Source organism: Leuciscus leuciscus, assembly GCF_965113295.1.
Source record: "Leuciscus leuciscus genome assembly, chromosome: 14".
NCBI classification, from domain to species: domain Eukaryota; kingdom Metazoa; phylum Chordata; class Actinopteri; order Cypriniformes; family Leuciscidae; genus Leuciscus; species Leuciscus leuciscus.
In genome coordinates, this window is record NC_138738.1 from 13586035 (window position 1) to 13730213 (window position 144179).

The window sequence follows — 144179 nt, forward strand, 5'->3', positions numbered from 1 at the left end:
TTGTGAATTTGATCATGTCGGGTGGACAGCGGGATGTGTGTGTATGGTTCTGCTTAAGTGAGCCTGAAGAATCCGAGAGGATCTCACATTGGGAGAATGAGCCCCTTTCATCACTTATAGCGTGCAGTTTCTCTCTTACACAGGAAGCTTTAAAAAAAAATTGGATGCAGGCTTACTGTCTCTTTTCCATCCCCCACAAATCTCTCCTTTCTGTAAAATGAAGGTATACATGCACACAGTCAACCAACAAACCCTGTAAAATCATGACTTTAAGGTTTATGTAAATTGGGCTTAAGAAATTTTTATTGTTAATATTAACTGAAGAGATATGCGTGTTGCTCAGTATTACACGTATATGAAACACAAAAAGGGTCTATTTAAAATTCTCCAGAGGCGCATGATCATAATCACGTGTGAAGTTTTTGTTGATAGTGGCTCTTGAGAGGATCTCAATGGCTCTGAAATTCTCTCTAGAATACTACCAGAGGGATCTGAACAGAAAGGAAGAACCCTTATTAGGCTTTTGAGAGCACAGAGAGAATAATGCCCATTTAACCTCAACATCTAAACCTTTCACCCACTCAGACAAGATCTGGGAGAGACAAAAGAACCAGCAAAATTAGAAAAGGCTCTGCATCAGGTACTAATGGAGCTTGAAGAGCAGATGAAATCCCTGTGGTGTAGAGCATCATGTTTCCCCCAGCCACTTTTCTGAAAAACTGTTTTATCTGCCATCTAACCATCCCTTTGCTTTCCTTTAGCTGTCCACGGATAGAGTGACGGCATGCAAAGACGCGTAGAGTCAGGGCTGTCAGAGGGGACCACCTGCATAGCCCTATTTTTCCTGTGGGATTACTGAGGGTGCGGGCCAGGGTCTGGAGGGGTTGTTGGTGGAGGTCCCAGGGTGGAGAGTGAGCGGCGTGGAAAGTCGAGCTGGCGTGAGGTGCCAGGAAGGTTCTGCCACATACTGCATGCTCCCCATGCTGCCCCTTCACGGTCACATTGGTTCCGTGCCGTGCAGCTGCCAACCCGTCTTTCATGGGCCGGCCGCCTGGGCTGTCTCTCTGAGGTGGGTGCTCTTTCACATTCAAAACAGTCTCACTGAGTAACCACACATTCCCATACAAAAACTCAAAGAGCCCCCACACACCCCCTCCTGCCCCACGCCAAGCTAGGCATAGCTTTCCCACCAGCGGCAGACAAGTGTGTTTACCCCATACCATAATGCGACAGAGACGGGCGAAGTCCTTCCACGTACTTTCCTTCGGCGAGGGCACATTCCAAGCTTTGTATTCCAGGACCCTCAAGTTTTTAAACACTAGGCACTGAAGTGACAAGTGTGGTCTGCAAACTGCTTTGACAGGATTTTATCACAGTGCTATTGGCATCCTTGAACCTAAATAATTATATTGCACATAAATGTAAATATTATATCAATATTTTTAAATAAAACATATTAAACGTTATATTACTATAATATACTATATTACGATAAACTTTATGTTATATTACTATAATATATATATATATATATATATATATATATATATATATATATATATATACTTATTTGCTTATTCAAATAAGCATTTCATGTTGACCATTTCCTATTTAATGTTTTAAATGAGCACATGGTTAGCATTCTTTGGCACAAAAGCTGAAGAAAATGGTAAGAAAATGGTGATTAAATGCCTTGCTCAAGTCTATAAGCTAATGCTTATATATAAGGCGATTAGTTGGAAAGCAAAAAGAAAGGAAACTCACTCTCTAAGCCAGACAGCTGCAAGACTCCTAATAGTCGTGGCTCATTCATTCCTGTGTCTGCCCCCTTGTCTCATTCTAAAATTAATAGTTTGTTTTGGTTAATTATCTTTGGTCATGCCGTTTCTTAACTGTTGAACTATGTGTGACTCATTGGGTCTGAAGTCAATGTATAATGATTCCCTTTGGACTTTGCTTTTCATTATTACAAACTCTCTAAACTAATAATTGTTGGCTTGCTTTTTTTTTTTTTTTTTGCTGATTCAGCTAATTAGAGATTAACTCCAAGAGCCTTGTTCTGGGTCTTGACAGTGCCACATTTTGATGAAGCAGTTCTCCATGTGCTCTGTGAACAGCCCTTTCAAACAGACCTCCATCAATTTCCCTCAGCCTTTTCAAGGTGGCAGATTTGCAGGCCTCAGCATCCCTGGCCTGTGACTGAAAATCAAAATTGAAAAGAAGAGCACATCTGAGCACCCCCATTTTCTTAGAACTGAGCTAAATGTGTTGGGTGGGGGTGCTCTTAGGTATTTTTATGGTTGCATTTTTTAGAAGACTTGCCTTATGGCAGGTCGGAGAGAATTCATGCCTTAGATCCAGTGTGTGCTAGTCAAGCACCAAACAGCAGGCCGGCTCACAGCCGCTCTGACATTCTAATCATAACCCTGATGGCATGCCTGCTCCGAGGAGAACTCCAGATCTCCTGCCATGTCAGCTCTCTTTGTGTGACAGGAGAGAGATGAAAATGGGATTAAAATGGTGGATAATAGAGGGAGAAAAATCTATTTCACTCTGCAAGCCACTGAAAGCTTCGGCTGCACTGGCGTGCCATGGAAAGTGTGTGAGGGTATGAGAGAAAGAAAAAAACAGTTTAACGTGCTGTCAAGTTTATAGAACATTTATTAATTTGTATCATGAAACAATTATTATAGTACAGCGGCCTCCAAAAGTTTGGAAACGCTTAAATACAAACTATGAAAACATATTTATTAAATATATAGTATAAACGTCAATTTTTATACATTATATACATAAACATTACCTTTAAAACGTTTGGTCTTCAATTATTATAATATATATATATATATATATATAAAATAAATGAATACTTTAAATAAGAAAAGATGCATTCATTTGATCCAAAGTGACAATAAAGAGATTTAGAATGTGAAAAAAAAAAAAAATCTTATAGACATCAAAGATTTGAACGGTAGTATAACGGTATATTGACTGCCATGTGTATATTTTACCGGTATGTCTTTAATGTATTTATGCCAGTGATTAAGATTTATGCTTATTCTATATTCTATACCCGAGAAGGAGAGCTGAAACATGCGAGCATCCTCATGACAAGAGTATAGTGGAATTCCAGACCACTTGACAGCTCTCACCCTCTTGATTGTTCGCTCCGGCCGTGGTAATCTAATAAATGTTTAAGACTATAATCAATTTGCAATGCTTGATGGGCATCTCCGTGATTCAACTTGTAAAAAAAGAGAGAGAGAGAGAGAGAGAGAGAGAGAGAGAGAGAGAGAGAGAGAGAGAGAGAGAGAGAGAGAGAAAGGGAATACTCTTATAAAAAGAGTGAGTCCAAGAAAAATAGTCTGGCGAATAATGACTCCTGGAGTATAAATCTTATTCATAGCACACAAAGTGGCCATTGGGCGAATAGAGGCGAGAGCCGTAGTGCTCTCATTATCTGCTTGGCTTTCTTCTGAAGAGTTCTGGGATTGGCTCCCTTTGTGTGAAACAGCAGGTAGCAGAAGAGTGTCAGGTCAACTTGAGGGCCCCCACTTGCCACCTCTCTTCGTGCACTCATTCTTAGAGAAACCGACCTGTACTCCACTGTTGTAAGAGAGCAAAACGGTGCGAGGTCATTCAGAGCTAAGCATTTTGTTGAGCAATTAGGAATGTAGCTTTATTCATACCTGCCAGTATAAATATCACATTTATGTTCTTAATTTTTCTCAATTTTATATTTTTACACTTCAATTAAATCATTCATGTGAATTCTTATTGATTATGTGTTTTTAAGATTTTATGCACATTTGCTTCCAAGTTACAATTGAGGGTCTAGTCTTGAATGCCAGGCTTGAATCTGCTGGATGTTACTGTATTGCTGTCACTGATAAAAGCCGCATCATAGCTGTCTTCTGTGTCAAGAACCTGCTCATTACAGAATCACAGACAGCCTATTTATTCAGATTATAGTCGCACACTCCCTTTGATTCGCCTTGTCTCTGCTTTCGCCCCTTCATAGTTGAGAGAAGCGTCAGCCCTGTGGGAGGCTCGCTGCTCTCTCAGAATGTAGAATGGAGCTCCCCACTTAGCGCTGCAGCTAATCGAATAACAGCCCCAGCATGGTGCCCAGCGTGAGTGCTCTCCCAGCGGGATGGTGAGGGCAGCTCGACTGGGGTCTGCAGGTACTTTTCATCCTGCCTGGCAGGCGAGCTCTAGCATCCTGCTGCTGGAAATTAGTCGTCGACTGGCCTCTCTTTCTGCTGGTGTCAGGCGTGGGCCCCTGATGAGAGATTTGTTGATATGATAACTCGATTAGACCTCGGGCTTGATGGCATGGTGGCAGAGAACCAGTACAGGGAGACCAGTCTCCTCTCGAGACTAGCATCTCCACTTAGCAAAATCTGCAACCTCAAAACTAGTGCCCTCTGGATGACAGCGTTGGTTTCAGGCAGGTAATCCTTGGTTAAGGAGGATAATGGAGGTAAAAGAGGGGTCATTACACATTAGCGATATCAAGCTAAAAAAAACCTGGAGCAATTCCAAGAGAGTCCTTGCAACATTGGTGCTCGGGCCCTAATAAAATAAAATCAAGGTTACAGTGAATAGGATCAATTCATAAGCATCAAAATACTCAAGGTTATAATAGTACAGCCACAAAAAGTAAACAATATGTAGCCTATTATCATGAATTTAGCGCACGCCTAGAATAAACCTTTTCTTTGTAAAGTTATATCTAATTTAAATATTTGTTGATTTTCTTAAGAACACCTTGAGAATAAAGGTTGACACCTTAAGAATAAACAGCTAATACATACATTTAAGTTTAGAAAAAATTGAAATTAATGCAAGTGGTTTTATAACATTTATAATCTTTTTATACTTTAAAAACTCAAAAAAATTGGCCCCATTCACTTCTATTGAAAGTGCCTCAACATAATCTCGATTCAAGAACGAGTCAAGATTATTATACATGATGCTAGAAATGGGTTTAACTTGTTTTGAACATGGAATATTCCTTTAATTTGAATTATCATGTGTTTGTATTCAATATAGTAATTTTGGCATGCAAAGAAAGTCAACATTGTCCTTTTTCTTAGCTGCCATGGTATTATTTTCCCCTGAGCTGTATACTTGCTCAACACTCTCAACAGCCTTTAATGTTTCTTGACCCTTAGGGAGAATTTCTAGAATTTCTCCCATGTGAGAGAAGTGGGAACTTATTGGTACACAATACGTTTTTTTCTGCCCTCTCGAATTATTTGTGGCATGGCGTTTAGGGGCCATTCAGTCAATTAACTTCACATCTCCGCTTTACCAAACAACAGTGTCCAGCAATATGGGCAGGCTAAAGACCAAACAGAAGCCTCCCCTTCCCAGTTCAGCTATTGAAGACCTTCAGAAAAGACACCAAACAAAGGCCAGCCCCTCTCTGTCTCGATGACTCCTCTCTTTGTTGCTTCTTTGGCCTTCATAAAGGAAGAGGGACGCTCTTGTTTGCCCAGGAGGTGGTTTAATGGCCCTGGGTGTAACAATGGGGCCACATTCAACCTAGCTAGAGAGACTCATTGTATGGGGCTGCTACCAAAGAGCAGGGTCCAGGGACATTCCCACTGGGCCTAGTGAATGGCAGGGAGGCATAGAGGGTAGGCTCAGGGGTAGAAAGGCGCCATTGAGGTGATAGGCAGGTTCCATCTGCCCCCAGTGCCTCCTTACCTAGTCTTTCGAGAGGCAGGGGCCTCTCCCGCCACAATGGGCAAATTTAGTGTGTCGGGGTGGCTTAAAATGCTCACTTTAGAAGGAGCCATTGAGGGAAATATCAACACTGTGGACGGGGGTATTGGTTTATTCATCCATTCCAGCCCCTTTCCATTGACTGAGTTCCTTTTCCTTTCAGCTCCTTTCTCCCTTTCCCCATTCAGAGCGCTTCTCTCATCGCAAAAACTTCAGACCACGCTATTTTTCCCATACCTTGCAAAGGGGCGGACGACAAGAATTAAGTTAGTTCTGCCACAGCCCCTCGTTTTTGTGCCTTATTGGTTGTGGCAGGTATCAGAGACAGTGATGAAATGGACCATTAATCAAAACAAAAATGAAAAGAGCACAAAAGGTATGTATAAGGTGAAACATGGATTTTCACCTTCGTTAGGCCTTATTTGAGCATAATAAGTCTTATGCTTTGACAATGGTTGTTCCATTGTTAAAAAATATTAACCTCCAAATATTAACCCTCCAAACAGAAGAAACACAACTAGCGTTTTCCCGCAAAATGAAAATTCTTACATGATTTACTCACACTCATGTCATTCTAAACCTGTCCAATGGGGTCCAGGGTTATTTTGCACCCTATTGACTTTCATTTTATGAAAAAAAAAAAAAAAAAAAAAAAAATATATATAAAATAAATATATATATATATATATATATGATTTTGTGTTCCAAAGAAGGAAGTAAACAGGTTAAGAAATTGGGTTAAGAAATTGGAATTTTCTTTGTTGGGTGAACTGTACAGTCATAATGTAGCCATTATAGCCATAGTAATGGATATTAAAGAGTCCTGGCCAATACTTCTAAACCCTCTTCTATATAAAACAGCATTTATGAATCGTATGGCTATAAAAATTACAGTAACGGGCATCTCTGTATATTTTCAAGCAGAAAGTGGCCAGCTGTATAGCTAACTGTGTCTACAAACTCAATCTTCAGAAGTTCTCTCAACACAGACTTTTGGAGATGGGCACACAGCTTAGCTGTGTCACCCATATAAAATGCCAGCTCCAGGACTAGACCAGGGGGTAAAGAGACCCCCAGCAGATGGTCAGCTCTCAGAACCCCAAGTGGGGTGCCTTCGAACCCCTGCTGTATAGACACTAAATAATCAAGTTGTCTGTAGAAAAAAAAAAACGATAGATGAGAACATCTATCATAGATGAGACAATGCAAAGTTGTGAATAATGACACTTAGTTTTACAGACTCCTGTCCATGAAAATAGATTGTTTGATTGTGTTGTACAATGATCTATTCCCACTCAGGGACAATTAAGAATGGGAAAATATGTAAACAGCTCTTATAAACATTTTCTGCTAAATTGTAACATATTTCGAGATAAGTTCAGCAATATGATACACACTAAAATAAATTGAAACATTTGCAAATTTAGTTTTCAATGCACAAAACTGAAAATCATAAAAAGGGGCCATCTTACCTCCGATGGGATAACATGAGCCCCTACCCGGGGCAAGAAGACCCCCTATAGGGAAAACTTATCTCAACCGATTTTTGCAGAATATGTAAAATATATGTGTTCTATTTTTTTTATGTTTTTTAAATGGTGTTATTAATGAAATATTCTAATATAAATATAACTATACATAATAAAATATTCTATGTATGTATGTATTCTAACAAGTTAGTGAAATAATTGAATAATGACAAACCAAATAACAGGATATCAGTCAAAAAGATGTACCTGAATTACATAATATACTTCTATGAATTACATTCAAGTGTGTGTATATATACACTGAACAAAATTATAAACGCAACACTTTTGTTTTTGACCCCATTTTTCATGAGCTGAACTCAAAGATCTAAGACTTTTTCTATGTACACAAAATACCTATTTCTCTCAAATATTGTTCACAAATCTGTCTAAATCTGTGTTAGTGAGCACTTCTCCTTTGCCGAGATAATCCATCCACCTCACAGGTGTGGCATATCAAGATGCTGATTAGACAGCATGATTATTGCACAGGTGTGCCTTATGCCGAGTTCACACTGCACGATTTTCAAAGTAGTCGGGTCACTGTTCTTTTCACACTGCATGACTATCTGGGGTAACATTCAGTTGCTGGTGTGTTCGCACTGCACGATGGATCGGCGACAGGGCGTTTCACACTGCATGACTTTACAAAAGAAAGAATCGCGACAACTTCTGTCTGATCCGAAAACTACATTTCACAACCAAACACACGCGAGAAGTGATAAGGAAATAACGCAAGATCTGTGTGAAACCGGAGTTCTCGCGTGAGACTGAAAGTAATTTTAAAAATAATAGCCTGCAAAAATATTGCGATCCAAATTGTCTGTGCGCTGATTTGCAGCGGAACGAGCACCGATTTGCCTATGATTTTGGGCATTTGTCGACGATCTCCCAAAACCTGTCGGCGAGCGAAAATCAGGCCTAAAATCGTTCAGTGTGAACTCGGCATTAGGCTGGCCACAATAAAAGGCCACTCTAAAATGTGCAGTTTTATCACACAGCACAAGTTTTGAGGGAGCGTGCAATTGGCATGCTGACTGCAGGAATGTCCACCAGAGCTGTTGCCCATGAATTGAATGTTCATTTCTTTACCATAAGCCATCTCCAAAGGCGTTTCAGAGAATTTGGCAGTACATCCAACCGGCCTCACAACCGCAGACCACGTGTAACCACACCAGCCCAGGACCTCCACATCCAGCATCTTCACCTCCAAGATCGTCTGAGAGCAGCCATCCGGACAGCTACTGCAACAAACGGTTTGCATAACCAAAGAATTTCTGCACAAACTGTCAGAAACCGTCTCAGGGAAGCTCATCTGCATGCTCGTCGTCCTCATCGAGGGTTTCGACTTGACTGCAGTTCGTCGTCGTAACCGACTTGAGTGGGCAAATGCTCACATTCGATGGCGTCTGGTACTTTGGAGAGGTGTTCTCTTCACAGATGAATCCCGGGTTTTCACTGGACAGGGCAGATGGCAGACAGCGTGTATGGCGTCGTGTGGGTGAGCAGTTTGCTGATGTCAACGTTGTGGATCGAGTGGCCCATGGTGGCGGTGGGGTTATGGTATGGGCAGGCGTATGTTATGGACAACGAACACAGGTGCATTTTATTGATGGCATTTTGAATGCACAGAGATACCGTAACGAGATCCTGAGGCCCATTGTTGTGCCATTCATCCACGACTATCACCTCATGTTGCAGCATGGTAATGCACGGCCCCATGTTGCAAGGATCTGTGCACAATTCCTGGAAGCTGAAAACATCCCAGTTCTTACATGGCCAGCATACTCACCGGACATGTCACCCATTGAACATGTTTGGGATGCTCTGGATCGGCGTATACGACAGCGTGTTCCAGGTCCTGCCAATATCCAACAACTTTGCACAGCCATTGAAGAGGAGTGGACCAACATTTCAGAGGCCACAATCAACAACCTGATCAACTCTATGCGAAGGAGATGTGTTGCACTGCGTGAGGCAAATGGTGGTCACACCAGATACTGACTGGTTTTGTGTAGTATGCCATGATACTGATGGCATATGGGGAATTTAATGCGCAGGGTAAGCTGTCCGCGAATTGCTCGCCCAAGAGAAAAAATGTTAGCCTGTTCCTACCAGACTCGCATACATTTCATTTGTACAGAGAGTCTGGCCTCTTCCTTGAAGACGGGTACTCTGTTGAAGTTTAAAACTATTGGATCTGCCCAGCGCCACTCTGGATCTGCCATAACCAATCGCTAACGTTTGGTCGTGACGTATGTCATGCGAACCCCGTGGGGAGGAGGGCCACAACATCATGGCCACCAACAAAACTCAGCAAAGATTGTTCTTGCTCCGGCTTTAACTTCTGGATATTCGGCAGCGTTGCCACAACGGACCGAATGGTTTCGCTCGCATCTTTCTCCGCCGCCATTACTGAACTACAACTCAAACTAGTGCACAACCTCAACGTCATCGTTCTCAGCCACTCCCTCTGTTCGCTGATTGGACAGGTAAAAATTGGCCGGAGAAAACCCGCGAATATACCGCAAAGCCAGGCGACGTACTGAAGGAAAATGAAAATTGAGCAGAAGCACGTAGGAAAATGAAAAAATGTGCCGCTGCTGCCAGATCTCGATAACGAAAGTCTCAATGTATTTGATACAAAACCAAATAGACTAAATCAAGTGGAAAAAAGTGATAACTGAAACCATTTTCATAGTAGTTAGTTTTCACCATAAGGAAATTTATTGTTAACGAAAACGTATAAACTGTTAAAGATAGAACTACTGTAAGTAGACCTACTGTAACTATCTGAGGCTGTTAATTGTAGTCTATCCGTTTGTTAAAGTCATCAGTTTAAAGAATACTTATATTTTTATTATAATACTTAAATTTATTCTAATTATATTTTACTTATAGCCCAACAGGCTTCTAATAATGTTTTTAAGTTTGTTTGTTTTTACAAAAATTACAAAAATACAGCATATTTTGTCCCTTTCTTGCGTCGCGCCAGACTCAAATCAAACACAACTCAACTGCTTTTACGGGTGCTTGTAAAGGCATCAACAGGTAAATGTAGGCTACTTTCAATTAAAGGTCAAATATACTAATATATCATATATAAAACTTTAGCTGTGTTGCTATGTGTAATGTGTAAGCAACAGCTACACAGCTACAACAAGCAAAAGCAAAGAGTACTTTGATTTCTAACATTATTCTCTCAACAGACATTTACATCGATAGTCTGGCGTTATAATTTATTTGCTTTTGGTGTACTGTGGAGAGGGTAAAACTGTTTTTAATGGCAGGCTAACGTGCACCGTTGACTCGCGCTAGCCTAGCACCAGTGAACTATCCAAAAGTAAGGACTGGATGAATTTTTTTGAAAACTGTCTCCACTGATGAATAACAACCAGGCTCACTTGAAAATGAGGTCCGATGTCGAAAATCCTGAACCACCCCTTTAAGACCTATATCCTTTGCCGGTCCAGGTCCATGCCCCAAGCCTCTAGGGTGAGAGGGTGAGAGTCGTCACTCACGGTCCTCCTCCGAGGAATAGATAGCAGAGGAGGTGTGTTTTAGAGAGTATATTAGTCTACACTCGTTTTAGAGAGTTTTTCTATTTGAGACCTCCGCTCCCCAGAGCTTCACTTGGATAGCAGTATCAGGTTGTAGAGCTCCCTTTGAGCCTCCTTGGTAATCAGTCCTGGCATAGAACGTAGCTTGGCTTCCTCTCATTTTAGACAGTTGTTATGTTGAAGCCTCCACTCTTAGGTGCCGGGTATGAAAGGTGGAGTGTGGTTAGGTGTCCCCTCGTTTTGGAGAGTCGTCTTGCTGAGGCCTCTGCTCCCTAGGGCTCTCCCTGGATAGCAGTATCGAATCATTAGGCTCTCTTTTGAGCCTCTTTCGTAAGTGGTCTTTAGCATTGAACAAAGATAGGCTTTCTCTAGAGTTTAGAGTTGGTATGCGGAGGCCTTCGTTAATAGACCCCAGCCGGAGTGGTCACGCCAGGTTATATGGCTCTTTGTGAGCCTCTCTGGTGGAACCACACTTTGGGGATCATTGCTAGGTTCCCTCTCGATTTAGAGAGTCGTCATGCTGAGACCTCCGCTCCCCAGAGCTCCGCATTGGATAACCGGTCTAAGTTGTGTGGCTCTTTGCGAGCCTCCTTGGTGAGGTGGTCTTTTAGCGTAGAGTGTAGTTAGGTTTCCCCTCGCTAAAGTAGGTCGTTATGCTGAAGTCTTCGCTCTGCGAGCTCCGTGAAGGCAGTAGATTGGGCGGTAGGCTCCCTTTTGCAGCCTTCCTGGTTAACCGTCTTCAAGGCGGGTGTTGCTAGGCTTCCTCTTTATCTAGAGAATCATCCTGCTGGGGCCTCCGCCCTCAGAGCTCCGCCTGGAGAGCAGTATCGAGTTGTCAGGATCCTTTGAGCTGATCGCTGTCCGAGAAGAGGGAGAAAATTGCAGCCAGAGTGGCTTCAACACGCTGTCTGTCAGAGATGATAATACACCTAATACACACTGCACACAACTTGATGCAAGTATAAACTTGTTCTTTACTCAGTGAAATACTTCACACTGCATACTAAAGAGAATAAACACCAATCCAATTAAAAAACTTTGCCAGGTTAGTGAACATTGTGTTGGTTCCTTACGGTAACAGGAAGTTGTACGTTATATTGACTGACTTTTTTTTCTTTTTTTTCCACAAACTACACATTCTGATTCTGACATCCTGATTAGAATATTTTCAATAAATTTCTATTCTTGACTACTGCTACATGCTACTGGGGGCATCTTGCCCCTAAGGTCTAACTTTAACATATTGCTTTACAATAAAAAAACAATACTTGTAATACCATGTAAATGTAAAATAATTATTGTGTTGACAAACCAACCCCCTATTAATATCTAAACTTTTAATATCTGACATAACATCACAGATCACTATTATCACATTTTTATACATAATCACACATTAAAAAAAAAGAAAAAAAAAAAAGAAAGATAATTTAACCTCAAAACTAGAATAAGTCTCACACATGTTGTCTTTAAAATGGAAAGTGAACCTCAACACGAGCAGAACAACAGATGTGTGGAGAAGACATTTAGTGGTCAAGGGCAAGAAACCTGTTAACAATACCAGTTAACATGCCACTTCTCTATTTTTACTTGCACAAAATACAATATTCAGTTTCAGAAAAGTGCAACAGCAATGATAGGAGTACACTCTGAAGGTCACAATGATGCCCTCTTTCAAACTTTATGGAGATCACTAGAGATTATATAATCACAAATATTATTTTTAAGCTCTAAAACTGCAGCATGAGTGAAAGACCAATAAAACAACTTAAAACCTGGACATGGATTTCTCAAGAGGGTTTTTTTGTACGATAGCTGCCTTCAGTAAAATAAAAAGGAGCAGTGTTTCAACTGCTTGTAGCCAGAAGGTATGAAACAAGTGCCAGACTTCTAAATCATGAAAGCTCTTGGCACTGGGGAGGCTTAAGCTGAGAGCTCTGAGCAAAAAGCTGCCCACTTTTTTTTTCCCAGGCACTTTCTCAGAGCGGAATGAGTTTAGGGGAGCAGCACCTCGTAGTGGTGGTTCCCGGTGGGCCTGTGGAGGAAATCTGCATCAGGATGAGTTTGGTTTTGATGTGCCTGAGCTGGAGCAGCTTATATGTGATCTGAGGTTCCACTGGGTTCTGCCGTAACCTCAACGCGGTGTGACCCATGCTTCTGAAAGGGCCACGCGGGGGAGAAAACATTCAAGTCGTTGTTTTGATCTTTTTATATCGACAACTTGCAGCTCTGTGTTATCTCTGTACATCTTTTATAGGGTTTGCTTGAGTTTCATGTTCGGAGGGTCTCACGAGTAAAGAAGATATGCATACTGGAAAAGAAGATCAGTGGATCATGTTCTTTGCAATAACCTTAATCAATTCAGCATATTTTTTATAGAAAGTAAAATTCATCTTTTAGTTTTATCTTTATTTGCATGTTATTTGTAATGATAATATCTCAGACAAAATACAAAAACATGAGATAAATGTATTCCATACAGTAAATAAAGGGATATTTCACCCCAAAATTAAGATTATCTGATCTTTTACTCACCCTCATGTCATTCCAAACCGGATTGCATTTCTTTATTCTGTTGAACAAAAAGTAAGATATTTTGAAAAATCTCTTTTTCTGTGAATGTAATGGAAGTCATTGGGGTCCAAAACAACACTGACCTTCATTGTAGAGACAAATACATTGCATACAGTTTTGGATCGGCATGAAGGTGAGTAAATAATGATAGCACTTCCATTTTGGGTGAACTGTACCTTTATGAGCCATTTTATAAGCTTTTACAGTCTTCCTATTGTAGTATAAAGGTAAGAAGGGAGGATGCCGTAACAGTTATCACTGAATGTTTTCAATGTTTGAGTTGGAATCATTGCAAGGTCTGTGTGAGTACAATAGAGCTGCATAGGATAAAATGGAACTCCCTTTAACTGTCACACTCTACTGTTGCAAGGTTATGAATGACAAAACAAAAACATGATGCAATGTCATAGCAACATCAAACAAGGTTCCCATCATAAAGTTCCTGCTCCAAGCCTCAATCTCAAAGTAATCCTCTTCAGTATTCATACCATTTTCATCAGCACAAACAAGAGGGGGTGAAGAAACAGAAATCAATCTAGCCAGAACCACACAATGTAATTAGGGGTTAATGGGATGGGGTTAAAAAAAACAAAGAAAACCCTGCAATTTTTAAAACCCACATGTCAATACAAACCTATATGCATTTATTTTCTCTGTGGATCTGAAAAGGAGGTATTTTGAGGAATAATTCAACTGTTTTTGTCTTTACAATGGAAGTCAATGGAGAGCAAAATAATATTAGACAACACAGAGTTTCGATGTATGTATGGATGAATAAATAAATAAATTTTTAAGAAAAGAAGAAAAAATAATCCTAAAGGGTAAATACAACATGAGGGTAAATGATGACAGAATTTTAATTTTTGTGTGAACCCCCCTTTTTTTAAAACAAAACAAACACCTTATAGAGAAGTCAAGAAAGGTGAAGGGTAGAATAAAAAATAAAAAAATCACTCAGGCTGTGCTACCTAATGGTTAGTAAAAAAAACCCGCAAAAAAAATAAAAAAAATAAAACATAGTGGAGTGGAGTGCAGCCAGCTTCAAAATTGAATGAATCTCAGATGGTGTGTGCTGGCTGAGGGCCCGGGCCGAGGCACAGGACGCAAGGAGAGGCAGTGCTGCAGCATGTAACCTCAGTTCTGTTTATGTTCCACATTCTGACGGTGGGGAGGCCTTAAATTGGAGCCATGCTGCAGGGGATTAGGCCTATGAACCCTGGGATGTGTGCGTAGGGAGAGGGTGACAGGGGAGGCGGGCAGACATGTGTCCACAGGGCTGGGAAAAGTGCTACCCACACACACTCACGGTATCTTTCCACCCTTCTCTCTTTTTCTCTCTCCTTCCTTCTCTTTCTCTCTGGCAGAGAGGCCACAACCAAAGCCCTCCATGTGTGGCGGATGTTTTCCACGAGCGAGGCGGCCAGCTTGGCTGCAGCTGTCCAAACCGGAGGGCCTTGGGAAGGGGAGGAGAGTAGCTGAGTTTGAAGGGGGCGGGGGACAGTGCACTTGGCAAAGGTCAGACACCCCAAGACAACTTTGAGTGTGGGAACTGTCCGGGAAGGCATGTGCAAAATGCTCTGTGCAATGGTATCGTTTTTCTCCAAGGCTGCCTGAAGGGAAAAGCTGGGTAATATATGTACGACGTCTGCTTGTTTGTATGTGTGAGAATGCAAATGTAGGGCTGTTGTTGAGACACAGTACATTACTGAGAGTAGGAGGAGCAACAATGTATACAGTTAAACTGAAACACAGCTACACATTCACTCATAAGACACGTGCACCAGCACAAGAAACATACATGTTTTCAGTGTTGAGTAAATATCTGAAACTAGCAATGTTACCAACTTAACTTCACTAAACTGCACTGTTAAATTATTACACTGTTTAAATTAATACATTTTTAGCTAATTGTGATTTGTATATGTACATTTCGGAAATACATAACTTAGAGACAGTTACCTCTGATAACATATCACTCTAAATTGTAATGTGGACTCATGCATTTACTGTAAAGCTGCTTTGAAACTATGTGTATTGTGAAAAGCGCTATACAAATAAATGTGAATTGAATCAATTACAGCAGTGATGTAAAATGACCATATGCTACATCACTGTTATTTAGCTGAGCCAATAAACATGCTCTCCTATAAAATAGCATTGGGAAATGTTATTCATTTCGGTGAATAGGTTCATTTGGAAGATTCAGGTACATTAATCATTTCAAAATGATACACAGATTTGAGTTTATTCCTATTTTCAATATCACATGATCCCTCAAAAATCATTCTAATATACTGATTTAGTGCACTAGAAATATTTCTTATTAGTATCAATGCTGAAAACAGTTAATATTTTTGTGGAAACTGTGATGCATATTTGACAAATAATTTTGTAACTATGTAAAATTATTTTGATCTGTTTAATGCAAAAGTATTCTACAATTTGTTCAAATTTCCTTGAACAGTAGTATGTATATTTGTGTCATACATCTACAGTAGGTACAAACTATGCTTGTTCAAATGAATATATATTGTATTAATTTGACAAAGTATTCATTGACATCTCAGTTTGTTTTCAAAGCGGTGTTGTACGTTACAGATTGTTGACTTTCTGTCAGGACAAGCAACGGAATTATAAAATAACATTTTGCTAAATTCTCACCTAATGATAAACCCTCACAGGTATGGCTTAAGATTCAAGCAGGTGTATCTGACAACAAAGACCCGTCTGAACATTCATTTTGCACTTAAATACACATACAAATAATGGATGATAAATGCACAATCAGGTGTGTATGCGTGTATCTGCACTACCAATGCTAGGGCACTTCTCTATCACCCACTTTTGTGTGAGTTCTGTGCCCTACCATTCATTCAGCTGCACCTTTGAAGGCAGATAATCCCACTTATTTGCTTTCCCATGCCTGAGTCAAGTCCTTCTCTGAACTAGCTCTCGAGAATACAGTATACATCCACACTTCCCACCACACAGACTCCTTTTATTTACCCAAATAGGATGTGGCTCAACAGGCTTTAAAATGTTAGTGAATGGTTTGTAAATATGATCTTACCGCAACTCTTTTATCGTCAAGGCTAAAGTCTTAGTGTTGCTTTGAGAGGCCTTTATGTCTCCAGACATGTATTCAGTGGGAGAGCATTGAAAGCCCTCAATAAGCGGTCCCCACAGGACCCTATGCTCATAATAGGGGCCAATTCATTACAGTAAATAACAGTTGCTGTCATTATATTGTTTTCCATGAAGCGGCTTATTTAGAGCTCTTAAACTGGTAATTGTTTTAAGACCAGTGGTGGCTCTTTTGCTCCCATTCAGGGGCAGGAAACCGAACACGGGCAGTGGGAATTTGGGAACGCGCCCCAGGGAGGGTCCGACTGGCGAGACAGGAGATCCAGTCCTGCTAGCAGCTGTGCAGGGTATTAAACTCTAATGAGTTCAAGAATAACATGGATAAGCAGAGTTATGGGGAAAGCCCCTGTAAGAGCCTTTGATTTACTGTCTTGACATCTGTATTAATATGTATAAATTAATCACACCAGTTTATGTGGATGTCAGAACTACGGAAATAACTGGCATAAACGCAGCAAAAAAAATAAAATAAAAATAAAATACTGGCAAGCAGCACATATACTCTAGGTTTAGGCTTTTGCTCTGACAGCTGTTAAGCCCATCTTCGACCTTGTGTCACACAGCGAACATGAGAAGCTGAGGTAATGCTCTCTAATGTCCGGATTGTAGTTGTCCAGGGTTGATCTGTTCCCACAGTCACTGTTAACACAAGGCCCTTTACTTATAGTCCTCCCTCTCCAGGCTGGTGATTATATCCTGAGTAATTGTAGGCCTAGACCTTTCCAGACAAATTGTAGTGCATATTTTAAATCTCATTAGCCTCTGAAGACTTTCTAGAAGAAGACCGCAGCCGTATAAAAACTTCAACAAATATTTTATGCGCACACACACTATCATGTCTTCCATTAACATCTATTGTTTTTGAGCGAATGATATTTTCTGTTCACTAACTTTACCCCTAAAACCAACATAATGTTTTTTATTTATTATTATTTGTATGTATGTCAATTAAGCCATGACTGCTTTGGCCTCAGACTAAAATCAATAAAAAGGAAACTGTGACACTTTATCTCACAACTTTATTTCTTATAACTGAAAATGTATCTCACAGTATGACTAGTCATATTTAACTTTATCAGACAATTAGATGTTTAATTTTATTTACTCTGAGAAAGAAACAGGCTTTCCAAGGTTTCCCCTGTCTGGTCTCATAATGTAGTTTTTGTGGAAACATTTATTTTTTATAATGTTCACTCACACACACTGCTCTTGCATATTATTATGCAAACTCACACACAAATGAATCTTTAGCTGCATTGCTCATTGAGTAAGGCAGATTTTCCAATAATCAGGACACTTTATATTCACCTTTGCCAACTGGCTATGAATTTAGTAATAGAGGTCAAATGGAAATGAGAAATTGCCATTTGAGTCCTGTTAACTCTTATAGGCCATGACACACCACGCAGTTTGAGCAATTCGGCATGTTGAATCAGCGTCGGAGCTGTCGGTGAGAGAAATCGTTCTGATTGACAGTTCAGTTTAGCAAACGAGTATGAGGATAAAAGCAAAAGTGATGAAAACGAGCAAAGAAGTCAAGACGGCACAGACAGAGGGAGTTACAAAATGACGTCATCTTACCTGAGCATTCCAATATGTGAATATTTCCATTCCAATATGTGAAGAAAGCATGTTTTATTTAATGTTTTGTATATCTGCAACACAGTCGGCTTTTGTCGCTGCTAGTTCTTTGACGCTGGCTTGGTTGTATGACAGACTTATGATGTTTTATAAGATGTTTCAACGTTATCAACAAACCAACCTAGTATGTGAAATTGCTTCTCATTTAGATTCCATTCAGACTTGGGTGTTATAAAAACAAATTTCAAAGATATAAACTGATCATTGTTTAAAGGCCAGTGATGGGCCATTAAGGGGCAGGAAACAACATTACTAAACTGTGTAATACAGCAGGAAAAATTAAAAATCCACTTTTTGGTGAAGACAAGAAAACAATGTGTGATGTTGAAGAACCATGAATAGCTTGATTATGAGTTTGCATATCCTCTACTATAACCTTAAAATGTTTTATTCAGTCCAGTGGTCCTTTTCTAAGAGGGGCTACAGATTAACGGGGTGCATTCCTGTTCAGGGAAATCTCTTTAGATTCACTTCCAGATCAGAGCAGCCATCTGCACACACTGCATGCCCTAACCAGGGCCTCTGCCCTCTCAGGAATTTGGAACTTGTTCCCATCAATTTAACCAATTATAGAGCAGGTCCCTGTGTTTATCACAGAGGCTCTAACCTCAGGCACTGGAGGCATAAAAGTCATCTAACACACAATCAGATTTTTAATCACCACATGTTGTTAACTAAAACTAATTGAAAAAATGCTGAAATAAAGTAAAATATAAATATTAGATGAAAAACGTAAACTTGTTTATTTCAGTTAATTGCCAAGGCTATATTTCTAATTGTCATTTAAGCTGAAATTGCTATAGAAATAAAATATTAAAGCAATAAACTTTTAACTAAAATTAAAATAAAAAATTATTTTTCATTTAAGCTGAAGTACTAAAATTCCAATAGAAATAAAATATTAAAGCAATAAACTTTTAACTAAAATAAAAAATAAAAACAAATTTTCATTTAAGCTGAAGTACTAAAATTCCTTTAGAAATAAAACATTAAAGCAATAAACTTTTAACTAAAATTAAAATTCAAAATTAATTTTCATTTAAGGTGAAGTACTACAATTCCTATAGAAATAAAATATTAAAGCAAATAAACGTTTAACTCAAATTAAAAAATAAAAGCTTAAAATATTAATAAATACTACAACAGTATATAAGTAATACCACAAAACAATGCACCACATCAGTGTTTTTATGTTTAAAATTAATGTTTTTATCTTTCAGTCATTCACTCATTTATTCAGTCTGTTTATTTGTTCTTCTATTATTCATTCATTCCCTTGCTTGTTTATTTATTCTGTCTGTCTCTCTTTTGTTCATTCACTTGCTAAATCATTCAGTCATTTAGTCAATTCATTTGTTCGCTCGCTAACTCATTCATTAATTCATTTGTTTGTTTGCTTTCTCAACCACTCATTCATTAGTCTGTTCATTTCACTTGCTCAATAATTATGGGGTCATATAGGGATTGTCAAAGTTTTTTTTTTTTTTTTTTTTTGTCATCTACTGAATTTTTCGTCAACGATACCAGGGACACCGAAACACCGGGGAACATGAAATTTGGTGGGCATGTAGCTGTAACGCCACGCCAACAGAGGGAGCCCTCTCCTGAATTCTAACTGTGTGCCACTCCCTCTGCTCACTCTATGGTTACTTCCTGTTTGGCGGCCATTTAAAGCATGGCATGACCAAACAAGCCTTGCGAAGTATTGCCAGTTCTACTGCCTTACCAAGCATTCTCTATTCATTGTCTGATTACTTTATGTATGATCTTTGCCTGCCTTCATTGATATCTGTCTCTAGGATTACCCTTTGGGTTTGACTGCCTGTTTGGATTGTTTCTGGAGTTTGACCCTTGCCTGCCTTCATTGATATCTGTCTCTAGGATTACCCTTTGGATTTTGACTGCCTGTTCGGATTGTTACTGGAGTTTGACCTTCTCGCTTGCCTGCTCTTCTTCTGCCTTTGGATACCCCTTGGTTTGGTTGCCCCTTGGACATTTACCAGTGTTTTTACACTTTGCCTATTTCTACTCAGTCTGCTGCCTACACTTAATAAACTTCAGCACATGGATTCTAATACTGCCTCCGCCTCCTCCTTACAGAATACTTCGCCTCCTATGAATCCAGCAGAAGTTTTAGAGCTTCAAACAGCGTTTGCTTATCAAAGTGAGATGCTGAGGGAATATCGGGAACAGCTTGAAAAGCTCCAATCTACCAGTGAATATCTGACCCACTATCTTCGATCGCTCCCTCCACCTGCGCCTCAAACAGTAAGCTTTGCTATGCCTGATAAATTTGACGGTTCAGCTGACCATTGCAAAGGATTTATTCGCCAGGTGGAGATATTTTTTGATAACCAGAAAGACAAGTTCACTGATGGGAAAAAATGTGCTTTTCTGATGACACTACTCTCTGGGAAAGCTATTGAGTGGGCTTCTGCAGTTTGGGACACTGACTCGAACTTTAGAACTTCCTATAATTATTTCATTCAGCAGCTCAGAGATGTGTTCGAATATCCTGCTGGAGGTAAAGATATATCGACACAGCTGCTTCACATGTCTCAGGGTAATCGTACTGTTGCAGAGTATGCCATTGAATTCAGAACGCTCGCAGCTCAGAGTGGGTGGAACGATGTTTCTCTGAAAGCTGTGTTTCAACAAAGCCTCAATGCTGAACTACAAGCCGAGCTGGCCTGCAAGGGTGAGAATTCTTCATTTTCTGATTATGTAACACTGGCTATCAAAATTGATAATTTGATGAGAACAGCTCCCAAGAAGAAGTCTGCTCGATGGTCACAGCCCAATACTCCTTCCATACGTCAACCTTATGTCCTGCAGTCTACCCCTTCATCTGAATCTAGCCTCAGTCAGGAACCTATGCAACTGGGTTTCTCCAGACTTTCAGAGGAGGAGAGAACTCGACGGAGACGGCTCAACCTGTGCTTTTACTGCGGTGAATCCGGACACCATAGCCTGGACTGCCCACACAAGACTCGGATAACCACCAAACCCACCCGGGTAAAGACTGAACAGTTTTCTCTCCTCCCTATCAAGTCTGTTACCTTTCCTGTTCGACTAACTTCAGACAATGTTTCTATGGATTTAACAGCATTGATTGACTCTGGAGCAGCCCTGAACCTGATCCACAAGGACCTCATCACCAAATTCAACATCCCTACTCTACCGTGCACACCACCTATCCGAATCAGTGCTGTTAACGATGCACCCATAGGAGATGGAATTATTCAACAGACACAACCTCTTCAACTCCGTATCGGAATATTTCATCAAGAGGCCATCTCTTTCTACGTCATAGATTCACCTAGACAGGAAATCATCCTTGGCTTTCCCTGGTTATCTGCCCACGACCCAGTTATCTCCTGGCGCCATGGTGAACTCACTCATTGGTCTGAATTCTGCCAGAACCATTGTATGCACTCCGCAATTCAACCATGTTTCACTACAAGCATCGAAAGCCCAGACACCAAGCAAACTACGAAGATTCCTACCTGTTATAATGATCTCATTGAAGTATTTAGCAAGACTAAGGCCACGCAACTTCCACCTCATCGACAATGGGACTGCGCCATTGACCTATTACCCAATGCCATGCCCCCTAAAAGCAAAATGTATCCACTGTCACGCAACGAAACTCAAGCTATGGAAGACTATGTTGAGGAAGCCTTGAACTCAGGGTTTATCCGCCCCTCCACTTCTCCAGCTGCTGCAGGTTTCTTCTTTGTAGAAAAGAAGGATGGGGGTTTACGCCCCTGTATTGATTACAGGGGACTAAACAACGTCACCGTCAAATTCCGTTACCCCCTTCCTCTGATTCCTGCAGCTCTCGAACAGCTACGTGAAGCCAAGATCTACACGAAACTGGACCTCAGAAGTGCCTATAACTTGATCCGAATTCGTGAAGGGGATGAGTGGAAAACGGCCTTCCTCACCACTAGGGGGCACTACGAATACCAGGTTATGCCCTATGGTCTTTCAAACTCACCTGCTGTATTTCAGTCCTTCATCAATGAGATTTTTCGTGACCTATTAAACCAATATGTCGTGGCCTACATTGATGACATATTAATATATTCCAAGTCTGAAGCTGACCACATTTGTCATGTCCGGACTGTTCTCACTCGTCTCTTAGAAAACCAACTATATGTCAAAGCTGAGAAATGTGAGTTTCATGTTAAACACACAACCTTCCTGGGATATAACATCAGCCATCAAGGGGTAGAGATGAACGACTCCAAGGTCCAGGCAGTCACTGAATGGCCCCAACCTACCACGATAAAGGAATTACAGAGATTCCTAGGCTTTGCAAATTTCTACAGGCGCTTCATAAGAAACTACAGTCTGATTGCTTCTCCCTTGACTTCTCTACTCAAGGGCAAACCTGCTAAGGTTAAATGGTCTGAAGAAGCCGCTCAAGCTTTCACTAAACTTAAGGACAGTTTTACCTCAGCCCCCATCCTCAAACATCCTGATCCCAGTCTCCCCTTTGTGGTTGAGGTTGACGCCTCAGATTGTGGAATCGGAGCTGTGCTATCCCAGCGTCACGGGCAGCCAGGTAAACTCTACCCTTGTGCCTTTTTCTCAAGAAAGTTAACTTCAGCCGAACGAAACTATGATGTAGGAAATAAAGAACTGTTATCCATGAAGGCAGCCATTGAAGAGTGGAGACATTGGCTAGAGGGGGCAATTCATCCGTTTCTAGTCATCACAGATCACAAAAACCTTGAATATATTAAGAGTGCCAAACGCCTGAACCCTCGTCAAGCTCGCTGGTCCCTGTTCTTCAGTCGTTTTCAATTCACAGTGACTTACAGACCTGGCTGCAAGAACAGTAAGGCTGATGCCTTGTCCAGACGCTATGATCCCCCTTCTGGATGTAGTTCACCCGAACCTATTCTGCCTCCATCCATCATCATAGCTCCAGTCACTTGGGACCTGATGGAAGAGATCCAACTAGCCCATCAACAGGAACCACCCCCCATCAACAATCCTCCCAATAAACTGTATGTACCTCAAACTCTCCGTCAAAGAGTCATGCAGTGGGTCCACACCTCTCTAAGTTCGGGTCACCCGGGGATCTCCCGTACACTCCATCTGTTACAAAACTCCTTTTGGTGGCCATCAATGACAAGGGACGTTGCAGTTTATGTTAAGTCCTGCCCTGTCTGCGCACAATCCAAGACCTCCAAGGAATTGCCCTCAGGCCTCCTCCAACCACTACCCATTCCACAACGTCCATGGTCACACTTATCCATAGACTTCATCACAGATTTACCCCTATCGAATGGTTTCACTACTATACTCGTAATCATTGATCGCTTCTCGAAGTCCTGTCGCCTGGTTCCCTTAAAGGGCCTCCCTACGGCCATGGAGACGGCACAGACCCTATTCCATCATGTATTTCGGGTCTATGGCATTCCAGATGATATTGTCACTGACAGAGGAACCCAGTTCACATCTCAAGTCTGGAAAGCCTTTTGCAAACACCTAGATATCAATGTGAGCCTCACGTCAGGTTACCACCCCCAGTCTAATGGACAAGTAGAACGTCTTAACCAAGAGATTGGCAGGTACCTTAGAAGCTACTGCAGTCACGAACAACACCGTTGGGCAGATTTCCTTCCATGGGCTGAATACGCCCAAAATTCATTGACTCACTCCTCCACTAACATGACACCCTTCCAATGTGTCTTGGGGTATCAACCTCCGTTATTCCCGTGGTCTGGTGAACCCTCGTCAGTCCCGGCCGTGGACGACTGGATCCGACGAAGTGAGAGGGTATGGGACAGCGCTCATGTCCGTCTACAGAGAGCAGTCAGAAAACAGGAATTCCAGGCCAATAGACGTCGTCGCCCACATCCCTCCTACCAACCTGGGCAGCGGGTCTGGCTCTCCACAAGGGACCTCAAGTTGCGGCTGCCAAGCAAGAAGCTCAGTCCCAAATATGTCGGTCCCTTCAGGATTCTCAGACAAATTAATGAGGTTACGTACAAGGTTGAGCTTCCCCGTAACTACCGCATCTCCCCATCCTTCCATGTCTCGCTCCTCAAACCGGTCCACCTGAATGATGACCCCAACGCAGAGAACCAAGAGCCTCCACCACCACTGGATGTAGAAGGAGTACCAGCCTACAAAGTGGACAAGCTACTGGATTCAAGACGCAGAGGGGGTCAGATCGAATACTTGGTGGACTGGGAAGGCTATGGACCTGAGGAGAGATCATGGGTAGCCACCCACGATATCCTAGATCCCTCTCTCATTAGAGACTTTCATCGAGCCAGACCCGATCGTCCAGCCCCCCGACCACGGGGACGTCCACGTAGAGCGCCAGGAGGCGCTTCTAGGGGAGGGGATTCTGTAACGCCACGCCAACAGAGGGAGCCCTCTCCTGAATTCTAACTGTGTGCCACTCCCTCTGCTCACTCTATGGTTACTTCCTGTTTGGCGGCCATTTAAAGCATGGCATGACCAAACAAGCCTTGCGAAGTATTGCCAGTTCTACTGCCTTACCAAGCATTCTCTATTCATTGTCTGATTACTTTGTGTATGATCTTTGCCTGCCTTCATTGATATCTGTCTCTAGGATTACCCTTTGGGTTTGACTGCCTGTTTGGATTGTTTCTGGAGTTTGACCCTTGCCTGCCTTCATTGATATCTGTCTCTAGGATTACCCTTTGGATTTTGACTGCCTGTTCGGATTGTTACTGGAGTTTGACCTTCTCGCTTGCCTGCTCTTCTTCTGCCTTTGGATACCCCTTGGTTTGGTTGCCCCTTGGACATTTACCAGTGTTTTTACACTTTGCCTATTTCTACTCAGTCTGCTGCCTACACTTAATAAACTTCAGCACATGGATTCTAATACTGCCTCCGCCTCCTCCTTACAGTAGCCCCACTAGACTTTTACGGAAAAATTTCGTTTGGTCCCCGGGGGCCACTCCCCCCCCCGCGCTGGGCCCCCCCAAACCCCAAAAAATCAGTTTTTCCTAAATAACTACCTGAACCGTGGCACCGAGGATGAAGAAATTTTTATGGTATGTTGCTCTTAAGGGCCCACATCAACCTAGCCCATAATCACTCATTTGTGATTTGCGCCCCTCCCATAAAAAATTAAAATGCAATATTATTCTGCTTTAATCGCCCCTATCTTCAGTTGAGATGTTCAGAACTGCACCATATTTCATGTGTATGATTAACTTGACATCCTCTGGGGGTATGCTAAATTTCGTAGAATTTCATCCATGGGGGGGTATAAAATAAATTCATTTATGTGCACATTTAGTGACTGTACACTCATCGGCCTGTAGATGGTGGTGTTGAGCGAAGGGTTGCTGGTTTAGGATGATACTGTCACACACACACATGCAGGAATACAAACAAACGCAAGCATGCACACACACTGACATCCACACGCACAGACACACACCCATACACACACATACAAATCCACATGCACAGACACACACACACACAAACACACACGCGCACACACATGTACGCACGCTAGGGGTTGCACGACTACTGATTTCTGCTAGTCGGTTTCTTATCAAAACAATACTCGAGTTACTCGACTACTCGTGGTTCATGCTACTGTAAATGAAAAGACATGAAATAGTTCTTATCAATAAATGTTTATTAATTTCATAGCCTAATGCAACAAAGTAATGCAAAAACATTATAATTATGACATGTAACAGAGAAATGTACGTGTTAAAAGAAAAATGCATAGAAAGTAACTGCTAACGCAATAAATTCGCGTCATTCAAACATTCTAAACTGTTTGATAAAACAAATTAAAACATTAGTAAAACAGTTAAAACGGTTCATTTTTAAAACATTAGTAAAACAGTTAAAACGGTTAATTTAATCACAGAGTACATTTCATTTAATCATTTTATATTTACCAAATTATCAACAGTAATAACAAGAAGTATCTTACTTCAATTGTCTTGAAAGTTTAGACTAACACAAGTCATCGTCGCTATTGTCCTCTCGCCACCACACGCAGTCTTTGGTCGAGCTCGTGGATCGCTGGTTTGCATTTAGAAATACAAGCGCATCGACGTGAGAGGGATGCAGGCTTGATCTTTGCCTTGTGACGGTGTTGCCGGCCAAGGAAAAAACTCTTTCACTTGGTGTACTGGTGGCAGGGACAGCAAGATACGATTTAGCCAGCTTGGATAGCCGAGGAAACCGGCGTTCATTACATGCCCACCATCCGAGAGGATTCCCCATGGTGGGAATGTCAGGCATCTGAAAATAATCTTGAATCTCATCTTCACTGGTAGTTGGCTGCTTTGTCGTAGGATTGCGGCTTTTGTAGTTACATCCAAAGAGCTCCTCGAGATCAGCCTCGAGTCTTGGTTTTTTATGCTCACTAGGCAACGCATTGGTTGTCCCACGGCAGCCCGCGGCAACCTCCTGTTCACCTGTTGCGACAGTGAATTATGCAAAGAAGTGGTTTAAACATATTTAAAAAAAACAAAAAAAACATTTACTATGGATTATTAGCTCACCTGAAGTTTCTGAATGCGGTGTCTCGCTGTCATGCAATATTTCGACGAGATGAGCTTTGGCATCCTCTCTGGCTCTCTCTGGTAGGAACAGCAAACGCTTAAACCGTGGATCCAACATGCACGCGCTAATGGGTAGAGATTTGGCTACGGTTTCAGAGTCCAGTTTAAACCGCATAACCAGCTGTTTCCGAACTGTCTCTTTGAATGCCTGAGTGGCTGTGAGATCACCCGCGCTGGGCCGCAGAGTGTTTTCTGTCAGATTGATAAGCACTGGATATAGAAAGGACAGGCCGACGTGCAGCTCTCCACACATGATTGTTGTCGCCTTAGCCAGCGGACTCAGTATGGGAAGCAGCTGCTCAATCAGATCCCAGCAAGATGACTTTATTGCCAGAGTTTTTCGATACTGGACATTAGTTACCGCTTCGTCATTGAGTACAGCTTGCACTGGGATTCTCTGCTCGTAAAGACGATCCAACATGTCGAATGTGGAATTCCATCTAGTAGCACAATCACTTTGGAGTTTTCTCCCTCTGATGGATAGCTGCTCCTGACGTGCTTTCAATGCGCGGGTCGCCACTGAAGAGTGACGGAAGTGACTCACGACACGCCTGGCAGCGTCAATAGCCTTCGAGACCACAGGTAAATCCAAACCTGCCTTAACTGCGAGCTGTAACGTGTGTCCGCTGCAACCAATGTGGTGGGGCAAGGCCTCGCAGATTTCCATGGCCAAGTTCATATTGTTTGCGTTGTCATGAACTGTGCAGAATATGCATAACTCCCACTCATTAATGGTTTCTGAGAGCATCTGCGAAATGTTGACAGCAGTGTGTCTCCCTGGCATGATAGTGGTGCATAACACCCTTGATTTCAACTCCCATAGTTCATTGATGTAATGAGCCGTTATTGTTATATATGGATCCATGGTGCAAGAAGTCCAGAGATCAGTAGTGAGGGAGACGTTCTTGCCTTTCATTTCAGACGCAATGTCCGCTTTTAGAGAGTCGTATTTGTGGCCAATTACTTTCCAGAGTGTAGCATTCGATGGAACGGTGTAACTGGGTTCAAAGAAGTTGATAATTCCCCTGAATCCCTCTCCTGAAACTGCCGAGAGTGGTCTCATATCCTTCACTATAAAATCCACGAGTAAATCTGTGATTACCTGTTTTCTCTTATCTGTAATCGGGCGTTTACAGAATTCACCGATGCTTGTTTGCTTCGTGGTGTGCGTCTCACTAACATTTGCCTTTGTTGTTGGATGTTTCAGTCGTAGGTGGTTGTGCATAGATGTCGTACTGCTGCTGTATTTTAAAGTAGTGTTACAGAGTTGGCAAATTACTATATTTTTGTCATTCTTTATGAAATACTTCCACACATCTGATGTGTGATGTCTATTGGTGACGTTCGCCATTTTAAATTAATTTGTTTTCATAGAGAGCGCGGTTCATGGTGGTTGCATAGCAACGAAAGACGCCACGGGGGCGCAAGAAGGAGACAGTGGCACAGCCGCGCTTTCCACTCATTTTTAGACGCATATGTGAACGGCCCCTTACAGAGTTGGCAAATTACAATATTTCTGTCATCCTTGATGAAATACTTCCACACATCTGATGTGTGGTGTCTGTTGGTGACGTTCGCTATTTTCAATTCATTTATGGATATTGCACGCTCGAGTAGTCGATTGTTTTCGACAGCTCCGAGTAGTGGTTGAAGTAGTCGATCTCTCGACTACTCGACTAGTCCGTGCAACCCCTAACGCACGCATACATACACGCACACAGACACACACATACACAAACACACACACACATACACACACAGACAGACATGCACATAGGCTACTACTACTTTTTTTAGGTATATACATAAACACGCAATACAGCCAAATTGCTCCACGTCATTTATTTTTGTGGAAAGCCAGTGCAGGCCTGAGCGGCGGTCATATTTTGTACCGCCATGCGGTACATCTAGTTAAATCATTAAATCATTCATTTATTCTAATTATACTTTTTTTTTTGTGGCTTGTGACTGAATTGTTTCAGTAAAAAAAGTTTTTACAAAAGTTTTTCTTTTAAAATAAAAGTTGACAAAACTTGCATGACAGGAAGGGGAAGTGTAATCAGTACTCTGAGCATTGTGACTAACCTTTATATCACTGTTACCACCTCAGGCAAGCATGACGTAAATGTTAAACCAGTGCCTCGTGCTCTGCTGACTACCAGAACCTATAATAATCTTCAAAGACACGAGGTGGCATGTCTGGCTGTCAGCCCACACACACGTATTAATGAACGCACACACACACACACACACACACGCACACGCACACGCACACGCGCACACGCACACGCACACGCACACACACACACACACACACACAGCTATCTTCTTGCACGAACATGGATCTAGCCTTCAGGCTTGCTCGAGTTTCTGCATGTACCAGTAAAGATACTGTTTCACTGCAGGTGTCCCATCAAAGACTGCAGCATGCACTGGCCAGCAAAACTCATAAATTAGGAGACTACAGGTCTATTTACCGGGTCTACCATTTGCCTTGATGAAAAGCCCATATGTATGCTGTCTAGCCGTACAGAGTGTCATCATTCGGTTTGATTAAGACTGCACTACATCCTCATCTGTATACCTCTGCATATCCTTTTCTCTAGTTTTCTCTATGATAGAAAATGCATTTAGTTGCATGTGAATGACTGCAATGTCAAATATATGACACACTATATTCTCCTATGACACTCTATGTGAAGACATTGTGTCCCAATTAATGATGCACTATACACTTATACACAATGTACTTATACATTATGTACTCAATCGTGTAGTTTATGAACATTATAAGGTTATTTTGTCATTCAACATCTGAGTCTGTTAGCCCCTCCCCCTACACTATGTAATTAAAGCTGCAACAGATGAAGTGTCCAACATTCCACACTTCGTTTTTTTTTGGACTAAATAAGTGCATCATATGGGTATTTATAATGCACTTTTTCTTTTTGTAAATTTTCAGTGTGAACACACTAGTCACACTATTTATACTACAAAAAAGCATAGAATGGTGCATAAGTACACGAATTGGGACGCACCTATACTGTATTTGCATACAGTTCAAAAGTTTTGGGTCAGTCATTTTGTTTTTGTTTTTGAAAAAAATCTCTTATGCTCACGAAGGCTACAGATTTCAAAATTTTAACAATTTTTTTTACTTCATTTTAAAAAGTACTTTATTTCTGTGATGGCAAAGCTGAAATTTCAGCATCATTACTCCAGTCTTCAGTGTCACTTGAAATCATTCTAATATGCTGATTTGGTGCTCAAGAAAAATCAATGTTGAAAACAATTGCACTGCTTAGTTTTGTGGAAACTGTGATACGTTTTTATTTATAATTTTTTTTTGGATTATTTGATGAACAGAAAGTTCAAAAGAACAGCATTTCTTTGAAATAGCAATTTTGTATAACGATGTAAAAAGCTTTACTGTCATTTAAAAAAATAAATAATAATTTAATGTATCCATGCTGAATAAAAGTATTAATTTCTTTAAAAAATTAATAAATAATAAAAATCATATTGACCTTAAACATTTTTCATGGATTGTTCTTCATATTGTTCAGAAACTTCTGTATCTTTTAGAGGCCTAAATAGAGGCCTGGGGGGCTTCTGCTTTCAATTAAAATCTCAAAAAATAGTTTCCCCTCTCTGCAGACCCTTGAAAATATGCTCGTAAATTGTCATTATTTTTTACGGGCTTCCCCTTTTCAGTTGCACATCGGAGATGTCTGGCACAAGCAGCTCACTGGATTGGTTTATCTCAGGATCTGCCGTCTCCCTCTGAGCCCTGGGATACGTGACATGACATACAGTATATGGCTGCTCCCATCACATACTGTACATGCATCTTAAGTGGTCAGGTCCAAATGGAAAACATGCTACTACTATGGTTATGCAAAATTTAGAACTGAAAAACTGCCTCACCTATTACTGGCTCACATATAATTCATGAGTTTCTTTCTATCTATCCATCCATCCATCCATCCATCCATCCATCCAAACGTCTGTCCGTAAGGCATGTAAAGCTCCATTTGCTTTGTCCAATTAATGATTTAAAAAAATAAAATAATTTGTTTAACTCTACAGTCAAACTCAAACAGAATTTTAGCATTCAGTTTGCTCAATTTAAATTCCTTATTAATATGTTTATTTTTAGATGGAATTTGTTTTGGTCAGCCATTTGTCTTCATTTAGTTTAAGATGCACTACATGCATACAGTAATTTTAATACTGTGGTCTTTTAACAAGCTTAAGTGGAAGCCATGGGGTACTATTCCCCGCTAGAAGGTCTCTGTTCCCTCCACATCTGTGTCTGTTTATGCCCAGTCTATTTCTGAACCATCACTAAAGAACCTCCAGGTTCTGCTACGAAGCAAGAGAATGTGATTTTCGCTCCTGTAACAAAGAGAGAGGGAAATTGCAGGGGAAGTTTGCAAATGTGCTTCCTTTGTGGTAACCTACAGGAGGATGGAGGTAGCATAGCTTCAGAAGAGAGCCAAGGCATAGCGGCGGCTTTTGGCTGGGATGATTATCGCTCGCATACATTGCCGCACTCGTTAGAAACAAAACCTTCAGCTAGAAGAATTGCACAGCTAAAAATTAAAGAGGACATGCTGGCTAACTAGAAAATCTCCCTGGTGGATACTCGTGGAGAGTTTTCCCCCATGTTTTTAAGGGCTGGCCTGGAGCGAGTTCTATGGCAGATGCTAGCATGACAAAGGCGTTTCAGCGATAAGATAGAGAGAGCCTGGGCGGTATGAAAATGATGGCCGCTAGCATTGTCTCGCCTGAGATTTTGCGACTCCTCTATGACGAATCCCAGTAACGGAGACTCTTGGCAGACTGACGAGGGGCTGCATTGCAATGGATGGGCCCTCCACTCTGGAATAAGCCAAAAAGGCCCCTACGAAAAGAGCAAGATGTAATGCCACTTTTTCATGCTCATTGCGGGCCTCTGATAGCTGCAATGGCATGGATTTGTATCCCAGTTACACTGAAAGAGCTTGCGAATTGGATCGAGCTTAAAAGTGAAGCAAGAAAGCCCTGGAAAATCAGCGCTCAAAGGCACATTTCAACTGGAAAGCATTTCTTTAAAGCCTGTACTCCTTGGTGGTTGACAATCCTATTAAAGAATCAACGCCTTGCAATTAACAGAGAAAAGATATATAAAAATAAATTAGAGAGGGAAAACACACGCATTCAGTTTAGGGGCATCTGAGCGGGACTAACCTCGCAATGGTCCTTTCTGATATAAAGATACCACAGGCATGAATCATCTTTTTGCATTGATGTTTGAGTGGCATGACCAGCATCTGCCAATTTCCTATTGTCGGCGCTCTTCACTTCACTGACGGCATAAAGGGTTGCGACGGAAAATGGGTTCTCTCTTTCCTTAGATATTTTGGATCAGATGAAAAAAAAAAGGAAAACAGACCATCAAAGGAAAGGCACCAGGCCTAATGATTCACCATATCAACAGACTCAATGAAGACAAAGACAGAAGCCTCTCAATGTATAAAAACAAGCTGTTCAGTAGCAGTCATTCGCTCTTTAAATGAAATAAAAGTGCTTGGTTTTGTACATACAAAAGAAAACACTTAACAATGGGTTAAGCCAAATTTCAGTTAATTAATTTTACTGTCTTTAGTTGACATATAGAAGTGCCTTTCCCTCGTGTTTTACATGGATTATCTGCACTTTAAATATTCAAATTCTATTCAAATGTATGACAAAAATGTTAGATATAGTTCAAAATATTCTTTCTTTCCATAAACTACATGTTTTTCATCATAACTTGCCTTACAAGGCAGCTTGTACAGCATAATTCGTCCATTGCAGTCAACTAAAGTAGAGAAAGAAAGGGGCATCTTAAAGAATTTATGTTACAGAGGTGCTAATTTAGCTCTCATTTTGATGCTATAGAACCATACAGCCTGGGTTACATAACATGAATGCACTAAACATATCCATTTATTTTTCTCACCAACTCCAGCAGTATTGTTTCTCCTCAGTACTTAGTACTTTCTCCAGTAAAAAAAAAAAAAACACAGAGAGAACCACATACATCAACTTTTGCCCTTTCATTTAAATCTTTACCAGATGTAATGACTGTTTTGACTAATTGTACAGAAATTGCTATAATTGCTCTACTAACAACACTAGCAGTACAATTTAACTTTGATGGGCTGAAAAGAATGAATAGGGTGAGCTACCCTTTTACCAACACTACAACAAATCAAAGTAAAAGAGAGATAAACATACTGTACATCTATTAACCAAGCTTTGTTTCTGAGAGAAAAAGAGTTGAATGGTTAGAACTTGTTATAAAAAGGATTTGACATCTATGTTCACATACGGTGGTAAAGAGATTTTATTTGTATTTATTTATTTTTATAGTAAAACAAAATCTCAGGTTTAGAGGCACACAAAGAGACAGTTAGTGGTCCCAGACTTAAATTAATGAGCAAGCCGGTGAGTGAATGATGGTATAGACAGGAAATTGTGAGAATTTATGTGAGTCTTAGGGCAACAGAGAATTAACAAGACCACAACATTTGCCTGATTTGCCTTCTCAAACCCCAGATAGTCCTCATGTTTACTCACTCAATGAATATGCTCTGCAATTTGTTCCTGCTTACCACTACCCAGAATTCTTTGTGTTTTACAATAGATTTTAGTACTGCTGCGTAGAGAAAAGGATTAGTAATTTTGTTAACCCTCTGAGCAGAAATGCATTAAAAACACAGTCATAAGTAACTCCTTGATGAAAAGCCATTGAAGCTCAATGAAACATTCATTATATGTGCATTAAAGGCACTTCATCAGGAGTGGCTGTGACTGAAGAGGGGGTCACTACTACAGAGAGCCTCCCCTTGTCAGAGTGGATGTGATTCTCCTCCAATAATTGTAATTCAGCAATAAGGAGCTTACAGCTGTTGTTATCCGCCTGATAGAGAAGTGAACATGAAGAGCTCCATGGGGAGAGCAATACAAGAGATTATCGTTTGAGAGGGTCTCCCTCACCCCCTCTCACCTAACCTAACATTGGCTTCAGGTCAGCCATCTCTAATTGTAGTCTCGCTTTTTGGAGTGGACAAAGGTAAGCTGGTTCACCCTCGTGGGGACAGAGTAATGAACATTATGGCCTGGTTCACTAACATGCTAAAGGACGCCACAACAGCGACCACCAAAAGGGCTTGAATGCTCATGCTTGACTGAGCAGGATTTTCACTTTTCGAGAGGTCCGCTCTTACAACAAGAAGAGAGTTGAGTGGCAAGGGTTTTGTATTTTTGCCCTACCTTGGTATTTATGGAAACATATCTCAGGATGTGATCAATAAAAATGTCATAGGAATTTCTTGTTTAAGAAACACATTTCAATCAGATCTCAAAAACAGACTAAAGTAAAGTTTGCAAGGTATATAAGCATATACACATAAACAGTACCAGTTTATGTGGGTATATATACACAGTACCATTCAAAAGTTTGGGGTCGGTAAGATTTGTTAATGTTGTTGAATTTATTTGAACAAATGTAGAAAAAACAAAACATAAACAAATGCGAAAGAAAAGCCAAGATTGTGAAATATTATAATGTGTACGTGCTATTTCTTTCAAAAAACTATGTTTTCTGAAAAATAGGAATCTGAGATGAAATTTAAGTTTTAGGAATGCATTTTTTTTTAATCAATGTACAGCATAGATGTTATGAACGCAACTAGTTGAAGTTCTAGATTAACTGTATCTGACTTGAGTGACACAATATATGACATGGATAGTGACTGCTGACATCATGATGCTTAATGCAAAAGTTTTAAAGCATTAGGCTATATATTTTCTAAATAATGAGCATAAACATATCATTTCTTAAGATGAACACCATGATGTGTTGAACAATACTGAAAGACAGTGTGTATGCAAAAGCCCTAGTGTTTGTATGACGTATCTGTCACAGAACACACATAACTGTATGCTTCCCTTTAAACTGTGTCTGAATCTATGTAAAAAAGCTTCAATTTGCAATTTAAAGTAAATGAAATCCAGTCGTACGCCACTAGATCAACACAAGTGTCTTTCTCTGCACATATCTGCCCACATCATTGCATATCCTGCCAGTTTCTTTCAAGCACAAAAAAGCTGAAATAATGATAAGCACCTGGATCTTCACAGGCTCCCTGTTAGGGCCAATTGGTGGTAACTGATAAATTAGGGTGGGATCTAAACTGGTCATGACACTCAATGATTCCTTTCACGGTGACGTCAGCGACATGAAGTGACTCTTTATGTGCAGCACGTCCTGTGGCTGGAATGTACCGCAATAAAGAGGCAGAGAAGCGTCTGAGTGAAGGAGAAAGAAAGAAGCAGTGACAGCCTCCCTCCCAAACACCCAGTGAGAATTCACTCCTACGTGTCTGGGCTTTGCATGTGCCCTGTTTACAATCACACAAACCATGTGGTGCACTTCCAAGGCCACAGACGACTCAAAACCATCGCGAGCGTCCTGAAAGACTTCAAATCACCTTGCTTGATAAATGTGGACATAAATCTCCCCCAACCAGCCTGTGAACTTTTGCCATTGTGTGCTCTGCTTTAAAACTGCAATCTGTGGTGTACATCACAGTGTGGTTTAACTGCTCTTGAAAGGCCATGTTGGAAAGGCTTTTGAAAACTTTTTCTGAATGACAAAAAAAAAAAAAAAGGAAAAAAAAAAAAAAACTGTATCCTTTTTCACAGCGGAAGCCACGGTATCAGGCTTTCTTTGCCATAGATTATATCCGTTGAGCAGAGCATAGAAGGAACCACAGATGTTGACACTGTTGTGGTAGGTTAAGATGGACTCTAAAGCCCATTGTTTCCGTTCACTTTCTTTCGTTATTGTATTTTTTTCTCCCTCTCTTGCTTTCTGCCATTCCCCCCTCCACTCTGGTACTTGGCCCTGGCCAGCCGGACCGTGCTGAAAGGCCTTTAGATGGTGACTAGAGCTCCAGGGGGTCTTTCTGCCAACCATGGCCTGGGGAAAAGGCTGTATTGTGGGGATCAGCAGGCAGCCCCGGCTGCCTCAGTGGCCTCCGTCCAACAAGAATAATGTGAGCGCTAGGGTTAAGGGTCACCCCACTTCTGCAATCCCCCACTGGGCTTTCACCATACCTGCCCTATCCCTTTCAGAGCATCTGGTCAAGAGGAGATGAGAACTAGAGAAACATCACCAAGAAAAGAGGCTCTTAACACTAAGTGGAATTTGTCCAGAAAGACTGATTCCATTCAATTGTCCAATTTGGCCTTTTCAACATGTCCAAAAACAAAACAACTCATGGGGTATCTGCATATATTCCTTATTGAGTCTAAAGAACAAGTAAAAAGTGGATTTAATGTTGCCAAAAAGTACATTTTCCAGAGCAGTCTTTGCAGTAACACAGAAACAATTTTCTTTTTATTCATTAAAACATTTATAGCAAAAATGTTTAAAATGATGTACACTCAGATGCAAATAAGTGTGACAGAAAAACTGCTTAACCTGAATTGGGTCCCCTAAAATGGGGATAACCTTGCTGAGATCACATAAACAACATGGAGTCTTGCACGAGTTAGTATGAGTTACTATTAACCATTCATTTCAGTCCCACTCATAACAAACGTTTTGTGCCATTTTACATGTTCTGTTTGTATTAATAAAAAATAAATATATATATATAGATAACTTTGTATTAAGTTGACAATGTATTTTTCTACTCACTATTCAATTAATAGATGTATAAACCTTTACAATAAAAATAAAATAAAAACTAGGGTTGCCAATGGAATAATCATGATTTTATGAAGTTTGAACCGCCTTTAGAAAAGCAAAGTGAAACAGCAATATCATTTAGTACTAAATTCGGCAGTCAAGTGATTTTACATCTTTTCCATCCACAATAGACCCCCAAAACAGTCCACAGTTTGAAAACCCCAGGTATAATTTATGATGTTTTCATGCTTTATTACTAGTGTAAAATGATCTGTTCCCCCGTAGTTTAAAAGTAGTTAGCAAATTATAGTAGCTTGTAAGTTAAAAGTATCTTATTAGTAGTTTGTAGTTAACAGCTAACAACTTTCTCAAGTACTTTATATTATGAATATATATATATATATATATATATAGCTTGACAAGATACAGTTTTAAAGTACCTTTCTCAACACTGCTGACAATGAACAGGACAATCCACTGAGACATTACTGCTATTTTTTTTCCGCTCCTGCAGTTTTTTTTTATAATATGTGAAACACTGTGTGTGCATTGCACATCTATGCCGTTTCATCATGGGACTGGATGCCTGAAGACAGAGTATGTCAAACATTCAGTCATGCTTTAAGCCAGATCTCTCCTTCACCTTCTTATCTTGACATCGCGTTTTAGCACCGGGAGATCCAAACTTCATGCCCACATGGCTCATCAGCCAGCAGAACATAAACATCTCAGTGAAAGCCAGCGAATGAATCACACAGCTTAACTTTGGCTGAATAATCAGTCATCGCACATGTCTAAGAGTGTATAAATTGCCAGCTGCAATTCTGCATAATAGTCATAAAGCCACGTATTTACCATTTGATTCATGGCTAACCAATATTTTTATATTCCCTATAATATAAAAAGGAGACATATAATTACAAGTCTGCCAGTGCCATATTCCAAATGACCGTCTTCTTCTAGTCCACGAAATCATTCTGACCACACATTTTATGATCTGACCCCAGGGTTACAATACAATAGACTTCAAAACAAGCCTTCTTATCCCAGATCAGAGCCTTCAGCTTCAGTCATGGCTCTGAGGGGCTGTCATTGGTGATGTACTGCCGTGAAGCCTGCACCCTGACCCCACACAACAAGTACATTAACCTCTTCAGAGATGCACCACTCCAGCCCTAAAAACTCTGACCCTAAAGCCCCTCTCGCGGCCACGGGAGGTCCCTCAATTCCCTTCAACACTCTGCATGATCACTGCATTGTCTGCCCCTGTTCTTTGTGTACGTTTCCAAATAACGTTCCTCTATCTCTCTATGATGCTACTACCCCCCCCTTCCAGTCGAGACACAGGGAGAGAGCGCTCTATTGCACCCCAGCTTGAGTGCTCTCCCAGCGGGATGGTGAGCGCAGCTCGACTGGGGTCTGCAGGTACTTTTCAACCCGCCTGGCAGGCGAGACCCAGCGCCCTGCTGCTGGAAATTAGGCGTCGAATGGCCTCTCTTTTTGCTGCTGTCAGACATGGGCCCCTGATGAGAGATTTGTTGATATGATAACTTGATTAGGCCTCGGGCACGGTGGCGGAGAACGAGAGAGACTCTGCTCTCACTTCTTAACCTCTCCTCAGGAGACTGCAATTAGGCCTGGTAATTGGTTAATTGGGCAGTCTGTTTGAAACACATTTCTTTTTCTGTTTTCCTTCTTCTTTTGGTCTTGGTTCATGTAAGCCAAATGTAAATGTTTACTATTTTGTCAGATTTTTTGCTGTTCAATGATATATTCAATTCATGCAACATGCTGAAATTGTGTGTTATGTTATGAATATTTTTTTAATTTATTTTTTCAGTTGGTCAAATTGCATTTAATATTCCCAAATTTTGAAAAAAGAACACAAACATCTGCAAACAAATAAAAACAAACAAATGTCCTTAAAATCCAAGTTATCACAAGGTTCTTTCCTGAATATTCAGAAGTCCTCCTGAGAGATTCTGAGAGCTTCATTCCTTTTCTTTAAATTGAAACCTCTGAAATAATTCAATTAATCAATTTATGTTTTGCATCTGAAATGCTTCTTTGTCAGTGTGATTTGCATCATAAAAAACAAAACTGCGATGGAGCTGAGAGTCTAAAGCTTTTTTTCTTTTCATTTAATTTCACCATGGCTAGATAAAATATATGCATTATATAGCCATCACCATGGCTGCAAAATACCACCATACATCACCATGGCAATTCTATATGGTCTCTCTGGAACTGGAACAGCGTCACTGAATGTAACGTTGTTCCCCTCAATCTATGAGGGCTCATGACACATTTAAGTGTCAAACATTTTATTTTAGTAATATCCCAGACTGGCCAGATGTTATACACACTATTCTTAAACATAATCCTACATATGAAACAATTATTTTGATTGTGTGCATCATGGGGAAGCCACAAAATTAATCTACCTATTTAAAGGGATAGTTTACCCAAAAATATAAATTTCGTCATCATTTACTCACCCTCATGTTGTTCCAAACCTGTATGAAGTTCTTTCTTCTGTTGAACACACAAGAAGATATTTTATAAAATGTTGCAGACAGTTGACGGTATTTTTTTTTTCCTACTATGAAAGTCAATGGCTACCGTCAACTGTTCAATTATCAACATGTTTTTTAATTATCTTCTTTGTGCTCAACAGAACACAGAAACTCATACAGGTGAGTAAATGATGACAGAATTTTCATTTTTGGGTGAACTATCCCTTTAAGGTAGGCCACTAGGCCTACTAAAAACAAGTCATTTACAGTATACTATCACCATTTAAATAGTACATTCAAGTATAGATAGAACAGTACAAAGATCAATTATGCATATTCATTATGAATATGCATGAAACATTAAAAACCCCATTGCCTTGGGCAACCACTGTTCTATCAAATATATATTTGAGGTTTCAAACTACTGAACATTTGACACATTAATAGTCCTGATGCATAGAGCCTTTACAAGCAAGGTTTTTTAAAATAATTGTTTGGGAACAACCACTCACCCGTCTAACATCCAGAGAATCACTTTTCTAAAGCTTCTTCAAAAATTCAGTCGTCATGCAGGTGTAGAAAGTGTTGAGCTGTTTGTTTGCTTTGTAAACAACGATGGCAAATGACTTTTGTTATCTTAATTCTATTTACCACATCTGTGTCTGCAATTTGAGTACATTTTAGCTTAAAGTATTTAGATTAATGTGAGTTGTATTGCCAAGCCTGCCGACTGTCGAGCACTTATCACATCGCCATCTAGTGGTGCGTTTAAAAAACGCATTATGGGAATATGGCACAAATATTCCACTTATGTTCATATTAACGCTCTGTCTTTACAGAGAGGGCTTTTTTCATTTAAAAAAAAATACAAAAAAATAAACCACTATATGCAGGATTTTTTTTTTTTACTGTTGGTTTGTGAATCTGGTTGAAGAGGCCACAAATGATCAAAACTAGAGCAAAGCGGAATTAATGTGGCAACACTGGTCCCTAGTGGTTGACAATGTGAAGCACTGATTTCTGTTTTGAATAAGAGCCTTTCACTTCCTGCCTGAAAACTCGTCCCAGAAAATACTTTCATGCTAATTTGTGGAATTTGTTGTCTTCTGAAGTGACTTTATTCTAAATCAATAATATTGTGCTCAGTTACATTTGCTTGCATAAATAAAAAACTGCTCTCAAAACAACACTTAAAAGTCCAATTAGTGTAATTTACTAAATGCCTAAAATGATGTGGTATACAATTCATAAGTATACATCTAGCCAAATATTTGTATTTTATGTAATTAAGTTTGCATTCAGCCATTGAGGCCTATGCCTCATTGTAGCCTTCCTCTTCTTGTTTAGCCTCTTGTCTTTATGGCCCTCAAAAGCAATCTGGTCATAATAGCTTTCTTTAGCTCTCTAATATGATGTGACCAAGTATGCCTATACAGCTTTTCTTCAAAGGATACTTAATCAAGATTGCTTACATTTGATAAATAAACTACAAATAATTGCTTAATAGTAGCCAACAGATGAGATGCCCCAGCCTGCAGTTCAAAGGGTGTGAACTAACTCATCTCACATGTTTGTAGTACGTTTGTGCTCCATTGTAAAATATGTACACTACAAGTTAAAAGTTTGGACACAATTAGTTCACCAAAAAAAAAAAAAAAAACGTCATTCTTACTCATACTCATGTTGTTCCAATCTTTGAAACACAAATTAGGATATTATTTATATAACCTGGGAGGTTTAGAGTTACAACCATATACTGAACACATAACATATAAACACGGAAGCTTGTAGGCAAGGCAAGGCAAGTTTATTTATATAGCACATTTCATACACTATGGCAATTCAAAGTGCTTTACAGAAAGGAATTAAAATAATCACAAAATAAAAGCAAGGGAAATTAAAACAGTTATAAAAGAAATTAAAAGAGATATATGATAGTTATAAAATGAATTAAAAAAGTAAAAAAATTGTGCGTTCATCACACGTGAGCTTTTGTGTTTACCATAATTCCTCTGGTGTTTTTATTTGATCTGATTTGATTTGATTCTATACATTTTTTTGCCTCCACATTATGCATTAAAATCATGTAATGTACACCTAGCCATGGATTGTCCCTAGCTATTTGATACTAATATATTCATTTTTAAGGCATTGTGGGTTGTCCTTTTGTCAAAGATAATCGGTTATGGGTAGGCCTAAAGAAATGCAACAATGGACACATAAGACACCATAACATGCTAACATCATAACACAATTTTACTTCCTTTATATTACATTTAGTACACATAAAAAACTAAATTCATCATCATCATCATATAAAAATTCATACAAAATTAATTTATATATAATATGTGTGTGTGTGTGTGTGTGTGTGTAATTTACTAAATGCCTAAAATGATTGAGTATACAATTCATAAGTAGGGTATACATCTTGACAAATATTTGCATTTCATGCCATTAAGTTTACATTCAGCCAATCAGGCCTATACCTTGTTTTTAAGCTACCTCAAAAGAATCTGGTCAAAATAGCTTTCTTTTGCTCTCTAATACACACACACACACACACACACACACACACACACACACACACACACACACACACACACACACACACACACACACACACACACACACACACACACACACACACACACACACACACACACACACACACACACACACAGTGTGTCCAAACATCTGAAACCTAAAAATAATCAGCCATATTTTTAACACTGACCATGTAACTCCCTTGTCTGAAAAGTCTGATGTTCCAAAAATACCCAGGTTTTACGCAAACTTGTGAAGTTCATGCAGTTTGATTACTGCTGTCAAAGGGTGGCATCCCAAATACAGTAATATAATAAAAATAATTTTGAAATGTAAACTCTTCACCTAAATTGTTATGCTCATAATATAATCATTGTATTCAGGCTACATGGTTATGAAATAAAGGCAATAAAGACATTATGTCTTCAGCTTCAATGATAGATGCTGTTTGGAAACTCATTGCTTCTAAGTTCAAGTGAAAGAGAAAAAAAAAAATCACAGAGCAATAGTCTCTGTCTCATCGACTGGTCTGAGTATAATGGACTTAGTATAGGAAAAGTGAGTCAAGTTGACCTGGGTGTGCAGTTTCTCCTTTTGCTCCAGAGAACAATATAGTGAATAAGAGAATTTGGCCAGCACCACAGTACAGCAGATTTCCACCAGCAGCAATGTAGTGTAATATATCATCAGTTCTTTGCATGATGAGTACTTGTGGATGAGAGTAGGTCTTGAGAGAGTAGGCTGAGGAGAGCCAGTGCAGATGAAACTGCTATGCGTGGTGAGAAAAGCTTCTGTTGTCCTTGTAGTCGTGCTGGGTGCTTTTTGACTTGTAATAGTGGTGGTGATTAATATAGCTGTAGTTGCTGAAGTCGTCGTAATTGTTGTTTGAACTGTCGATGTGGTGGGAATCAATGCAGTCGTCAAATGGGCAGTTGTTGATGGTACTGTGGTTATAAATGTGGTGGTGAGCTCTGGTGTAGTTGTCATGTGGGCAGTTGTTGTTGGTACTGTGGTTATAAATGTGGTGGTGAGCTCTGGTGTAGTTGTCATGTGGGCAGTTGTTGTTGGTACTGTGGTTATAAATGTGGTGGTGAGCTCTGGTGTAGTGGTCAAGGGGGCAGTTGTTGGTTGAAGCATAGTTATTGATACCGTGGTGGGGACTGATGTAGTCATCAGAGCTGTAGTCGTAGCAGTGGTGGTTGGTGTGGTTGTGGTTGGAAGCAAAGTTGTGAGTTGAGTAGTTGGTGTTGTGGTCATGACTTGTGTGGTTGCCTGGGTTGTTGTTGTTTGAGTTGTTACTGGAATTGTTGTTGGAGTAGGTGTGGTTGTTGTTTGTAAAGCAGTAGTTGTTGTAGGTGCTGCTGTTGTCGAGGTTAACTTTATTGTTGAGACACCTGTGGTCATGGGAACAGTACTTGTAAGGACAGTGGTGGTAGTTGGTAAAGTTGTGAGGCATATTAATTGCTCTTCTGTTAAAGAGGATATTAATTGATTTTCCAGGTCTTTTGGGGACTCACAGGCATCTGAAGGTTTTGATTTAATCTTGTCTTCATTGTTCTTTATCCATTCAAAGAATGGCAAAAGGTTACAGTCACACTGCCATGGGTTCTTGTAAAGGTATAGTTTATTGAGTTTTGGAAGAGCATCCAAAACATCTCCAGGGAGGCTTTGTAGTTTATTATTTCCCAGTTTAAGTGTTGAAAGAGACTGAAGTTTTTCAAAGTCCTTTTGTTGTAATGACTTTAAATTGTTATTTTGAAGATTCAGTTCAGTCAGTTTCTCAAGACCTTCAAAAAAGTCTCCAGATATAATTGAAAACTGGTTCAATGAAAGGTCTAACTTCTTGAGCTTCTTAAGTGGGCTGAAAACTCCATGTGGTAAGTCAGTGAGATTGTTATGGCTTAGACTCAGTTCAGTCATTTTAGGCATTTCTCCAAAAAGGACAGTGGGAAGACTTATAAGTTGATTGTTATGCAGAGTTAGAGTCTTTAATGAAGAGAAACCAACAAAAAGATCTTGCTGCAGTTCAGTCAAAAGATTGTGGTCCAGAAAGAGTTTGGATAATTTACTTTTGTGTGGAAATAAATCAGATTTTATAAATGAGATTTTGTTGCCTTGCAAGGCTATCTCTCTCAGATCAGGGAGAGAATCAAAAATCCCATCAGGCATAGTGGTCAGCTGGTTCTCATAAAGCCTGAAAATTTGCAAGTTCTTAAGTTTGGAAAAAAGAGATGCCGATACAGAACTAAGGTTGTTCCTTGCAAGATGAAGAAGTGTGAGATTCTCTAAACTGTCAAATGTCCCCTCCTCAATAGAGCTAATCTCATTCGAAAGTAGACTTAGTTCTTGAAGCGTTTTTAAATAATCAAATAACCCATTTTTAAGGCTATGAATTTTGTTATTTTTTAGAACAAGTTTTTCAAGGTTGCTGAGATCCTTAAAAACACCCACAGGTAATGATGTCACATTTGTGCCAGATATCTCAATGGTTGTGACATCAGGCAAACCCTCAAAGGCTCCGACCTCTATGGACGTAGTTGAAGTACTGAGAAATTCAATTTTCTTTATTTGAGGGTTTTTAGAAAGAGCTCCTTTTGGTATGACAGGAATCTGACTGTTTACAAAAAATATTTCAGTGGCTCCATCTTTAAATTTTTCGGGGATTGCTGTCACAGTTTTGTCATACACGTCTTTATTTTTGCAGTCTTCACCTGGTTGACATATATCTACAGTGCAGCTCCAGTGCAAGTGCACAAGTATGTAAATGAATACTAGTGCACTTTTTAAATGGATATGCCTGTTGAAGAACAAAACAGTAACACCAAATTTAGTTTTTAGTTCAAAGCCAAGCCATACAAAGCAACCTGTATAGCCTGAAAATCTCAAATAGGCCTAACTAAGATAAATTATGTTCCCATGACTCAGGGACACAGGGCCGTAACCACAGACACTGAGGGGGACAAGTCCCCCTTAATAATTAGAAACAGACACATTTTCTCACACAATATTTGATTCTTTTGATCTGATTTGGTTATTAATGCTGCTCTGCTGCACTAAATTTTTAGGCTGCTCTGCCCCAGCTGTCTTTTGGAAACCAATTGAAAAAAGGCACCTCTCACAGCAAAAAAACGCATCAGGTGTGATCGGGGCCTAACAGTGCTCTTCAATGTCAGAATGATTGAGGTGGCAAATCAAATCAAAGAAGGCAGGGCTTACTGTTCACAGAAGACAAGTACAAATTCCATTGCAACACTTTAGTTGCGTGGTAAGGTCATCCAAAAAATGAAAATCCGGTCATTATTTACTTATTATTTTAAGTTGTAACAAACCTTTTTTTTTTTCTTTTTTTTTTTTTGTGTGTGAAACATAATTATATATTTTGTAGAATGTGGGTAAGCAAACAGTTTCTGGTCCCCTATTGACTTCCATAGTATTTTTTATTTTATTTCTATACTGTGGAAGTCAATGGGGACTATCAACTGTTTGGTTACCAAATTTCATCATAATATCTTCCTTTATGTTCAACAGAAGAAATAACTTCATGCATGTTTAGAACAACTTGATGGGTGAGTAAATAATGACAGAAATTTTTTTGGGAGAACCATCCCTTTGAAATAAATGAATACATAAAAAACAATCATTTCATAAACAAACAAACAAATAAAGAAATATCTTACTGCTTACAAGTCACTGAATTTACACCAAATCAAAATTATATATATATATATATATATATATATATATTATTTATAAATAATGCATACAAATAAAATTATTGTCTGAAAAACTAAAATGTTTGCTCTCCTTCACAATACTGAAAACTAGCAAGCATTTTTTTTTTTCTGTTATATTCCTGACCTGTTTTTGTAAAATAATTACACTTACCTGCTCATCTCTATTGAAGCTGAATTACTTTTCAGAATGTGTTCCCAGAAGAAAATATAAATATATGTGTTGCTCTACTCTTATCTACACATCCCAAGTGTTTACTGCATGGCTATAAGGCAGCAGAAAGGGTGTGGACAGTTCGTTTTCTGTTTGAAGAGATAAGAAAGTGGAACCATCCAACTCACTTTCAAAAGGTATCTCAAAACACAATTATTTAGAGACATTTCTCAGTTTATTTAATTCTCTTCTGTCGTCTTTTTTATCTTATTTCTTATCTTTATCATTTTGTGGGCATTTTTAGACTGTTCATTTTCTTATTCCTTTATATATTTAAGCATGAATATGTCTCTGCAAAGTTTAAATATAGATAAAAGTTCTTTAAATAGCAGTAGAATGTCTTAAATGGGAATATAAGGAATTTTTTTTTAAGACTACACTAATTGTTGGTCTCATAATATCAAATTGTTAATAGCTACATCATATAAATAGAATGGAAAATAACATTGGCAAAACATATGTGGTCATGTGTTTGGTTTCACTCAGAAATTGCTTGTAAACAATGAATTGCAAAAAAAAAAAAAAAAAGGCAAGTAACACTGAATTAAAGTCTGAAATAGTATTTAATTGTAGAAATGTGCTCAAATAATCTTTGTTTGAGAAATAAACTAGCAGGATTGCAGAAAGTGTAACCATGGACAGTGACAAGAAAATACAGAACAGTTCTTCATGTGTTACACAACTCATGAGGGTTAAGATCATTAATTCATATCTAATCAGCAATGATTTTGATTTTTTTCATAAAAAAAAAAACTGGTAGTGAACAACTTTGCAGTTTTTCAAAATGTAATAAAAAATGTTTTATTATGTATCCAGAAAGAAAGAAAATAACACATTTCTTTGCCTATTAATAGAAAACATCTGTTCCCCATAAATCCACTGAAGAATGTTAAACAATGAAACACAACAATCAGCCTATAGTTTATGGAAGCTTTTCTGTAATGTTAGATAACCGAGTTGGTATTTCTTTGACGGTTCAAGTCTTGACTGCCTCGCTTGTTCCTCCTCCATAACATACAGGCAATGAGACTGACAATGACAGCAGTGCAGACAATGCCTACAATGATAATGATTTTGTCTTTGGAAAGACCTTGACCCATAGAATCACCTCCACTTGTGTCCTCTATTTCTTCTGAGACTGTTGTGGGGTCTGATGCCGGTGCAGAGGTCATTTTGGTTGGGAAAGTGTGCAGTGAATGGTTGACCATGATGTCATCCTGCATCAGCTCTCTTACTGTACATTTCTACCTTTCAGGGATAGAAGAGTATCACAAGTCACAAACGTAAGGTTTTTCATTTTTTCTGAAGACTGTCCAAGCCAATCCCGAAAAGGATATCATTGTCACACCTCCAGGGATTTTGAGAAAGTATAATATTATCAACTATAGACAATGAGTTTAGAAATTCTTTTGGCAAGTTTGGTAGATAATTGTTTTGAAGCTCCAGGAGATTTAAGCGAGACACACTCTCCAAGAGTTTTATGGGTATGTGCTGTATTTGATTATTCTCTATAGATATGTTAGCTAACTTGGGAATGCCTTTGAATATCCCCGCCTCAATACTAATTAATCGATTAGTGTGAAGAGAGATCTCCTCTAGCTCCATCAAGCCATTAAAAGCGCCAGGAGAGATGTGCTGAATCCTGTGCTGAATTCTCATACAGTGATATCTCAGTAAGGTAAGGAAGGTTAAAAAAGATTGCACTGGGAAGCAATGATAACCTATTGTTGGAGAGGTAGAGTTTCTTCAGCTTCTGCAAGTTTGAGAAAATATTTCCTGGTAGCTGTGTGATTTTGTTGTCTTGAAGATGCAATACCTCAAGGTTTACCAAGTCATCAAGGATGCCTGCTGGTATTTCTGTTACCTGATTTTGCTGGAGGAACAGGGCTCTGAGATTATTGAGTCCTCGAAAAGTACCGCTGGAAAGCTTTTTGATTGAGTTCCTTTGAAACATGAGCTGTTCCAGCTTTTCTAAACCCTGAAAAGCATCTTCTGGCAGAGAGGTTAGAAGGTTTCTGCTTAGGTCTATTTTGGTCAAATTTACAAGAGGGCTGAGAAGAGATGGTTGCAGAACATCTATTTTGTTGTTACTGAGCGTTAAAGTTGTTAATGTATGTAGATTCTGAAACAGATCTTTTGGCAGAGAGGTTAGCATTGTCCCACTGAAAGGCAATGAGATTGTGGGTTTTGTCAAATGTATGAGGTTCCACCTCAGTTATTCTTGAATCCTTGGCTACAAACATAGCGAGGTTCTCAGCGAAAGTCACAAAATCAGCTGGTTTTAATGATTGTATGCTGGTGTTGGTGATTAAGAGGGTACTGGTGGTTGGGGGGATGGAGGGTGGACATTTGTTTATTAAAAAGCCTTGACAAAGGATTTTGTTCGGCTTACACTGGCAGTTCTCCTGACATGCAGAGGCAACAGCATTCATGGCACACATGCCAAAGATCATGTACCACACCAAGTCCATTGACTCCTACAAGGAAAGCAAAACATATAACATTAGAACTAAGAACTACAAAGCTTTGTCAAATTCTGGTCTTTTTTATTATTTTTACTTTATTACTAATTTGCCTACGAAAAGCCATACAAAAAGCCTAAATCTGTCACATAGCAAATGTTGACACAGAAAAATGTGGACGGTTGGCTATTTGTGACAAAGCCTCTTGGTAAACCTTCCTGTTGAGACATAAATCATTCCTCCACCCATATGGCTTTTGGTTCTGTAATACAATGGTTAGATTGCAGCCACATTTATGCTTTACTCACATTTACCCCCATAACAAATTCTACAGGTTGTGTGTCTTATTTAAATGATTATTTGGGACATCCAGGGCATTCATAAAAAAAAAAAAAAAAAAAGTAAATATAAATATATATATATATATATATATATATATATATATATATATATATATATATATATAGCATACTCATTTGTTCCTGTGTAGTTATTCATTATATCTATCATTAATGAATAACTACACAGGAACAAATGAGTATGCAATATTACCATTAACTACAATTGACTAACAAGAAGTAAAAAAACTAACTACTTTAGGAATAAAAGACCTTCTGACCCTCTGTAGAACACTAATCTTCCAATAAATTAACTTTTAAGTTCACTAAAAAGACTGTGTAGTGGATGACCTTCATAAGACAGAATAATTTTTATCAGGAATCAGGAGTAAGGCCAATAATGGAAACAGCCTTTGTAATCATTTTATTAATCCTATTTTTTGTAATCTACAGTGATACTACATCCCCAGCAGAGCACTGCATAAAACAAATCTATTGACCAGGATTCCCTGATAGAATACATAAAGAAGCTTCCAACTAATGCAAATATAACTCAACTTCCTCAAAAAGAATAATTTTAATTGTGCCTCCTTAAAAAAAAAAAAAAAAAAAAAAAAAAAAATCTTCTGACCTTTAATTATCACTGGTAGGTAGCATCTCTTCTTTATTTCTTCTAAAATCAATGGTCAACCCCTTGGTCTTCTCCTTCTCCTCTTCACATTCAATTTTAGGAATTTACCATCACACCATGTAACAAATAACTCAACCTCTCTTCTAGTCCACATCATTACTTTGATTTATTAAACCCACAAGGGCAGTATCATCTGAAAACTTTTGTAGACAACAAGATGTCTGAGTTAGCCTATAGTCAGAGGTATGCAGTGCAAATAGAAAAGGTAATAAAACTGTGCCTTGTGGGGGCTCCTGTTTTGGTCAATATAATATCGGACATTTTATCACCCAGCCTACCGAACTGGGGTCAACATAGAAGATAAGCCAATACCAACATAGCTGTACTATGTAGTTTAAAATGCAACAATTTATCAGCAAAAAACACATAATCCTAAAAGAAATGGCAGACTACAAATATTGTGCAACATAAAAAGTATGGCATCACTCCCTCACCTTTTCTGTATAAAAATTGTAAAGGATCTTGAAAAACTGACACCTGTGTAACCCAGGTTACCAGTGGGTACTGGCAGAGACAGAAGGAACTTCAAATTAAATAACAGATTAAAAGTATGAAAACTTATGACAGCGAAAATATAAGACTGCAAACAAATTAATTAATGATATAACATTTTTAAATATTGAATATTATAAATATATCCAATAGCATTATCTCCCTGTGCAAAGCCTCCAATGAGATCGCATTTTGAGTGACATCAGTATAACGTCCACTATCGCGGCACTTTTAGAGAGCAGCGTAGCCTGGGAAAACCCAGACAACTTCCGGCAAATTTAGATTTGCTCTGCAAGTAGTCTGGCAAAGAGCTCATTCAAGCCCATTTCTAATCCGTCGAAATCGCGGCACCAATCAGAAACGTTGGGGCGGGCTTTACACAATGACGATCGCTCTGATTGGTTTTAGGTCTATCCAATTGCGCCCAGAGGCATTTGAGCGACGTCCGTTGGTGAAGCGCACCAACTTTTAAATGCATTATTATATTCAAATTGCAAACACATGAGGACAGTCTCCATTAAAGACCCACTGGCAGATGAACGTGCTACTACATTTCTCTCCGAAACGGTGGGAAATTAAATTAGATTTAATAGAGGATTTTAACTGTGACAAGATGATTGACAGGGCAGTTTAAGTGACAGGATGCACGCGACAGATCCGTCCGATAAAGATGACGAAGTAGTAACAAAGCTTGCCTACTTTTTTGCTACACATTCAAAAGTAAATACCTTTTCTTCACAAAAAGAGTACATACTTTTATGGCGTAGTATAACTTAGGCGAATTGGGACGCAGCATATGGCTTTACATGATGACGATCGCTCTGATTGGTTTTAGGTCTATCCAATTGCGCCCAGAGGCATTTGAGCGACGTCCGTTGGTGACGCCCCTTTGGAAATGAGTTATTAATGAAGCTTTGCCAGACCATAACTCAGTTACTACTGAGAATGGTCTGGTTTTAACCAGGCTATAAGAGCAGCGCATTCTAGATCTTTCTTTTTCTCCATGAACCTCTGACGCGAGCGGATGCTTGTTGCTGCTCCGGGAGATTTAAAACTTCAAACTGAGTGAGAAATGATGGTTCAGAGAGAAGCAGTGCATGTTTGAGAGTGACATTTTGGAACGTGTACATCATCTGGAACTTCCCTGGTTTTTCCGATGTACATGTAAACGAGTTCCTTGGCCAGGTTTTTTTCTTCTGCTTTTGTTTCCATGTGAGTTCTGTGATGTTCAGCTGATGAATGTGATCCACTCTGCAATGTGAATCGAACGACGTGTGAATCATTCCTGGATTGTCTCAACGCTTCCCGTATGCTTATTGGTGGGGTTGGACTGGCGAGCCGCCCGTTCATCGAATCCTTTGATTTCCCTGTTGAAAGAGAAACAGAAACTGAACTTGAACGGTAGGAGTAGAATTGCACATTGATTCATTTTGTCCCATCAGGGATAGAATTGGACAACTGAATTAAGCACCTCATGGACTTTTGGGACTGAGTTTATGAACTGATCTGTTCATTTGAGAAAACATTTGACTTTTGGACAATTCGGGGTATTTTGCGTTCAGAGTGAACGAAATTTTGTTTTGTTTTTGTTTGACTTTTTATTGAAATCTGTGTTGAGGTTATATGGGTCATTGTTCTATTAGTTGATTAACTAAAATAACAATCTAACAACAAGGTATTAAAAGAAAGACAATAAGTCAATTAGATGGTTAATACTTAAACATATTTGGCTATTCTAATTATTGACTCATCAAATTCAATCTAGAGAGAAGTACCAACTTACCTTAACAACGAGAAACCGCCATGAAACCTTGAAAGGAATGTTACGAACCTCACTGTTAGTCTAGGGGTTAAATGAAGTCGTAACAAAAGGTAAATAAAAAAAAGTCTGACGGTCACATCAATCCCCTGATCCAGAAAAGCACAAACACAAAATTAAACAAGTAACTTATTTTATTAATAACAAAGGAATCAAATCTTCAGGAGAGGGCCAGGCCAACATAACAAACAAAAAGTCCTCTAACTAAACACGGAACTCTAAATAACCTTAACAAAAAAACAAAAACAAAAAAAACAAACAGAGTCTTACCTATCTCCCTGTCTACCATAAACATAAGCAAAATCTTAAGTTCAAAGAAAATGGCACCCTCTCCCTAACGCTTCCAAAGAAAGGCAAACAAAGGTATTTACATAAATTAGAAAATAACACAAAAGAATCATAAACACACCCACCATAGCGTTCACACGCTCTCTCTAGTTTATAATTGAAAAATTCATTCACAAAGTTAAGAGGTAATAAAGACCGCACTCGGTCACACTGAAATATACAAAAGAAAACCAGTCTGGATCAGGACAAAGAGTGAGCGCGTAGCCGTCAGCACACCAGCTTTGTTTCTTTGCAGTCTTATACGTTGGATCTCTGTAGCGTTCACTCAGTACTGATGAATGATGAACATCAGCTGGAATCCAATTAGCGATCTATAACAGGGAGAGACAGAAAGAGCGAGAGAAGAGAAAAAAACATGCAATGCATAACTTGCCCATCACTCTCCCAAGAGCGCACAATTCACAAATACGTCCACAGGACGTAACAGGAGGAAAGGGGTAAAAATCAACCACATTGAGTATAACTTCTGTATTCATTCCTTTTCATTTTATTGTTTCAACATAAATTTAAACTTGTTCTTACCTCATCTTGGTTTGTCTGAGTATTCACTGCTGCTGCATCATCTCTCACGAACCTATTTTTATGAGCTCACTGGTCCGTTAGTAAGTTTGGCACAAAGTTGTTATCACGTGTAACGGGTTACACATGTCTGCTCAAATGACCAAGGATAATCCTTTCAGAACATTTCATGTCATTTGAAATCAAAGCTATGGGTATCAAATTGTTTAATCTACTACCCACATTGCCATGTTTTAAAATAGGAACAACATGATTCGTCCTATTTTAACGATCTAAGCGCATGGTCTAAAGCGCTTGTTCACTTTTGCTAGTTTAACGACAGGAAAATGGTCGGCATGCCCGGCACATTGTCTAAAAGGGTTGTCCCTATTCTCTTAATGAGTAATGGGTGTGTTTTGGGCTTTACGTGCAAGAATCCAATCAGAGTCTCATATCCCATTCCCTTTAAAAGCCAGTTGTGCTCGCGCCATGGCAGATTTGCAATTAACATGACGGAATTTGCAAGTGGAAAGACTTAACGCGTCTCCAGAGAGGAAACTGATCTGCTATGCTCATACGGGACAAGCCGGATTCCACCATATCTTTATGTACACAATAATAATCTTTTACATTGTAATACTTTTATTTTTCATATTTAAAAAATGTTGTGTGCTGCTGCGTGTCCCTGTGTGTGTAATGTAATTAAGCAATTAAGTGTAAAAGCAAAGTGTATATGCGTGTTGTGGACCCGCCTATAGGCGCATATTACTAACGCGCTCTATAAATAACAAAAAAATAAATAATTTATTTCGAATATTGACTTTAGACCAGGTTTCAGTTGGTCTATTTCAGTTGCGCCAACAATGCGCCCAAACACACACAATTTTCAGACCAGCACGCGGGAAGTTTTAACAGGATTGTAAACGCAACACTATTTTTGGTTCAATTACATTTATTCATTTTCAACATTTAGTAATTTATGTGTAATAAACAATTTAAGTGGACTTACCTGTACATTATTTTTTGGAAAAAGACAAGGTCAAAGAAAAAAGTGGTAGAATGATGTATTAACATTAACATGAGTCATCACTTCCAAAATCTTACAAACCCCCCAAAAGCTTATAATGAATTCAGTCAATATTAGGGAGGTACCATGCTTTTCACATTTGAAAACTGTTCCAAATAGTAGGCCTACTTCTTTCTGAATGATTTGGTAATACTTGAGTCCTAACTAGCAGGTTATCATGATCTTTACTTTATAATGAATTATACATTGTGCATTATTCACATTAATTAGAACCTATATAGTAGTTCTTAGTAGTCCTCTGGCTCTGAGAGGTATGAAAAAATTATAATTGTTGATTAGCTAATAGTGAACTACCTCATTCAACAGAGCGCTATTACTATACTGTATTCTAAAGTGTTACCGGAAATGCACCTGATCAAGACAATGACTAATGTTTCTCTCCTTTCTTTTAATAAACAGGATCCATATTTTCAGTTTTCTCAACTTTGGATAATGTGTATTAGAAATTATTATTAAATAATAATAACAATGCTCTTATTAAAACATATACCATTACTTTGCTTCTGATATTGCCTTTGCACATATATTTAACAGAAACAAGAATATATGAAAGCATGCAATTTTAGATCAGAAAAATAAATAAATTAAAAGCACATGGAAAAAGTTTCATAATCTGTTCCAGGAAAACCAAACCACAGTCTGTGAGAGTTGGAACATTTAACTGTGGAGTCTTTCAAATACTTCCAGCTATTATTTGTAGTTATTTTCCTTTTTTAATTTTTTTTATTGCCTTTGTTATTGAGATAATAATAATTATTATTATTATTGGTCAGACATTCAATAACCATTTATTTCTGATTTGAAAGTACTGTATATGTTTTAGTAAAATATGTAGTAAAGACATGACTGTCAATTACTTTTTTTATTTCTGTAATTCATTATTAATATTTAAGAATGAGCAAAAATATTTAGTGCACTGTAACTGTAATCTGCATCTCAAAAAATCAGTTTAAAGTAATAAGAGCCAAAAACAAATTTGTACAAATTATCTTACCCTAGAACTTGGAAGTTTTGTCAGAGATATCGGTGCTTTGCTCTCCTCGTTTTGCAAAGCGTTTCCCAGAACTCTTTTAAACAGCTGTGTAACGAAATCAGCTCAAATGAGGGGAATGTATAATTAATAATCAATAATTAATCATTAATAATAATCATACTGGTTATGAGCCACATTACCTACACATTTTAAATCGCCCAAAAAGGGAATACATAGCCCATATATTTTTATCTCCATATATAGATAATTAACCACAACGAATTACAATCAATTATGAATATACAGATGGGCTATAGATCAAATTTGTGAATGCCTACAAAATTAATGTCACATCGAATAATTCGTTCGTCCGCCAAACGAATTATGCGATTTTCTTATCGACTCTCAAGGAGGATTCTTCTTATAAACTCTCAAGAAAGGCTATTCCTCTGGCCATGAGGAATAACTTTCTTGTTTTATAAGATTATTAACTTGTAGGCTGATCAACAATATAAAGCTTGTAGCTAAGATCACACATTTAAGAGGCTTTGTTCTATGAACAGCAAACAGAGACAATCAAGCATATAATGTTTTTTTAATAAATGAAACTATAAACATACAACTACATCTAACAAAGAATACATATATGAATAGTATAATGAAAGTAAAGAAAGAAAGAAAGTAGATCACAGAATGGCAAACATATCACAAACAATGAACCTTTGAGAACCAGCAAAGAATCAAAATCACCTTAAGCAGGGGCAGACAACCTTAACGCATTTAAACCTTGAAAAAGATAATATTTGCATTAAGCTTTGTTGCTGAACAGGAATACGTGTGTGTGAGTGTCCGTTCTCGGTGTGTCCGTTAGTTGGAAGTGTTCTTTTGTTTCTTCCGGAGCTTGTGTCGTTCGAAAGGAAGTTCAAACAGTTCCCTTGTAAGTAGAGTTGCCGAAAAATTCAGTTTAAGTCCGTTTCGCTCGTAGGTAGAAATGAATGAACACGAGACTAAAACAAGGCAAGAAGCCGGAGATCCGACTAATACAAAAAGCTAAGAAGCAAAAGTAAAACACAAAACAAAACGGAGAGCGGATAAACTTGAAGAAGAGGAGAGAAGACAAAGCAAAGACAAGACAAGACCAAACAAGAACTAAGGAACAACCATGGTGTGTGCATCCTTCTTTAAGGAGTTCGAAGCCCACCCTTCTTTTGGGTAGTTAGACCAATCGGATTAAGAAATTGGGTAAAATTGATAGTGATCTTTTTGAAGTTCACAGTGGAGTTTGGAGGTGGTTCTGTTAAACTTCCACTCGGCCACAAACGTGTCAAAGGGACAATTTGATTCAGACTCATCGGCGTTAAGCTGTGATTTACATTTATGAGGTCGATGGTTAAAAGCATTTCTGAATCTTAAAATGATAAGTCATCGTGAGTTTGTCCATATGCTACAGTTGCAATGTTTTCTTTGTCAGATTCCTTTCTGCCTCTTCATGTCTTTCTGGTTATCCTCTTTCCAGTCAACTGTTGACTACACTGCTTTGTACAAAATCTCTCATATACTCACCCACATTATTTGGAAATGAGTTGGTGGGAGTGGTTTTGGAGCCCCACCCTTGTGCTGCTCTTTAAAGGGGCAGGAAGTTTGTGTAAACTTTCTAGTCTACACAAGGCTGAGAATGCTCCCTTGATTGATAGTGGGATTGATAGAAAACGGACTATTTTTAGCAACGTTTTTGAAGTTGGACACAAAATATGTAGAATACATCTCTCTCATACATATTATAGGCGCATATGACCAGATTCTAGACACAAGTTACACTGTGTGCACTAAAAATAAATGAGGTAAGAGGACACATGCTACCAATTACATGAGGTCTTTAATTCATTTTAAATGTGGTGGTGAGCTCTGGTGTAGTTGTCATATGGGTAGTTGTTGATGGTACTGTGGTTATAAATTTGGTGGTAACTGATGTAGTTGTCAAGGGGGCAGTTGTTGGTTGAAGCATAGTTATTGATACCGTGGTGGGGACTGATGTAGTCCTCAGAGCTGTAGTCGTAGCAGTGGTGGTTGGTGTGGTTGTGGTTGGAAGCAAAGTTGTGAGTTGAGTAGTTGGTGTTGTGGTCATGACTTGTGTGGTTGCCTGGGTTGTTGTTGTTTGAGTTGTTACTGGAATTGTTGTTGGAGTAGGTGTGGTTGTTGTTTGTAAAGCAGTAGTTGTTGTAGGTGCTGCTGTTGTCGAGGTTAACTTTATTGTTGAGACACCTGTGGTCATGGGAACAGTACTTGTAAGGACAGTGGTGGTAGTTGGTAAAGTTGTGAGGCATATTAATTGCTCTTCTGTTAAAGAGGATATTAATTGATTTTCCAGGTCTTTTGGGGACTCACAGGCATCTGAAGGTTTTGATTTAATCTTCTCTTCATTGTTCTTTATCCATTCAAAGAATGGCAAAAGGTTACAGTCACACTGCCATGGGTTCTTGTAAAGGTATAGTTTATTGAGTTTTGGAAGAGCATCCAAAACATCTCCAGGGAGGCTTTGTAGTTTATTATTTCCCAGTTTAAGTGTTAAAAGAGACTGAAGTTTTTCAAAGTCCTTTTGTTGTAATGACTTTAAATTGTTATTTTGAAGATTCAGTTCAGTAAGTTTCTCAAGACCTTCAAAAAAGTCTCCAGATATCATTGAAAACTGGTTCAATGAAAGGTCTAACTTCTTGAGCTTCTTAAGTGGGCTGAAAACTCCACGTGGTAAGTCAGTGAGATTGTTATGGCTTAGACTCAGTTCAGTCATTTTAGGCATTTCTCCAAAAAGGACAGGGGGAAGACTTATAAGTTGATTGTTATGCAGAGTTAGAGTCTTTAATGAAGAGAAACCAACAAAAAGATATTGCTGCAGTTCAGTCAAAAGATTGTGGTCCAGAAAGAGTTTGGATAATATACTTTTGTGTGGAAACAAATCAGATTTTATAAATGAGATTTTGTTGTTTTGCAAGGCTATCTCTCTCAGATCAGGGAGAGAATCAAAAATCCCATCAGGCATAGTGGTCAGCTGGTTGTCATAAAGCCTGAAAATTTGCAAGTTCTTAAGTTTGGAAAAAAGAGATGCCGATACAGAACTAAGGTTGTTCCTTGCAAGATGAAGAAGTGTGAGATTCTCTAAACTGTCAAATGTCCCCTCCTCAATAGAGCTAATCTCATTCGCATATAGACTTAGTTCTTTAAGCTTTTTAAAATAATCAAATAACCCATTTTTAAGGCTATGAATTTTGGCATTTTTCAGAGCAAGTGTTTCAAGGTTGCTGAGATCCTTAAAAACACCCACAGGTAATGATGTCACATCTGTGCCAGATATCTCAATGGTTGTGACATCAGGCAAACCCTCAAAGGCTCCGACCTCTATGGACGTAGTTGAAGTATAGAGAAATTCGATTTTCCTTATTTGAGGGTTTTTAGAAAGAGCTCCTTTTGGTATGACAGGAATCTGACTGGTTACAAAAAATATTTCATTGGCTCCATCTTTAAATTTTTCGGGAATTGCTGCCACAGTTTTGTCATACACGTCTTTATTTTTGCAGTCTTCACCTGGTTGACATATATCTACAGTGCACCTCCAGTGCAAGTGCACAAGTATGTAAATGAATACTAGTGCACTTTTTAAATGGATATGCCTGTTGAAGAACAAAACAGTAACACCAAATTTAGTTTTTAGTTCAAAGCCATACAAAGCAACCTGTATAGCCTGAAAATCTAAAATAACTACGATAAATTATGTTCCCATGACTCAGGGACACAGGGCCGTAACCACAGACACTGAGGGGGACAAGTCCCCCTTAATCATTAGAAACAGACACATTTTCTCACCCAATATTTGATTCTTTTGATCTGATTTGGTTATTAATGCTGCTTTGCTGAAATCCATCATGCACCACTCTGTTTGTTGTTAGGGTGACAAAAAGTGTTAAAAATTAAATTTTTAGGCTGCTCTGCCTCAGCTGTCTAACAGTGCTCAATGTCAGAATGATTGAGATGGCAAATCAAATCAAAGAAGGCAGGGCTTACTGTTCACAGAGTACAAAGTACAAATTCAATTGCAACACTTTAGTTTAGTTGCGTGGTAAGGTCATCCAAAAAATGAAAATTCTGTCAATTATTTACTTATTATTTTAAGTTGTAACAAACCTGTTTTTATTCATTTCTTGTGTGGAACACAAAAAATATATATATATTGAAGAATGTGGGTAAGCAAACAGTTTCTGGTCCCCTATTGACTTCCATAGTATTTTTATTTTATTTCTCTACTGTGGAAGTCAATGGGGACCATCAACTGTTTGGTTACCAAATTCCATCATAATATCTTCCTTTATGTTCAACAAAATAAATAACTTCATGCATGTATAGAACAACTTGAGGGTGAGTAAATAATGACAGAATTAGCATTTTTTGGGAGAACCATCCCTTTGAAATAAATAAATAAAAAACAATAATTTCATAAACAAACAAACAAACAAATCTCTTACTGCTTACAAGTCACTGAATTTACACCAAATAAAAAAATTAATATTATTATTTATAAATAATGCATACAAATAAAATTATAGTCTGAAAAAATAAAATGTTTCCACTCCTTCACAATACTGAAAACTAGCAAGCATTTTTTTCTGTTATATTCCTGACCTGTATTTGTCTCATTAAATGGAAAATAATTAAAATTACCTGTTCATCTCTGTTGAAGCTGAATTACTTTTCAGAATGTGTTCCCAGAAGAAAATATAAGTATATGTGTTGCTCTACTCTTATCTATGTAACCGTATGCTTCTGTAGTCTGCGTTGTGTTGGAAATCAGTGAAGAACGACAGGAGAGCGCCGGATTGGGTCTGCATAGAGAATGTATTTTTATGTAGACAGGCCGTTACGCCAGCTTCAGCTCACACATCAGCAACATCTCCTCCTTACAGACCCTTTTTAATGTAATTTTAGAAACACTTGTTTAAACAATTGTAGAACAGCCTTAAATGTATATTAACAGGAAAATCTTGTGAAATAAAACCATTTTAGCATCGTTACATCTACACATCCCAAGTGTTTACTGCATGGCTATAAGGCAGCAGAAAGGGTGTGGACAGTTCGTTTTCTGTTTGAAGAGATAAGAAAGTGGAACCATCCAACTCACTTTCAAAAGGTATCTCAAAACACAATTATTTAGAGACATTTCTCTGTTTATTTAATTCTCTTCTGTCATCTTTTTAAAAATATTATTTCTTATCTTTATTATTTTGTGGGCATTTTTAGACTGTTCATTTCCTTTAAAGGAGAACTCCGGTGAATTTTTAAGTTAATCTTGATCGTTTTACCTTTGTGAGTACTGTCTATAGAAAAAAAAACGAACCGGATCGGTGCTTGCAACGCGGAGCTGTTACAGTTAATGCCCAGAGCTCCCATTCAGCTAAAACGGCAGTTTTGGGGGCATCGACCTAAAGAGTGTCTTTGTGCCTCTTAACAGACACAAAATGCAATTAAAATGTCTGTCCAACATGAACAGGGCCCTTACATGACAACAAGATGCATTTAGCAACTTAGCCATTGTGTAAACTCACCTAAATAGTGTTTTAGACGGCTAGCTGTAGTCTCGCGCTGAAGTCCCGTGGGAACTCAGTTGTAGCCGGAAAAAGTGCGCGTGATTTTTTTTTTTTAAACCACTTCAGCGGAAATCCCGCCCTGCAGCTGATTCTAAGGTTTTCATTGGTCATGTCAATCGTCACTGTAACCTAAACCAATTAAATCAGCTGCAGGGCGGGATTTCCGCTGAAGTGGTTTGGGGGGAAAAATCATAGATATCATATAAAGGCTAGATGTCTCGTCCGCGCTGCTGGCCAATGGAGCTCGACATCCGCACACGGCGGCCATCTTAAGACAGGGTGCTCGCTCACTCATAACATGGTGCATGTACTTTTAAATAACCATAACTTGCTCAATTTTCTACCGATTTTCAAACGGTTTGGTTTGTTATAAACGTCAGAGATGTAGCTATTATACTGCACACATATGAATAATTATGTTCAAAATGTTTAAGCATTCAGAATTATAGCCACGTTAATAACGTTTGTAAGAAACCAAACCGTTTGTAAATCCGTCCAGATTTCAGCGAGATAAGAGGATTTGTGTGCGTGCTGCTCACTCACCTTAATTCACAGAGCCCTGTCCTAAGATGGCCGCCGGTGATGCCGGAAGTGACTCCGCCTTAAGACATCTAGCCTTTATATGATATCTATGGGAAAAATCGCGCACATAGTGCAGGTGGGAGGAGCGTCGTGTTCCGGCTACTACTGAGTTCCCACGGGACTTCAGCGCGAGACTACAGCTAGCCGTCTAAAACACTATTTAGGTGAGTTTAAACAATGGCTAAGTTGCTAAACGCATCTTGTTGTCATGTAAGGGCCCTGTTCATGTTGGACAGACATTTTAATTGCATTTTGTGTCTGTTAAGAGGCACAAAGACACTCTTTAGGTCGATGCCCCCAAAACTGCCGTTTTAGCTGAATGGGAGCTCTGGGCATTAACTGTAACAGCTCCGCGTTGCAAGCACCGATCCGGTTCGTTTTTTTTTCTATAGAAAATACTCACAAAGGTAAAACGATCAAGATTAACTTAAAAATTCACCGGAGTTCTCCTTTAAGCATGAATATGTCTCTGCAAAGTTGAAATATAGATAAAAGTCCCCTAAATAGCAGTATAATTTCTTAGATGGGAATATGGAAAACATTTTAAAGACTACACTAATTGTTGGTCTCATAATATCAAATTGTTAATAGCTACATCATATAAATAGAATGGAAAATAATATTGGCAAAACATATGTCATGTGTTTGGTTTCACTCAGAAATTGCTTGTAAACAATGAATTGCAAAGAAATGGCAAGAAACACACTGAATTAAAGACTGAAATAGTATTTCATTGTAGAAATGTGCTCCAATAATCTTTGTTTTATTTACAACTTTGATATATATATATATATTTTTTTTTTTTTTGCTATGAGAAAAAACAAACAGAATTACAGAAAGTGTAACCATGGACAGTGACAAGAAAGAAAATACAGAACAGTTCTTCATGTGTTACACCACTCATGAGGGTTATGATCATTAATTCGAATCTAATCAGCAATGATTATGATTTTTTTTCATTAAAAAAACTGGTAGTTAACAACTTTGTAGGTTTTTTAAATGTAATACAAAAATGTTTTATTATGTATCGAGAAAGAAAATAACACATTTCTTTGCCTATTAATAGAAAACATCTGTCCTCCATATATCCACTGAAGAATGTTAACAATGAAACACAACAATCAGCCTATAGTTTATGGAAGCTTTTCTGTAATGTTAGATAACCGAGTTGGTATTTCTTTGACGGTTCAAGTCTTGACTGCCTCGCTTGTTCCTCCTCCATAACATACAGGCAATGAGACTGACAATGACAGCAGTGCAGACAATGGCTACAATGATAATGATTTTGTCTTTGGAAAGACCTTGACCCATAGAATCACCTCCACTTGTGTCCTCTATTTCTTCTGAGACTGTTGTGCGGTCTGATGCCGGTGCAGAGGTCATTTTGGTTGGGAAAGTGTGCAGTGAATGGTTGACCATGATGTCATCCTCCATCAGCTCTCTTACATTTCTACCTTTCAGGGATAGAGGAGTATCACAAGTCACAAACGTAAGGTTTTTCACTTTCTCTGAATACTGTCCAAGCCAATCCCGAAAAGGGAGTATATCATTGTCACACCTCCAGGGATTTTGAGAAAGTATAATATTATCAACTATAGACAATGAGTTTAGAAATTCTTTTGGCAAGTTTGGTAGAGAATTGTTTTGAAGCTCCAGGAGATTTAAGCTAGACACACTCTCCAAGAGTTTTATGGGTATGTGCTGTATTTGATTATTCTCTATAGATATGTTAGCTAACTTGGGAAGGCCTTTGAATATCCCCGCCTCAATACTAATTAATCGATTAGTGTGAAGAGAGATCTCCTCTAGCTCCATCAAGCCATTGAAAGCGCCAGGAGAGATGTGCTGAATCCGGTTCCTACTGAGCACCAAAAGGCGAATCTCAGTTAAGTTACTGAACACATTTTCCTCAAGGTGGGTTAACATGTTGTCGTACAGCCAGAGCTCCTGCAGGGCCATTGGACCAAAAGTTCCAGGCATTAACCTACTGAGTTGGTTCTCGTACAGTGATAGATGAGTAAGGTTAGGAAGGTTAAAAAAGATTGCACTGGGAAGCAATGTTAACCTATTGTTGGAGAGGTAGAGTTTCTTCAGCTTCTGCAAGTTTGAGAAAATATTTCCTGGTAGCTGTGTGATTTTGTTGTCTTGAAGATGCAATACCTCAAGGTTTACCAAGTCATCAAGGATGCCTGCTGGTATTTCTGTTACCTGATTTTGCTGGAGGAACAGGGCTCTGAGATTATTGAGTCCTCGAAAAGTACCGCTGGAAATCTTTTTGATTGAGTTCCTTTGCAACATGAGCTGTTCCAGCTTTTCTAAACCCTGAAAAGCATCTTCTGGCAGAGAGGTTAGAAGGTTTCTGCTTAGGTCTATTTTGGTCACATTTACAAGAGGGCTGAGAAGAGATGGTTGTAGAACATCTATTTTGTTGTTACTGAGCGTTAAAGTTTTTAATGTGTGTAGATTCTGAAACAGATCTTTTGGCAGAGAGGTTAGCATTGTCCCACTGAAACCTAAGGCAATGAGATTGTGGGTTTGGTCAAATGTATGAGGTTCCACCTCAGCTATTCTTGAATCCTTGGCTACAAACATAGCGAGGTTCTCAGCGAAAGTCACAAAATCAGCTGGTTTTAATGATTGTATGCTGGTGTTGGTGATTAAGAGGGTACTGGTGGTTGGGGGGATGGAGGGTGGGAATTTGTTTATTAAAAAGCCTTGACAAAGGATTTTGTTCGGCTTACACTGGCAGTTCTCTGGACATGCAGAGGCAACAGCATTCATGGCACACATGCCAAAAATCATGTACCACACCAGGTCCATTGACTCCTACAAGGAAAGCAAAACATATAACATTAGAACTAAGAACTACAAAGCTTTGTCAAATTCTGGTCTTTTTTATTATTTTTTACTTTCTTACTAATTTGCCTATGAAAACTCAAAGCCATACACCAAGCCTAAATCTGTCATATAGCAAACGTTGACACAGAAAAATGTGAACGGTTGGCTATTTGTGAAAAAGCCTCTTGATAAACCTTCCTGTTGAGACATAAATCATTCCTCCACCCATATAGCTTTTGGTTAATGTCACATTTATGCTTTACTCACATTTACCCCACTAACAAATTCTACAGGTTGTGTATCTTATTTAAAGGTGCAGTGTGTGATTTTTAGCGGCATCTAGTGGTGAGATTTGCGAATTGCAGACAGTCAGTTACTCACTGCGTATCCCTCTAATTTCAAACTCGAATGAGAAGCTACGGCGGCCGACGTAGGATCGGAAGATGTCGTCTGACAGTCTGAGTCAGCAGAGAGGTTTCTTTATATTATATTTTATATTAAATTATATTTACTTAATTATTCAGTAAAACATCATGTTATTGCGATTGTTATTTTTACTTGTTCATCATTGTGTTAGTCTTTTATTCACTGGCTTTACCATAGCCTGTTTCCATGCTAGTTAGTATAAGATAAGACCTATGGATAAGAGCATCAAAGCAGCTAGGTAAGGGGAAATAGCTAACGTTACGATGTCCGAGTCGTCGTTCAGACAGCATGTTTTTTTCCACGTTTGCAGAGTCAGGGACAACCTGAGTATTCTGCTGCGTCTTTTTCTGCTGCTTCTCATTCAAGTTAGTGACGAAACGCGTTCTGTAGCGCAGCGCTGTTTGTTCGCTGTCGGCTACGGTAGAAACATGACGTCACGATATGTCGACCTTCATAGAAGGGGGTGGCCGGTGTTATGTAGATATAAATGACTCATTCTAAGGTAATAAAAACATAACGGTTCATTAAGTAAGGTCTTTATACACCACTGAAAACATAGTTATGGATCTTATATTGCATTTCTGTCAATAGATCCTCAGAAATATCACACATTGCACCTTTAAATGCTTATTTGGGACATCCAGGGCATTCATTAAGGACAAAGTTATATAATTATTCTTTATAGTTATAAAGAATTATAAACTATAAACTTTATAGTTATAAAGTTATATAATAATTATTATAATTAATTATATTAGTTATATAATTATTATTATATATACAGTGTATATATATACACAGTATATATATATATATATATATACAGTATATATATATATATATATATATATATACAGTATATATATATATATATATATATATACAGTATATATATATATATATATATGCAGTAACTACACAGGAACAAATGAGTATATGCAATATTACCATTAACTACAATTGACTATAAACAAGAAGTAAAAAAACCTAACTACAGTAGGAATAAAAGACCTTCAAAATCGCTCTGTAGAACACTGAGGCATCACTAATCTTCCACTAAATTAACTTTTAAGTCCACTAAAAAGACTGTGTAGTGGATGAGCTTCATAAGACAGAATCATTTTTTAATTTTGCCCTTGTTCTCTTTTCCACAATAACCTCAAGTGAACCAGGAGTAAGGCCAATAATGGAAACAGCCTTTGTAATCATTTATTAATCCTATTTTTTTTTGTAATCTACAGTGATACTACATCCCCAGCAGAGCACTGCATAAAACAAATCTATTGACCATGATTCCCTGATAGAATACATAAAGAAGCTTCCAACTAATGCAAATGGATCTCAACTTCCTCAGAAAGAATAGTTTTAATTGTGCCTCCTTAAAAAAGGCCTCTTCTGACCTTTAATTATCACTGGTAGGTAGTATCTCTTCTTTATTTCTTCTAAAATCAATGATCAACCCTTTGGTCTTCTCCTTCTCCTCTTCACATTAAATTTTAGGATTTTTTTTTATCACACCATGTAACAAATAACTCAACCTCCCTTCTAGTCCATATCATTACTTTGATTTATTAAACTCACAAGGGCAGTATCATCTGAAAACTTTTGTAGACAACAAGATGTCTGAGTTAGCCTATAGTCAGAGGTATGCAGTGCAAATAGAAAAGGTAATAAAACTGTGCCTTGTGGGGCTCCTGTTTTGGTCAATATAATATCAGACATTTTATCACCCAGCCTACCGAACTGGAGTCAACATAGAAGATAAGCCAAAACCAACATAGTTGTAATATGTAGGTTAAAATGCAACAATGTATCAACCAAAACATGTCGTTGTATTGTATTAAAAAAACAAAACAAAAAAACAACAAAAAAAACATAATCCTAAAAGAAATGGCAGACTACAAATATTGTGCAACGTAAAAAGTATGGCATCACTCCCTCACCTTTTCTGTATGCAAATTGTAAAGGATCTTGAAAAACTGACACCTCAAATGACCAAGGATAATCCTTTCAGAACATTTCATGTCATTTGAAATCAAAGCTATGGGTATCAAATTGTTTAATCTACTACCCACATTGCCAAGTTTTAGAATAGGAACAACAGGATTGGTCCTATTTTAACGATCTAAGCGCATGGTCTAAAGCGCAAGTGCACTTAGGTCCGAATCCACTTTTGATAGTTTAACAACAGGAAAAATGGTCGGGATGCCCGGCGCATGGTCTAAAAGGGTTGTCCCTATTCTCTTAATGAGTAATGGGTGTGTTTTGGGCTTTACGTGCAAGAATCCAACCAGAGTCTCATATCCCATTCCCTTTAAAAGCCAGTTGTGCTCGCGCCATGGCAGATTTGCAATTAACATGACGGAATTTGCAAGTGGAAAGACTGAACACGTCTCCAGAGAGGAAACTGATCTGCTATGCTCATACGGGACAAGCCGGATTCCACCATATCTTTATGTACACAATAATAATCTTTTACATTGTAATACTTTTTTATTTTTAATATTTAAAAATGTTTGTGTGCTACTGCGTGTCCCTGTGTGTGTAATGTAATTAAGCAATTAAGTGTAAATGCAAAGTGTATATGCGTGTTGTGGACCCGCCTATAAAAGTTTATTACTCGTGCGCTCTATAAATAACAAAAAAAAATATTTCGCTATTGACTTTAGACCAGGTTTCAGTTGGTCAATGGCGCAGTCTATATCAGTTGCCTCAAAATAGCAACGCACCAACAATGCGCCCCAAACACACATCGTTTTCAGACCAGCACGCCCATGGGCGCACAAATGGGCACACAAATGGGCGCAAATGCATTTGCTATTTAAACAACCTGGCGCAGGACGTGAAAATTATAACTGCGTCAGACTGAAACTAGCAAAAAACACTTGCGTCGCGCCTGGCGCCACATTGCGCCGTGTGTATGATAGAGCCCGATGTCTTCCACATTACCAGGGGTGCAGGAAGTTTTCGCAGGATTGTAAACGCAACACAATTTTTGGTTCATTTACATTTATTCATTTTCAACATTTAGTAATTTATTTGTAATAAACAATTTAAATGGGCTTACATTACAGGTTTTTTGAAAAAGACAAGGTCAAAGAATAAAGTGGTAGAATGATGTATTAACATTTGAGTCATCACTTTCCAAAATCTTACAAAACCCCCAAAAGCTTTTTGAATTTGAATACTGTTTCAAATAGTAGGCCTAATTCTTTCTGAATGGTTTGGTAATACTTGCATCATAACTAGCAGGTTATCATGATCTTTACTTTATAATTAATTATACATTGTGCATTATTCACATTAATTAGAACCTATATAGTTGTTCTTTCTTATTAGTCCTCTGGCTCTGGGAGGTATGAAAAAATTATAATTGTTGATTAGCTAATTAGACGGTGGGCCAAGTCAGTCTATCTTGTTTAGTTTTTGATTTGATAGTTACCCAGCAGCTGTCTGGCTAAATTTTTTTAATTTGGCTGTATGAATAATAAACAAAAAGATTACAGATTGTTTCAAACGGCAATTGTTGCACATTAAAGTATAAAAATAGATTTAATTTCGCTAGCTGATCACAAACGTTGGCCGGAGTGAGATCCAATCAAAGCTTGTTTTGTTACCTTGTTGAATTGATTTGGCCAATCACGTTATTCGTTGAACCGGCGTCATTCTGAAGCCATGAGTCTACAACCCAACCTGGAGAGGTTGTATCTCGGCAAGACAACGTCAAGGTAAGATTTGTTCAATGATTATACACCCATATATCTTGTTTACCGTTACCGGAAATGCACCTGATCAAGACAATGACTAATGTTTCTGTCCTTTCTTTTAATAAACAGGATCCATATTTTCATTGTTCTCAACATTGGATAATGTGTATTCAAGATTATTATTAAATAATAATAACAATAACAATGTTCTTATTAAAACATATACCATTACTTTGCTTCTGCTATTGCCTTTGCACAGATATTTAACAGAAACAAGAATATATGCAAGCATGCAATTTTAGATCAGAATTTTTTTTTAAAGCACATGGAAAAAGTTTTGAGACTTCATAATCTGTTCCAGGAAAACCAAACCACAGTCTGTGAGAGCTGGAACATTTAACTGTGGAGTTTTTCAAATACTTCCAGCTATTATTTGTAGTAATTTTCCTTTTTTTAATTCTTTTTAATTTATTTATTGCTTTTGAAGACTTTGTTATTGAGAGAATTATTTATTTTTTCAAGAAAAAAATAAGGCATTCAATAACCATTTGTTTCTGTTTTAGTAAAATATGTAGTAAAGACATGACTGTCAAATACTTTTTTTATTTCTGTAATTCATTATTAATATTTAAGAATGAGCAAAAATATTTAGTGCACTGTAACTGTAATCTGCAACTCAAAAAATCAGTTTAAAGTAATAAGAGCCAAGAACAAATTTGTACAAATTATCTTACCCTAGAACTTGGAAGTTTTGTCAGAGATATTGGTGCTTTGCTCTCCTCGTTTTTGCAAAAGCGTTTCCCAGAACTCTTTTAAACAGTTGCAATGTTTTCTTTGTCAGATTCCTTTCTGCCTCTTCATGTCTTTCTGGTTATCCTCTTTCCAGTCAACTGTTGACTACACTGCTTTGTACAAAATCTCTCATATACTCACCCACATTATTTGGAAATGAGTTGGTGGGGAAGTGGTTTGGAGCCCCACCCTTGTGCTGCTCTTTAAAGGGGCAGGAAGTTTGTGTAAACTTTCTAGTCTACACAAGGCTGAGAATGCTCCCTTGATTGATAGTGGGATTGATAGAAAACTGTTAACTGCAACATTTTTGAAGTTAGACACAAAATATACATCTCTCTCATGCATATTATATGTGCATGGGACCAGATTCTAGACACAAGTTACACTGTGTGCACTAAAAATAAATTAGGTAAGAGGACACATGCTACCAATTATATGAGGTCTTTAATTCAGTTTAAAGGCCCACTGAAGTGCCTTGGAACGCGCAGCTTTGTATGATGCGTTGACGTAACTTCCACTGAAACAGGAAGCTAACGCCCGTTTCACCGCACTGCACAGAGCACCACGCGCTATAGTGCTTTCACATATGATGCATTTGCAACTGATCCACGGCTGTACCACAAAAAACACTTTTTAATAGATAAAATAGTAAACTGTATATTAAAATGACCATGTTTCTAACATCTAACCTTATTTCTCTTTTTAGGCCTAACATGATAACACTTTGAAACACAATGTACTAAAACGTTCTGTCCTGTGTTTTTGAATGTTATATGTTGTGTTGCCATATCCCTTTGACTTTGGTTGTGTGAAAAAAACAAATATGGGAAATAAAACCAGACAGATGACTAATTAGTTTGAACCTTGTGATTAACAATGAAGTAATCATTAAAACAAAGTTTGCTTTACCTAGTAACAGAAGGGTTGCTTCTTCTTGGGGGAGATTCTCTGAGAACTGCTCGAGAGATCCTCCGGCCGTGATTAAAGCATTTAGAGGACATTTGCTGAAGTATGTTTGTCGGTTATTCCTGCGCAGGAAGTAACCTAGTTAGGGGAACAGGTATTTGCACCCAGCCGACGTCGATGTGTAGACATGACATCAAGTAAAGGATTAGACTCAGCCGCCGTCGATGTGTAGACGCGCTAGAGTATAGGATTGTTTAGCACCCAGCCGACGTCGATGTCTAGAAGCGCTAGGGTATAGGCAGAGCCATAGAGAGAGAGAGTTGCGACACTCTTTGATGTCGCCGCTATGGCTGTCACGTGGTTCATGTAAGCCCCAATAGTTCCAAAACGTACGCTGGCTGTCATGTTCTTCTATGGGACAGACAGCAGCGATTGCATTATTGAACGGTAAATATAAAATAAAACACACACCCAAGTACTTTTTCAGCTGTTATTGCATTTTGTTAATGTCAGTTTTGCATTTGGAGATAAGTTTTAGGCTATATTTTTGGAGGGAAAAGCTTAGTGTTCATGTTCGCATGGGTAGTAGCACTGGCTTTAGCGGCTCTAACTTAACTTTTCCATATCATTCATCTGATGATGGACGTCTCATGATATTTATTTTAGCACAACTGGGCTGTATTAGGCTATTGATTCCTGTGATTTTGCTTATAAATTTTGATTCAGCCATTAGCCTACCTTCGTGATCACGCAAAGAGGTCTGCCGTGGCGGTCCGTTCAGAATTCGCTTAGAAGCTAGCAGAGGTGGGACAAAGTCATTGTTATGCAAGTCACAAGTAAGTCTCAAGTCTTTGCCCTCGAGTCCCAAGTCAAGTCGAGTCAAAGATGAGGCAAGTCCCGAGTCGAGTCAAAAGTCAAAGCCAACAAGTCTCAAGTCGAGTCCAAAGTCCCACCATTTTAGTTTCGAGTCATTTCAAGTCCTCTTACCACAGAAATAAAATGTATACAAATCATGTATGTCTGTAAGATTTGTATTTATTTAAACCTCTTTTTATACAATGACATTAATCAAATACAGTAAAAAACAGAAAATGATATACATAAAATACATAAAAAACAGGGGGGGGGGGGGTGCAATTGTGATGCAATTATTAATAATTGTGATGTAATTTTTGCATCACAATAAGTGTATTGTGATTGTCAAAACATTTTAGTAACTAAACTGAATTTTATTAGGTTTAGTGACAACATGTTACAATGTTTACATGGTTCAATTTCTGGTAAGCTACGCTTTTTTATTATTTTAGTTCAATTCAATTATTGTGATTTGATTTAATATTGACTCATTTGGATAAATATTAGGTAGGCTACACAATATAGGCATTCATTTTTCTCAAGAAAAAAACAACTCACCTAATGCTGTAAACATACAGAGAGCCCTATCAGCTGGCAGGATTAAGTAAGGTTAAAAATAACACAAATATAAGTAAAAATATAATAAACATGCAATATAGTACACATATTTAGCAAAATACTCTCTATAGCTCTTTTTTTCTAGCCAACTAACGTGCAATAGCCTATTATGGTCATTAAATGGCTTTCCTGAGGTAAATGTTATGTGACATAATTGTTCTCCAACTGTTTTATTGACCCCTTTGATTGATGGGTCGATATTATGAATGAGGAATATACATTTCGGTAAGTTGTACTGTATCTTTCAACAGTGTTCATTCGTGTTTAACGTTATTTACTATCAGCTAGAGATGATCGGTTCACGTGCCGCTAGGGATCTGTCGTGTCACATTTACAAGCACCAAAAACGGTATTTATTGTCTGGATTTCGTAATAAAATTGACAGAATCTGAGAGCTGAGATTTTTTTATATCATAACTAACCTGCTCTGTCTAGTCTGTCGATCTCCGTGTCCTCTTTGCCTCGCGATTTTTCTGTGCGTGAGAAAATGGATGTGTGGCGTGAGAGCGTGTGAAAAGTGTCAATTGCGTGTGTCTCACGGTGAATGCTTGAGAGTTGGCAGCTATGTCAGCTAGTACATCCGATAAGGTGCTTAGCATTCGTTCAAATTCGTAGCATGCGTTGTTGCTTGTTGTGCTTCATTGGTTGTCTTGCAATGTGCCTGCTTAGATGCTGTCGAATCAAAACAACGTGGGAATACTGTGATTGGATGTCGTGCAGGCAGCGCGCGTGCTCTCTGCATGCATACAGGTGGTGCACATTTTTTCCACAGATGCAGATAAACTGAGAGCGGCGCGGCCGTGTGAACATTTTTTCCCCAGTTTTCATGGGAAGTAGCAAGTCTTCTCGAGTCAAAAGGCGCAAGTCCAAGTGAAGTCACGAGTCATTGATGTTAAAGTCCAAGTCGAGTTGCAAGTCTTTGTACATTTTGTCGAGTCGAGTCTGAAGTCATCAAATTCATGACTCGAGTCTGACTCGAGTCCAAGTCACATGACTCGAGTCCACACCTCTGGAAGCTAGCTCACTTCATCTGATGAAAGTGGCCACCCCCAGGACCACAACGTGAAACATGATCATGTTAAGACTAAGAATATTATTTTAAGATTAAGGCCATACACATTATCAAAACTATAACAGATTAAAAACGAATTTAAGCATGGCTGATACAAATGGGTTTTCAAATAAAATATTTTTTATTAAACAATGACAGACAACAAAAATGTGTGCTTGTGTGTGTGAACAAGAAAAACAAAAACCAGGGGCAGGTGATCCATGAAACAGACAGGACTGGTGATGGCCATAACAATCCTAAAGGTCCAGCATTGTTCTCACAAGCCGCTTCACTCAAGACAATAATAACATAATGAAAAGTTAGTATATCCCAAAAAATTAAATTAAATAAAAGTTGCTATAAAGGTGGTAGCGATTCATTACCGAACTCTTAGCTGACGAAGTCGCACTAGCTAACTAACGTTAGCTAGCAGGCAGTGCTTGAAAATTGGTTGAAACAACCAACATAAAATATAAATAATTACGCTGTGCATGTACAAATGAAGACCAGTATAAGCATCGCAAAGGGCCTCTGATACAATATAGACAGTTGACAATTCAAAAGAGGTCGATATTTCGGCAACTTAACTCTGGAACAACTCGACGCGCAGCAATGTAAGTGAATGGTGTCCAACGCCCACATGACAGTGTTTGGAACTATTCCGATCTTCATATCCCGGAAGTAGGCGGTTAAAAGCGCCGCCATTATTTACAACGGAGGTCTATGGGAGTGTCGCAACTCTCTCTCTCTATGGCTCTGGGTATAGGGTTAGACTTGGCGACGTAACCGACGTTGACTGTAGACGAAAGAGTATAAATAATATAGGACGTAGTTAGGTTTAGGGAAAAATCTACGACAAGAGCATTTGATTGGACAGAAGATGTGATGAGAAGCTGAAGTCCGCTGTGATGTCATAAGAATCCATGATCCATAGAGACTAAGTTTTGAATGCTTATATCTCCTATGCAAATTTTGGAACAAACCAGCTTATTCATAACCTTAAGGCTAACATATTCATACTAAAAGCTAAAAAACTTATATTTTGATTTCAGGGGGCCTTTAAGTTCTTCTGTGCTAAAGTTCACACTCAAAGTTATTTTGCTGACTATAATACAACTTATGGGAACATGACCAATGACTATCAAAACAAAAGCTGTAGAAAGTTATCATGATGATTTCAAAAGAATGTTCCATTGCTCTATAAATGTGGAGCCCACCCAAACTTATTTCCTTCTTCTTTTTTTTTTTTGTTGCAAGCGCTACTCATTTTTCTGCAATGGATTTTCCTTTATCTATGGTTCCTAATAGAAAAACATATGAATCACTGTCTGTGTGTGCGTATATTTTGCATATTTTATGCCAAAGGACTGATTACATTACTGTTCTATGGTCAGTGGGTCGAACACTCTTATAATTGCATACTAGTGTTTGGCTGGATTCACAACGCTACATTATATGCACATAAATTGATTATAAAGATGTGGAGGGGATATTTCCTCCAAGTTCAAATAAACAAATAAACAAATTCAAAATTGAACCCGACAACTCGTGTTCTCAATAAAGAATCCTGCTGAAGATACAACCAAGTCTCCTGGTCTTCGCTTCTGAGTTTTCTACAATCACAAATAAATCAACTGACTCTAAGCACAAATAGTACATATTATGATTACAAATTCTTTAACAAATCTTTTATATTATTTCATTAAAGGGTGAAGATGTCAATTTTTCTAGGCCGGGCATCACTTTTGGCCACTAGAAGCCATGATTTAAAACATGATCATGTAAGTTAGTCTGGTGCCAGAAGCTTCCACTTAGGAACTTTTACATGAAGCTAAGAATGTACAGTAATAAGAACAAAGAAAAAATAAAAATAAAATGTAATCTGGATTCATGTTCTTCTGGGGCAAGACTTCCCTTATCTCAAATTCCATTTCTTCTCTTGCACCAGACTCAGGTCAGCAAAAGTTTATCTATGTGTTTGCACAAAATATTACGTACTCTTATTTATTAATTTGTTTTATGTAGCCTGCATTTTAAATGTCTCAATGTGAGTTAAGCTCATTCCCATAGCAGCAGAATAGGTCATAATAAGGATGTGAGTGTTCAGGGAAATTCTGGCTTGCTTTGAGATGTGAGCCTTTCCATGGCTCTTAAATGCTTCCTGTACACAGAGATATGACCCATTAGAGTCATCCTATTCAGTAAAAATTCCAAACAATTGCCCTGTTTGGAAGATAATAGTTTTGGTCTGGGTATTTACTGTAGGATGCTGGAAGCTGGAAAAAGAAACATGGAGTTCAGAAAGTAAAAAGATACCACATTGTTTTCTGCACCAACAATTCTCACTCAATGTTGCGCATCTCTCTGCTTTCATGTTTGCGTCTGTCAGATTTGTCTTTGAGATTTTTTCTTCTAATTATGTATTTTACCCAACAAAAATCTTGCATTCTGATACCATTAAGATTGCAAGTTTACAAGATCTGATATGAGCAAAAATCTATGACAAAGATAAAAGCAAATAAAATATATATTTAAATATTTTTAAAGAAACACATTTTTAAAATGAGGGGGAAACAGATTATTTGTCTAAACCCCAGTGATGGGCAAGTTTAGGGGCGGGGTCAGGGGGAGGTAATTCGAACGAATTGGGCAACTCTTAAAATATATATATTTTTTTTTTAAAGTGGTTGTATGACATCGTATGAATTAGCCACCTCATAAAATTCGTGACACAGGAACTGAATACAGGAAGTGAACAAAGAAAAATGGTAATTGACATTTCAACTTAAGTCCAAAACACAAGACGGGAACAACACTGGGATGACAGAGTTGGAAGTGCTGGAGCCTTTGATGGGCCAAGCTCCGTGGCCACCGGAGCTTCGTAGTATTACGGATATAGCCCCCACAAAAAAATTTTTTAGGGCAAGCGTCCTCCTCAACCTCCCCGACAGTGAAGGAGGATCGACCCACTCAACAGCAAACAGCCTAGTCCAAGAACTCAGCCAACGATCCTTGAGGACCATCACGAATCAATAGTATCCAGCCTGGTTGGCACCAGTCCCGTAAAATATGGAATCGTCCGTATTTACAGGTAAAATGATGCGTCGCCGGTATCAAATCAAAATGGGACGCGATTTGTCCCGTATTTTACATATGCCCACACATAGTTGAATAAACACATAAGGAGTTTGCAGTGTGGAGATTAGGCCTTTATCGCATCACAATAGAACGCCGGAAGTAGCTGTGAAAAATTGCTGAAGCAGTGTACTGCGTCTTCCGGTTATTGCGTTCACCATGGCTGCCTGTTAATTATCACTAGTCAAGACCGCCTAAACCGAGACCAAGACACTACCAAGACCAGAGGGTATCGAGACCAAGACAAGACCAAGACCAAGACAGACCAAGTCAAGATCAAGACCAAGTCGAGACCGGAGGAAAAAAAAAACAGACTAGTGTTGAAGCTAAGCAATAACTTGTATGAATTCAAGAACAGCAGCATTCTAGGGTTCAGCCGCAGTTTACATTCAATACATATTAGATGGTATTACTTCAACTACACAGGCAGAACAATACAGAGACAGACCATGTTATGTGTGTGACCTATGGTGTGTGACTGTGAGCTCACTGTAAATGTTTTTGCAGACTGGGTGAGATCAACTATGTGTAGCAATTGCATGACGTCTGTTACTGCACTATTAGAGCATCGGTTCCCAACAGGGGGGTCGCGGCCCACAAGGGGGCCTCAGCGAGCTCTGTGGGGGGTCGCGTCGTATTTTGAATAGTTTTGAGCAATGAGCATTAAATAAAAGTCCTTAACTTTTTTTCTGTTCAAAATGTACAAAATGTATATAATGAGCGAGTTCATCATGAATCCATTTTCCAATCCGTGTTTTTGTCTTATCCTGAACCACTATGGTAGCCTACACCTATAATAAGTGTTTACATTGGGACTATTTCACACTGGTTCGGATCGCTGCCGCTGCGGAGTAGCACAGTACCTGCGTTACTCGTCATAGACGTACACAGAGAGAAGTAGTTCCAGCTACAATGTTCTTCCGAAAGACGCATTATTCTGTTAATAAACGCAAGTTTATTATCGCTCGCTATAGCGCCAAAAGCGTCAAAAATAAAGCCTCACATTGATAAAGCCTCACAAATAACATGCAAGTATTGAGGTCCCAGACAGCAGTCATTTAGTAATAGCCTATATGCTTTTTTTTTTTTTTTTTACCTACACACCAGTGTGAATATTTTTGTTATTGCATTTCAAATAGGGCCAATTTATAGGCTACTCCTAGGCTTACATTTTTTAATTATAAAGGGCCTACTGATGTTTTTGCTATTGTATTTTCAACATTATAGGCTATTATTTGTGCATAAACATATCTGGTTATAGTAAACATACCGTTTGCTTGAAAACAACATATTCTGTCATCCTTGCTGCAAGCTTACAAGAGCGATAATATCATTAAATGTGAAGGGAGGCCCTCAAATATTTTCTTGGGGAAAAGGGGGTCTCAGACAATAAAAGGTTGGGAACCACTGTATTAGAGGATTGAGACTCCCTTAACTTTTGTGTACTGTTGAGGACTGACATGACTGGTACTGACTGGTTCATCTGACAAAACATCAAATACCTTGCTCCTCCAACAACTGTCTAAAGAATGAGAAATATGTAATAAATTGAAATTATACTTAATGTGTAGATGAAATCGTAACATCAAATTAAAGATACACAATTATAAACTTGGATTAGGCCTAATGTTTAGTCAACACAACGGAGATATGCAGATGATATTTAAAAGACCATTTATTTAGTCTAACACCATCTTACATTTTTTAAAACGAAATTATAGGCTTAAGTGCAGGATCCGAAAGTTGGTCGTTTTGTCGCTATGGTTACACACACACACACACACACCCTGTTGGCGGTGCGCTCAAAGTCATCTGTCAGTTGTGCAGTTACCCAAAATCTCCTGAATGAAGTTAAAACCCATCATGTCACTGATATGTGTTTTTTAAATCAAGTGATCAAAGTGTTGCCGCTGAGATCAGTGGCGCGGATAAAGTGTTTTCTCGTGTGGCTCGCGCACACGCCGCACTGTCTTCACTCGGACGCGCGCTTCAATCCGTTCCGTTGCGGATAATAATGTTGCATTATCGAACTTTGTGTCGTCGTGGATATTGTAGTATTGTATTGCTAAATCCCCCGACCACTACGTAAAAGTGGTCTTGAGACATACATCACTAATTATCACTGGACTACTTCGCTCTCGCATCTCCCAAAAGTTATTTTTTTGTTTTTGTTTTCTTGATTCCATTTTAATGGTTTAGTTAAATTGTTATAACCAATTATTTAAAATGTAATAATTTAAGCTAAACTTTCTTCAAAGGTTAAACCAAACTTTTATTTTGACGGGTTGCCGTGCCATCTCTCTGTGTTATGATATGACGATACGTTTTTCTCAAATGAAGCTAAAATACTGTTGAAGTGACTCTCAGAGACACTCAGAACATGCATGATTCCTATTTAAATAGTCTTTATGCGGTTTAATATTGACAGACACTGGTCTATATCGCGATTTTATTTAAGTTTACTGACCTACTTTTCATCTAAAGGTAACTAAGTAACCCCCGGAAGTGCGAGTACACTGCTTGGCGATTTTGAACGTTCCGAAACCAGGAAATGAGATAAAGGCCTATACTATATATAGCAAACATAAAGAAATCAACTTTCGCGTGATTGCATTTTAGCGGCTTTGTTTCCATTGCGACGGATTCCATTGCGCCGTAAACCTGTGCAGTTTTAAAAAAAACAAACATGTCGAGCTCACGTCCGCCCCTTGAACCCGAGGCTTTCCATATATAGGGCAAAATAGGAAAAAATGGGTCCAGTAACTAATAATGAACCTAAGGCAAACTGCACATAGCATAGAAGCATTTCAGTTGTTCAGACTGTCTGACTTAAAACAGCATGCGGTGACAGACACATCAGTGCTTCTAAGCTTAACATATACATTTGTTTTAATCCGGATAATCTATTAAAATAATATTCCATATCAGAGCTTGGCAGACAGATAATTGTTATATTTTTAGACATTAGATGAATTAATAGATTAGCCTAATTAATGTTTTTATTAATTTGTCATTTATAATAATCATATATAGCATACATAATACATTATCCTATCATATACAGTTTATGACATTTAACCAAATATTTAGATTAAAATGTGACAAATAATTACATAATGATGTAGGCTAGTCCTAAAGTAGTGTAAATTAATTAAAAAAATCATACCATCCAGGTAACAGCTGCAGAGTTGTCAAAAAAAGTGATTACTGGTTCAGAGTGACTGCTTAAAGCACCAACATTTCCCAGAGAGTTCTTTAGAAATAAATAAAACAATCAAATGTAAAATAATATAAAATGTGTTCTGTTGCAAGTTCACATACTTGATTTCAGGTTTTCTCATGGTTTATTGAAGAGCTGTCAAGTTGTCATTTGTTGAAATAATCAGATCCTGACATTATTTTATTTGTGTCCCTGAAGCAATTGTTATTTTGTGTTGTTCGTTGTAACAATAAAAGTCTTTTAGATAAGCAAGGCCCAGGAAATCTCAGTTGCTGTCCTCGAGCAGTCGTTTACCTTGGCGCAGACGGCTGAGTATACTGCTGGATCCATTGTGGTCAGTCATTCTGTAACGGTTGAGACGGGCAAAGCAGGTAGAGAAGTGGATCCACATGCAGCTAGATTTAAGAATTATAATCCACAAGAGACACAAACATAGGGTGGCCCTGAATAACCAGGGAACACAGGACAGGAAGGTTACAGCGAAGGGGTACATTTCCCGAAAACATCGTTAGCCAACAATGGTCGCAAGTTCCGTCATTATCATCATAGTTCAACGAGTCGGTGTTTCACGAAAAAATAGTTCCAAATAACATTCGCAAAATGCATCGCAAAGTTGTGTGGTTGGAAAGAAGCGGAGTGTCTTGACATGTCAATAAATCCTTATCATAAGTCAAATAAGTAAGCTGACATTCAGCACAAGCTATATCTTTTATTTAGAATACATGCTAATTTACGTCCTTAGTTTTTGAAGAGTGCGTGTGTGCGAACGTGCTCTATGTAAGAACGAGCCTATGATTGAGTCTGGAAACAAAGCAAAATAACAGAAAAATTTGAAATAGTCCTCAGATGCCATGTCCGTAATGTATAGCAAAACATCTAGCATTAATTAGATCTCAAACAGATTCATCAAAAGAAGATATTACTCCACCATCTGCGTGACATCATTAACCAACGTGGTTGAATGACCAATTTGCCTCAATAAGGTTTCGGCGAAACAGTCGTTACCAGCTAGTTTATTTATTCAATGACATATCATACTACATAGTTAAGCAGTGAATTACATTGTTGTTTGGAAAATGCACCCCTGAGAAACACAAGGGTATTTATGCACAAGATAACAAGGGGGCAGACAAGGGACAGGTGCAGGTGATTAGTTGTCATGGAAATAAACGATGGCAGGCAAACTAAGGGAAACAGGAAGTTAATACAGGAAGTGAACATAGAAACAATGGTAAAGGACATTTCAACTTAAAAGTCCACACAAGAGAGGGGAACAACACTGGGATCATGACAAGTTGTATGTCTCAGTATCATTTAATAATAATAAAAAAATATATAGTGTAACTGGGAGATAATAGCAAATATGGAATTATTCATAATAGTGCTTGGTGATTATAGATTAGCAGTTCCAGCTGAGTTTACTGCACTCATTTTAGAAATAAACAAGCCACTTCCCCTGTTAATACACCCACAGATGGGCTGTTAAAAGTTGAGCCATATCTTACTGCACTCTGAAAATAGGTTCACTGTTCGGCTATAAATGTTTACAGTTTTCTCTTTGCATCCTTTCCAAGGGGAGTGGGTCTGAAACCTCAAGCAGTCTCCTTCAAGTGCTCTCAGAAACACCCACTGACCATAAAACCAATCAACATGGATCATAAACCTATACACACCAGATATCTAAGTTTCAAATATACAGAACAAACAGCTGGCTATCAACAAACAAAGCAGAGCATGGATGACTGAGCCTGATTAAGTAAAACAGCAAAGATGGGTCATTCAAACTAGAGCATTTGCAAAACTCCAACAGGTAAACTAAAATGCATCGTCATATAAATAATATGCATCATGCTATTGCAGCCCACTTTTCAGGTGACAATGTCCAGCACTGGAAGGGGGAGGAACATTGGTAATGCACATCCAGGTGAGGGGGATTTCACCATATTTTATTTCACTTGTCTCCCCTGGTCAACACAAGGTGTTTAACTCTCTGTAACTCAAGATAGGACATCTGATATTTTGGAGGAATGGAGCTGAAGTGTTGAATTTGGTTTGAAATCAAATACAGTTGCAATTTTACAAGTGCAATATAGCTGTATGTACACAATAAATAATATATTTTTGCTTACCTGTCTATTAAAACACTTGCGAGAGCGGAGTCTCTGTGGAAAGATCAAGTCCAAGTTTTTTGCGAAGCTCTCTCCATCCTGAAAACGCCATCCTTTATTTCTCTGTTTGTCCCAAAGCCTGCTTGCCTCAGGTGATCTACGTTTACGTTTTTCTTTTTTTCTCTCTTTTTTTCTGTACTCGCAATCAATAATCGTGAACCATGATTACAATATATATATATATATATATATATATATATATATATATATGGTTTCTACAAGCGGAAACCAAGGATAGCACGGATAATACGTAATTGATATGTGACAATGACAAGAGGCGAGCCATTATTTAAAACTGTAATTTCTCTGGATTTACACATCCATGGGAACTTTTGGGATAATGTAAATATACAACTGCATGAAATATATCACACTGTACAAATAGTATTTGAATAGGCCTATTTTATTACAAAAGTCTTACATATTGTACCTTTAAGCTAGTTTGTCATTGTACTGTTTTGTTGTTGTGTTTTTCATTAAGAATAATATTGAACCCACCATTCAATCAATTTCCCGCCTCCGAATTGCCGCTAATTCGAAAAGTGCGCACGACTTCACAGGCATTCATAATGGTGCGTGTCCACTGGTGCGGACCAGAGTGAGCGTTTTCAGTATATTCCTATGGAAGTTGATCTTTTGCGCACCATTAGTGAATTAGCGCCAATTCTGCGATTTAAACCCCCCGCCCCCGGTGATGTCGGTATAACATCGCATGCTTCACAGAACAGAATCCCAAAACTTTTGTGGCTTATTTATATGATTTTTAGCAAATTGGAGCCAACTTTTCTTGTGCTTTTGGTTCAGTTGTGGTGTACGTCTTAGAGTTCTGGCATGCGTTTAGTACGCACCTTACTGTGCAAGCTGAAACCTCAATGCCTGTTGCCACCAAGTCTTGCAGATTTGTGCTGTTGTGAGAGATTCTATTCAGAGAGTTGAATAATTTTGATACTGCAGAAGTCAGTTGCATTTTCAGTTGAATTTGGGAAACCACTTGAATCATTTGTTGTGTTGAACTATTTCAATTACTTTTGTTTGATTTGTTCATTGCAAACAGCTGAAATATTTATAGATATATCAACCTGACAAGTCGCATCAACATGATATTTATGGGTTAGATCAAGTACAAATAGGTTTTTGAAATAATAATTGAATTTTACTACTTTTTTTCCAGTGTACATTTTAGTGTGCTAACCAAGGATTTTTACTGTGCCACTCTGGTCACCCCAGCATGCAGTTGTTTGCTTATTTTCTTTCTTTTTTTTAACCTATCACCACAATGAGAGGAAGCACCACTGATACTGAAGAACTTACAGAGCTAGATATACTATAGGCAGGGCATTCATTTGTAAAAAACTGTGTAGAGTTCTGATAAGATTGGATGGGGTTTTTTTCTGCATGTGTTGTCACTTTCTTATCGCAGTTCCACTCATCTTATTTTCTCTTCTTCTTGAGCTTCTAGGCGAGCAATTCTTTGTTAGCATGTATGCAAGGGCTCTTCTTCGGTAGCACCCATTTAGGATAAATCATTTAATAACAAAGTGAATTTGAAATATTCTAGGCAGAAAAATATTCTCAAACATCAGTGAGCTATCAAGACAGCAATGCTTAAGAGACATACTAATGACAGTTTACGAGCATATGTAGATAGACAGACATTTAGATGATATATATTAGGGGTGTAACGGTACTTGTATTCGTCCTGAAACGTAAAAAGTAACCCCTACCAGTAAAATGCGCAGAAGAAGAGAGGATCGCCCGATGGGGGTTTCTCAAATGGAAGGCTGCTTCCTACCGAGACTGCGTCCTTCCTAGTTCAGTTCTTCTGAGGCTTGTAGGCTAGTGTCCTCCTCAGGAATTAAATGCTAGAATGAGACGGTCTAGTAAGAGTGCATGGCTACGCAGTGTTGGGGAAGCTACTCTGAAACTGTAGTTTGACAAGCTACAAGCTACTCGTAAGTTAAAGTAGTTAAACTACGTAACAGTCAAGCTACCCTTTTGGAAAAGTAGTTAGCTACACTACAAGTTACTATCAAAAAGTAGCTAGCTACATTGAAACTACTTTTGATTTTTTTTTGAACAACGTATATTATAAATAACTGAATAAGTGTCTGAGGAATGTTTTAAGTAAAATATTTAGTGTTTAAAACAATGCAATACAATTATGATTTCAAAGAGTATTGTTTTATTACACACAACACTCAAATATCTCAGACTGTTTGTCAAAAGTGCAAAATTGCAACAAATACAACATTGCAAGAACAAAATATACATCCAACGTAAATAGCATGTAGAACATTTTCTAAAAAATACCGATTGTGAGATGGTTGCATTTTGGCAAGAAAATACATTGAACAACCGCTCACATGTGGCTTTCCTGTAGCTCAGTGGTAAGAGCATTGCGTTAACAACGCAAGGTTGTGGGTTCGATCCCAGGGGATTGCACATACCTATGTATAAATGTATAGGATAATGCAATGTAAGTCGCTTCGGATAAAAGCGTCTGCCAAATGCATAAATGTTAATGTAAATGTAAATGTGGCACTGGCAGGGAAAGAACTATCTGGTGTAGTTGCAGTAGACTGAAACCTCATCCAAAACATTAACCTCCAAAGGGTCAAAATGTTATAATTTGTAATGTTACAAAAGCCTCAACTGAAGAGTAAGAACGCTTGGAAAATGTTATATTTTAGTTGAACTGGCATAGTTAGTCACTGTTATTGTTATACCACTCAAGCAAAACAGGAATGGTTTCACACCATCAGTCGAGAATTGAGGTGCAGTGTCCTTCCTCAACAAAATTGAGGCTAATAACTCTCCCTAGTTAATTAAATAAACAGAGCTAAACATGTCCTGAAACGTGAACTACAATAAGAATACCATACAAGCTACACATACAACAGAGATAAAGGCTGTCACTGACTGTAAACTCAAACATGAATTGCTAATATTAACTTATCTATATGATATAATTGTAACTTACTTGTGGTCACTGATGCACACAAACACAACCTGAAGCTTAACTTATAAACTGAAACTCAACTGACAGCCGTTCTCTGCAAGCCAGGGCATGTCGCAACATGTCAGAAAGGGGGCGTAGTCTGAGCGAACACACGTTGTACATGCTCGGTCAGGCTCACATCACTTGAGCCTTTTGCACATTAGTGATTAATTTACTGCAAAATAAAAGATAACATCTATGCTTTAATTTCCGAAAACATTATTTTTGTCTTACATTTTATAATAAACTCAGACAAGCTCAGTAACGACTCGTTTTCCGTCAGTTTATTTTCGTGAATTGGAATGCGTGCAAAGGATTGTGGGTGATTTAAGGCCGCGAAGGATACATCCGATGCTTCCTTCAAAACAGGCCAATTGAAGGACGCGAAATGAAGGCTGCCTTCTATGAATCCTTCAAATTGAGATGACATTCAGTGACGTTTGATGACGTGGCAGCCGAGATATGCAGTCTTCGTAGGATATAGCCTTCTGTTTGAGAAACACCCAATTGTTTACATGTCTCAACCAAGTCTTTCAACTGCGGAAAGATATCAATAAAACAGCTTGAGAATAATATCTCACGTAGCATTACGTTTACCTCATTACCTCATATTTAGTGTCGACAAGAGGTTAGTTCGAGAAGCACTATGCACAATATTAGCCTATTCATTATATTTACTTAAGCTGTTAGTAATGTCTTGATTATTTAATGTGTTTAAAAAAATATGTCATTAAAACAAGTTATGACAGCCACCGTGTAAATTATTATATTTAAAAAAATGAACTGGATAATAAAGCAATAAGCCCCGTGAAGCCGTGATTTACAGTGAATTTAGAACAGCTAAGGGTCGTTGTTCTGCGGAGTGCCTAAAATCCCCTTAGCTGTTCTAAATTCATTGTAAAACACGGCTTCTAGGTGCTTATTGCTTTTATAAAACGGTTACTCCATGAAAATATTCATTTTAATATTTAAAAGGTCCTTCATCAGATATGGATACGGCCTGGATCCGGCGGATTGCGGTAAACCTCGGATAAACAGAGAGACTAATATTAACGTAGACGCCATACTTCTTATGATGTAACAAGTACATCAGGATTTATGGGGAGTGTTCCCGGTTCTGGCTGACCTAATCTGTGCAGCCTAACATTGAATTATAGAAGTCTATAATGTGTTGTGTGTATGCTAGGCCGAAGAGATGTGTATTTAGTCTAGAGTTAAACTGACAGAGTGTGTCTGCTTCCCGGACAATGTTAGGAAGATTGTTCCAAAGTTTTGGTGCTAAATAGGAAAAGGATCTACCGCCAGCAGTCAATTTCGATATTCTAGGTATAATCAACTGGCTGGAATATTGAGATCGCAATAGACGTAAAGCATCGGTTCCCAACAGGGGGGTCGCGGCCCACAAGGGGGCCTCAGCGAGCTCTGTGGGGGGTCGCGTCATATTTTGAAAAGTTTTGAGCAATTTGTATTAAATAAAAGTCCTTAACTTTTTTCTGTTCAAAATTTATATAATGAGCGAGTTCATCATGAATCCATTTTCCAAACCGTGTTTATGTCTTATGCTGAATCACTATGGTACACCTATAATAAATGATTACATTGGGACTATTTAACACTGGTTCAGATCGCTGCCGCTGCGGAGTAGCCCAGTACCTGCGTGACTCGTCATAGACGCACACAGAGAGAGAAGTAGTTCCGGCTACAATGTTCTTCCGAAAAACGCATTATTCTGTTAATAAACGTATGTTTGTTATCGCTCGCTATTGCGCCAAAAGCCTAAAAAATAAAGCCTCACATTGATAAAGCCTCACAAATAACATGCAAGTATTGAGGCCCCAGACAGAAGTCATTTAGTAATAGCCTATATTCATTCTTTTTTTACCTACACACAAGTGTGAATACTGATAATTTTGTTATTGCATTTAAAATAGGGCAAATTTATAGGCTACTCCTAGGCTTACATTTTTAAATTACAAAGGGCCTACTAATGTTTTTGTTATTGTATTTTCAATATTATAGGTTATTATTTGTGCATAAACATATCTGTTTATAGTAAACATACCTTTTGTTTGAAAACAACATATTTTGTCATCCTTGCTGCAAGCTTACAAGAGCGAAAATATCATTAAATGTGAAGGGGGGCCCTAATATATTCTCTTGGGAAAAAGGGGGTCTCAGACAAAAAAAGGTTGGGAACCACTGACGTAAAGGACTATAATGCATTAAGAGCTCGCTCCAGTACTGGTGCTAAACCATTTAGTGCTTTGTAAGTAATCAGCAATATTTTAAAATGTATAAGATGTTTAATAGGGAGCCAATGCAGTGTTGACAGAACCGGGCTAATATGGTTATACTTCCTGGTTCTGGTAAGAACTCTAGCTGCTGCATTTTGGACCAGCTGTAGTTTGTTTATTAAGCGTGCAGGGCAACCACCCATAATAGCATAACAATAATCTAGCCTTGATGTCATGAACACATGAACTAATTGTTCTGCATTTTTCATTGAGAGCATATGACGTAATTTAGATATATTTTTAAGATGAAAAGACACGGTTTTACAGATACTAGACACGTGACTTTCAAATGAAAGATTGGTATCAAAGAGCACACCCAGGTTCCCACCATGCTAATGCAATTCCACTAATGCCAATATCATTTTCGAGTCTATTTAAAAGAATGTTGTGGTCAATAGTGTCAAATGCAGCACTAATATCGAGTAACATTAATAGAGAGATACAACCATGATCGGATGATAAGAGCAAATCATTTGTGACTCATTTGTGAGAGTTGTCTCAGTACTACGGTTGGTGTGGTACGGTCTAAATCCTGATTGAAAATCCTTGCAGATATCAATTCTTTCTAAAAAGGTTGTGAAGATACTGCCTGACTGAAGATACTTTTCTAGTATCTTTGACAGAAAAGGTAGATTCGAGATCGGCCTGTAATTGACTAATTCTGTAGGATCAAGTCGCGTTTTTTTAACAAGCGGTTTAATCATAGCCAGCTTAAAAGTTTTTGATAATATGTATCCTAATGACAAAGATGAATTAATTATATTAAGAAGATGATCTATGACCTCTGGAAGCATCTCTTTCAGTAGCTTGGTCGGTATAGGGTCTAACATACATGTTGTCGATTTAGATGATTTAACAAGTTTAGAAAATTCTTCCTCTCCTATAGCAATGAATGAATCAAATTTTTCCTTAGGGAGACTACAGTGCACTGCCTGATGTGATACTGTAGTAGACGGTTGCATAGTTATAATTTTCTCTCTGATATTATCAATCTTATAATTGAAGAAGATCACTAGTCATTACTGCTGTGCTGCTTGGAAACGGCTTGAAGCTTTATTTTTCGTTAGTTTAGCCACTAGTTTCAAATAAATTCCTAGGATCGCAGTAAACTGTGATGGTGGTGCAGGAGGGCTGGAGTAAGAGGAGGAGGAGGCAGATTCAGGGAACTGGTCAGATTCAGAGATTAATGCTGGGCAGAACCAGTGGAGGAGACAGATCCAGAAAACTGTCAGATCCAGAAAGTCATTCAGATTGGACGAAAACAGTGGAGTAGAAAGGACTTTTAAGGGTGGGGTATAACAAAGAAACAATAATAAAAAAATTAAAATAAACAATAGATGTATGCAAATTTTATGCAATTCTATGCTAAATTTATGCTAATAGAAGGTGTCATCTAGGCGATTTGAGTGAAAGAAACTTATTAGCAACACTTTGTATCTGAAACAACTTTCTTTTTGGTGAGTCATCCTCTGGTCAGCCTGGAACTGCAAATGGGTTTGAAAATTACTGATGTGTGCTCTGTTACGGTAGATCATGTGTGAAGTGCAATGACAGCATTGTCATATCGCAAGGCTCAAGCCTTAGCTAAAATTAGGGCATTTAAGTAGCTTTCAACATGCCTTATAGAAAAACATTAATGATGTGCATCTTGAGACAAAACAATGGCACTGAAATATTTTTTAGATATGACAGTTCAAGTTGCTTTGCTCAAACATGCATTTTAGTCTAGGACTAGGCTTAACCTTGTGAAACTGGGGGTAAATATCTTAATGTGACAACTTGCCCTGGTTTCCCTTGCTCATTTTCAATATTTCTCTTCTACCACAAGAGGGCCCCATTAGATAGTATTTCCTACTTGAATTCGGTCTCGATTATCTCACTTCAGTTTATGCCTGTCTAGATTATGACCATTGTCACTGGTATATGATAAGGTTACATCACTATCACCATTAGTATGAGAGAGAGCCAATAATGTCATTCTGCCTGTAACTGATAGATGAGATCTGAGAAGGGAAGATGGGAGGAGGACATTTTGAGACAGTAAGGTGGATATTTTGGTCAGTTGAAGAGAAAAGAAGGAGACAAGCATCGAGATATTCAGAGCTTTTCGTATTTAGCTTTTTCAGAATGTCATGTAATTTTTTTTTTATTGCTCTGCATCGTTGACTCACTATATATATATATATATATATATATATAATATATAATATATACTGTATATATATAATTTCAGTTTGTTGAATCGCTATAGCGAAGGGGTGACTTAAGACAAACGTTTGGATAAAAACAAACCTTTCTTCCATTGTACATGTCTGGGAGAAGTGTAATATGACTGCTGCTGGGTGAGAGTCTAATCTATGAGGTATGTTCACATAGCCACAGCTGGGACCACAAACCATTTCTGGTGTGCAGTGGGGGCACAGCAGTCTTATCTTTAACAGGTCCATTGGAGGAGCATTCTGTTTAGACCTACAGACCTGGAAAAACCTACCTCTCTACATCCCCCCCAAAAGTATTTTACTACAAACTAGATAAGCTCACCTCTGACCCACTTCCATTCCCCTATGTGCCCTCTATGATCACTATAAAAATGCTCTGTAATTCTATCAGAATTTAGATTACAGATTATCTCTTATCAACATAAACAGACCCTCATGTCTTTTCAGTTTCATTTGACAAATTGGTCTTATGTAAGCTTGCTATTTTTTTTTCTTGTATTATTTGTATCAGTGGGCCACACAGATGAAGAAAAACAGGGATTAATAAATGAAAAAAAAAATAAACAAAGTTAATACAATGCATAACATGTTTCTGCAGAAAACATTCTTGTTGAGTCTGTGTTCAGCAAGGGAATCTGTGGATTTCTGTTTGAGAGAAATGTCTAATAAAGAACCTGCTGAAATTCTTATATTTAAATAACAGGGTATTATGTAGCTATAGTAGATTACATAAATGTGTCATTGGCTTTCTTTCAATTTCCTACTGTCACATTTATATTACCGTTTTAAATGCAGTATCAGTATGTTTAATCTCAGACTTAGTGTGTTTTTGTACTTTTTTGTACCCTTACACAAGCACATAGGAACAGATGGGTTGAATTGTGTACCCACCTGCTATTTGGCAAGAACATAACATAGAACACATAGGCTTAACGTTATCAACAGTCTGCAAGGCCATCACAAAATCAAACACCCAAATGCTATTTGCTTTATTATACTATTCCACATTCGCATTAAATCTGACTATTACACAGTCCATTTCATTTAGATGAGAAAAACCAGAATCAAATGCAGTGGTGATAGATGGTGCCAAATTTGGCTAGTTATTTAGTTGTAAAATGATCATAACTGCTGTGCAAATGTTTCTGTTCATAAAAAGCTTCAGTTTTAATTAATCAAATGAATGACGGAACAGAAAACCACTCCCAGCTTGGCCAAAAAGTGTCAGAGCAAGTTGAGAGAAACATGAGAAAACCAGCACTTAAAGGTACAATATGCAACATTTTCTGCCGCTAGAGGGCGCTACATTCCAAACAACAACAACGGCGTAGCTTGATGATGATGTAAAGGAGCGTAGAATGATGGGAACTGTTGTTTTCAACTCCACCGTGGATGTAAATCAGTCAGACGGGAATCGAAAAATCATGTTCATGGATGTTCTATTTTTATAAATGTTGCGTTTAATGACATGCTTTTTGTGGCGAGGGGGGGCGTGGTTCAGCGCGGTCTGTAACGGGAGAGATAGAAACAAGACGAGCGGGACGTAAGTAGGTCAAGTGCAAATGACGAACACCTGTGTCTTTTTGCAGTATTATTGGCGTGGAGAGACCGTGCTGGAATCAGAGACTGGAGAGAAAATTGGACGCAGAGAAAGAAAACCGGTGGATCCGAGCTGTCATTTTTTAACTGTTTTGTGCCGTCGCCACGGTGAATGCGCGTTGTGCGCGACTTTTGTTTGTTTTGTTTTATTTTAATAAAGTACGAGTCCCAGTCACGCCGACCCGTCTTCTTCCTGACTCTTGAACCTCATCACACTTTTATTTCATTAAAATGAATTAACAGCAAGAAAAGTAAGGTTTAATACTAAATTGGTTATCATAGATGTTACTGTATTTGTCGAATTCATTGTTGTGATAACGCTGCGCAGTTTTACGTGTTCTAAACAATTGTTGTAAAAGTACATTCGAACATGCCCACATCATTTGCCAAAATACTGATTAATCTTTATGTATAACACATGCTATATTTATTTACATGGCCATAAACACCAGATGTGATAAACAATGTCAATAAACTAAACACAAACCTAAAGCAATAATACTTTCCTTGCATAAATATAACTATTACCGAATGCTACATTTGGAAAATATAAAATTAAGCATGCTTTGTCGACAGAACCAGCTGCAATCAGTAAATAATAATTGTGTTCCATAACGACAGCACGAAACAAGCTAACGTTTGTAGCTTGATAGACGCTACAACTAGGCCTACAACTTCCGCATTTGTCCAGGACTCCACGCAGTACGAGCGGAAACCGAGGGTAACGCGGATATGACGCAATTGACTGGCGACTCCCAGCTCCCCCCTGCTCTAACGCCCCGTTTCCTTGGTTAAAATCGCAATTTTCTCATTATTTAAAAATAGTTGGAAACATTTGGGATATTGTAAGTAATCAACTTAACAAAATATATAACACTGGCCTTGAGATTTTGGGATATTTTAATGCAAAATTCTTACATATTGTACCTTTAAGCTGAAGTCCCTGAGAAGCACAGTACAATAGGTCTCAGAGTTCTTACTCAGTTTAGACTATAATTACCTGGTGCACAATAATGCACCTGAAACATGGCCAAAACACATTTACAACACCAACAGTCACATACTGTAATTCAGCCAAAGAAATAGCCTTACCCAGACTCTATTTTACCAGAAACAATTCCGCAAAGAGCATTCTGAGGGATCCCTGAGAGGTAAGAGATCTGAATGTGGAAAATCTAAAACATACTGTAAACAAGAAGAATATAACTTATGATAAACGCTCATTCTCAGTAGTTAAGAATTTGTACATGCGATGTGTCCCTTCATAGAAAATTTATATAACAAAAAATACTTTTTCTCACCTGGGCTGGGCTTGCTTGTTTGCTTTTTAACCCCTTCAGACAACAATTTTTTTTATATTTTTGGCTTTTGTAAAGGCCCTTTCACATCAAAAGTGAAATGAATAAGCTGTAGGCCAGGGATGTCAAGTCCTGCTCCTGGAAGGCCACAGTCAAAGTTTATCTCCAACCGCAATTAAACACACCTGAACCAGCTAATCAAGGTCTTACTACAATAGAACCTGTCAGGCAAGTTAGAGATAAACTCTGCAGGACAGTGCCCTCCAGGACCAAGTTTGGACACCCCAGCGTAGGCAAATTTACGCTTGTATAGTGGGTGCAACTCATTCAAACCTTTCAAGCTGCAGCTGCCATGCTGGATTGCAGACTGTGAAGCATTGGGGGTGTTGATGGACTCGATCTTCTCCATATGTGTTTTGATCATTGTTCCAAAATACGATCTGGACGTAGTAGTCTTTGACAAAAATGCGATTTTCTCAGCTTTTTAAAATGTAGATTTTTTATGAGACTTACCCACATTCAAGTAAAAAAAGGATGTTACAGTACAGTTTAAGGTATATTTCAAGTATATAAAAATAATACCTAAATAGGAACATATACATATACACTTTAAGTATACTTAAATTGCAAAATAATATAAATAGTAAACTACCTAATGTTATGTTCACTTACAAGTATACTTGGAGTATAAAACTACTAAACTAGTAGTTTGCTAAGAGTATACTTCAAAGTGTACATTCATAAACTAAAAAAATTTCTACAAGTACTGAAATAGTAAACTACTAGTATCCAGTTCACTCGAAGTACAGATACAGTTGAAATGAGAAATGTAGTTATGAACTAGTTGTGCACTTAAAGTTTATACTGTTTCACACTTTCAACGTATACTTAAAGAGGGCCAATTTAGTCCCAAGCAGTACTGAAATAGTACACTTACAAGTTTACTACTAGTATATTGATATTTGTATACTTACTACATATACTTAAACTTTACTAAAGTATACTTCTTTTTCGTAAGGGTATATGCTGAATTCATAAAAGAGAGGCAAAAACCACAGGGATGACCTACTACTTCGGGTGCAGTTCTAAAGTGTGAATCCAACTGACACTTTACTATCCCATGAGACCACTGGTGAGGATTTGTGAATGGCAGTGAAGCGACGCATCTGACAAAGATGACGAATATAGTACGGATTAAATTCATACTACACAGAACATACTATTTTAATGGTCGCAAAGTAATTACTTATTCAAAAGAAAACCTACTCAGGGGTGCGGTTCCCAAAAGCATCGTTAGCCAACTATGTTAGCAAGTTCCATCGTTATCAGCATAGTTCAACGAGTCAGTGTTTCCCGAAACCATCGTTCTAACGAACATTCGCAAACAGCATCGCAAAGTTGTGTAGTTGGAACGACAGCTCTCGACCTGTGGTTAGAAGCATAGTTTCTAGTTTGCATGACATGTGGACTTAATAAATCCTCATCTTGAGCAAAATAAGCAAGCTGACATTCAGTACAACCTGTGTCTTTTATTTAGAATACATACAAATGTAATTTACGTCTTTTAGTTTGTCAAGAGATTTAAAGCATCGTTTTTGAAGAGTGTGCATGTGCAAACGTGCTCTACTATGTAAGAACGAGCCTATGACTGAATCTGGAAATAAAGCAAAATAACTGTGAGAAAGATGAGAAATAGTCCTCAGATGTCATGTCTGTAATTTATAGCAAAACATCTAGCGTTAATTCGATCTCAAACAGATTCATTAAAATAAGTTATTACTCCACCACGTGCGTGACGTCATAAACCAACGTGGTTGAACGACCACTTTGCGACAATACAGTTTCGGGAAACAGTCGTGACTAGCTAGTTGATTTCTTCAACGATGCATCATACTATGGTAGTTAAGCAGCGAGTTACGTCGTTGTACGGGAAACGCACCCCAGATAGTATATGCAGTTTTAGATGTAACCTAACCTTGTAACCAAATAGTCATCTTGGACTTACTACCTAGTGGTGTAGGTTTAGTTACATTCCATCCATCCATCCATCTTCTACCGCTTATCCGGGGCCGGGTCGCGGGGGCAGCAGTCTAAGCAGGGATGCCAAGACTTCCCTCTCCCTAGACACTTCCTCCAGCTCTTCCGGGGGGACACCGAGGCGTTCCCAGGCCAGCCGGGAGACATAATACCTCCAGCGTGTCCTAGGTCTTCCCCGGGGTCTCCTCCCGGTGGGACATGCCCGGAACACCTTCCTGGGAAGGCGTCCAGGAGGCATACGGAAAAGATGCCCGAGCCACCTCAGCTGGCCCCTCTTGATGTGGAGGAGCAGCAGCTCTACTCTGAGCTCCTCCCGAGTGACCGAGCTTCTCACCCTATCTCTAAGTGATCGCCCAGCCACCCTGCGGAGAAAGCTCATTTCGGCCGCCTGTATCCGGGATCTTGTCCTTTCGGTCATGACCCACAGCTCATGACCATAGGTGAGAGTAGGAACGTAGATTGACCGGTAAATCGAGAGCTTCGCCTTGCGGCTTAGCTCTTTCTTCACCATGACAGATCGGTACATCGACCGCATTACTGCAGAAGCTGCACCGATCCGTCTGTCAATCTCCCGTTCCATCCTTCCCTCACTCGTGAACAAGACCCCAAGATACTTGACCTCCTCCACTTGAGGCAGGAACTCTCCACCAACCTGAAGCGGACCAACCTTAGTTACATTATTCTTTGTTAATGCTTTAAGCTGTCTCTGTAGTGTCTGATCTAAAGAGCTAGAACAGAAAAGAGGTGATGAGATCCATCAACATGACATGCGACTTTATTCAATTGGTCAGGGGAACTGACATATGCTGGCCCACTGTAACCCCATGATTTTCTAACAGTGTTAGAAGGTACCACAGAGATGGAGATGAGAGCTAGAGCTAAACAAAGAGGATAGTGGGATGGTTTAAAAAGACCCAGTAGGATGTGTTGCCAGGGGAACAGACTGCCTTGAGTTGCACTGAGTAAGATAAGGCAATGCAACAACGGGGCAAGACTAAGTCCTTGGCCTCAGTTGATGTTTGGCTGATTGTGTTGAGGAGGCCAGCTGAATTCTAATTGAAGAACAAAATGCAACAGGAATAAACAACAAACCGGACAGTATTTTTTTTATTTTTTTGCCTCAGCTCTGAACACTTTAGGACTCAACTATAATTTGTAATACAGTAATTTAATATCATATATTTAATTATACATGCATTTATGTATACATTGTGCACAACACAATGCAAAACTTATATATTAACTTATATATTATATATTATAATTATTCACATGTATTTACAAATAATAGCCTGCCAATAATTTTTTTTTATTTTTTTTTTATGCAAAGAGTGATAGGAAGCACATCCAATCCAGTGTAATTGGAAAATGCTGTCATAGGTCTTTTTGTGCTCAGCTGCTTATTTCCAGAATGCTTAGCCTAGTTATAGATCTGTGCAGGTGCTTAATTTTTCACTGCTCTTTTGGGAGAACAAACAAACACAGAAGCGTGTGCTCCCACATTACTCATGCTAATTGCTTTACATAAATCACTGTGGGGAAACTGACAGTAATCAACAAAAGACAAAATATGTGCTCTGGCGACCCAGCTTTCCTTTCCCCATTTCCTACAGTTTTATGCCTCATATCTGTGCCATCTACTCAGCTAAAGTCTTAAAGGAGCATTTTTCCCTCTTTTAAGTCATGAATTTCCATGATTTCTTGCACTAGGAAATAAGAAGTAAAGGGCAAAGGCTGCCAAGACCATTTCCATGAACGTAATTACTGAGAGAGAGATCAAGAGGCCAAACCTCTGCCCTTTAACCACCTTCAAAGTGAACCACACACATACTTGTATAAAGAGAGAGAGAGAGAGAGAGAGAGAGAGAGAGAGAGAGAGAGAGAGAATTTTGAAATCCATCTATCTTTATTATTACAAATAATTTACATAAATCCAAAAAAACAATTCACACTTTTTATATCAAAGATAATTAATTTTCATTCAGTGTGCATAATACTTCATTTATCCCCCATAATTCTATAAACTTTGGCTATAAGACTCCACCAACTAGTACTCCACATTCAATCAAGAAGCTACAAGCCCCCAAAACATAGGAGAGAGAGAGAGACGGAGATAAAGAGACGCTGCACCTGAAATAAAAATCACACAGCTTCAGTGACCCCATAATCTGTGGAATTTGCACATTACTTTGGTCAGGTCTCTGCCCTATAAATACAGATAATGACTCTCATGGAATTTCTTTGCACACCTGAAATTAAGGGCAAAAAAAAAAAGCTCTTTTTTTTTTTTCTGTACACAGAATCACCCAATTGGACTAACCATCCAAGCTATTGGAAAACCTTAATATTTTTACTAGCACATCCTATTATAAATTAATACATTAACTGCTACAGCAGTGGCTTTCAACTGCTGGCACTACAGCACAGTTTTAATTTAGCTAGATTATCATTCTCGTGCATAAACAGTTAATTGTGTTCGAATATGTGCAAAGATGTCAGCATGGTGCTCTTTGGGATTGACATCATTTGCAAAAGTCAGCAGTGGATGAGGTTCATTTGAGATCATGAACTCCGCATCAACTCACCTATAGCGTAAACAGATGCTGGCATGGAGAAATGTATAATTGAATCAGAGCTGCATGGTTAAAGTCCAGTGTCAGTGGCATGTAAAATACTTCATAATGGCTTGCCCTTTTTGGAAGCTATTTATTCTGAAGCTAGGTACTTTAAAGATAATTTATTTCATATTTATTTTCATATTTTCATATTACAAAATGCACATTAATCTCAAATCAATGACATCTGGCGTATACTTCACCCCCTTTTGATGTTCAGCTGATTAAAATAATTAGCACAGGAGGCGTCACAAATCGAGATGCCAGCATGCAGACAGAGGTTATGTCAGACTTTTTGATCATATAATGCAGTATATAGATGAATGGGTGTTCAATTAAATCAAAGACTTCTTTTGAATGTTTGTGAACACAGAACTTTACCTAAAACATAAGAGAGGATTTGTATTGTATTTAGTTGTGCAGCAGATTTTAGAAGAACTCCAGTGTCTTGAAAAATTGCAACACCATCCACATTTCTAATCCCATGCTTTATAGTTATAAAGAAGAATGGCTTTACCAATTCATGAATATTTCACCTTCTCTCATTCAAATATAATTTAACACAAACAAAAAGAGAGCGTGTGCATATTTGGGTTAGATTATTAAAACAGGCTGGGCATTTTTTATCGTTTTCCAAAATATGATATGTACATTTACATTTACATTTATTCATTTAGCTGACGCTTTTATCCAGAGCGACTTACAATTGCTATATATGTCAGAGGTCGCACGCCTCTGGAGCAACTAGGGGTTAAGTGTCTTGCTCAGGGACACATTGGTGTCTCACAGTGGATTCGAACCCGGGTCTCTCACACCAAAGGCATGTGTCTTATCCACTGCGCCACCACCACGATATGTATTTCTCATACGTCTTATCTCCCCCATAACCCAGAGGTGGGCTCATCAAAATACAAAGTTACGCTCAGAGTACTTCACCACCCTACACACAAGACTGCACAAACATATTGGCAGTGGATTCATTTGTTTATATTGTGTATTTTTTAATCAATGTGTTATGCTTTGAGTTTTTAGGACAGTCGGTAACACTTAATTTGATGGTTTACTTTAGACATTCTACTATAGGTAATTTTGCAACTATATGTCAACAAACTCTCATTAGAGTATTAGTAGGCTGTAGTAGACTGTTATTAGACTGTTAGGGTTAGGTTTTGGGTTCAGGTTAGTAGAATATGTATACATGTTGATGCAAAGTTACCTATAGTTAGTAAAATGTCTTTTAAGGGAGCATCAAAATAAAGTGTTAGCAGATATAATCTTCATAATGAACCTCTTATTTATCTATCACAAAGTCTGGGAGTAACCAAGAGGGAGGTCTAGGGGTGGGCCGTATAGGGATGAATGATGACTAGGAATGGCACAGTAGTGTGCATAAAAAGGGTAGCTGTCCACCCCACTTATGCACTTGACGTGATTTGTGAGTCAGCTGCAAAAAACCTGTGCAGCTCACACACAAAAAAAAAAAAAAAAACCTGAACAGGTGTTGTAAAAGACCGATGCAGCGGGGATTTGCTTGTGAAGCAAACAGCTCAGTTGGGGATTGGATTTCTGAACAAAAACCTTTCTGACTTGAACATTTCCAAGCATTAATCTATACGAATAATAATTGGTCCACATGCTCTCCTTTTTTGAGCTGCTCTCCAACTGTTATAAGTATATTTGCACTGTAAAATCTTCTAACATTAACTTAGCGAAGCCACGTCTCATGAGGTCTTTCAACTGTTTCAATTATTCACTTTCTAGTTAGTGATGGAAAGAAATTTTTTGATGTCACTGTTACAAGAATAATCTGCGTGTATAACAAGCGATGACAAGGACAACAGATGGCACACACAATGCTTAAATATCTTGTCAGATGTTTACAGGCTTAATTGAAGCAGGTTTGATGTGATGCAGGGATGCCAGTGAAAATCGATTCTGAAGTAAGCAGATAGCGGCATCAAATGTTTATTAAGCTGGCTGAAGATAAGAGCACAAGTCTTACATTAAAGGTACAAATATGACTTCCTTTGGGTGTGGTTACTACATGGATGCAAGTTGTATATTAGGCAATATCTTGTATCTCATGTCTGTGAATATTCTACAAGTAAAGGATAATGTACAATTAGCCAGTCAGTAAATAAATACATATGTGGGCATGTGAGTTTAAATTATTTCATCATTTTACCAGCAGGGTTGGGGAGAAACAGAATAGGCCTACATGTAACGGCATTACGAAATTATATATATATCAGAATACAGTTACATTTGGTTCAAAAAATTAATACTTTCAGGATTACAATGGTTTAATTTAAAACTTAATAAAACAGTATTTTGACATAATAACGCTATATTAAGCGCTGGTTGATTATAGTTCATGACTCATGTGAGCCATCTGCTGATGAATGCGCAAATAACACCCTGTCAACAATCATTCTCCACAGACGCATTATTGATACACGTTTTTCCTGGAAATTTCAGTTATTTTGTTTTCAAAAATGAAACAACATGGTTGTACAGTGTAAATTCCAGCTATATGAAGACTCTTTCTCTTTAACAAAGGACTCAACATCCAACTAAAATAGTTACGACTGCACAGAATTTTTTTTAGTGTTTGTTAGTTTTTATTAGTTTTAATTTTAAATTCATGATTAAACAAAATTAAATGTATTGCTTTTTACTTTACTTTATTTACATATGTGACCTTGAAGGAATCCAAAAGTAATCAGATTACATTACTTTCATATTATGGTGCTTGGATTGCCTTACTGAATACTTTTTTTATGAAGTAATTTATAACTGTACATTATCTTAAAGCTTTCGCTTAGAAAAAACAAATATTATATTACAGTGCACAAAAACAGTTGGCCTAGCAACAAGACAAACACTGAAACAAAATTACGGTAACAAGTACAAGTCTTTTGAGGTAGTTTTCATTACATTTGATAAATGAGACGCAAGATGGCAGAAACAAGAGAGCGAGTATATAAGACACTAAAGCAGTACCACTTAGTGATAGGAAGGTCAAATCATTTTACTGACCAGTTTAATTTAAATGTTAGGCCTATACAGTGGGTATAAAAAGGGTTTCTGATTACGTCCTTGTTTTTTCTATAGTTACCCATTATCCCCAGCTGTATCTCATCTAGTTCTCAGTGTATTTATATTCCCTGTTGTACTATTGATTCTCCTGATTATTCATTGAAGATTTTGCTTTTTTTATGTCAGCGTTTGGATCACGTCCTTCATACACGTGACAGAACCCAGACCTAAATCCAGACTAAAAACGTACTTAATGACTTGGTGAGGGCTGTACATAGGAGATACTCTGCACTTTCATCAATCTGGAACTCTTTTGCAGGGAAGAGTCTTTTATTTTTCTCCTCCCCACCTTGTTGGTGTCAAATATTAAATGTGGAAAAAGATCGGACATGATTTTAGTTGGATTAATTTAGCCAATTCTTCAAACACATCCAAATTCGCAATCTTTGAATATATTCTGGATTAGGAAATCATGCCGGTTTCAGTTCCCCAGTTGAGATCTGTTCTGAAATACAGCGTTATCTTAAAATATCAGAGAGCTAAATGTCGCAACTGATCAGTCAGAATAAAGTATTCCAGCCATGTAATAAGGGAAAAATAAACAACCCTGAGCGTAAATGTTCACAGGTAAGTGCCAATTTTAAGGAAGCCTTTAATAGGCATATTAGTAAATGAAAATGTCCTGGGAAACTAGGCTGAAACTGTAGGTAAACACTAAGTATACATCCATATATTTGCATAGACGATTGGGGCTCCCTAAAGTAATTGAGTTAGGTTTTTCCACAGGCAAGCCTGATTTGAATAACCAACACCAAACTCGCTGCATACTGAATGGGTAATGCAGTGTTCTCATTTGTAAGAAAACACAAAGTTGATTTTTTTGCTTTTCTTTGGGGAATGTGGGGGAGAGCTGAATGAGCGTGCTGAATAGAATGATTATTTTCTTAATTAACTTTTTGTTATGACAGGAGCTGGATTGGGAGCTCCATATCTAAATCATCTCATTTACATCCGCCTCTTCACTCATTAACATACAAAAAAGATTCTAGTTTCGATGAGAAAGTTTGGATTCCACCCTCACCGCAGTGCCATCATCGTCTGATTGACCTGATAGGCGGGAATCCCCTGAGTCTCTGCAAGCACAAAGGCAAGCAGCCGACGCAGCTGGCTTCTCACAAGTTTGGTTTCAATAAAAAAATGAAAAAAAGTTAAAAGATCTCAGTTTCAAAGATAAACAAAATGATTTGTTTCATTGCATAGTGTTAGTTTAACATGATTTTATTTTATTCTGATCTGATTTTATTTATTATGCTCATTATTTCAACAGCCTAAGGATCTCTTTTACTTTATCTCTCAGATATCATCAGTCATTCAAAATGTATAAAAAAATCAATGAGAATATTAAAAGCATCTATAGTTGTTTTGATGTATTGTGAATAGTGCTGTTTTTTTTGTTTGTTTGTTTGTTTGTTTGTTTGTTTGTTTTTTTACAGTATTTTACAAACAGCTGCATTTCAATTATTTCACTGACATTATTATCAAATTCGTATGGTTATACTTAAGGCAACATACGTTTTGAATACATAAATCATAAGGCTTTACAATTGAGTCAATACACAGGTAAAAACATTTAAAAGCAGACATATTAATAATTTCATAAAACACTATGTACAGGTGTTATGCACTGGATACAATTTCAGATGCAAATAAATTAGGAATAATACAAATAAACAATAAAGATTTTACTTAGTTCAAATTTATGCTAACTGGAATGTGAAACACAATGACAAAATGTGATTATAAATTCATAATTGGCCATGATTGGTCTTTTCAACCAGAAAGTGTAATATAAAGACAACAATAACCCAGCTAACAATTTTTTTTTTCTTCTTTTGCTAACATGCCATGTTGTGAAAGCATTCTGATGGCCCTATTTTAACGATCTAAGTGCATGGTTCTTAGGGCGTGTCCAAATCCATTTTTGCTAGTTTAAGGACGGGAAAAATGGTTGGCGCGCCAGGCTTGTCCCTATTCTCATAATGAGTAATGGGTGTGTTTTGGGATTTACGTGCGTTAAACCAATCAGAGTCTCATCTCCCATTCCCTTTAAATGCCAGTTGCGCTCGCGCCATGGCAGATTCGCTACTTACATGACGGAATTAGATAGTGGAAAGACCGAACGCTTCTCCAGAGCGCAAACGGAACTGCTCGTGCGCGAGGTAAAAGTGCGCAAGCAGACCATCTACGGGACAAGCCGGATTCCACCATATCTTTATGTACACAATAATAATCTTTTACATTGTAATCTATTTATTTTAAATATTTGGCATGTTTTTGTGCTGCTGTGCGTCCTTGTGTGTTTAATAAACAGAGTGTACACGCGTTGTAGACCCGCCTATAGGCGCACATTACTAACCTGCTCATTAAATAACAAAAATATATATATATTGCGCCATTGACTTTAGACCAGGTTTCAGTTGGTCAATGGCGCAGTCTATTTCTGTTGCCTCAAAATAGCATCGCGCCAACAATGCGCCAGAACACACCTTGTTTTCAGACCAGCATGCCCATGGCACACAAATGGGGCAAATGCATTTGCTATTTAAACAACGTTGTGCAGGACGTGAAAATGATAACTGCGTCGGACTGAAACTAGCAAAAAACATTTGTGTCGCGCTTAGCGCTGCATTGTGCCGGGTCGGGTGTAAGATAGGGCCCTGAATGTTCTCATGACATTCAAAACATTTTTTAAATGTTTTAAAAAAAGTTTTATCTTGTACATTCCATTCCATACATTTATATGGAAATGGAAATACATTCAATTTATCGGAACGTTACTTTTGAATATTCTCTGAATGTTCTGAAAGTAGTAACATTTGAAAAATGTTAGACGAACATTCAACTAAAACATTTCTGAAAGTAAGGTTCCATGATCGATAAATAGATAATGTTTTATTGCTAATGCTTTGAGAACATTATTAAAGACCAGAACGTTCTATTAACGTTACTGGAAGAATTTGTTCAAAACTTTGAGAGAACCTTGCCAGAACGTTAGACAAAGTTCTGAGATTGTTACCTGTGAGCTGGGAAAATATAATTCTTCAATGGCTTCAATGACAAAGAAAAAAAGTGTAAAACCTGGATTCAGCTATAAACCATGCAACACAAATCTGTCATATCTGTGTACATTTTCCTCATTAAGTGGAAGCACATGCTTCTGTGTGTTGAGTTCTCGCCACAGCGTGGAGCTCTCTCTCTATCTAGCTGATTGTTCTCTTTTGCCAATAAGTAGGAAAGAGGCTCAGGATGTTCCTCATTTAAAAACACAGCTGGATTGCAGTCGCCCCCTGGACCACTGCTCTGAGACCAGAGTCTTTCACTCACAGCTGCTGAAAGACCTCTAAAATATTACAAGGCTAACCTTGAAATTCAGGTGCATGGAATTTTGTCTTTAACAGCATGGGAATAGAAATATTGAACTAACCCCATAGTGTTGCAACTTTCAACCCATTTACAGAACATTCACAGCATTTCTTCCTGAAACAAAGGACGTAGGCATTAACCACCGTGTTCTTCATGGTTGCAGCTCCTTGGTTATTAAGAATGTTTGCATATTTTAGCGCTCCTGTGTTAGCTCTGTGGTCTAACAGATACAATGATGTAAACAAAACCCTTTGGCTTCAGGATATCCTCCTCAACCATCCACAGAGGCTTTTGTTCATGTAATCCTCTTTACTCTCTGCAGTTACAAAACCAGGGACCTCAATCAGGTCTCATTGCGACTAGCATGTGCAGGTCTAGAACAAAGGGGGCACCTTAAAAAGGGACCATCCTCCCCTGCTCTTTATATCATCATCTCAAGTTTACATAATAATTAGAAATGATTATCCCCTTTGTTTCCCTTTAAATAATTCAAATGAATGCTAATTATTTATACTAGTCAAGCACCCTGTCATCCATTACAAGGAGATATCAGTTCCAATTTTTTTTGCAACATTTTTTGTTCAGTTTTGTTTTCATAATATCCACGCAAAAATGTTTTTCTCAAGTTTATTCAATTCTCTGGTGTGAATGTAATTGTTCTTCAGGGTTTCAATTTTGATAGTACTTTTTTTTTCATTATTTAAAAAAAATAAAAATAAAAATAGGAGTCCCTCTTCAACCTAGGTAATAAAACATGCTCCATAGCCGTTAATATTGATACATGGTCTTAGTCATTTTTATTTTTTTCAGGGGGATCTGATGACCAAAACATATTGTTCTGACAAATCCAAATTTTTTACTTTAAGTCATTCTACATTCTGAACTCCCTGATGATCACCTTACTCAGCTGCATGAAGACCGACATCGTTTCCAGTAACTTTCCATGACTGGATATACCTGCACTACCAGAACACATCTGCCATAAACAAATAATGCCTGGTTTACTCTATTACTCATTTGTTTCCTAATACATGTCAGACAGTCTCACGCAAAATGATGAATAACAACTAGCTATGAAACTATCTGCACAATAGAACATCTGACACCATCATGGGAGAGGCTATGAACACTGCAGTTATGCTCGTAACTGTTTGACTTGCCGGTGGGGATCATCTCTGGTATTTTAGCTAATAGTTTAACACAATGCAATGGACCGGCATAAAAATATGAATATATTATATTTTATATCAATATAAATTCACTTCTTTTGTTGAACACAAAGAAGAATGGACTTTTAAACAGGGTATTTCACTGTTGAATATCTGAAGAGTGAAATCCCTAAAAACCAAACCTCATGCAGTTATTTAATTGCAGGTTAACATTAACAAGTGTTATTAAGGAGTTGTTACTAAAGTGATTAATATTTCATATAGGAAGAATACATATAATATACAATTGTAGCAATATAATCTGCTCTTTCATTTTGGTCTTATAATGAACCAAAGTGCACTATAAGAATTTTTTTTTAAATTTTTTTTTTTTATATCACATATAACATATAAGCAATTACAATAAATAAAATACATATAATGTAAGACTTGATAAGGAAGCTTTAAGCATCTTGGCACTAGTTGTCACACCACATGGACTCTGTGTTTTGCACTGTTCCCACCTTAGTTGTCATGGTTATACATTAAATGTCATCATTATGTTCAGTGATGTGTTTCTCGTTATCTCCACTATAAGTTCAGTTCTGTTTGAGTTTCATTGTCGGGTCTTGTCAGTGTGTGCATTATATTCTGAGTTGGAATTTGCCTTGCAGCTTAAAACCTGTTATAATTCATCTTCCTCATTGTGCTTTTGTCTTGCACCACACAACCCGTGACAGAAGACCCGGCGACTCGTTTTTTTTGTTTCTGTTTTCATTTGTTATGGCCCTTCCTGCTATGAAGCTACTGTGCCTTGAGCAGGGAAAATACTCCCTTGAGGCTCACCTAGAGGATTTCCTCGATCTGGCCTACCTGACGACCTTCCTGGACGACTGCCTCGGCCTGTAATTTTTGCCGGCTTTGTGGAGTGGTTGCTGGTATCCTGTGGGGCTGATGATGTCACCAGCCCCACTCCCAACCCAGTGCCCAGCCAGAGCCCATCAGATTGTGTAGAGCAGCAGGGGCCCACAGCAGACGTCGAGCCCTTCTCCACAGGGAGTGTTTGTGGAATCAATGGGCAAGAATGAGAGCCCCCCCCCCCCACCCCCCCGCCACAGAGAGGTGAGACTCTGGCATCACTAAATATTGACTGAGTTGGGATATAATAATTCTGTATTACCCCTTACCATCTTGTTTGCAGAATCATCTGTCTCGTCAGTCCCGCCCAGCCTACCTCTTCCACCTTCTCCCCTAACCACTATGGAAGATTTGACTTGTCTCATTGGACTATTTATTATTCTTCAGTTTCGTCCTCAGTACTCCTGCCACCCTGTCGTCACCGTCTCCCTCCAGTCCCTCTGTGTCATGGTTCCCCTCGGGCCTGCTGGGAGCCATCTCCTCCTGGGCGAGAAGAGCCCATGGCCTACAGCCTCAGTGGACTTTGCTCCTCCTCGACCCATCACCTTGGCTCCTGCGCTCCTCCCACCCTTGATTCCAGCGTGGACCTTTGGCCATTCGGCCTCGCCGGGCTCCCTCGGCACAAAGGTCTCTGTCTTTGGATCATTGTTTTAAATGTGCTCTTTTGTCATTTGTTGTGTATTTTTGGATTATGTTGTGATGTAAATAAATCCAAACAATCTAAAAGCCATTCTTTTTTAAATCTCCTCATTCTTTGTGCAAGGTTGCTCTGAATGACAGGGCCTGATCGCTCCTAATAGGGCCGTTAGGGGAGTTTCTTTGTCTTTCTCAGGTGTTAAAAGCTTACATATTCATGAGATGATCACGCCTCTTCGAATATGGCTTTGTCACACAAAACACGTCTTAGAAATTTTAAATCAATATATTGTCTTATCTGAATGAGCAGTCAGGGTGATTTTCACATAGTTTTGGAGCAAATATTCTAGGCTACGTCATACAATTTTTAAAAGTCTTGTGAAGAAATAATCAGTATGGGTTTCATGGCCTTATTTCAGTGACAATTTTTTTTTGTATTTTCACAAACCACGCATAAATGTCATTATCTCAAAACTACAAACTTTTACATACATGCTGCTGATATATTATTGTAGCAGAGTTTGTGCTGAATACAGTGTAATTAGACTTTAGCCATGAAAATGTCACTAGTAACAGAAAAAAACACAAATGTTAGAGCATGTCAGAACACCTCCAGAGCCCAGAAAACAGCTCAGACCTCAGAGGGTTAATTTCGGGAGTTTCCCTTCTAGACATTTGTAATGCGGCAGGATGGTCCTCTCCGCATACATTTGTGAGATTTTATGACTTTGACCTCTCCACTCCTGGGGTCAGGTTGCTTGCTTCTTAGTATGCTCATGGTACTTCATACAGAACAGGCACATCGTCATTATGGCTGAGTGGGTATGGGTTTCCCACCGCGTCTCAAACGCAGCTCGAGTTCCCTTGAAAGGGAACGTCTCAGGTTACGTATGTAACCCTGGTTCCCTGATAGGGAACGAGACGCTGCGTTCGCCTGCCATACTTCCTGCTTGCCTTGATCGACTTGCTTCAGGCTTATCAGAAGCTAGTTTGGTCTGATCTCAAGGGTGATTTATACCTTCCTGGTCGGTGACGTCACTGATGACGTTCCTTCGTTCCATTGGACTGATTATACACGTGCTTCACGACGCAATCACGCAGAGCGTTCCCACTGCGTCTCAAACGCAGCGTCTCGTTCCCTATCAGGGAACCAGGGTTACATACGTAACCTGAGACGTTACCAAACGTCTTATGTCAGTTTGGAGCCTAATCTGTCAATTTTAAGGACAGACATACACATATAATCTAGTCTGCACAGAGCATTGTCGGCTAGTATCAGTGTACAATTAACAATTTTATCTCAAGGTCTCCTGCTAAAATTGCTATCTTACTTGTTGCCTCCTCCCATCCTAGTTACCACGTTTTAAGTGCTTCCTATTGGCAAATAGTTTAGGTCAATTAGAGCAAAATACACCAGGTGTGTAACTGATCTGGTCCATAGAGCCTTTTCTCTTTTCTCAGTTTTATGCATGTGCAATGATTTTAGTTTGTTTTTACAGCATCCCTAACTCCAATCCTAACCATAACTTTACCCACGACGACTGTCATATGTCATAAACATTATTTTTTTGGAGTGACAATGTACTGTTAGAAAGGTTTGCGGCTGAGAAAGAATGAAGAGAATACAACAAAGAATATACATGCAACAATTTTAGTGACAATAATTGCAAAGAATGATTCCAAAATATAATCTAGAGAGACCTTATGCTGTCTGATGGGAATGACCACTTATTATTTTAATAAATTGGGCTTTTGCCCAAAGAGTTTTGATGCTCTCAACATTCCAGACAGTAACACGTTTCTTTTGCTCACAACAAGTTCAAAGAGAGGCCTCAGGCAAAAGCATTCAAATTCACCTGTCAAAGTCAATCACGTTATAGCATCAATGTCCTTCAGCATTCAATGTCCTTCAGCATTCAAAAGTATAAAAACAATAAATAAATGAAATCGATATATAATAAAGAATAACTGACTTTATTAGGTAGGTTTTATCACAATGTTAAATAACATGGGTAGTTAAATTGTCACAGTCAATCAATCTTGTTCCTTACCCCGAACAGATTATATATTATATATTTATATTATAATAATTAACAATAAAAAAGAAAGCTCTAATAAAATCGAACCAGTATAGAAAGTCACAATACAAACAAAGATCATTCAAAGACATCATTGGTGTAGTAGGAATGTAAAGAATTCAAAAAGGAAATAAACCCACTGTTTGGATTTGTTTTTGTGGAAGCAGCAGTGGCAACAGGTTATTCAGGTGCTAGAGGCAAGAAGCTTCAGTAATTTGTCATTGTACAACCCATAGCACATGACAGACTTAAAAATCTCCATGCAGTAGCTTATATAATCAGTCTGTCAGTCCTTCATGATTCTTATTCAATCATCATTCAGAGTTGAAGTTCTTCAGGAAGTGGAGTTTTTAGGCAGTTTTCCCCCCTCTACACATTACTTCGTTGATATCTGTTTACATGAGAGATGTCAACAGTTTTACAAAAAAAAAAGTATTTACATAAAATAATTTTGAACAGCAATTTCCTAAAGTCTTAATTGTAGTTTGATAGTAATTTCACACTGGACATTTATCAATATAATTGTATTGTACCATGCTAAAAGTAGTTTTACTTGTATTTTGTCACCCTGATTATGATGAAATATGGAGGGATGTTCCCATCCTGCAAAGAGGGATTCATGAATAGATTAAGTGATTTAATGTATACTCACACATCTTCCATGCTTCTTACGTGGTTCATGCTTGGGTGACTAGAGGCAGGAATATTCTCATCCTCATCCTCAGGAACCTTAGAATAAATAGCAACGATTATATTTATACTTTTTACAGAGAAAACCTCAAATAAATCAGTGTTTTACTTGATATCATGTAGTTAATCAACAAAAACACTTTTCTCACCTCCCAATAAACCTCATCATCAAAGCAGTTGCCATCTGCTGGGTCACCCCAGATTGGAAGCTTTAGTATCCCACCTGTAAAATTAAACAGCATAAAAATGTCAGCTCTAACGCATATTATTATCTAAAAACTCTTAGTTTACTGTTTAACTTTATTTACACTCACCAACCAAAGCTCCACCTGCAAGACCAAATGCTATTGCTACACAGAGACCTGCTGCCTGGTGACCACCCTGAATGCTGACTGTCCTGTTAGCAACGGCATCCTTGAAGTCAAACGTGTTAATCAACCTGAACAGAAAACGCAGTATTAAGGAGTCACGCGATGTTTTCTTTCGTTTTCTTTTCTGCAGTAGTCCAAACAGAAGCCAACTGTGACTCTGTGTATATATATATATATAGATAAAATCTGTCTGTCTGTCTGACTGACACAAACTTACCCTTCTTTTCCATAAACTGACTCACTGGCAGAAGCTGCAGTAATAGCTCCAACGATACCACCGATAACTCCAGGCATTCCATGCAGGTTATGTATACCACAAGTGTCTTGTATTTTCAGAGTTTTTTCCATAAAAGGCTGATAAGGAAAATACATAAAAGATTATGGTTGCATACGTGCTTATACTGTCAATAATTTAGACTCCAAATAAATTTTTAAATGTTTGACAATTAGCATTATACAGTAAATAAAAACATTTCAAACCATTCACATTTTTTTAATTTTATATATAATAGATGTTTCCTTTACTTCAATATGAGCAATTTCAGTACTGTAAAACACTGTAAAACTCACAGTCAGAAACAGATATCCAAGTGTGGAAACAATGCCTGAACAGAACCCCACTATCAGAGAGCCATAAGGTGTAATCATGAACTCTGAAGCTGTTCCCATCGCAACACCACCAGCCAAGGTAGCATTCTGAATATGTACCTGAACAAAGTCAAGAAAATGTAAGGGTTATTTTATGTATAAATAAATAAGGATCAACTCAGATTTCATAGTCTCCAGAAATTTACCATGTCAAGCTTTCCATGTTTCTGTGAGAGACTTGAAATGGCAAAGGTAGTGAGAACTGATGAGGCCAGTGCGAGGTAGGTATTTATAACAGCTCTGTGCTGACCATCTCCATGATCTGCAATAGCGGAATTAAAACTGGGCCAGAACATCCACAGAAAGAGAGTGCCTGATAAAGGGAGATGGAAGAAAATAAGGAACAGTTCACAATGTTTTGATAGCTTATTGTATACAATAGGCAAGGCCCCTGGGGTAATATGTCCTTTTAAATTTTATATTCTTCCAAAACACTAAAATAGCAACAAAAAGCACAACACATTTCCTCATTGCCAAAAGTGAAATTCGAATCAATCTAACATTTAATAATTTTTAAAACGTTGCATATGTAGCTAGTGGGGTCAGATTTTGTTTATTTTTTTCTGTCATAATTTACTCACCCTGATGTTGTTCCAAACCTGTATGAATTTCTTTCTTCTGCTGAACACAAAAGATGATATTTTAAAATAATTTGGGTAACCAAACTGTTGAATATGGGTAAACATTTACTTCCATAGTATGTAAAAACATACTATGGAAGTCAATGTTTGGACCAACTTGAGGGTTAGTAAATGATGACAGAATTTAAATTTTGGGGTGAACTATCCCTTTAAGAGGCTTTGAAAAGGCAACATGATTAAATAGAAAATTGCACCATTTGCTGAAGTGGTTATTTTGAATTATTATGTACTTAAATGTAAAATATCTTGCAAATTCAACAGCTCTTCTAGTGCCTTTTGTTATAGCCTGATTAATACAACAGGGGGAAGCTGAGAAACGCCTTCTTTCACTACTCACCAATCATTGCAAACACATCCGAGTGGTATACAGATCCTTGATAATTTTTGCTCTGAGAAAGCAAAGGTCGATATAAGATCCAAGATATGGTCAAACCATAATATGCTCCAAAAGTGTGGATGATCATGGAACCACCAGCATCTTTCGCCTGTGCATGAATGAAGCCATCAAAAATGATAAATTCCAGCACTGATGTTATTCGTTGGGATAAAATAGGAAGATTAAAACTTACATGAAGGAGTTCTAAAATTATATATTCCTCAACTGCAAACAGGGTGACTCCAAACAGAGTAAGAACCATCAGCTGCACTGGACTGACCTTTCCAAGACAAGCGCCATATGCAATGAGACAGCCAGCCACACAGAAATCTGCATTGATGAGGCTGATTGAAAAATGACAATGAAATTATTTAGTTACAGTTTAAAGATGCATAATTAAGCATGGCTTCTAAAATGGAACAGTGAATCACATCGAATCAGTCATGTGACACTAGGGTTAGGAGGCATAAACATGCAGGTGAACATATCAATAATGTCAATAAGTAGATTAAAATAATCAATTACTTCTCAATCCCAATTTTTATTTTCCAGTCATCACTGTCAAGGTGATGAAACCAGCCTTGCATCAGCAGAGCCCATTGAATTCCAAAAGCTGCGATGAGAAAATTGAAGCCAACTCCACCGAAACTATAACGCTTAAGAAAGGTCATGAGAAATCCAAAACCAACAAAGATCATCACATGCACATCCTGAAAACCTGAGGAAACAGAAAACAAAGTTAGTGTGTGAATATGTACATGATTATGTGCAGATAAATTGCAGCAAATTTAACACATTGCAGTGAAACATGCTGGTGATGTTACTTACTTGCATATCTATAGTAAAAATCATTCTCTAAATGCGTGGAAATATTGTTTTTTCTTTTGTATTCGATCCAATGGGTGTCAGACTCCTCATTATAACGAACGAACACACCAAACAGGATGATCATAGCAATCTGCCAGACAAAGCAGACTGCTGGAAGACTGATTCGAATATTGGTGTTTTTGGTCATTTTAAGTCTTGTTGATTTTCCCAAAGAGAGGTTCTGGAGATGGCTGTGACATTCCTTTCAATAGGAACATGTGACTCACCTTTTGTCATAAAGGTTTTATAGTGAGGTCTGGAGGTGTGTCAGGACATCATCAGCTAGCCACTCCTACAAAGACATACAAAGACATAAACACACATACTTATGACAAAAAGTTGAGGAAAAGGAAGAGATGGTATCCGTGTTCTTGTGTAATGGATTAAGGTGAATTGAATACAAAATAGGCAAACACATTGCAAACAATTTCAAATATTATAACAAATATATAAATAAAAAACCCTCACTCATCAAACAATCAAGATAATACAAACCCCTAAATCTACAGATATCATTGCTTTGCATACACATATATTCACTTTGGAAATGATAAAAGGCTGAAATTTTGTAACCTTTTATCTTGCCCCTTTTACTGTTAGTTTGCTGCAACATGATCTCATGAGAATACGTGTGTATTTTTACGTAAATTGTAGTTCTACCACATGTACAATTATTTACGTTTTCATACAGACAGAAACGAATAATACGGACGTATTGACAGCACTAAAACGTACAATATTTACGTATTGACAGTAGCAATGGTGGCAAAGACGAGGCGAGGATCTACATGCAGCAAAAGTTTATTAAAGAAAAAACAAACAAAGATAATTCAACCAAGGAGTGGGAACATAATCCTGACTAGGATCGTTCCAGTCCAAAATTGTCATGCCCTTCACTCGTTAACTTCCCTCCGTCTCGTTCAATCGGATGTACAGCCCCGTTCAAACTACAAGCGACAAGATACCATTCATTTCAATGGGGAGCGGGCGATTTCCGGCGACACGCGCGAGAGTTGGAGACTGGATGGGGCGTCCAGCGACGCAACAAAGTTGAGATCTGTTCAACTTTATGCAAATGAAGAGCGACTTTCGGGAGCGACAACCAATAGGAGTGAAGTCAGTAGGGCGCACGTGATCCGTCACTCTTCAGTGCCGAGTCCGACTGAGGCAAGATGAATGAGAAGTTTATTTTAGCAGTCAGAAACTGTCCAATAATGTATGATATGTCTCCGTGTACATACAGTGGTACTCGCCGTGCTGACTCCGAGCCTGAATGGTTTCGTGAACTCAGAAATACCAGTATTTGCCCATTTGCTGCAGTTAAATAGCCGCGATAGCAAAGAGCACTCGCTGTTTCTCATTCATCTTTAATATTATGCATTTTATGTACTGATTCCAGAGGCGTAGGCTTGATTTTTAGATTGGTGGGGACATCCCCGGAAGCTGAGGATTCAGGAAATTAATAGGATAATGTATTAAGGTTTTTAGTCTACATTGACCTATGTTAATTGAACATTGAATATGTTAATTAATTAATTCTGTAATGTTACAGGTATAACACATAATGACAAGGAGGCAGTTTGACAGACTTATTAACTTTACTCCGCTTATAGTGTAATGCAATAATTAATTCTGTAATGTTACAGGTAACAAATAATGACAAGGAGGCAGTTTAACAGACTTAATAACTTATTAGCTACTACCTAGCAGGACGGTTTCGGTCACCTGATAAAATGAAACAAGGCATGCATATAAATGAGACAACTTGTGGCTGCCTAATCAAAGCGCTCATTTCAAACTCACATTGAAGAACTATATAGCAGATCATCTGCCTAACAATTGTCTCAATAATGAATCTCACTATACTAACATGTCAACATCACATAGCTTGACCTCACCTGTGACCCTGCCTCTCCACCTGCCTCTCTTCCTGAGCTACTACCTAGCAGGACGGTTTCGGTCACCTCAGCTGGCAAAACAACACATTGATGGAATTAACAGCGAGAGAAAACATTTATGGCTAATTATTATTTTTTACAATTGTTGATGACTCTACACTTTAGCAATTGAGCAAATATGTTAAATTACTTACTTGTATTTGTTTTAACCCTCTGGAGTCTGAGCGTTTTTTTGGGCCCTGGGGATGTTCTGACATGCTCTGACATTTGTGCTTTTTTCAGTTGCTTATAAACATATTAATGGCAAAGGTGTAAATTCACTCTATATAGCACAAACAGGACTACAATAATATGTGAGCCACATGTATGTACATGTTTTCATTTTTGAGAGAATAATGTTTATGCGTGGTTATCGGAAAAACTAAAAATTAAAGTTTTTGAAATAAGGCCACAAAACACATACTAAATATGTGGCAATAAGACTTTTGACTAATGGATGTCATCGCCTATGGTTTTTTCTTCAAAATTATGTGAAAATAGTCTTGCTTTATCGTTCACATAAAACCATACATTGATTTAAATTGATGTAAAACAGGTTTTGCTTGGAAAGCCAATATGCGAGGGGGCGTGAACGAGGAGTGGTTTACACCTTAGAATACACCCACTCTGCATAATTAGCCATTCACTCAGGTGTGACACTGACTGAGCCACAATGCAAGGACAAAAGATATATTTAGAAGAAGACTTATATTGACCATTTAAGATTTTGCTTACATCTATCTTGTAAATATGTTTTGCTATTTTATTAAAACGGTTACAATTACAACAATAATTACAATTTCAACAATATTTCAAGTGTACTCTTTCTTTGTAAAAAAAATGATTAGGCCTATAGGCCTACATTTTATCTATGTATTCATTAGTTTGAATATAACCAACATTGGCACAGCTAACATCTTAGTTGATGACTTTATTTTTGACAAAAATAGTATTTTATATATAGAAATTGCTAAACAAAAGCTTATTTGATGTGGCAGTATATTCTACAGTAAAAACTGTACCCAAATCTAGTCAACAAAATGTTGTCTTTCATATTTCGTCTGACTGTAACGTTGTTTTCATGAAATATTAGGGCATATTGTTAATTTGCAGTTTAATACGTTGCTTATACAAATAGCCTACATTTTATTTCAACATTCAGTCGATGTTTACTTATCTCAGTATAGCAATGCAGTTTGTTAAAACATCATCATTCATTCACACACGCGATTTCAATTTAAACTGTCTTTGCCAGCTGTGGTAAACAGCGCGCATCTGTGCCGTTCATTCATTCATAAACAGAAACCCACGTGAAGAAATTCACGTGAGAAGGAAAAAACTTACAGTATTCCTCAGCTCGCTCCTCGATATACCCGCACTTCTGAGGGACATTTTCCATTAGTATTATTCCTCACAGCGCTGCAAGACGGTGTAAACAATGATTTAAATAAACTTGTGTGTTTTCTCGAGCTGATGGGGGCGTTCACAGGATCGTCTCAGTCATTTGCGTTTGAATAGCGCGCGCTCTCCGTGGGTGTGGCCGATTATAACGAAATGAGATGAGATGAGCTCGACTGGAATCGCTCTCTTTTAATACAGATTTCACAAGATGAGAATATTAGCTTTTTATATAAATTACTTCATTTAAAAGAAGAGAATTCAAGCTTCATGCCTGTGTGTCTGTATGCCTGTTTGACTGAGTATTCGCTGAGTTATTATTAATTTTCGGACGCGTTTCAGAATGGACTTCACTGGCAGAGAGAAGGCAGAACTCGCTTCGTGTTTATTTTTCTTTATTTGGCAAAAAGCACAACACTTTGTTTTTATTGTGAGTATACACAAAAATAATACACATTTAACAGAATCGATTGATGTATGAAACTCCTATGGAAAATCAAAGTCAACAGAGTATTTATGAGTTTCTTTTACACTAATAAAAAAAAAGCGAGCTGGTATCGCCGGCGATACCGTAGACCTCAGGGGGTTAAAGTAGCTCCTAATGTCTACCTTTCTTTTTTTAGCTGCCATCCTGACTCAGCACATCAGAAAAAATTGCCTAATTGACAAACACGTTTATTTCACTATATTAGTAAGCATTGCAGACTTCCACTTTTTAAAAAAAAATCAAGATCACAATTCATATTTGATATGACCTAGAGTCCTAGACCAAGCCCCACCCCTAAACACAACCCTTACAGAAACTTGTGCAAAACACTAGACTTAAATACAAAGAAACATGATTTGTCAGGTTTAGCTTTTTAAATAGCAAGCACATATAACATAGCCTGTTGTCATGATCTTTCACTGTAAGTGCCCATCACAAAGTGTACACACACACAAAATTTTTTATACTGTACAAACTGTGTAAAAATTGTCTACACGAACCCTACCCATCACAGAAAACTTTTTGCATTTTTACATTTTCAAAAAACATCACTTACTGCTAGATCATTTATACGCTGTTTTCCTCATGTGGATCAAAAAATCCTTGTCCCCATAAGGGCAAGGATTACGGATATTGGCATCATTGTGGGGCATTTTACACCCACGAGGGTTTACCAGGAGAGAGAAAGAAAGACAGACAGACACACACACACACACACACACGCGCACACACGCGCACGCACACACTCACTCACACTCACACTCACACACGCGCACGCACACACTCACTCTCACACTCACACACAAAACACCCATGCACCCAAAGTCGCTTGTAGTGTGAACGCAACTTGTTGCGCGATGTTAATCATGCGGCGCCTGAGTTGAGCTTGTGCTTCAGAAAATGTAGCTTCAGCTTGTGTGGACGCTACCGCACTAGCTGCTACTGAAAAGCTATTTGATTCAGAAAACAGTGACGCTACCACCACGCTATTGAGAAATGTAGGACGCTATCCTAAAGCTGCGTTCACACTACAAGCGACTTTGTCGCTGCATGTCGCCAGTGGCTGGCGGTGAGGTTGCTAGTGGGCGTCACTACTGGTTGCCTAGTAATGTTTGTGAGTGACATTCACAGATGTTACTCCATGTTGTAGACAACAAATCTGTTTTCTTGCCGCTACAAGCTAATATTTTGGAAGGAAAAGTCTAAATGGAATCAGTACATAAAATGCATAATATTAAAGGAGCCGTATGTAAGATTGTGGCCAAAACTGGTACTGCAATCACTTTCAAATTACTGTAGAGCGGTGTATCCCCTCCCCCTCCCCCCTAACTCGAGGTTGCCAGATAGGCTGCAGGATCCAGCAGGAACGTAGGCTGCTATGTAGCTGTGGTAACTAGAGCAGAGCTGGCAACCCCGATGACACTACTGACTTCGTGATTGGTAGATAGCCGGAGGGTGGCGCTTCAGGCCAAAACACAAGATGACAACATCAACATCAGTTGAGGGCTGCAACTTCACTTTTTAAATGACAATATCCTGGCCGGACTACTGTTGTCAGTGATATAAGTAGTTGAAATGAACATGATTTCTTAATGTCTTGTGACATATCAGGGCCATTTTATGATTAATTGAAATACATTTCTTACATACAGCTCCTTTAAAGATGAATGAGAAACAGCGAGTGCTCTTTGCTATCGCGGCTATTTAACTGCAGCAAAAGGGCAAATACTGGTCTTTCTGAGTTCACGAAACCATTCACGCTCGGAGTCAGCACGGCGAGTACCACTGTATGTACACGGAGACATATCATAAATTATTGGACAGTTTCTGACTGCTAAAATAAACTTCTCATTCATCTAGCCTCGGTCGGACTCAGCACTGAAGAGTGACGGATCACGCGCGCCCTACTGACTTCACTCCTATTGGTTGTCGCTCCCAAAAGTCGCTGCTCATTTGCATAAAGTTGAACAGATCTCAACTTTGTCGCGTCGCTGGACACGCCCCATCCAGTCGCCAACGGTCACTGTCACGCGTGTCGCCGGAGATCGCCCGCTCCCCATTGAAATGAATGGTATCGTGTCGCTTTGTCGCTTGTAGTGTGAACGGGGCTTAACTGTCACTACTTGTAGCGACACTGCTGCCCAAGCCAACACTGATTGTTACAGCCCTAATTGGAACCTAGATTTAACATTTAATAAATTTGTAGTCCAACAACCCCATAGTGGCATGTTCCAATTCAGCCTATGGCAAAGGTTCCTCCAGTAGTGGGCACTCATGCAACGTAAGCAATGACGTAGCTGTCATCAGCATCACACGTGCACACGGAACGCAAATGTAGGAAACCATGTGAATTACGGCCGTTCAGACCGCAAGCGCGAGCAGCGCGAATTGTTTTCGGCGTGCATGTTCAATGAGTGCATTCACACCGCGAGAAGGAGCAGCGCGTGAGCAGTAGTGAAGCTGATGAGGGTTTCGGCGCCGAGTCTATTTTTGCTGCGCTGCTCACGCTCAGTGGCGGTGTTAACATAGGTAGGCGGCTGCTTGGGGCCCCCTACCAGCGGTCGTAGTAGGGGGGCCCCCAACCAACCTAAAAAAAAAGGTCCTTATCATCATGAACGCTTCAAAAGCTATATATACACTTCAATACACTTATTGTGATGCAAGATTTTTCGGGTGTTATCCGAAACCTTATTCTCTGTTGGGTTCCATCGTAACTATTAGTTTGTGTAGTGCTACACTTTGTGTGTTCTCTGCTTTCCATCTTCATTTTGGAGTAAAGAAATGTATGCAGGGTTTAAAGGGGAATTTTTTTTTTTCTCCTCTCCAACCTTTACTTCCCCGTAGATTAGCTTTACCTACCTATCCACCATTCAGTCGGTAAATTTTTTTGTTTTGTTCTCTTTTAAAGATCGAATGGGGGGGCCCCCATACATACTTTCGCCTTGGGCCCCCAATTTGCTAAATCCGCCACTGCTCACGCTCAATTAAAGTGAAAGCACATTTTTGATGGACAAAATAAATATGATTTCACACTAAAAGTACCTAAAATGCACATAATTTGCATGTATAGTGTGTTTTAACAAGAACTAGAGTAGGCTATGTCAGAAATCAGAAAGACTCAAAAATATTTATAGAAAATGTACCCATTTAAACTTGTTTTTATTAATCAGTTTGGGTAAAAGTGGTGTTTTATAATATATAAAATAAATATTTGTGTGTGCTGTAGTGTAAAGTGGTTAAAAAAATGAAATCGGAATCGGCTAAAATCTGTATCGGCAGGTCAAACTCAATGAAAAATCGGAATCGGCCTAGAAAATTGTAATCGGAGCATCTCTATAATCTTTCTGATTGGCTGGTATGGTATCAAACATTATCACATATGTTCACCTAGATGTTTTATTTATGTATTTCTACATTTGCCGTAGTATTGTCGATGGGTTCAATAACACATCCTGCAAAAGGGGGGCCTTGGCCAGAACCTAGTGGTATTTGGGGGGCCTTTTTTTTTTCTTTTTTTTTTTTTGCCAAATTGGTTTGGAACAGTTGTTGAATAAACAATTATGCTTGCCTATCTGTTTGACTTACAGTTTTATTGATAACTGAGATAGCATTGATTTGGAATGAAGTTGGTTCAATATAAAAATGTAATTTGAAAAAATAGCTTAGATGTAGTGAACTACTTTTGCCATGTTCCTGTAGCTGAGCTTGCTACATTTTCCAGGGTGGTAGCTTCAGTGTAGTGAAGCTTCATTTAATGTAGAGTAACTGCTAGCTTAGCTCACTACATTTTTCAAGTAGCTTGTCCAACACTGTGTGTAGGATTAGCTGCAATATTGTTACCTAAATTGTCATTTTCCTACACAGCTCTGTCCATTACGTTTTATTCTTTTTATATTCTGTATAAAATGGGTATGTTTAGGTTTGGGAGTAGGGTTAAGGGATGTATAAAATAGTAAAAGGAAAATTATACAGATCTTTTTATGATATGAAAGATTCTTAAATATTTATCGTTTTGTAGCTTTAAATCGTAATAAGGCTATGTTTAAATGTTGCAGATACGTCCATATTATGTTTCAGCATCTATCTAAACGAACAAAAAAGTAGCCTACGTTTTGTGTCTTTGAATATTACGTATTAATACCTACCTATTAAAGACCAGGCTGATATATTACACTAATAATGAGTCAAGTAACACTTTATCCAGATAATTAAAAGCATTTAATATTTTGTGCAGAATTTTGCAGCTCATTGTCATTGTACTATTTTTTTTGTGTGTTTTGTTTTTTTGTTGTTGCTAAAAGCTCTGTTTACTTATAATCTCATAATGTCCATGTAGCATGATGTGTACATGCTAACATGACATTGTTGTTAATGCTGCTCAGATAAAAAGCTTATAGTGTCAAAGATGTTCCCCTCACATATGTGTGAAGCATGTGCAGTATGTGCAACATTTATATTGTGCAATATTCAGTTACTTTGAAATGTTCTCACAACAACATGCTAGTGTGTCAAGCCATCACCACTTCTTACCTTGAGTGGCTAGACTTTTCTTTTTTTACCTAAATAAAATATTCTACTTAGCCTTACTCTAACTGAACAAGGTTTTTGATTAAGCTAATCTTTGAGTGATCAACAGATTGTATTAGTATCAATATATTTATCTACAGATACATGTTTTATTTTATTTTATTTTCTATCTGGTTGTAACAATCCTGTGTCACTGCTTACATTTTTATTGAAAAAATGCCTTTGTTTAAAAAGGGGTTTTAAACTCTTATCAGATTGACTAAATGACTTATCTGATTGTAAACAATGTTTCCCCTGCAGGTTTACAAAAAGAGCAGACAACACTTAAACATGTCAATTCCTGATATAAGGTTTTATCAGCTATAAAGGCATGTATACATATCTGAAGAGATGTGCAAGCAAAACAATCTCAGATAATTCAATCTGTAATGTTTTATACTCAGAGAAAGTGCATAATTTGTTATAGTATACCATTTTACCAAGTTCAAAACTATTGCTAGAGGTTAATGTTTTACTAAAGGTATATTACATTAATGCTAAATCCATGGAGTCCACAACAGTGGACCACTTTCTCAAAACACCTAACTGTATTTCAGGAAAGAAAATAAATGAATAAAATGATTATATTATTGTCTTGAAGTAATCAAGATATATTTTCTTTCTTTTGTTATTTAATAATTAATGCATCAGAGAGTTAGCTAGGTTTAGCAAGACAAAAATATTTGCTGTTGAGTAACAGTCAAGGTGAGGCTTTTTGAGAACCATCCTTGCAGGTATAGACACCTAAATGAGGCACACCCATACATCTAGGACCAGATTTACTAACAACAAAAACACTCTTTTGTTGTTAAACTACTGTCAGGGTTTACTAAAGACACGCAGTGAAAAATTTGCGATGAAAAGGCATGGGCACAGTCATTTTTGCAACTGAACTTATTGCATGCTGCATTTGTCATCTCAGACGCAAAATTGATGGGAGGAGAGTATTTAAATGAATCACACAACACAATTTACTAAGGTTTGCACTAGTCAATTTATTGGTATTTGCGCCATTATTTATGCCATTACATTTCCTCTTTCCCTTTGCAATGCACAAATAACATACATACATGGACAATGAGGAGTTGAGCTTTGAAATTACTACAGTGAAAAAAAAAAAACAAGAAAAAAAAAACTGTCAGAATATTTTTTTTTCCTTCCTGAAGGCACCCAAAGTATCATGAAAACACTTACCTTACTCAGACAAACTTTATTTTTCCCCTTTCTCTCTTCAACCAATCAACTCCACAGAGTGACTAATACAATGAATGATGTTATATGAGTTCACAACATGCATAATCTTTTTAAAATAATTTTTTTTTCTTAGTGCACTGAGATTTTTAGTGGTCCCCCAAAAAAGGGGTATCAGCTTATTTATTTGGAGAGTAAAAATGTAAATAAATCAGAACTACTTATTTAACATATCAAACAAACATTCAGATGAACAGCTAAATAGCACTTGTTTGAGAAAAAAAAACTACTTTGCATTTTGCTTAAAAAACGATGTAGACTTATTTTATCTATGCCAACGAAACTAGCATCAGACTATGTTTTGTGTTATGTAGTCGACAAATTTACCGTTCAGGGTCAGGCCACTGCACAAACAGGATATTCTTTGGTGCTGCATTCCAGTAATTCTTTAAGAAAAGTCTGTAACAATGACAGTGACAACCAATTAGTGATAACAGACAGCCTTAGACCACACCATTCCAACCATTCTTTTTTGAACACCACACGTTATTGCATAAATTTATTGAAGGATAGAAGTTTTTAACAATTGCAATGTCAATCATAAATGCCAAATTAGCTTTGTAGTAATTATAGTAGTTCCCATAAAACTTGGGCATGGTATTGCACTGTTCTTTGCCGCTAAAGTATCGGCTCAGAGTTTGTGAGCAGTTTGTGTCCTTGCCTTTAATCACAATCCATTTTTGCCATTTCAGATTGGCAAGAAGATAGTAGCTTACTGACTCTGCCTTTCTCCTTCTGGCTTTTTAGGAAATTTCATCTTAAAATGGTCATTACTGTATATATGTATATCAATATATTGTTTATCTTTTTCCACATGGAACATGTGCTAACAGTGCTAGGAAGGACAAATATGTTACTACCCATCCACTATCTTTTGTGTCTTCTAAAGCCATGTGATATCTTTGTATGAGGGATTATCAACTGAAGGCATTAGTTTATACCATCCTTTCACTCTCTTCCATGTCTTCTAAAGCCATGCGATATCTTTGTATGAGGGATTAACAGAAGGCATTATTAACTGAAAATGTTGCATCATGCTACTGTTCAAAACTAGTGAGTTCACTGTATAAAATTATATGAGCAATAAGTTATGACAACATGTTTTTACATTGCTTTAACTAATCAAAATAAGTTAAGCAATTTTCAACTTGTTTTATAAGTTAAACAAGATAAGTTAGTTTAATGTAATTTAAGTTGAAATGACTTAAACATCCAAGTAGATTGTACTGAAAATTTAAGGCAGTAACTTTATTTTCAGTTTCTTTCAGTTTTATTTGTAATGCAACCCCAAAAAAAAAAAAAAGAATACATGACAGATTATAGGGAAGAAGTTAAGAATTTAAGTGAATAACAACACACTCTTCCTCAAACAAATCTTGGAAGTTTGGAAAAATATATCGTAGAAGTCATACTACAGACTACTTTTATGGTATAATCTTTGGAGCTTGAAAGCCCCAGACTGCCAAAACCAACCCAATCTCATGAAAAAACATAACTATTTTTTATGAGTTGTATGAATTTGTATGATTTGATTTATGAAAACATATATTTTTTTAAAATATATGTATAGCATGAATGTCTACCCCTAAAGCTAACGCTTATTGGAACGTAAACCGATAAAAATAAAATGTACAAATTAGATACGAATGTGCCACCAATTTGCCAAAACATTAAATATAGTTACAAATTGCCGGGAAAGTCTGTTGGCCAAAACTTTAGCAGAATTTGTTTTATCAGATAATATGAATTCTGCAAAGCTAACAAATGTTATCATTTTAAGGAACTTAGAAAATGTTGAGGTAAAACTATTTTACAGTATCCTTGTTACATTATGTAACATACATTTTAAGAATCCATACAATGCGTCGTACAACATACAACCCTTGACTAAAGCTAAGCATGAAGCCCCACCCTTTTAATAAATCATGATTATAATAAGGGGGAAAAATCATATAAAAGTTACATATGTTTATAATATCCTATAGGATATCATACAATTTTGTCAGTGACATGAGAGTGTAAGGAAATGTTTGATACGACTAAGACTCGACTCTTACTGGTAATAGAAAAAGCATGCATCTCACCCCAGGTCATGTCACAGATAATTAAAAAAATTACAACCACAAGAAGCCACTCCCAAAACCAAAGGAGTGGAACTTTCTGGGACTATTACTAAACAAATGTGCAGTATTATGGGCTGTACAATCCATTCTTAATGGAAGGCCTATCTTCACCCAATATACTGTAGAAAGCTTCTAGCATATACTGGAGCTTCTCTATCATTTATTTAGTAAGTTGGTCTAAAGTGGATATATGAAAGTTAAAAATAATATATTTTAAGATATATTTAAGATGTAAGAAGCCCAAAAGAAGATATTTTGCCTGATATTTTGCTAATATTTAGACTTTTTTTGTCTTTACAATGAAATTCAGTGGGGTCCAAATAAAGATGGACCTCATTGGAATATTAGGAATATATTGTGCTGTTGAGAGTCTTATCCTGGATAAGGAGGTAGTTGTTGATCACAAAGTGACACAACAGTTTCCATCTGTCTTCTTAACTGCCTGTTTTATGATGCTTTCCCAACTACATTAACTTGACAACAGAGACATTTTGTCTGTACCTAATGATATATTTTTTCATCTGCAGACTCTGCCCAAACCAGTTCCAAAATACTTGGAAACTAACAGACGACAACAACGACAACTGAAATCAAGTGAGTAGCAGTTTATTGCAATTTGTATAGCAATTGTAAGGATTAAGTACATTCATAAGCAGAAGCATCTACAGTAAGTGACATTTAAGCCATATCAAAGGGTATCATGCACATGACTCAAAAAGAAAAACATGTTTTGGGATTAAGTACTCAAAAAAAATTATAGGCTATCATGTTAAACTGTCTAGTACTAATTCATACGCTGTCATGATTCCAAAAGAAAATCCTGTCCTCATTAACAATGCAACTTTGACAAGTTGAATGCACAAGAGGATTGTCTGGATTTTGTATTCAAGTAGGCGCATCACCTGGCAACACAGGTTTGTCAGGTACTACACAAACAATGTTGAGTGCGCATTGTCGGGGAGGGTATTACTTTTTACATTGACGTTTTCCAAGGTTGGTGAGGTTGGGCATCATCAGTTATTAAGTTTCTGTCCACTGATTTGGACAAGGTTGTGGGCTGGTAAGTCTTGATTTTTAGATCGGTCACATGATGAATCCAGGAGTGAAATCTGTGAATTTCGATGGAGAGGTTACGAGATGTACTGCAGGGCACAGAGTTTGGAGAAGGTTTTAACATACCTGGCAGCATCTGTGAAAACAGGTTGGAGATCGCAAGGCCGTTGCAAGAAAAATAGGGATGTTAAAATAGAAACGCATGTACTGTTATTGAATTCAAGCAACTGACCAGAAACCACTCTTTCAGACAATACGGTTACACTTTATTTCGATAGTCCACTGTAGACATTCTACAAATTATAAGTAACTTTTCAACTACATGTCAACTAACTCCCATTAGAGTATTAGTAGGCTGTAGTAGACTGTCAGTAGACTGTTAGGTTATGGTTTGGTGTTAGGGTACGTGATAGGAGAATAAGTTGACTTGTAGTTGCCAAGTTACTTATAACTGTTGGGGGAGCATCAAAATAAAGTTTTAGCAGATATTAACCAGACATTCTACTAATCCTCTAATGACAGTTAGTTGACATGTAGCTGCAAAGTTACTTATAGTTAGTAGAATGTCTAAAGTGGACTATCGAAATAAAGTGTTACCGTCAATACAATCTATAATACAATACATAAGTCAATGCAATCTACAATACAGTACATAATGGCACGAATGAGATGAGAGGAGCAACATTTTTGACTATATTGTGTATTCAGACAATCCAGTTTGGGTGTGTTTCACTGCTAAACCTACTACATAATGTTATTTTAACCTCATCTTTACTCGTGACTAAGTTTCTGTGTTGTGCAAGTAAACATGCTTCTGTAGAATGTTACATAACTCCATAGCAACATCAATTTCGACTGGCTTCTCCTTCAGCAACCACATCAGAGAACAGTTGCAGTTGTTGGCTTTTTTAAAGGATTACATTGTTGTTAAAGAGGTCATATAATACATTGTCCCACTAAGTCCACCTCAGCCCAAATAATAATAATAATAATAATAATACCATTGTATTACTATTTTGCATTATTATAAATAAATTAGCTGTTTTTTCTACAATACTTTTCCAATCAAATGTAGCCAAAAAAAACAACAAAAAACAACAACACACACACACATATATGTGTGTGTTAAAACCAAGGATTTTAAAAAAGCTCCTTGTTTTTTTTAATAAATCGTTCTTTTTGGATTTGGAAAGAAGTTTTGAGTTCTGAAAGTTGCAGTACTTTTCCTTAGTACAATGAACTCTTTTATCACAAAAGATCAAGGAAAATTTGATTTTCTCAAGATATGACTTCTTTAACATTATTAAACTTATATATTTATATGTGGTAGATCCGAAAATTGTGAACCCTGTATTTGAGAGGGATATTAGTATAAGTGAATGTGACAGTCTAATTTGATAAGATGAAAATGAATCAGATATGAAGATCTTGTAGCGAGTACAAAGGTTCCTTTATTAACATTCACAATGCAACTTCAGGTACTTTTTAGTCAAAACAGCACATTTAAAAAAATAAATAAGCATATACAACATCTCTTTTTTCTAAAATTCTGGTAATGTTTTCTAACTTTTCCAAAAAAAAAAAAAAAAAAAAGCTGTAGGCAGGTAACATCTTTTCTTGTAAGCAACAAAAACACATGGACTATAAATCCCATGAATACATGAATATAGTTACATAATTAACTATTGTAGTATTTCAAATGGTACATAAGCTACTGACCTTGCAAACGAATTAGAATCGTTGAATATCTATTTAAAATGCATTTTATAAGGAGGTAAAAAGCATTTTACATAAACACTACTATCTGGGGTGGTAATTCAGTGGCCTTAGTTTCCATTAACTGGAGAGCTACTGAGATTCTATAAACAAAACACTTAACCCCAGGTTGCTTCTGAGAGACCGTCCCTGTAGTAAGTGCTGGCCAAATAACCAAATAACAGGGGTACCATGGTAGCATTTCTTTAATGAGATTTTTTTTTTTTCATGTAAAAAACTTCCTGCTTCCTTTCTGCCTAAGGCCCCTGGATAAAAAGTAGGATACTTATGGTACAAATTGACAGACTGTAATCTAAGCATTAATAAAACAAATTATTTTACATTTTTTGTGTGTTTAGAACGACAGCTCTCGACCTGTGATTATAAACATAGTTTCTTGTTTTATGACATGTGGACTTAATAAAATCCTAACAAAATAAGCAAGCTGACATTGCTGACATGGTTACAATGAAGTAGGGGCTGTAGAACCCTGTCTTCATATCGGCTGGAGAGACCGGCTCGATCGCGTTCTTTGCCAGTAGGATATCGATCTCTGCCCGCAAGATGCCCCTGAACTTGGGTGGGCGCCGGGCGAACTGAATCGCATAGCCGAGTCTGATGGTATGGATGAGCCAGCGAGATGGGCTGGAAAGTGCTAGCCAGGCTCCCAGACACCGTGCAAGCGGGACCAACGGGACAAGTGTGGGGCAGCGAGGTGGAACACAGGGACTCGGCTCCATAGTTCGAATTACAGGGGACAGAAATATCAGTTTTGGGGGGGTCAGATAATTTTTCTGATATTGTGAAAAAATATAATTACAGTTACAATACAAGTCAACTCCTATTTTCACTGTAGGAACATTTTAATGTAAAGCGATTTCAGACACCCCTATTGTGGACCGTACCATTTTTAACCACCGTGGCTAGAAGCAACGGAGATAGAGAACGACTTCAACTTCTCAAGCAAGTGTCAACGTTGAATGACAAAACGCTAGTTTCATAAAGTATCATTCTTTTCAACATTCCTTATTTGTATATTCAAAAATATTTAAAATAATCTAATTTAATACAGTTATAATTTTTCAATGTAAATTATAAAATTTGATTGGTAACAGCCTAGTGTCTAATTATTTTAATTGAATATATTTATCAAATTTAAGAATTTGAAATGAAAGATGGAGCATACATATTAAAATTAGGGGAAAATGCCCTTTATAAAGGTACAAAAAATGTGTTTTCAAACAGTGATGCAATGAAACATTGACAATTTAAGCTTGAAGGGAGTAAAGCCTCTGTTTAGGCTATTAAGGAAATGTAATTTTGCCAAAAGCAGAACTTTTATTTTAAATAAATGTTCATTTTAAATCAGCCTACTTCAGTGTGATATGTTTCCATATTATCATGCTTAACACTAAGAATTTGAATAATTGTAATGTGATGATCAGATGCAGATATCTAAATATAGGCGGTTTGCGGGTGGATTGTTTATTTTTAATAGTGGATTCGGGTGACTCAAAGTGCACCAGATTAATGAATTTATCTTTAAAATGTACAAAATTTTCTTCCGGGGGAGCATGCCCTCGGACCCCCCTAGAGATACCAAACTACACCAACAAAAAAATGTGGGAAACACATTAGGCTATATGATGATCTACAAAAAAAAAAACACATTTAATTATCTTATTATTAAAATACATTATTATGATTTTACCACCTCCGCCTCCTTTTGAGCCAGGAAAAACCCTGAAATAGGCAATAGGCTTCTTGTAAAGGTACTTTTACTAGTAATTAAAATGGTATTTCAGTGCACTTAACATCTAACTTTTGTTGCATGTTTAGACCTTGTATGTGTGTTGCACAACACATGTTACACTTGGCGATCACGGTGGGGATTGATATGGTAGTGGACCATGATGGTCATATAAGAAGTGAAGGAGCAGTACCCCCCAATTATGGTGGGGTAATTCGCACTCTGCTCGGCTCGGGAGGCACTGAGGCAGCCCGAAGCGGAGTCTGAGTGTGCCATGCAACACTTACCTGGTTCCAGGGTGGGGCAGAGGGTGCGTGGGAAGGCCTGGTGGCATCTCCGAACCGCACACTGCTGCCCGCTGGCGATAGAGGGAGACGGGAGTGGCAAGGCATGGAAGCATCACTCACTGCCATCCGTGCCCTTTTGAGACCCAGAGATAGAGAAGCTGGGTACCGCTGACTGAGACGCCAGCGAAGGAACAGAATTTGATTAAACAAAAGATTCTCCGCCCGGCCCTCCACCAGGGAAGAGCAGCTGACTCTGGGTCACCTGTCTCAAGGCTGCAGAGACAGGTGGTGCCGTCTTCCTGCGAAGGCTCGACGTCACAGTAGAGCTGGCTGTGACAGTTTTTTTTTTTTTTTTTTTTTTTCAGGGGACTGACACCCTTGGTGACAAACAGACTGAGGGGAAGCCCATAAGTGACTCTGGTAGCACATCGGGACAAGCTCTTGGTTATCTCAGCCTGCTTCTGAACTGTGGAGAACCGCTGAACCGCTCCAACAGTGTCGCAGAAAAAGGCCACCTCGTGAGATGGGAGCATCGAGAAAGCGAACTTTGGTGATGTCTCGCACATCTGCAAGGTTTAGCCCTGGGGCGTTTCTGGACCACCAGCGTGGACATCGTCTGACCGAGAGCCAGCACTGTGACTTAAACCACGATCAGTCACTATGCACTGCTCAACCCCGACTCAGAACTACCCTCATGCATTGAGTGTCATCACATGCAGGGAAGAGGCGGTCTGCAATTAGCAAAGCCGCCCCACCACCAAGGGTAGTGAGAGAGGAAAAACTTTTTCTGCAGATTTTGTCATGTTTGGCTTGCCATATTGGCGCCAAAATGTTTCTATACTGCCAACGTTTTTCACACACATCCGGGCAGGCATGGGGGCGGGGCAAGGGGATTACGTGTCACACAAGTCTGATTCTGATTCAGAGCCTTTACGAGAAAGGGGAGATGAAAAACATGCGAGAACATGAACCACCCACAAATGCAGTCTCAACACGCTTAAAGTGTAAGTTGCAGGTTAAATTTTTCACGAAGATAATGCAATGTGTTTATTAAACATAAAGATAAAAACCGCCCACCATTGTTTTTTATACCAAAATGCTGATATTATATGAAAAGTTGGCACTTTTAACAGTGGTTTTAACCGCTCCCGCTCCCTTCCACTAGATGGGGCGTGACGTCATAAAAGGAACTCACTAGTAGAGTTACCATACGCTAGCAGCTATAGATGCCTTACATAACTTCAGAAAAGTTGGTTGTAGCTTTTATTTGATAAAAAAAATTATGGATAAAATAACTCAATTGTAAACATACTCGTGTGTGCTGACTTCAAGGGGACCGTGATCCTGCCTGAAATGAGAATAAGCTATTCGCAAAACAAACGGGTTCAGGCACGTCAGATCAGCCGGTCACGGGTCGAGCTGTTACACTAAACTCCAAAACGCGTTCAGCTCACGGCAGCACATACTCTCCACTGCACACTCAACACAGTGATGGGGACATCGATCTCTCTTTTTCTTTTCTGACAATAAACATCGCTAATTAAATCGTGATTCGTGAGAAATTGATAACGCGTGGATTAAGGAAGGGTATTACATGACGCTTGAGGCGTCGATGAGACTAGCGATTGATGCCTGCACAGTGTGTGCATCTCTACAGCTCTGATTTGGACTGACTTACTGTAAGTAAATAATGTCTTCAGTCGTTGTCCCTCCTTGCTATTCTACATGACGGCAATATTTTGAAAATACCGTTCCGTTATATTATCCGGGTTAAGTTTGCACCAGGCAAGACGAGCTCTAACGTACCTAACGTTACTCACCTGGTCAACCCTCAACTAATTCTCCTCACACCAAGCATTAATAACTCTTTGAGTGCCATGGCTCCCCTCTCTCACGCCTGACCGGTTAAAAATTGTAGGGCTGTGGTCCATAAAGAATTTGAAGCGTTTGCCACATCCTCAGTCGTTCTCCAAATAGCCATATGATACAGTAGGAATCTAGCAGAGTATGGGTTGCGAGTTCCTCTTATGACGTCATCACCCAGTAACTGAAAAAACACGCTACCTTTGAAGAAACCCCAATAAATGTTATTTTAACTCATTTTAAGACAGAAATAATTAAATATATACATGTAGAGCACTTTAATTTACACATTAATTGGCTGTGGTGGTTAACCTGCAACTTACACTTTAAGCCTAGGCATGTGAAATAGTGATCGTGGCCCTCAAATGAGGACAGGAAACGACCGCATCCAGAAACGCACGGTTTGAATGACATCTTTAAAAAAACGCAGTGTATGCTCTTTCAGGAAACTCCTGAGTGAAAACACTCTCAGATAAGATTGCAGAGCAGGAAAAGCATTCACCGTCTGGCTCCGAAGCGAAAGACAAAGATGCAGCGCACCTTCTGCTCATTATAATCTCGAGCCGCGATGCATAGCAGTTGGTGCAATTATTGCATGCCAATGTGCATTGGCTCGTTTAGTTTGCACTTGAAGTAGATTGGTCTCTCAAGCGAGATCCCGATTTCGTCAGTTATGACGTATACCATAGTGAACTGATGTACGTCATAGTGAACTGATGAAGGGGAACTGAGAAAAATGAGAATTAGTCCTCAGATGCCATGTCCGTAATTTATAGCAAAACATCTGACATTAATTCGATCTCAAACAAATTCATTAAAAGAAGTTATGACTCCACCACCTGCGTGACATCAATTACCAACGTGGTTGAACGACAAATTTACGATAATATGGTTTCGGAAAACAGTCGTGACCAGCTAGTTGATTTCTTCAACAATGCATTGCACTAATGGTATAAGCAGTGAGTTACGTTATTGTACGGGAAACACACCCCAGTACTGTAATACAATTTTTGAAAATCTATGAAATGTTCATTTTTAGGGATAACTGAAAGAATACTGTTGCAAATGTTTTCCCAGCATTACTGGTCCTTTTTGTTTTATGTAAATCAGTTATTCCTCAGCACAGTAAAAATGTATCTTGTAAACAGGTTTTTGTGAACAAAGGTGTGATTGGGTACTTTGTAAATGTGCATTTGATTTTATTGGGAAATGCAGATCACAAACAGTACAATAACTCAGTTAGTCAGACGTAATTGAGTTGTTATTCTGTATTACATGCCAAGTAACCCTGATTATCATTTGATGCAAAAAACAACAACAACAACAACTCATATAAATTTAAAAAGGATTGCTGAGGTCTTCATAAAAGGCTGCAACAATGAGAGAAGAAAGCAAAGGATCTCTCCTTTCTTTATTTCTGTGTGCCCTACATACTAAATCTTTATTTCTTTGTCAGGGGATGAAAGTCTCAGACCTGTAGGTCACTTTGATTCCAGTAATGCTTCCACTGGCTTGAACAGTAGACCATCCATGAATTGAATTGTTATTAAGGCTCACATGGACCCTAAAGTGTTTAAGTCAGGTTTACTTATGTGACCTAAATCCCAATGCCTGCTTTTCTCTGCAAATATGCATAGCGTTTTCTTCTTCTTTTTTTAAACTTTATACTCTTTGCCGACCTTTGCTTACAATGACCAAATCTTTCATTATAACAAATCTTTAATGAATGCATCCCCTGTGTTCTGAACATTACCGCATATTTTAAAAGTGTGTCACACTCGGAAACAGAAACAATATGGTATCTGAATGCAAATGTTAAAAAGGACAGCAATGCACATTATAGCACGTATATAATACATCAATGCTGAGATATAATGAGTTCTGTTTATCTTGGGGGCAAGGAAACACATGCTTTCCGATGTGATATTGCTCATTTCAGACCGAGCATTTTCATCATCATTCATTCTCAACACACTGTGCTCAGTCTGTACGGAGTGTGTTCTCCCATGGGCTCTGACTGTACTCTACAGTTGAAGTAAAGGTGAGAATGAAAATGTCCAACACTTTAATAGCAGCTCCACAAGCTAATGAGAGACTAAGCAAATGCAGTATCTCCAGTGTTTCCACCCTTAGACTATATGAAAATGGAAAAGGTTGTGTAGCAAATTAAGCACTTCTGCTATTTCCTCTCGTGGGCAGTGAATCCTGCAAATAAGTTCAACATTTTGTTAAGAGGTTTTGCCAGAATCTTTTCCCCTCTTAGAGTTAATAATCTATCTCTCTTTCATGTTTGCCGTTGTTGAATATCAGAAAATGTTTGACGTTTTTTCTCCTACACAATTTTTAACAATATGCATGACTTGTCCTGTATATTCTTACTTAACTAATAGCAAATTACTCATTTTTCAGATTTTGATATATACAGCCTTCACATTATGCTAGCCTTCACCCACCTCCCTAAAAAAGTCAAATAAATAAATAAAATTAGATGTGAAGAAGCAAATGTTAATTTTGTTGAATATATTATTTAGAAAATACTACTGTTTTATCGGTAACACTTTACAATGAGGTTCATTAGTTAACATTAGTTGACTACCTTAGTTAACATGAAATAAGAATGAACAATACTTCTATTTATTAATCTTAGTTCATATTAATTTCAACATTTACTAATATGTTCATTATGAACTACTCTGAGACACAAAGGTTGAGGATCCAAATGCAGTTTAGTAAAGTAAATCAAAATCGTAATCAGAATGCAGGCAAAGGTCATACACAGGCAGGCAATCCAAACAAACAGACAAATCCAGAGGGTGAGGCAGGAACGGGAAAACCAGGACACGGGCAAAGATCAAGAACCAGGAACAATGACAACAAAGGAAACGCTCAGCAATGCAGTGGAATAACGTACAAGAGTTCACAGGGAATGATGAGGTGAACCAGGCTTATATGGGGTGAACTAAACAATATAATGAGACACAGGTGAATGTGATAATCAGGGATGAGGAGTCCGGGCAGTGAATTATGGGAAATGTAGTTGTGAGTGAATAATGATAGTCTGATGTGGAGTGTCCTCAGGTGGCTCTCAAGGGCACTCCAGCTGATGACCGTTACAACGTTATTAAAATCAAAGGTTGTATTTGTTAACATTAGTTAATGCAATGTGAACTAACATGAACAAACAATGAACACCTGAATTTTTATTAACATTGACAAAGATTAAAACTTTAACAAATGTATTGATCATTGTTTGTTCATGTTAGTTAATACATTAACTAATGTTAACTAATAAACCTTATTGTAAAGAGTTACTGTTTTATCTTACTATGTTACTGTCACAATCACAGGCTCTCCCTCACTCACTCAAAGATGGGCATAAATACATGGAAATGTATTTAAAATAAAAATACTGTGTGGATAAATGTATTTAAATACAAATACAAAATACTGTGTGAATTTTTATTTATTTAAATACAAATACAGTATTTTGTATTTTGAAAATGCACAAAATACATGTGAAATTGGCCATACAGTGCAGGTATAGGTCACAGTGAATGAAGAAACTGCATAGGCCTACTGACTTTTCATTCCTAACCTCATCTCTGCCCTCTCTTTCATTCTTTGTTTGTTTGTTTGTTTGTTTGTTTGTTTGTTTGTTTGTTTGTTTCTTTGTCTGTTTGTTTCTTTCTTTCTTTCTTTCTTTCTTTCTTTCTTTCTTTCTTTCTTTCTTTCTTTCTTTCTTTCTTTCTTTCTTGCAATTACAAATAAACTTATGCAAAATAGCAGCCATTTATATACATATTTCTGGTTACAATGTAGTCTATTACTTGTGGTGAACACTATTAAAAAATTCATACTGTATGTAAAACTGTGGGAACCTTTTCTGCTATCCAGCAAAGAATGGGTGGGCGATATGACCAAAATCTCACAGTAACAATATCATGGTTTCACAATTCTCAATATCAGTTTTGATACCACAGCATAAACTACACTGGCATTTCAAACTATTTTGAGTTTTTGCAGGTAGTCCAATGCTTTTTAAGTAATTTTATATCTATTTTATGTAAAGTTTAAAATTAAAATTAGAAAGTTTGTCTAAAATGTTTAATTTGAATTAATTTAGATTCATTTGACACTATTTACCCTTTTTTCTTTTTTATGTACAGTAAAACTAAAATCTGAAGATTTTTGAGGTGTATCATTCATCAGTGTTTGTTTTTCCACTCCAACGTTCCAATAATTCCTGCCCACTAAAAGCTGCACGGATAGATTTGCTTACTCCACAAATAGGCCTATCTATGTAAACGATTTAGAAAAAAGTTCCATCAATTCACACTTTATATCATCGCTATGATACGTAGTGTCATATCACCCAGCCATAACATGCAGTAGTGCTTTAAACACATTTGACAAGCTAGTTGATATGTCTTTTGAATAACTGTTTGAATTTTCCTTGCTTTTATTTTGTGATTATTTTTATTCCTCTCTATGTAAAGCACTTTGAATTGCCATTTAGTGTATGAAATGTGCTATATAAATAAACTTGCCTTGCCTTATCATGACAGTTACATAGGTTACATTACAATCTGCTCCCCATTCGTCAGCACAATGCAAAGAGAATCATCTGCCATTTCTAGTGCTGTCCTAATGTCAAATTTTCCAGTGCACTGAAATGTTCACTTTAAATAAATTCCCAGAATGCATCTTTAAAAAAAAGAAAGAAAAGAAAAAGAAAGAAAAAGAAAGTATGCTGTTGTTAATTTTTTTTAGTAAGTTCTGCATGACCTTGCCATTTTTGCTTTCATAAAAGTCTAATGGATGACTGGTGCATATTTCAAAACAGCAATGTACTTTTTAACAGCTCTGAAAATGCCTCCCAAAAATATATTGGTAGAGTTACATGTTATAGAGCTACATTTTAATTTTAATGAGCAACGTAGTAGTTGTGTAGCAGGTAATTGATTCATGTCCCATGTGGATTTAGTGGCCAAATTCATGTTCACGATATACTGAATCACATCACAGGGGACGAAGGATTGGAATGAGGTACAGCCCTAGACATCCTGTGGATTCAGTGGTTGTATTTTGTTTTATAATGTTCTGTCACACTGCTGACAGGCTGGAAAAGATAAAATCAATTTGCCTTCCATGCCATAGGGGAATGCAGATGTTGCTCAACTGTGAGACAAATCTGAGTCTGACTCTGCCAGAAATGGAAGCAACTTTGTCTCATGCATGAACTTCCTAAATCAATTTACCCACACTGCTACCTCCAGCCAGTATTATTAAAACACATCCAGTTTGCACAGACTGACAATTTTTTTTTTCATTTTTTTTTTCATATCTGCAAGGAAAAAACTGAAGAGAGCTACCAGGCTAAATGTCGGTTGGCCTTCTTCACATATATTACACTGGTGGGCTGTTTGTAAAAAAGTATCCAATGAAAAATATTCTAAGTGTTCTCAGTGAGCAAGAAGGGAATTGCAGTGCTGTTAAAATTAAAGACTTTGAAAATGTGTCAATTGCATTAAAAATACTCTATTTTTAAGCTGTTTTAATTATTTAATAACTTACTTTTTGATGAATAAATTTTATTTTTATTGATTCATTATTAACATTTACACTAATAATTTGAGTTTTCTTTATCATGATATCCTCTTGATACCTCAACTTTATGCTTTAACTGTAGGCCCACTTTATGTAGCCAATGTATTTAATTTACTGTGACAAAAAAAAAAAAAAAAAATATACTAATAATTATAATAATTAGTTACATTTATATAGTGCTTTTATTGGCTCTCAAAGTGCTTTACATATGGGAGTGGGGAATCTCCTGACCACCACAAGTGTGCAGCACCACCTGGATGATGCGACGGCAGTCATAGGCCCTGTCCCAAATGACAAATGGGACACCCTACGGTCTCCCAGACTTAACGGACACGCGCACGCGGCAGCCATTGTAAGTCCACAAGACCGAAAGTGCATATGAAGTGTGCCATTTGGGACAGGGCCATGGTGCTGCAGAACACCCAACACACACCAGCTTATTGGTGGAGAGGAGACAGAATAATGAAGCCAATTGGTTTATACCGGGATTGTGAGGGTCCTGCCCTGACAGTCTTGTCTGTTCAGTCTTTTTTTAATGTTTCTTTGTCTTGTGCTTGAGCACATGGCTCCGTCTTTGTTTGTGTTGGCCATGTGCTCTCTCATCCCGCCTCCTTGTTTCCCATTACCACACCCCCTTGTTTTGTCGGCCTGATTGTGTTCACCTGTTCCTCATGTGCTCTGCTCCCTTTATATTGTGCTCCTTTCCCTCAGGTCGAATTTGTTGCGTTCATTGTGTGTGAGTATTTCTTGCTTGTCTTCAGGTCTTTTCATTTAGTTTTCTCTAACAGTTATAGCTTTGTATTTATAACCTTTTGATTTCAGTTTTTTCCTTTGTTCCTGTTTTTTTATTCTAGCCAAGCTCCAGTCTTTATTTTTCTCTAGTTCTCCCAAGCCTTATTCTGGGTATCTCTCTTGATTTTGACGTTATCTATAGTCTTTATTTCTTTGCTCTGTAGTTCCCTGCAAGGTTGTAGTCTTTTTTTTCTTTTTGCTTGCAAGTTCCAGTTATTTATTTTTAGAATTTTTTTTTTCTTTGCTAGCTCCAGTTATAATTTGTTTTTCTTTTTGTTTTCTGTACTCATCATTATCATTTTTGTTATCTCGTGTGTGTGTTTGTGTGTGTGCGTGTGGTGTTTGTTCCTCCTGTGTCTTCCCTGGTGGCCGACTCTTCTGACCTGACAGCCAGTCTGGTGCTTCTGCAGTTATGAGCCTCTGGTTCCTTGAGCCGCTGCCTTGTCTCCATCGTTGCCTTCGTGTCTGGAGCTGCCTCATCCCCGAACAGTCTGTTCTTCTTTTGTGTGCCCGGCCCTATTGTTTAAACCGTGTTCCACCCTCACCTATCTTGTGCGGTGCCTTTTTGTTAATAAATATGGGTCCTCCCTCTCAGAATCGTGACAGGGATAGCAGGCCATGATGATGGACAGAGGCCTATAGGCCTTTGGACAGGATGCCGGGTTTACACCCCTACTCATTCTGATGGACATCCTATAGGATGTTTTTTTGCCAGTGTAGCAGGGGTGCCCAATCCTTCTCTGAGTTTGGACACCCCTGCAGTATACTGTCCCAATCACTATACTGGGGCATTAGGACCCACACAGACCACAGGGTGCGCACCCTCTGCTGGCCTCACTAGCACCTCTTTAGTAGCAACCTACATTTCCAGGAGATCTCCCATCCAGATACTGACCTGGCTCAACCCGACATGTCCCCCCCCCCCCACTTTTCAAAATCCTGTTTGTGTGAGTTGGTTGATTACTGAGAGAGTTACTGGTTGATTCAGTAAATTAGCTCAGGTCAAGATAATCATTTCTGTCTACACCTGTTGATGTTAACCTTGCGTTGACTGAGCTAACGTTAACATGCACTGCTGCTTGGTAACTTCAGACTGTTAGATAAATATTTAATGTAGAACATTGTGTAGCCTAAAAAAAAAATAAAAAAAAATCTGTAGGCCTAACGTTGCCATGAAAACGAGGCCACTTTAAACCGCAGCATTTTCTGTCATCAGTGTATGACAAGTAGTGCTGTCAAACGTTAGCGCATGCGATTCATTTTTGTTCAGCTTTAACGTGTTAAAATATTTAACGCAATTAACGCAGCATCCGTTCTTTCTGTCATCCTTTAGCTAGCTTTATATGATCATGCTCTTATTCATGCAAATACTTTTAAACCATTCATGCGCGAGAAGACAAAAGAGAATGGCTCAGTGATTGTCCTTCTGACACACAGACACACACACACAGAAAGACGCGCGCCAGTATTAAGTTATCTTTCGAGCTTGAATGAACAATAACACACACATTTATGCCAAAATGTCCGTTTTGTCGAGTATCCTCACAAGAACAGTCTTAAACTAGTTAAATACAATCTTAAATTAAAGTAAAGAGTAGTGAGAGAATGAGACGCTGAGATCCTGTCAGCGGCCACTAATTTTGTCTGTCAGGAAAGTTAACCAAAGAACAAAGGGAACAGAAAATTACTAACTGCTCTTGACTAAAGAATGGATTAATCAAATCAAATAATATTGTAAAGGTCCCATGACATGGATTATTTTATTATTTTATAATGTTTCCTGGGGTGCCCTTATGATGTTAGTATATATATATATATATATATATATATATATATATATATATATATATATATATATATTTATATTTATTTATTTATTTATTTTTTTTTTTTTATTTTTTTATTTTTTTATTAGAAATAAATGGCATTTTTCCTAGCCTGATTTTAGCCTCTGATTTGAACACTCTGTTTGAAGGGGCGTGTCTGCTGTGAGACTTCAGTGTAAACGCCCACTGCTGTGATTGGCTGACATGCTCGCATATGATATAGCTAGCATTACATGTGGAACTCTCTCGAATACTTTTACTATTACAGCTATTATACGTTTTTACTATTACAGCTATCGAGATTAACGAATCGTGAGAAGTTTAAGTATTTAGAATCTATTCTCATCACATAAAAGGTTGCAGTGATGAGCATTGAGCAGATGACAGCCTGTTGATTGCGTGAATGAAGATCCTATCATTACAACGCAGTTTCTGCACTCTCACTAATGATTTCACCAATGCAACCATTCGTTGTGCAGCGTAACAGCGTCATTGATTTCCAACACATTCTCACCCCCAAATCGTCACTTTTTCGTCACTTTCAACCATGCTTCAATATCCGACGCACAAAGCACCCTTTAGCGTCCATATGTGACGCTTCGGTTATGGGTAGGTTTAGGCGTCATGTAACTGACGCTTTCGAAAGTTCGTCAATATCCGACGCACAAAGCACCCTTTAGCGTCCATATGTGACGCTTCGGTTGGGTAGGTTTAGGTATGTGGTAGGGTTATGCGTCTCATATGGACGCTAAAGGGTGCTTTGTGCGTCGGATATTGAAGCATGGTTGAAAGTGACAAAAAAGTGACGATTTGGGTATGAGAACGGGCTGTGATTTCATAACGAGTTTTGGCAAGTGTCCAGATAAACTTGCGCTGTGTGATTGACCGCTTGGGCGATTGGAAAGGGATTGTACTTTGATTGCTTTCTGTATATATTTTAATCACAGTTTAAATAAGATTATTTTCATCCTACCAAGAGAAACGATGTGAAGTTGATATTTTAGTCACTGGCTTGATTTACTGATGCATAAACAGTATTGAACGATTATGAGAGAAAAATTATCTGTCTGAACTTGAACAATTACACATCAGAAATTCACATAACCCACTGGTTCTTCAGAGGCTCGGATGAAGGAATTAAAAACAAATACTTTTGTGTTCATTTGTACATCCAAACACTGAGCAACTGCATGCTTCACTTGTTTGCAAGCCATGATGTCTCTCGAGGAAAAAACTATATTGCACTCGTGCAGCTCATTTTCTCATGGGTGGGCCAAATTCTCTTTGCGGGCAAAGCAGAGAAAGGGGAGGTAACCTTTCCCCTTATGACGACATAAGAGGAAGATTCTAGATTCGCCCGTCTGAGCTTTCATTTTCTCAAAAATACCCAGGGCTTGGTTTACACCTATCAAAATGTCTAGCCACTGGGGGACCATAGGCAGGCTAGGGGAACTCATATTAATGTTAAAAAACCTCATAAAGTGAAATTTTCATGTCATGGGACCTTTAATTTAATTAATTTATTTAAATTAATAAATTAATATTTAATTTATAATTTATGCAGTGCAGACTGTTTGATAACCTTTTACAATTTATGTATATTTCATACCTGCTAGACAGGAAAGGCACAGGTAAATATTACATTTATTATGGATTTATATGAGGTTTGTTTTAAGTTCACTTAAATTAAAAGTGATGTCATTGAGACATCAGCAGCTATATTAATATCAGTATAGGCCTACTGGCCTTCATTCATAAAAAGATACCATTAAACAATTATTTAAAATATACTGTCTTTATGTTGTTTCTACATTACCGCGGAAATTGAGTCTCACATTATTTGAATTTCATTTACACACAAAACATTAATGGCTAACATTTTTGACTTTATAAAATGATTCTCTAAAGTCTTGGCAATAAACAATAAAGTAAGAAAGACATCTTTTTCTTGTTTAGTATTCTTTTTGGCAGAATTTATCATTCTAATCAAATTATTTCCTGGATTTTGTATCACCATAGTCCCTAAATGTATGTACATGCAGGAAATGGGATTCAAATCGAAAACATTTTCCCCCATTTTGTGTCCCCCCCCCACTTCTCAAACCAAAGTTACACCCTTGCTGAAAGGTACCAGAAAAATCAAAGTCAAGCTCCAGCAATTTAGCACAGCATAGAGTGATTGAAATGCTTTGATTATTTTGCCACAGTGCCTTTCTCTATTAGTTTAGACTATTCCCATGTCCCACAAAAAGGAAGCAAATTGTTGCCTGTATGTTTTTAATATATTCTCAAATCAAATCTGAGCGTTATAAACTCCAGGTAAGAAATCCAAGGGTTCTTTTTAATATATTGTAACACAAAATGACAGTGACTGATGATATGGCCGGTACACCTAATTCTTGAGCTTAGCAATAGAGACATATTTTTTACAACCTTCATGTGTCCTTTACACCAATCAAAGAATTCTATTTCTTTGACCATAGCAAATTGCAACCACAGACTTCAGTCCCACAGCGAACTAGAGATAATGCTGAATGTCTGTCTCATACTCCTCGAAGACAGTTGTTTCCTCTGTATTAAAACTGTAATGCACAAGGAAAAACTCATTTTGACAGCAGGCAAGATGGGGATTAAATAAGCTCTATTGTGCTTTGCAAACAAAAACTTACAGTGACAAACAACAGTGGACATGTAATGGCACAAACAAATGCTGACTACTGCATAATTACACTGTTTTGTTGTCAAGAATATGGGAAGATTTGAAAAAATAGTCCTTTAAGATGCATTTTGTTCAAGAAAAATGTCACAATAGTCCCATTTTAAGAACACTGTCACTGGTTAAGTCATGCGACATTACAGGCTTACACATAGTCATCCTGCAATTATTTTCATGCAAGGCAGGCCTGCAATCTGTAAGTCTACAAGGATTTATTTTCACCAGAGGCTAAATTGGTTTGTCTATAATAATCATACAGAGTTCTGTGAAAACATTTAAAACTTTGTCCGTTTAAAAAGAAAAGGGCTTAAAGTCTGTATAATGTAGAACAAGGTTATTATCATCAAAAGGATGAAGTGAAGTGAAATCGATCTCTGAATAAACACAGTAGTAACACTTGAGCAATACATGCTATCCAAAAAGTAAACTAAAACAGCTTTTGCTCTTAAGGGATGAAACATCATCCCTTTAGGGTTAGTGAAACACTAAGTTTGCCTCTGACATCTCTGTTGTGCAGGCAGGTTGTTGCTGTCAGACCCAATGCTTGTGTTTATTAGACTGGAAAAGCTCAAACTGCTATATGGATTATTCAGATTTACTTCTGTTGCTCAATGGGACTGGGAGATGAGCCAAATAGCAATCAGAGGTGCATCATAGATCATGTGAACGACACGGTTACACATTCCAGTTTAGTGATAAGAAAAGTACAAAGATTTGGCTAAGGGCCATTACATTTCATAAGTTCGAAATTTGGTATCAACACACAAAATTGCAGCAAATACATACAGGTATATGCACACAAACACATTTTTCATATAACCTACAACTGTTCTTATGTAATCAGATTATCTCTAGACATGTATCTGGTATATAACATTATGCATCCTATCCTTTTTAGTTTTTTTTTACATAAATTATGATTTACATTATTATCATTACTGGAAACAAAGCTAAAAATAAGCAATGAAACTTCCACCACAAATTGAATACAGTAGGTAGATAAATCAGATATTATTGATGATTATTACATGGATGAAAATTATATTTTGATCTCTTTTAGTAATCTAGAATATTTTGGAGGAATAATAAATTGCATGACTGGAAAATGTTACCAATGCTGAACAATGTGCTACAAGGTGTAAGAGGTGAAAGCCTCACAAGAACTCATCTGTTAAACTGCTAATATGTTGTTGACACTGAAGTCACTCCAGCTTCACTGATGTGAAAGGTAAAATGTGAGTAAGTCCTGTAGATAGACCAAGTGTCCCTAAAAGTAATAGTTTGGGATAGCAGGGTGATAAGTCAGTTAGCCTTAGGCCTGCTGATGCACGGCCCAGCAACACCATTTGTCAAGTCTGACTGCAAGCACCTGGAGGCCATTGGAGACGGGTTGGAACTCTCTAAGGGAGGCCGTGGTTGACAAGTGAAATCATTGCTAATATACATTCCGAGTCTTATTAGTCCTGAGGTTTGAAGTGACAACATTAAGGGCTGCTAAAAAGAAGCCTGGATGGTAAAAACATGTGAAATGCATTCAGGATTTACATTGCATTACATTTTGCTCCAAGTAAGCTTGGTTTTAGTGCCAAAGCTCAAAATTGCAATGGCCATGCAGTGCACAATACAATGGCTTAGGTAAAAAAAAATGTGCCCACATTTATTTAGAGAGATTAAACATTCCTGAATTCCATACACACTTGCAGACTTATGCTGAAACATCAAGGGTTACTGTAGTTCACCCAAAAATTAAGCGTAGCGTCAGTTCTTGCAGGTCACGTTAGTCAAGCTCTCAGCTGATCAACGTCTACCTAATACGACGCCTATCACTGTATACATATAAGCTCATTCAGTATTATCAGCAGCTATCGCGTCTCTCAGGAGCTAATTACCCTTCTCCATCCCCAGCTCCTCCTCTCGTCAGTCAGGATTTGGCCTTCTGAGTGCCCTTTGAATCAGAATAAATTCTCGATTGATGTTGTACTTTAAAATCTTGAATAAATGATATCTGCAATACATCCATGTTGGTTCTGTTCTGTTTACCCTAAGGGGGGTTATTGCTACTCTCCCTGCTCTTATCCATGCTAGGCTGCATGGATGCGCAGGGAGTTCTTGCCCAGAACAGAACCATACCGCCAATCCTAACTGTATGCTAATTGTCAATCATATTTGACGATTGTGGTCCTGACAGAAATGAAAATTGTCATAATTTACTCACCCTCATGTTGTTCCTAACATGTAAGACTTTTGTTCATCTTCTGAACTCAAATGAAGATATTTTTAATAAAATCTGAGATTTCTCTCACTCCATGACAGTTCACGCAACTACCACTTTGAAGAGATGAAGCATAAAAGCCTAAATTAAATCTGTTTATCTGTTCATAAATTTGGACTAAACTGCTTAATTAATATGGATTCGTTTTTTACAATGTCTTGTTTAACGTTTTGAAGTGTCAAAGTGGTAGTTGCTTGGACTGTCAATGGACGGACATAAATTCCTCAGATTTCATTAAGCAGATCTTCATTTGTGTTCCGAAGACGAACGAAAGTCTTGCAGGTTTGAAACGCCATGAGGGTGAGTAAATTATGACTATATATATATATATATATATATATATATATATTATTATTATTTTTTTTTATTTTTTTTTTTGGGGTGAACTAGCCCTTTAAGCAACAACATAAAATTACCTCAAGAGTCAAAACACAAAATCACTGATAAACTAAATATTTGCAAAGATGTTACAATTCATTCAGAAATGGAAGAAACTCTTAGTTTGTTTAATCTCTTAATGTGCTTAATCTGTAATTACTGCTTAATGTTCTATTAGATTGTTTAATGACAAAGAAACGTTGAATTTGATATGATGTCATGTTTAATGCATACGTTTGGGTTATGGGCAAGTTCACCATAGAAATTCATGTAGATAAGATTTTGGTGAGAAAAAAAGAAAAAGAGATAAAGACTCTAAGAAAAAAGCACGTTTACGTGAGTAGAATTTTTCGTACTGCTTATCCCTCCTCGTTATCCCTTTATAATGACCCTTCCAAGAGCTCTAAGGTTTCTGGTACAATCATGGTAAAAAAAAAAAAAAAAAAAACTCTCAACGCTGTTAAAATGTCAAACTACAATTCAAGGATCTCATTCGAATTCCCATAATTAAGCTGCCGGACATTTAATGAAGGGCTATGCAGCGGACCATCTAGTCAGAGAAAGGCATTTGGGCAAGCTGTCCTTGTGACAAGAAATTTTAGCTGCCATTGCATGCTGGTGCATTGCTTCTTTTCTGTTAGACTGTCAAAATAATCAGAATTTAAAAAGAAAGATAAGATTTCTTGCATCAACCTATACAAAATGAATGTTTTCATTTGCTAATGTAATCATTTCCCCCACCTCAAAATCCAAGCACTCAAAATCAAACCTAAAGTTTGAATTAATGTCAACACTAGTGTCACCGGCCCACTGGTGAGCCCAAAGCCATTACATATTTAAAACAGTAATATCCTATACTAAACCTAAACTAATCTTGACAAACTATCATTTGAAAGCTTACAATCTCTAGTTGGTGACTGATTTTCAAATAAATTACAGAGCAGTAATTTATCAATTTGCAACAAGAATATTTTCATACACCTAAGTCGTGTTCAGACCTTTATTTTGAAATGGCGATGAACATAAAAAATCATGAAAGGTTTGTTTTCATGCCAAGAGTTCAAAAGATAACATCCATTATTTTTTTTTTAATTTTTTTTTTTAATGGTCTAAAAAAAAATAATTAAATATAAAAAAAATAATAATAGATTCACCATTTGTGATGCGTCGGCAAGCTATAAACGCACATACGTGTGCTTTTTATGTGTTTATTAGAGGTTGAATTCATATCAAAATCTGCCAAACTTCCCACACTACGTATGAATAGGATGTCTACTTCATAAATTGTATTAAAATTATGGAAATATGTGGTTCAGATCACTCAAAACACTTTGGAAATGGAGGCACCCTTATATGGTCAGTAATGGAGCTTGGATGTCATCTAGATAAAAAGTTTGGTACTGCGCCCAAACGAAATCTAACTGAAAGCTCTCCCTTTTTTGAGATATCAACCTAAAATTTGGAACACAACTTGTTCAGATTTTTGCTTTGATTTTCTTGCAGTTTTAGAGTACAACATATTTTGAAATATATATTTCATATAAATTATTTTTATTATTTTATTTTTTTACACTGTACATTTTCATAAACTCAAATTTCTATAACTTTTTTTCTGTTTCACTTTCTTAATTTATGCCAGATGTCTTCTTTAAAACAAGACCAATCTTCTATATTCCAAAGCATTCTTGAATTACAACCATTTAAGTTCGGAATGTGCATTTCCATGTCTATGTATTTAAAAAAAATAAAAAAATAAAAATAAAAATAAACAATAAGGTCCCTTTATAAGGCTGGGTAAAAAAAAAAATTGATTTCTCGATTTTAATCGATTCTCATTTTTATTCTTAAATCCCAAGAATCGATTAATCATCCTGTTTTCAGTTGATGAATGAATAGAACATTGTAGCGCGCATCCCATCCAATAAATCACAATAATCTTTGAGCTTTGTTACTATTGATATGAAACAAAGTCTCAGATTTCAAATTACGTCCATTTTCTTACGAAATTCAAAAACATAAATTTATTTATACGGTTTTGGCGCTGTGGCGTGAGATCGCTCTGGCGCAGCTCAAGAGAAGC

General features: G+C 38.0%; 4 protein-coding genes, 2 long non-coding RNA genes and 1 pseudogene across 8 annotated transcripts in view; 1 reads left to right on the forward strand and 6 right to left on the reverse strand.

Annotated features, from left to right (window-relative positions):
- Window positions 1-12233: 12233 nt before the first annotated feature.
- LOC309474233 lies at window positions 12234-18130 on the reverse strand. The gene is made up of 2 exons (XR_014197261.1): window positions 13358-18130; window positions 12234-13133 (listed from the first exon to the last, which is right to left on the reverse strand). It is a non-coding gene; the product is annotated as an uncharacterized lncRNA (long non-coding RNA).
- A 22667-nt stretch (window positions 18131-40797) lies between these two features.
- Window positions 40798-45945, reverse strand: LOC309474769 (uncharacterized protein). The gene is made up of 2 exons (XM_082137391.1): window positions 45445-45945; window positions 40798-44356 (listed from the first exon to the last, which is right to left on the reverse strand). Exons 1-2 carry the CDS (start codon window positions 45450-45452, stop codon window positions 42055-42057), a joined length of 2310 nt encoding a protein of 769 aa, XP_081993517.1. The 5' UTR covers window positions 45453-45945; the 3' UTR covers window positions 40798-42054.
- A 358-nt stretch (window positions 45946-46303) lies between these two features.
- LOC309474778 lies at window positions 46304-54311 on the reverse strand (annotated as a pseudogene). The gene is made up of 2 exons (XR_014211669.1): window positions 54234-54311; window positions 46304-47981 (listed from the first exon to the last, which is right to left on the reverse strand). The product of XR_014211669.1 is annotated as an uncharacterized misc_RNA (transcript).
- Window positions 54312-54790: 479 nt separating this feature from the next.
- On the reverse strand, window positions 54791-59052 carry LOC309474774 (uncharacterized protein). The gene is made up of 2 exons (XM_082137397.1): window positions 58923-59052; window positions 54791-57877 (listed from the first exon to the last, which is right to left on the reverse strand). The coding sequence occupies exons 1-2, from the start codon at window positions 58928-58930 to the stop codon at window positions 56089-56091; spliced, it is 1797 nt and encodes a 598-aa protein (XP_081993523.1). The 5' UTR covers window positions 58931-59052; the 3' UTR covers window positions 54791-56088.
- A 2167-nt stretch (window positions 59053-61219) lies between these two features.
- LOC309474775 (uncharacterized protein) lies at window positions 61220-68272 on the reverse strand. Its single transcript, XM_082137398.1, has 2 exons — window positions 68133-68272; window positions 61220-63253 (listed from the first exon to the last, which is right to left on the reverse strand). Exon 2 carries the CDS (start codon window positions 63245-63247, stop codon window positions 61583-61585), a length of 1665 nt encoding a protein of 554 aa, XP_081993524.1. The 5' UTR covers window positions 63248-63253; window positions 68133-68272; the 3' UTR covers window positions 61220-61582.
- Window positions 68273-106004: 37732 nt separating this feature from the next.
- Window positions 106005-110262, reverse strand: rhcgl1 (Rh family, C glycoprotein, like 1). The gene is made up of 11 exons (XM_082137404.1): window positions 110000-110262; window positions 109697-109889; window positions 109365-109515; window positions 109133-109280; window positions 108301-108467; window positions 108077-108214; window positions 107724-107860; window positions 107450-107574; window positions 107285-107358; window positions 107098-107174; window positions 106005-106836 (listed from the first exon to the last, which is right to left on the reverse strand). The coding sequence occupies exons 1-11, from the start codon at window positions 110184-110186 to the stop codon at window positions 106815-106817; spliced, it is 1419 nt and encodes a 472-aa protein (XP_081993530.1). The 5' UTR covers window positions 110187-110262; the 3' UTR covers window positions 106005-106814.
- An 11619-nt stretch (window positions 110263-121881) lies between these two features.
- The window catches only part of LOC309474792, a 46109-nt gene continuing 23811 nt past the window's right edge, over window positions 121882-144179 (forward strand). For both annotated transcript variants that reach the window (XR_014197416.1, XR_014197417.1), the window contains exons 1-3: window positions 121882-121967; window positions 122111-122189; window positions 122328-122394. This is a non-coding gene — a long non-coding RNA (uncharacterized lncRNA). The remainder of the gene's footprint in view (window positions 121968-122110; window positions 122190-122327; window positions 122395-144179) is intronic.

What these genes read in the sequence shown, in the direction of transcription:
- rhcgl1 (XM_082137404.1), bottom strand. Translation starts at nt 110,186, where the DNA reads ATGACCAAAAACACCAATATTCGAATCAGTCTTCCAGCAGTCTGCTTT. An exon ending in TCAGTTTATGGAAAAGAAGG is followed by an intron (nt 107,575 to 107,723) that starts GTAAGTTTGTGT and finishes TTTTCTGTTCAG; the next exon opens with GTTGATTAACACGTTTGACT. An exon ending in ATGATGAGGTTTATTGGGAG is followed by an intron (nt 107,175 to 107,284) that starts GTGAGAAAAGTG and finishes ATTTATTCTAAG; the next exon opens with GTTCCTGAGGATGAGGATGA.
- LOC309474775 (XM_082137398.1), bottom strand. Translation starts at nt 63,247, where the DNA reads ATGGACCTGGTGTGGTACATGATTTTTGGCATGTGTGCCATGAATGCT.